The sequence below is a fragment of the Halichoerus grypus genome, chromosome 9 (genome assembly GCF_964656455.1).
Source record: "Halichoerus grypus chromosome 9, mHalGry1.hap1.1, whole genome shotgun sequence".
NCBI lineage: Eukaryota > Metazoa > Chordata > Mammalia > Carnivora > Phocidae > Halichoerus > Halichoerus grypus.
Genome location: NC_135720.1, coordinates 33,009,882 through 33,154,060, shown reverse-complemented (window position 1 = coordinate 33,154,060; position 144,179 = coordinate 33,009,882). Strand labels below are relative to the sequence as shown.

The 144,179-nt window shown below is 41.5% G+C and overlaps 1 protein-coding gene across 5 annotated transcripts; it reads left to right on the top strand.

Annotated features, from left to right (window-relative positions):
- Positions 1–24,971: 24,971 nt before the first annotated feature.
- Positions 24,972–95,685, top strand: TMEM200A (transmembrane protein 200A). Of its 5 annotated transcripts, XR_013441116.1 has the most exons (3): positions 24,972–25,515; positions 92,666–94,503; positions 95,209–95,685. XR_013441116.1 is itself a non-coding variant. In XM_036120833.2 (2 exons), exon 2 carries the CDS (start codon positions 92,682–92,684, stop codon positions 94,155–94,157), a length of 1,476 nt encoding a protein of 491 aa, XP_035976726.1. In that variant the 5' UTR covers positions 24,972–25,515; positions 92,666–92,681; the 3' UTR covers positions 94,158–95,685. The 5 variants fall into 5 exon arrangements, 3 of the variants coding, with proteins under 3 accessions (XP_035976726.1, XP_035976725.1, XP_077910869.1); XM_036120833.2 differs by having other exon boundaries at positions 92,666–95,685; XR_004926173.2 differs by lacking the exons at positions 24,972–25,515; positions 92,666–94,503; positions 95,209–95,685 and adding exons at positions 74,640–75,314; positions 76,039–76,552.
- Positions 95,686–144,179: the final 48,494 nt, after the last annotated feature.

Genomic DNA, 144,179 nt, shown 5'->3' with positions numbered 1-144,179 from the left:
GAAGGCTGGGAACCAGGCATTGGTTCGTGGACTCTCAGAACAGTAAAAGCACAAAGAACATATAACATGGTACAAGAAGATTCCATGAAACTGTGAGGACAGATGGGTCAGCTGAACTGGAAAGTGTTCAGAGTACATTATGGGATGAATGATTGTGTGAACAAGCTGGAAACTTAACAACTACTCATAATATCATTTCTATCTTAAAATGAGTTGTGTATTCCAAGCCATCAATGTCAAAACAGAAATTTTAAAGAATTCTGGCCCGGAGATACTTGAATTACGATTTCGGCCAGTCGCGGAGGCGGTGGCCAAGACCCACTAGGTGGCAGTGTGGTAGTGATTTGCCGGTAAACACAGCCCAGAACTGAGCGGAATCTCAAGCTATTAGTTTTTTCTGACATTTAGAAGTTCACAGTAGAAAATGTGCGTGGAATAATGGATGGAAAGTCAAACAATGACTACCATGTGAGCAGCCATTGACCTATAAAATAAAACTGTTTTACAAGTAGTTAACAATGGAGCATTTTATAAAAAGTCAAAACAGCAGTGTCGTCTGCTATGTTCTTAAATGATTCTTCTGATAGGTGGATGTTAGACGTACCTAAAATATAGATAGGTGATAGAAGAAGACAATGGATACCTCTCTCCCGGCGCTTACAAAAGCCGGGCTCCCTAGCTGGACCTAGCGAGCTTCAAGGGTTTTCTGTCTCAGGCTTCACTTCCTCCTTACCAATCCACGGTCCCTGTTGCCTTTGGAGATGCCATTGGGGACCAATCCCTGACAAGTCACCTCATATGACCATCTTACTTTGTACTTTTCATTCGTATTTCCCCAAAATTATGTACAAAGCACACTAATGTTTTGCATTGTAAAATTTCCCTGTTCTTTCTTGTTTCTTGGATCATCACTTAATAGCTGTGTGATGTATGACATATTATATAACCCTTCTGTGCTTCATTTTTTTTTTTTTAATCTGTAAAGGGGAATGATGATAGTATTAACCTCTTAAAGTTATTGCAGGACTGACATGAGTTAATATAAGAAGTGCTTAGACTGATGGGTTACACGGTAAACACCATGTAATAATTTGCTCCCAACCGGAAAGTAAGGTAAAAAGGAAGAAACTGCATTCTGGTTCCCTTTTTATTAGTGCCTTTTAAGTGCTGAATATATAGCATAAATGCTCAATAAATATTTAAATCGATGAATGAACAAATGAATGGTTAAAATATGATGGCGCACTGAGATACACAGGGACGACTTAATAAATACAATCCAGCCCTTAACATTTGGAACATCTTTTTTTCTTAAAGATTTTATTTTTAAGTAATCTCTACATCCAACCCGGGGCTCGAACTCACAACCCTGAGATCGAGAGTCGTCGCATGCTCCACCGACTGAGCCAGCCAGACACCCCTGGCACATTTAAAGAACATATTCTTGCATGATTAAAGATAGAACACTTCATAAAGAAGCCTTTAAAATATTTCTCTACATTTTAGATTGACCAAATGTTATTAAATATCAGGATAATAGTTAAGAAAGATTAGCTGAATCCCAAAATATTGATTTTTTAAAAAGATTTTATGTATTTGAGAGAGAGAGAGAGAGCACAAGCAGGGGGAGCGGCAGAGGGAGAGAGAAGCAGACTCCCTACTGAGCAGGGAGCCTGATGCGGGACTCGATCCCAGGACCCTGGGATCATGACCTGAGCCGAAGGCAGCCGCTCAACCGACTGAGCCACCCAGACCCCCCCCAACCAAAGTATTGATTTAAAATAGTAGACATTTTCAGTTAGAAGTTACCTTTGAGAAAAATAGGCTAACCCTCTTATTTTTGGACTAGAAACCAGGCCTTTAAATTCAGTGTGCTTTTTTTTTTTTTTTATATTTTCTTCCCCAGTTTGGCAAAAGCCATTAGTATGAGTATATTAAGTGTGGTTAGATTTTGCTGTTAAAAACGTAGGTGAGGAATACTCTTGACATTCTATATTTTTATATGGTTGTATCCATTTATATAATATTGAAGCATAATTTTTGGAACTGGCTTCTTTACATCAAAATATAAAAATGTATTCTTAAATCTGTACTTAGCCTTTTTCAAATGATGAAGCACTTTTAGCTGTTTGCACCAATTTACTGTGTGCTTTCTTCCCCTTTGACACTGCTTCTCTTTCCTTGAAGGAACTAGGTTAAAACTCTACTTATCAGAAAAATTAGGCTCAGAGTAGACAAGTGATCTTTTAAATGTATTGAGTAAAATTTTAAACTCAAAAGATCTGAGCATTATTCTTGAAAACAGCTGCAACTAGAATAACATATATTATATTTTGGAGAAAATTCTTTGGAACAGGAAAATGTTAATTCATGCACAAAACTTGCCCAGACACAATCACCTAGTGTGGTTTAGGAGCAGTCTGCTCACAAAAACGAATCCTTTCCTTTTGCCACACTGGGACCTTCCCATGCAAGTTTGCCAAGGAATCAGGGGGTCTTGTTGGTTTGTTCTTGTTTTAAAGGATAATCTTGCCGATTTTAAATTAAAAATACTCTTATTGCCATAAATACCAGTGTAACCTTAAGTGAAATCGCAGGTACCATTGGGCCACGGAGAACTGTATGCATTCACAAACAAGAGTTGTGCAAGGCTTTTAGTTTGGCAGAAATCTCATTGCTGTTCAAGTTAGGATCTATGTATTTCTTTGCACTTTTGGCGCAGTCCTGCACTGAGATTATTCTTTAAATATCACGGTTTGAGTGGGTTTGACAACATGAGGGACATTTGTGATGTTGGCATGAGTAAATTGAGTGGAGGTTTGGAGCCAAGTGTGCTGCAAAGAAACTGGGGGATAAGAAAATGTAGGCTGGGAGGGTGGACAGGTTTTTATAAAGAAGTTTTGCTAGGAAGGGGGAGGAGCATTAGCCGAGGGGGACCTGAGGTCGTGGAGGGCTGTCCGTGGTTGTTGTAAGTGGAGAGAGGTACTACAGCAAGGCTGTAAACTGATACAAGGGAAACATCTTGGTGTGCTTGAGGGGACTGGCTTCAGACCCAGAGGGACTGCTACAATTTTCCCACTGTAGCAAAAGAGAGGGAAGAAAGTCAAGGTCAGATAAAAGCAGCTGGTGGATTTAGTGATTGGAATATAATCATCGTGTTTATTTCCTCAATAAAGTCCAAGACAGCCGCAGTTGATGTACTAGGTTTATAACGTGGATCTTGCTACAGGTTTTCAGCATTTAAACATATTTTAATGCATCTTTGATACATGCAAAAGCGTGTTTGTCACGCACGTGTAAGTTATGAAGTATACATAATAAAAGGAAGTCCTGGGCTCCTCCCACCCACTTAAGAGCTACACTTTAGAACTTGACCACAACCACTCACATGCCTGGGTACTCCTTCCTGATCCTGTTGCTCTGTCTCCTCCCCAAAAGCAACCAAGATTTTGAAATGTGTGTTGTAACATAAGTATAAGCTAGTGATCTAGTGCATCCTAATGCCTTCCTGCATGATTGTCTCATGAGTGACAACTAGCAGTTATATTGTTAAATAGACTTGGATCAATTAGCAATTCCAATGGATGCTGCATGATTTAATACAGAATTTTGAGTAGCTCATATTTAATTCCTTTAAAATTACACCATGAAAAAGGGATCTTATGAGAGATGACAAACAAAAGGAAGATGAGTTTGAATAAAGCTTCCATACGCACTTGACTCTTGTTTGAGTTACATCCAGTGCTGTAGAGCAGGTGTGATTCAGTCTATAAACTCTGCTGGCAGGAAATATCACATTTATTTATTATTTTAAATCCATATAAAATCTGCTCTAAGCTCCTATGCTGTCAGACAGGTGAGAAATTCAGTCTTAGTCATTAAGGCTGCAGAAGAATCGAGAAAGTGTATGTGGTGCTGACAAATTGGGGGAAGACTGTTTCACCTCTAGTTCATCATGGTCATCTTATCCCCATGCTTTATGCCCATGCCCTCTGCAGCCATACCACATGGAGGCTGGGCAGCCTATGCTTGAGACCCAGCCTCGGTGGGGCTAGACGACAGCCAGACCCCTCTGCAGAACTGCTATTTCTCTGGGGCTCTGCTCTGGAGCCATGCTCAGAATCCTGCACATAGAACTCCATTCTTTTCCTTCTCTGTTGGAATCTTTCCACCTCCCTCTGTTGATCTCAAAGTCACTACCTCCTCTCACCTCTACCCCTGCTGCACTTATCCGAATAGTATCAAAGAGGTTAGGCTTTCACAAAAACCAGGAAAATTCTGTTATTTCAAGTGGCTTCTGCTTTTCATTCTGCCATGATTATCCTCTGAGTTGAAGGAGCACAGCTCTGAGCCCTGCTTGAAATTAGCAGTGGGAAGAGAGGGGAGGAGGGAAACACGGTTAAACAATTACTATCTCAGTGAATAATCCTGGAACATTTCTATATAATGCATGGGCTTGTTATTAAAGAATTTTTTTTTTTAAGAAAGAAAAAAAGGAAAAACTGTGGTCTGCATGGTATTGGATTTTGACCTTGTGTGACTATTGAGAAAATGGGGATGCCCTCCACCTAGGTCATCTCTCTCTTTTTATGGCTAAGGTGACTGAGTTCCAGAGACAACACGGCATAGTAGAGACAGCAAAGGTTTTGCAGTTAGCAGAATGAAGTTAGCTCCCCGGTTCTGTGCCTTATGAGTTCAGTGATCTTGGGCAAGTTATATAGTCTCTCTGAGATTCAATGTCTTCATCTGTGAAGGGGGATCATGACACCTACCTTGCAGGGTTGTCAGGAGATTTAAAGCACTGACATGCATACATGGAACTGGTCCAGAGAAGGCATCCAACAATGCTAGTCTCGTCGCCCTGGCTCACAGCCATACATGCAGGATGTGGCAGGTCCAGAATGAAATCCCTGGTTCTCCTACTTCCCGTGCACTTCCTTTCATAGTGCACCATCACTGTGGTCCTCTGAGAAAGGCAGTGAAACGTGGAGGAGCAGGCCCTATTGACAGGAGACAAACTTGTTACCAGCAGACAGGTGGTATGCACGCTCAGTGGGAAAAGGACATGGCATTTATCAATCAACACTTTTCATTTAAAAGATTCATAGTATTTGCAAAAACACTTGGCAGCACCAATCGCCTTTGTTTCTGAGCTGCAGGGGATGGGCCTAGGCCTGACAGTGGCAAAGGGTGAGGCTCCCAGCTGCTATTTTTCTCAAGCTGGCTTTCCCATTCCTAAAGATGAGCCAAGTGGTCAGCAGGCAGTCGATTAGCAGCATTTGTCATGCTTCAGGGTGAATGGAAATGAGGCCAAGTTGTGAATTCTCTTCCCTTAAGGGTGGGTGCACTCCAGAAAGGGAAAACAATGTGTCAAGACTGATGAGTCCAGCCCTGATCCTGACCAAGCAACTCTCCGACATGGATAACCTGTCACCAGGGCAAGGACATCAGAGGAGGTGACGGTTCAGCTCAAGCCAGTCACCATGGAGGAGATAATCCCATAAGTGAATCTTCCTGACAGAGGACCACCTGTATCCTGCTAAGTGAAGAACAATGTACTTACGCTTACTATGTGTTTTAGACTTAAGCAAATTGGATTCATAATTATTAATTCATTTATTCACTCAACCAACATTATCAAACCGGAGGTTTTCTTTTTTCTTTTCTAAGATTTTATTTATTTATTTTAGAGAAAGAGAGAGAGTGCGAGTGGGGGGAAGGGTAGAGGGAGAGAATCTCAAACAGACTCCACGCTGACCACAGAGTCTGATGCAGGACTTGATCCCATGACCCTGAGATCGAAACCAAGAGTTGGACTCCTAAACGACTGAGCCGCTCAGGTGCCCCAGACCTGAGGTTTTCTAAATCAACATTATCAAACACATATTCTGTGTCAGTGGATTTCCATGCATTAGCTATTAAAATGAAAGCCAACATTTATCAAAACAATGCACTAAGCACTTTACATGAGTTACCTCTTTAATTATCAAAAAACACCTATGAGATATTTTCTGGTATCCTGCTTTACAGACGAGGAAAATGAGGTTCAGATTGCTAGGCACGTACAATGGTAGGCCTGGGATTTGAATCCTGATTTGCCTGTGTTCAATCAATGTATGATACTGCATTCTAGGGTCCAACCTAGTGCATGCCACCATCTCTGGGAAATCTCCATTCTAGAAAAGGAAGAAGGAATACTAATGACAATTATAGAGGATAGACCTGGTAAGTGGAAGTAACATTTCTGATAACTGATCCTGTTTGTGTATTTACCACAGGTAAAATAGGCATCTCAGAGTGATTTCTATTCAGAAACATTCAGAGGAAAAATTCACCATATTTTCACACTTAAGTAGTAGTCTTAAGTGAGCACTTACTGTAATATAGTCATTTCCTGCGTGAAAATGAAGAAATCAATCGTGCTATAGTAGTAGTGTTCTGTAAGTGCTCTAAAATGCGAGTGGATGGACTCCTAAGCTGGGAAACTCATTATCTAAAATGCTGGTCATTGCCCCTAAAAATTCAGCTATTCACATTAATATCGGGGGAGCACCTGATCACTCTTCTTCACATCTATATATGGTGCCCAAACACCTGACAAAGTCTTTGATGAGTCTTTGGTTCTCTGTGCCAAAAGGAAAAGTTAATTGCTATAAACTGTGACGCTTTGAGGGGGAGATAGCACTTCCTTGTACTTGTCAGAATCTGGACATGTAATATACCCTTTTCCGAATCTCAACCCCTCCAAGCAAGATGCGGTATTTGCACCTTGCTACACAATCCTATGATGAACTGTGTACAGGACTGGTTTCCAGCCACTTCGTAAGTGCACCTCAGGCAGTGTTTGTACTCACGAGGGTTTATGTGAAGCGTTATGACTCAGTTATAAAGTACTGAATGTAAGTTACAACCAAACCTTCACTAGACCATCAGATGCTTACCACCACCAGCAGACGGTAAGAGCAGCCAGGAGCAAACCGCAAGTTGGGGAGTGTTCGTTTTCAGTGCTACCAGCATTCACCATCTGCCGCTTGCACTCAGTACACTTGGGCTCTTAAATCCACAACCATACTTTCTCCCTTCCAAACTCTTCTTTCAGAAAATAGGACTTCTAAGAATTAATTTCCACTGTTACCTTCTGTAACAAGTGCTTGGATGTAGAAGAAAGACCATCAGTAGTCCAGACATGACTTCTGAGTCAACATAAGATGCTGGTCTTTCCAATTCAAATATCCTATATAAATTTCTAAGTCGATTTCTCTGTTTATATGATCAAGTTTATCCTCCTAATGTAGGCCCTCAAAAGCCAGAGGATTCTTAAGATTGTGAAAATTTTCCCATAGGATTCACTATGATATGCAGAGGAGATATTTTGTACATATAATCTTACCCTCTGCTAAACTTATTAGGGACCGTGACTTCTACTTCAATATGTACCCAATCTATAATGCAGAGGTGGTTACATGATATGTGTTCAGTAATACTGTATTTGTCTTCTATTGCTGTTATATTGGTGGTTTGAACAATACAAAGTTATTCTTAGAATTCTGGAGGTTAGGGGGCACTTGGGTGGCTCAGTCAGTTGAGTGTCTGACTCTTGATTTCAGCTCAGGTCTTGATCTCGGGGTTGTGAGTTTGAGCCCTGCATTGGGCTCCGTGCTGAGCTGAGTGTGAAGCCCACTTAAAAAAAAAAAAAAAAAAAGGAGGTCAGAAGTCCACAGTGAGTCTCCCTAGGCTGAAGTCAAGGTGTTGTCAGGGCTGCTTTCTTCTGGAGGCTCGAGAGGAAAATCACTTTCCTTTCCTTTTCCAATATATCTTGGCTTTGTCACCCCTTTCCTCCATCTTTTTTTTTTTATTATGTTATGTTAATCACCATACACTGCATCATTAGCTTTTGATGTCGTGTTCCATGATTCATTGTTTGCGTAGAACACCCAGTGCTCCATGCAGCATAGCATCTTCAAATTCCTCCCTGACTCGACTCTCCTGCCTTTATCTTGCACTTATAAGGACTCTGGTAATCATATTATGCCCACCTGGATAATCCAGGATAATCTCCCCATGTCAAGGTCAGCTGATTAGCAAGCAACCTTAATTCCATCTACAACTTAATTTCTCATTGTTAAGTAACATAATATATTCACCTTCTCTGGATGTTTGGGGCATGGACATCTTTGGGGAGCTGTTACTCTGCCTTCCACAAACACTGATCAGGTAAGTAAACACAAAAAGGGTTAAAGTAAAATCAGAACGGATTCTCAAAAATCTTGTCTTTTAATTCCACAAGAATTTTCTGGAAATTCTAAAGGAAGAAAACACTAGATCTGATCCAATTTAATATTTGGATCATATTTATATTTATGTCATTTTGAGACTTTTTTTCTTTTTTTACAAACACCTTAGTGTAAGGTTTTCTGCTATCGTAGTCAGCCGTCTGGCATTCTTTATGATAAAGTTCAAAGTTACACTGCTTCAAATTGTGTCTCTTCCTGAAACTTTTTTTTTTCCTGATGATGTTTAATTTCCCTGATAGAGTCAGACTGCCAGACAAGGTGTGTCATCTTTTTTTTTTTTTAAAGATTTTATTTATTTATTTGAGAGAGAGAGAATGAGAGAGAGCACATGAGAGGGGTTAGGGTCAGAGGGAGAAGCAGACTCCCCGCTGAGCAGGGAGCCCGATGCGGGACTCGATCCAGGGACTCCAGGATCATGACCTGAGCCGAAGGCAGTCGCTTAACCAACTGAGCCACCCAGGTGCCCAGGTGTGTCATCTTTGAGTGAAATCTGTCTAGAAGCAAAATATGATGTCAGAAGCATTAAAATGTTTCCAATACATTTGGGCCATATAAGGTTTTTAGGTGCCTCTAATAATTGAGCCTTATTGACATTAGATTCCACAAACTCTCAGCACTAATGTTTGTTTATTGTTTGACAATTTGCTGTCAAACAGGCAAGCAGGGAAGCTACATGATAATAACCAATATGGTCTATCACTTTATCTTGCTTTAACACAACACATGACATCAGAATTCTTCAGCTAATTGACAAGTGAGACTATTCTATGGACAATGCAAAATGGTCAAACATTAATGAATTTTAAGTAAGTAAAGATAAGTAGGAAGACCTAGTTTTACTTTTTTTTTTAAGAGAGAGTGGGGGGAGGAACAGAGGGAGAGGGAAAGAATCTCAAGCAGACTCCCCACTGAGCACGGAGCCTGACACAGGCCTCGATCACCAACCCTGAGATCATCACCTGAGCCAAAACCAAGAGTTGGACGCTCAACTGACTGAGCCACCCAGGCAACCCTGCTTTTTGTTTTTAATTCAGGTTTCAGTGGTTGGTGTGTTCGTTGTTTTCTCTCACTTGAGAACCTACAGAGATTTGTTGAATGAGAAATGGAATAGAATCAGGCTTAACTTGCCTCCAAACTAAATGAAGCCCATTCTAGTTGGTTGAACCAACTCTGACTAAACATTCCAATAACATTTCAGTTATATACAGGTGGATGAAGATATTTCAGGGCAGCACATTCCATGGCACACGTGACAGAGGTGTATTATAGTGACAACCCGGTGTCCATGCAGACTGACTTTCATCTGTTGGTGAGCAAGGCCCTGGAGGGCGTCTTGGGATTGGCACACTTCAAGTGGTGTCCACGGCAGCCCTTGTGAGTGAGACATTTGTCATGGTAGCAGGTTGTTAGATGCATCGAAACATGCTCTTTGAAAGCCTTCCAGAAACTAAGTGACCAAAGGATGACATTTCTTTCTCTACTTTCTCTAACCCTAATAACTGGATGAAATACTAAAATGTGTAATTATGATGTGCTTTCCACACCCAAACACACTTGCAAATTCAGTTCAATAAATTTCAGATATTCATGAACTATTCCTGTTATCCTATCAATAGACTAAACTGGGCAGAAAAATAGAGAGTTCCTACAAACCCAAACCACAGACATGTCTCTTGACTTAATATGAAATATTGACCTGGTCTTGGGACAGAAATTCTTAACCTCAGGCTTATGAATAATTGGATGGTCCAAAAGGATATTGGGCCAACAGTGAATTCTCTACAAGCACAGGGAAATATTATGGATATGAGGGCATTAGGCTTTTCCTGGGATGAGGAGCCATAACTTTCACCAGCTTCTCAAATGACCTTGTATCTAAAATATAATAACAAAGAAAATAAAATGGCTCAGGACCAGAAATTTAGAATCTTTTTTTTCCCCCACCAAGATGTTGCTTATAAACCTCAGAAAAGAAATGTTTCAGGTTTATGATGAGATGTTTTTTGGCTACCATGAATAAACTGAGCAGCAGCTTTGGAAAATTAATGTGAAAACATAAAAAATGTAATTGCTAAGCAACCTGTGCATTAAGCACCATTTTCAATTAATTTTGGCTAAGAATTGGGCTATTAATTTTAATATCTTATAATCACATTTATAATTAAAGTTAATCACTTTAAAACTCACTTTAGAGGCTCTCCAAACCATAGCATGTTTTTGTTTATTCAAGGATTTCTCTCCTTTTAAAATTATGAAACATCATATTGTCTTGACAGACTTCCAGAATACCAGAAATGTACACATTCTTTTCTTTAATGAGAGCTCAAAAAGTGAGACTCTATTGTTAAAAGAAAGAAAAAAAGGAAAATTATTTAACCCAATATTCAATATATAGTAAGTTTCATATGAAACGCAGTATTTTAATTCATTTTAACTATTTTGGATCTATGGTAAGAAGCTAAATCACTTCCTTGAAAGGTAGCTGTAACAAATATTCTTAAAATTTTACAAAATTATCAAAGGCTTTATCTGTAGTGTATAAAAGAAAATGTTGACCATGTTTTGGTAAGTAAGCACATGGCTGGTGAACCTAGAAAATTCAGACCATCCTGGGGGGCCTTGATTCAAAACTATTAGGAACAAAACTTGACTTTTCTAGAATGGAGTTAAGTCAGTAATTTTAGGAAACTTCTGGAAAAAAAACTTAACTTTTTGGAGATGATGATGGAATTTGATTACTTCTGTGATTATTATTATTGATTTTTTAAATGTACTTTTGGGTTTTTTGGGTAATTTTATTTTATTTTATTCATTTTTTTAAGATTTTATTTATTTGTCAGAGAGAGAGAGAGTGAGAGAGTGGCAAGCAGAGGGAGAGGGAGAAGCAGGCCCCCCACTGAGCAGTGAGCCTGATGCCAGACTCGATCCCAGGACACTGGTATCATGACCTGAGCTGAAGGCAGTCACTTAACCGACTGAGCCACCCAGGCATCCCTTTGGGTAATTTTATATTGAATCAGGTATAGAATGCAATTTCAGGGATGCATTATCAATAGCTCTCAGAATCTTTTTCAAATAGCCTTTTTAACTTAGAAAAGATTTCATTTCACTGAAAGCTCAGGCCTTCTCCCTGAGGTCCCTTAGGTCAGCCCGAAATCTCCACAACTCAAGATCTGAAGTGAGCTACTGATATTGTAAGTCATCACCCAGAGAATGGAAAGGGTGTTTTGTAGTCACACAGGACTTTGTCTGAAACTTCTGGTCAGCACAAAAATAACTTGCCGATGCATGGGGGAAGAAATGACTAAGTAATAAAAGGCATGTCTCTGGGGTAGTGTGGCAAAGCTAAAGGTATCCTAAAGCCCCAGTTCTTACATTGCTCACATTTTCCTCTCCTGGGGTCAGACAACAAGTACTTAGTCCCAAGGGCAAAGGAGAGGGGGTGCAGTGTGAGCTGGGCAGATTAGAGACTAGGTGTCCTGAGAAGTGGCTATGAACTGGAAATGACAGGAGAGAAAGTGCTGGTGGAGGATAAATCACCAACACAGAAATAGGGGCACTTCTTCTACCCAAATGGATGCCCTGAGAGAGGGGCCCACTGGACCCTCGAAGGCAGCAGATAACCCTCAGTGAGGAAAATGTTTCTGGGTTTGTTTTCTTCCTCTTATGGATAATTTATTTTTCTTATTGTAGAGTACCCAACATTCATTGTAGAAAATTTGGTAGTACTTAAAAAAGAAAATTCACCCCTAACCACCCCAATCAGTAAGGACAACTGCTGACATTTGGTTATTTTCTTCCTAGTATTTTTCCTACATGTACATTTCTAGCCACCTGTTTGTTTGCACACCGTCAAAATCCTGGAATCTAATTTGTAATCCAACCTTATTCTCTTAATGTTTTATACACTAACGTTTTTTTCCAGAGACACCGGCTTCTCACGTTCCTGGGCCTTGATGGGCAATCCCTCCCTACTGATGCCAACCCCTCCCCATTATACATATTCTCCAAAGACAGAAAGAGGGAAGGAAGAAGGAGGAAAAGAAAGACTTACTTTGGCTTAGGACCTTTTCCTCTGCTATTTCAGGATACTGATCCCCACTACACCTAACTAACCCCCTCCATCTCCCCTATCAAAATTTCTGCACTATTTGTTTATACCCAGAACACAGAATAGTATACAAATGGAGGAAGAAAAGATGCTTCATTGATCTAAACCTGGGCTACGAATAATTTTCCATCAAATTAATCACTCAGTTTGCTCTAAAATTCCTTAAGGGGGGCGATGATCAAGTGGCCCAATAGTTAATAAGGACTTAATAAATAAGTGCCTAATTGAGTTGAATTTTATGGGTTTTTTTTGTTGTTGTTGGGCGGAAGAGGAAAGAAGCCTGAAGAGAACAGGAAGGCATCGGATGCCTGCATGGAGGTGGAGGTAGTGGGCCAGGGATCCACGCTCAAGGGAGAGAAGTGTTAGGACAAAGGGCTTAGGCATGAAGAAGGCAAATCTCAAAAACTCGCAATCTCTTTTTTCTTCAAGCAGACACTTCCATCCAGTGAGACATTTCCTGTGAAACAGTTGTGGAAGCAACTCCTCAGCTTCTCCTGCCCGGGAAGGTGTTCCTCATGCTGAAAGGAATGGGTTGGATTAAACAGATAAAGCTGGGTTAGTCTAGATAGAACTGTATTTGTGTATTTGTGTGGACGAATAAGAATTCCCTGGGCTATGATATGAGGAATTCTTAATCTCAGGAAACAAACTGAGGGTTGCTGGAGTGGTGGGGGGTGGGAGGGATGGGGTGGCTGGGTGATAGACATTGGGGAGGGTTTGTGCTATGGTGAGCACTGTGAACTGTGTAAGACTGATGAATCACAGACCTGTACCTCTGAAACAAATCATACATTATATGTTTAAAAAAAAAAAAAAAGGAAGAAGATAGTAGGAAAGGAAAATGAAGGGGAGGGAATTGGAGGGGGAGACAAATCATGAGAGACTATGGACTCTGAGAAACAAACTGAGGGTTCTAGAGGGGAGGGGGGTGGGGGAATGGGTTAGCCTGGTGATGGGTATTAAAGAGGGCACGTATTGAATGGAGCACTGGGTGTTATATGCAAACAATGAATCATGGAACACTACATCAAAAACTAATGATGTAATGTATGGTGATTAACATAACATAATAAAATAAAATTAAAAAAAAATTCCCTAGGCTAGGACAGCCGTAGACAAAACTATGAATGAAATTGGTTTGGGGGAACTGGGGATAGGGAGAGCATCCACGTGTCCTGAAACCCCCTCAGAGACAGGGGCATTCGGGATGCCGTGAGTCCTCCATGCCTGGCCCATGGCAGGCACGGGACACTGTTCACTGAGTGAGTAAACAGAAACTGACCTTCTAAGCCCCTCTTCACAGTAAGGAAGTAAGAATTTGCCAGTTGTCCTCAGGTGGTACAAAAGAAGGCAGGCTGCCTCATTTCACATAAGCACACAGGGAGCACAAGGAGGAAAGACAGAGAACAGATTCAACTAAGGGGAACTTGAAAATTCTCAGTATCTTGTCATGAGTCATGGATTTTGTCCTATTCCCAAGTTGAATGTTAGGACATTCAGATAAAGCAGTTCTATTAGTGCCATGAGAGGGGTTACAGATAAGTCTAGAGGGGTCAAAAACAAATTAGGTTGTTAGGACAAGCTGAATATTTTGCATTTATCTTGTTGTGATAAGCAGCCATTGAAGTTTCTAGGCAAGAAAATGACTTCATTAAAAATTCATATGGTGGTTTTATGAAAGAAAGGGGGGTCAATTCCTGTCTAGGAGCTATTTTTTTAGGGAGCTATATTAATGAATAAAGATATTAAGGCTTTATGAGGAAAAGTCCATTAAAATTATTTTGGCAGATGGTTTTACTTATATCTTAAAACTCAAGTGCGACTCACAGCTTAAGGGGTTTTGAATTGAAACCTCTTCACTTTATGACTTTTCTTACTATATATAAAACTTCACCTCTGCCACTAGTAACAACCAAGTCTCATATTTAGGATTGCAAATTATCTCCAATCAAAAGGACCCTAAATACCCATTCTATCAACACCAATGCTAATACCTAAATACCCATTCTATCAACACCAATGCTAATACCTAAATACCCATTCTATCAACACCAATGCCAATGCCGAGTGAATAGGACAATCTAGCTACACCTGAGTGAAGGTCCTTGAAGACTATGAAATTTTATCTTTCTCAAAACTTATCATTCCAGTGGGGTCTTCATGCTCACTGAGCTAGAAATTAAACATTTTGAGGAGTCAATCCTTATTTTGAATGGAATTCCCGGTTTCTGTAAGCAGCAAAGAAAGCATATGCTACCTGAGGGAGATTTACCTGTAACAAACAAGTCTTCATTCTGAGAGTTTTAGAGCTTTTTTATTGAGGAGCCTCAGCAAAAAGGATTAGTATGATATAGCTTACCTGTTTTTGGTTTATAATTCTTTAAAAACTATAAAGTGGGAAGAAGTTGAAACATTTTTCATTTTCTTGTGTTTCTTTTTTGTTTGCTTTTATCAAAGTGTAACTGACATAGAACATTGTATCAGTTTCAGATGGACAACATAATGATTTGATATTTGTATATATCACAGAATGATCACAGTAAGTCTGGTCAACACCCACCACCACACATAGTTACAATTTTTTTTCTTTTGATGAGAACTTTTAAGATCTACTCTTTTAGTAGCTTTCAAATATGTGATACAGTATTACAAACTTCTATCACCATGCTGTACATTACATCCCAGGCCTTATTTACTCTATAACTGGAAGTTTGTACCTTTTGACCCCCTGTACCCATTTCTTCCAACCGCCATCCCCCACCTCTGCTACCACCAGTCTGTTCTCTGTATCCATGCACTTGTTTCTTTGTTTTTCCTAGCTTCTACATATAAGTGAGATCATGTGTATTCCCATTTCCTACTGTTTCTGTGGGCAAAGAGCAAACAGGAGAGTGTTGGAGTACATACTTCTTGCTTCTCTCCTGACTCCCTTTGGGATCTCTGTGTTAAAGGTTCCTCTGGTCCACATCCCTTTACCTTTGAAATTTTCGACTCCTCAGTTAAAAAGGCCAATGCTGTGCTCTAGCTTAACAGCCTGATACAGAGGGCCCAGTGATGACGAGAGCAGGAGTAGAATGATTTGGACAGTAGCAGTGTTTCCAATTCAGCTTAAATTTGACAGCTCTTCATTTTGGAGTTTGCTTAATGTATCTGCATAGCCTTTGTAAAGCTGCTACTCTGCTCCCTTCCTGGCTACCAGGTTTTTCTGTGTAGGTACAATTGCTCAAACCCAGAGTGGAGGACAAGAGCCTTCTAGAACCTAAGCACCTACACATATGTTTTTGTTTTATTTATTCAGGTTGTGAATTTTGACATTTTAATAGTTTGAAATGGGCATCCAGAAATAAAATCTCAATTTCTTTTTTTTTTAATTTTTCTTTTCTTTTTTTTTACTTATTTTTTTTAGTAGGCTCCACACCCAGTGTGAGGCTTGAACTCACGACCCTGAGATCAAGAATCACTTGCTCCACCGACTGATCCAGCTAAGTGTCCCTAAAAATTTCAAATTCTATCACTCCACTTGTTATAGGAAATAAGGGTACAACTTCAAATGATGTGATTTGCAACCGAAGCTTGAGTCCTACAAGGCCCTGGATGCTCGGCCCCAGACTCTTCCTCTTTCTCATCTCTCACCACTCACCCTCTTCCTGATCTGCCTGGCCATCCTGGCCTTCGGGTTGGTCCCCAAACATGCCCAGGACATTCCACCTCAGAGTTTTTTTGTTTGTTTGTTTGTTTGTTTTGCATTTGCTGTTCCCTCAACCTGGTCTGTCCCTGCTGCAGATATTTTTGAAGCTGTATCTTATCCCATTTAGATATTCCCCTCAGACATCCGCCTCCAGAGAAGACTTCGCTGATGCCTCTACGTAAAACTACACTCCTGCTCCGATCACTCTCTAGACTCTTCCCCTGCTTTATGTCTTCAGAGCACTTATCACTTCCTTTTGCTATACTTTGTATGTAATGATTTTCTGCCCCTCTAAGATCCAAGTCATTAATGGTAGAGACAGTCGGGCCAGAACAGGACCTGGTACAAAGTAGTAGGTGCTCATGAGAACTATGTTGAATAAAAGAACAATTGTTATCACAAGATTATACTTTCTGACCTTCCCATAGATGGTAAGAGGCCCTAACAGCCTTCTTGGTTTTCTTTTCTTTTCTTTTTTTCTTTTCCTGAGGGTGAAGTTCATCAAAATGTGCTCTGCTGTCAATCCTTCACCTAGTAGGTTCACTTACCTGTGGAACTGTAGGGAAAAAATAAGAGGACAATCAAATACTTACAGGTTTGCAGTAATTAATTCATATTTCATAAGCTCTCAAACCTGAGTGACTCGTCTCAATGCTGCTTAGCTTCTAATTTTGCAAGGGATTGACAGACAATTTCATCCAAATGTTCTTTTTGCTGAGGAAAGTGGATTTTTACCTTTATATCTGCTGTGCCATGAACTAGGAGCATATGTCAAATCATTAGATGGGAATTCAGAACGTCTTTGCTATATTGTGTTTTGTCTTTAAAGTCCCTGTAATTTATAAAATTTTCTCATAGGTCATCTTTACATTTCAACAAAAATTCTTTCCTCCATCATCCAGCAAAATCGTGGATCCAGTAAGCTGGCCCTCATTAATCTCTTGATTTGCAAAGGCCTCTGGAAAATCACCTGTATTCTCACTATAACCATTTACCAGAAGACAGTATTTTTGCATAGGAGGGTATTGAGCAACAAGACAGGAGACCTGTATCCTTGTCCTAGCCCTAATATTTGTTAGTTGTCAGATTCTGAGCAAGTTAAACTCTTTGAGCTCCAGCATTCTAATGTGTACATTTTCTTTCAAGGTTAAAAAAGTAACTTCAAATCCTCTATTGGGTAATTGATCAATCTGGGAAGGAAAATCTACTGGTACACTATACACTTCATAAGACATTGTAAGAGAGAATTGTTCTTGAGTATATTTGGGTAAACATTGTAAAAGCATTATTCTCAGATTTTTTGGTTGGCACACATTAACTTTTGTTTGAATAATTAATGAGGAAGCTGACAGGAAAATAAAAGAGCTGAGTTAACATGCATTTGAGGAATGAGGATTTATTTTGTCACTAGGAAAAGGAAGGCTATGTGAGGCATCAGGCTAGTTAATAGGGTTAGTTTCTCTCATAGCAATAACATGTCACTTTCTGTTTTTTAAATCATTTAAAAGTTGCTAATCAAATACAGTATGGCAAAGAGTTGCGTTCTCATAAAGGCAGAAGAGTATAATTAGATAATGTTCTTGCTAGTAAGATGTCAAAAAATCAAGCAACCATTACCTTGCCTTTTGAAGTAAATTATTCTTTCATACATTGAAAAGATGGAAATAAAATGAAGCTGCAGATTGATTGCATTTGCCAGAAGATCCCCTAGAACTTTCTTTCAGGAAGTTTTTTATTCAGATTGCACATCTCCAGTAAGGATTCCAAAAATTTTGGATTTTATTTGATGAATTAAGGTGAAATCTGGTATTTAAATTTGTTGTTGTGTGTGTATATGCTAGGTTTGAAGAAAAGTCTGAAAATATGAACACAAACTTCCTACATCTGTCATTTATCAGTAAGATCCTTCTGTTGCTAGGTCCACAGTTACAGAGAAGAGAAAAGTCTTAATGATTGTTACTGTTACTTTAAAAATATTATTATAAAATTAATACAAAGTCATTATAAAAAATTAAAGGAACAAAATGGTATAAAATAAAAATTAGAATGAATTTAGTTTGATTCCCCATTGATAGTCTCTGTTAATATTCTGGTGCGTATCCTTCCACGCCTTACACTTTTATACACACACACACACACACACACACACACTTTAACAAAGATGGGATCCCACTATCCAAGGTGTTCTATGACTTCTTTTCTTAGTTCACAGTATCTCTTTGACATCTACCCATGTCAGTGGATATGGATCTTTTCTGTTTAGGGCTACATGGTATTCCATTGTGTCAACATATCATAACCTGACTAGTCTCCGACTGATGAGCACAGAGGTGCTTTCCCGTTTTCACTGAAAGACAGCTAACAGTCCTTGAGAACCCCAACTCTGGCATCAGCCTGCATGGCTCATAAGCCCAGTTCCTCTACTTACTAACTTGTGTAAGTCACTTAACCTCTGTAGTTCTCAGTTATTTCAGCTGTAAAATGGGGGGAAAATTAGTATTTACTCTAGAAGATTTTCATGAAGAGCTAATGGATATAAAATGCTTAGAATTGTGCCTACCTCATAGTAAGTACTATATGAAGGTTTGCTATGATATTTTGGTTACTATGGACAATACTGCAATCCATTGCTTTTATATATATCTGAATTTTAACTCTTGAATAAATCAGATGTTTTTGAAGACATGGAATTTAGACCATGGTGAAAACAGCCAATGAACTCTTAGTCTTCGTTTCTTATTTAGCAGAAGAGTGAAGAGAAAAGGCAGTGCATGGCATGAATACCAGTGCTAGACACTGTAAATAAAAATATCTGTTTTTTTTAATTTCTCCAACTCATCATTATTCCCAATATCCTGGTTCAGTCCATAACCTTCCCTTACCTGGGCTATTATAAAAATCTCTAACATTTTTGCCTGCCTGCTTCTGAGTTTCTCACCCCTTCCACAAAACCTCTACCACTTCTGTCAAAAGGACATTCTAATGTTCCCTAATGTCTCCAGGTTAAAATCTAAACTCTTTAACCTGGAGTGCAAAGCCCTCTGTGACCTGGTCCTTGTTTAACTCCCCAGATTCCTTTTTATAGCTCTGGCTTCCTTCCACACTTCCGCCATCCTGGCTTTACCTACACCCTTCTGAAAGGACCACACTGTTTTCTTCTCTGGAAATTGCACACACAGTTCTGTCTCTTTGAATTCTGCACCGCCCCCCACCCCCGCCCCGGCCATCCTCTGAAGCCTCTTCGTCTTTTAAGACCAATATCTTGTATCCCCATGTCTTTGAAATCTCCTTTGAACTATAGCTCCCCAAAGGATTTCTGAGAACACCTACTTTATATCATCATTTTGTACTCCTATTAGGGCACTGTTCATATTGCGATTGTATGCTTATAAAAGGGCCCAAACACACCAAACCACAATAAATATGAGGAAACGGATTCCTGCTCACTCATTTTTATATGGCCCTAACTGAATATAACGTCCAATACATTATGGGAATGCTTTCTGAATTAATGAGTGAACAATCTAAAACTGAATTTCTACTCATGTTTTATTATAAGCCTGTTCCCTTAGGTGGGGAGGTGTGGTAAGGCTGGGGAAATGCATCTACTTCTGGGGATAGGCTAAAATCTCTCAAATAATCACCTGGGGATTTTAAAGCAGCCTAACATGGATCATGTGAGTGAATGTTGAATAAGCCCTGAACGAGGACTAAAAAGACCCAGGTTGTAGTCATGCCCTTACCATTCTCTAGTTATATGATCCTGAGATAGGCACTTAACTTGTCTTCATAAACTAAAAAATGGGGGGTCCGAAAGAAATGATATTTAAAATATTTCAAAGGTTATTTTTCTAATAATTAAAAAAAATGAATATAGTGCCTAAAAGAAGATGTGGCCTGCTCAAGTTCATTCTAACTCATTCCTTTATGGAAACAGGTGTTTCCAGATCAGCAGTGGCACAGTGAGCAATGATCCCAAGTGTCAAAACTCATTAAATGACTATTGTAATAGAACAGATGATCAGGTTTGACATTTCTGTTGAAAAATGAATGTGTCAACATTTCCTCATGTTTCCAAATAAGTGTGTGAAGAGTATTCCCAGGGCTCCTAAATGGCGCAATTTAAACTGCACTCTATTTTACCAACATTGTGGCTTCATTAGAGACTATACATAAGTGTAAATGGTACTATTTACAAAGTCAGCTGTACATGTGTATAGTATTTTGTTGGTAGTAGAATTAAGGCATCTAGATATTTATAAACATTTTAGAATTCAAAATACCAAGTCATCTTGCTCTAATTTAATAACAACAGATCTCATATAATTGTCAAGAAAGAACTTATCCTTCTTTACTCTGGATCATAATTACAGGTGGAGAAACAGAATACTGAAAGAAGGTTTGGTGGGCATTAAAATCTTATTTTATTAACTAATGTAATGTGCATGTACCGTGATTTGATTAAGCAGAAATTATTATTATTTATTTATTTATTAGAAAGAGAGAGAGGGAAGGGGCAGAGGGAGAGAGAGAGAGAATCTTAAGCAGACTCCATGCCCAGTGTGGAGCTCGATGCGGGGCTTGATCTCATGACACTGAGATCATGACCTGAGCTGAAATCAAGAGTTAGATGTTTAACCAACTGAGCTACCCAGGCACCCCAATTGAGCAAAAATTAAAGACTAAATTGTTTTACAATAAATTTTCACCATGCCCAAGAGTGTGATGCCGAGAGGGTACCCCTCTTTGGTAAAGGATGTAGCACTCACAAGGTGATTGAGACACTTGTTGAACATCTGCTATATGCCAGACTAAGTGCTTTACAAATACTACTTTATTATCATTGAATCCTTAAAATGGCATTATAAGGACATACTATAATTACTGACACTTTATGGATGAGGACAACGGAGCTCAGAGTGGTCAGTACAAGTTGAGATTTTAACCCAGTTGTTTGATTCAAAAGCTATGCTCTCTGTATAACACCACACTTCCGTCACCAAATAAAACATAGCTAAAAATGCAGCATTTGGAAGGGATTGAAATGAGGGGTGATAAAAGCAAAGCCCTAGGATAATCACAAGGTAATGTAAACTGCGTCCTAGTGCAGCACTGCTGAAATTTTAACAAGCTGATGAATCATTTGAGGATGTTGTTAACTGTGGAGTATAATCCAGTAGGTTTGGGCTGAAGCCTGAGATCCTGCTATTCTAACAATTTTCAGTGATGCCAGTGTTTCTGATCCTCAGACCACACTTTGAGTAGCTAGGCATTGATGTACGACCAGTTCAGTACCACGGACAGTGGAACAGGTGGGTTGCCATTCCCATCTTCACTATTTCAGCCAAATCTAGTATCTTCTGTGGGTAGATTCTTGTAACGAAATACACAGTCAGAAACTTTCTGAGAAAGTACTTCCTGGATTGCCAGCAGCCATGAAGTGACCCTTCCTCACATATAGGTACAAATCTGTTCACAGGAAAGAATTGGGGCTTTCGGAGAATGACAGTGTGCCCCCCACTTTGTATTTTTAAAGGCATACTGCTAGTGCTCCTCAGGTAAAAATAACCTAATCAGGTTTATCATCAAATAGGGGGGTTAATACAAAATTTATAAAATATTTAAGTAATAGTATCAGCTACAATGTTATAAAACCTCTATTTGAGAGGGGTTAGTACTCTTACTTGTGTGTTTAATGAAGAGAAATTAGCAACATCTTTCTGCTGCTAAATATACTGAACTATTAATCAATTATACAAAATGAGAAAAGAAAAATTAAAAATGTGGCAGAGTGCTATTCAAATTCACAGTGAAATAAAATGACCTCTAAAATTTCTTTGTAAATATATTTCTATTACCTTTTTCTTTCCCCTGTATTTCTTCTACCTCATTCCAAATTTTAAAGATAAAATCAGATGGATCATTTTCTTTAATTGACTTTGTCCTTTTTTACCCTTTATTTTGAAACAGCAACTATGGCTTCCAGCAGAGATACCTTGGGGGCCTTAAGACTATCAATCTATTTCACAGTTGGAGTAAAAAAATTCAGATAAGAATCTAGCAAACAATTGCATTTGTTTTCCATTGAAAATATTTTTTATTTTTTGGTTGAGGACCTCTTCTCAGGTCTGGAGATGCTATGGGCTACATTTATGGCAAAAGAAAATGGGTATAATCACACAAACTTTCTGACAGGCCTTCCCTTAGCCTTGTTACATGATCTCTTTATGATATTCTTTTTATTCCTATGTGTATTTTCAAAATGAATTTACTAAAAATGTGTTGCCATCCATTGGGCTTACATTTATAGTATACCAGGAGTGAAAATTTAAATCTTCATATTTCAAAATTTTTCTCAAGTTAATTCTTGATTTCAAAGAAGAGTCTTCTTTTTAACATTAAAACAAGTTTGGGGTACATGTGTGTATGTGCATGTGTTTCAATATGTATTGACAATCTATGTCACAGGTGAGAAGAGTCTTATATATGTTGTGTCATTCAATTTGCACAGAAACAGTTTGAAATAGGTACTTTGTTCCTACTTAAGGAATGGGAGAAATGAGGTTCAAAGTCCCTCTGTCAGTAGTGTTTGTAGGTAGCTGAGCTTGAATTACAAAGATGAGTGCTCTCTTTCCACTGTGCACTCTTATAAGATGGGCTTGTTCTAGTGGAAATTTACAAATCTCATAAGGACAGGGCAAAAATATGTGTGAAGTGCAGTGCAGCCTGATGGTGAGAGGTCCCATCCATTATTTCAAGAGCAGATATGGAGCTAAATTCAAAATCCATTACCAGTGGTGTTATCCTCACTGGGCTTTTTTCAGATGGACAGACACTGGCCATTAGCAAAGATTAAATAATTTACCTGGGCTTGCCTTGAGCACTCAAAATGCCAGGAAAGAATTTGTAACTTATATCTTGGGAGTTGCTTGGTCTACTGAATTGTAGATAATCACCTATTTATAAAACACCTTACTTCAGTCTTTTCTGAGACAAATAGTAATTATTTTTAAAAGAAATGTAAATAATTCCCTTTTGGTGGTCTCACGTAGTCCATCTCTGCTGCTTCTTCTTTTTGGGTTGAATCACTGAAATCTAACTTCAGAAATGACGGGTCATCAACATCTGTGGCCATAAGAATGGGATTTTTTTTTTCTTTCGTAGTCCTTATCACTTCCTCTTTGAGGAAGGCTCAGTTATTCAATGTGTAGGATGGTTAGATGGGCATTTTAAATGTTTCACCACTTGTATTAGATGCAATGTCATGTTTGATGATCTCTATGGATGCTATGAACCTGTTATTCATTCCCTGGGAACCTAGTGAACATGACCAGGCGATGTTTACTCTCAGGAGCTTTATATAAAAATGTGGCTTTATAAACATATAGGAAAGGCCCAGTGGAATCACACTCCTTTAGTGTGGGTGCCTTGACAAATGTGTAAGAAAACCAAGAGAATTAAGCAAGTGGCTGTGGGCTAAAGAGTACTAGATGCAGGTGGGGTAAAAATAAACCTACAGATGGTTTATTGGTGTGAATTATTTCTTCACCTCCCTCCCTACTCTTTTAGTTTTTTTTTAAACATTTTGATTGTAAAATTTTTACTAAAAATGCCAAATCTCCAAATTCTTGCAGTCAAGACAGGAAGACTGGACCACAAGGAACCCATTTCCACATTCTCTCCTCATTGCCATGTCTGAATTCCAAAATGTGGGGTTCTGCATGGAATCCCTCCCCTCCGCCCCCCGAAACCCTTCTTCCCTGTCTTAAATACACAAATACACTTCACCAGAATGCCATACTTGCTTTCTAGTCCATCACCTAAAATATATTCAGGAGACACACAGGGGCACCCCACTCTAAGTGCTGGCACTGATGTGCTCCGCACAAGCCAGTGTCATGGCTGGAATAGTAATCCAGAATTTTACACGAAACCTTATTTACTGAATTGACCTGCATATAATAAAATCACCACTCTCTCTCTGCCAAATTGGAGGTAATTATCATATCGTTTTACTCTATGAATAGGGCAGTCTCCACTCACTGGATGTTTGGGAGCAAGGAGGAGTAACCTGTACCCCTCATTGACTTTGATGTTTCGAGTTCAACGTCAGCACCGTTTATCGAAGCTCTCAACGGTCCGGTTCGCCCTTATCCCTCCCGCCCATAACCCTCACCCCCAAGCCGTTTCTCCCAGCTCTCTCCCGGCCGACCCGCGACTAATCGGCTGGGCGTTCTATGGCGCTGTAGACAGAGGGGGCGTTCGCAGTGTCGGCTCGGAGCCGAATTTGGCTCCGCTCGCGCAGCGCTCGCGCAGCCCGCCAGGGGGACCCCGACCCGCCCAGGCGGCGTCTGATAAAGAGTCTGAGGGGCGTGGGGCCCAGGCGCCTGCTCCAGGAAAACCGGGAAGCCGCAAGGGCTCCCCTATTGCTCCAGAGGACTGGCGGGGCCCGGACCTCGGCTCTGGGACCTGGGGTTCCACCGCAGAGAGAGGCGCGCCCCACGGGTGGGTGTGTCCGTTTCCACCCGCTGGCCTTCCAGCCCGGAGAAGAGCTCCTGAAAGCGGGTATTTTGTCCCCAAAGATAGGTTTTGTCTGCGGTAATCCCGGATCTAGAAGTGCAACTTTGCGGCCGGGTCACGCGTTAGGGGGCCTTTGGGGGGCCTGGGAAGGGCAGGAGCGGACCTGGTCGGCATCCTCGAGGAGGAGGCGGGCTGCGAGAGCTGGGGCAGCAGGGCCGGGGGAGTTCCCACGGGTGGTGGGCGGCGGCGAGATTGGCTCGGACCCGGGTCCCGACCGTGCGGTGACGCTCTTGGAATCCCGCCCCGCCCCCCGTCCCCTGCCCCCCGCCCGCCTCTTCCGTGCTTAGGGCGTGAGGTTTGGTTGGGATCCGTCTGGAGCAGAGCAGAAAACTTTTCCCCTCCCGGCCCCCGGGTCCCTTTTGTCTTTCTGGGAGGCGGCGACCGCTCCTGAGCGGAGAGTCCCTGTCTCCAGGCCGGCGCGCCGCGCCCGCTGACCGCCGAGGGCAGGAGCGCTCGGGCTCCGTGCGCTCGATGGCGGCGGCCGGCGGCCCCGCGACCCGCGGCGGGCACAGGCGGCAGCACGTCCCCCGCCCCGAGGCCGCCGCCGCACCCCCGGCGCGGGGATAGGGGCGCCCCCCACTCTCCTCCGCCGGTCCTCCGCCCTCGCCGCCCGCCCCCTCGCTTGACTCATCCGCCCGCGGTGGCCGCGCCGCGTCCGCCGCCCGAGCCCCGCCGGGATGGGGAGTGAGCCCGCGGCTGCCCGCGGCTGCCGAGATTCCCGCTGACGCCCCCGAGCCCGCCGCCTTCTTCGTTCGTCTGCGGAGGCGCCTGACGTCCCAACTGCGCCTGCAGTGAGAGTCCGGAGAGGCCACTGGACCCCTGAGGCCCCGCACTCAGGACAGGTGAGGGGGGAGGGAAGGGTGCTGCCGGGGTCGGGGAGGGCGCTTCTTCACCCCCACTCCTCCCTGCTTTAGGCACCAGAGTTAGGGTAAACACTGTCTCCTGAAGTTTGGGAAATAAACCAAGTCCGCCATCAGTTTCGGACTCCCCAGTCCTCGGAGCGCAAGAGAAGCTTTGCGGGGCAGCCTCTGGGAGCCCGGAGCCTTGGAGCGCCTGGCTAGGCTTCTTTGAGCTACACCCTCCTTTGTCTCGGTTCCAAAGAGTCAGCATTTTCTGTGAAGACGTGCACAGCGTCAATTTATAGTAGTGCTTGGCAGGAGCAAAGTGTAGTCAGGGTTTCCTAAAGGCAGTATCTGGTAGTATCTACATGGGCAAAATGGACAGGCGAAGCAATTATTTGCCAAATTCAGCACTACTTTTCTTCCTATATAGTCATATAGTCTGTCCTTCAGAAAAAAAGCTGAAGCTTTGCAAGATTTGCTTCATTAATCATTCTTTTGCTATAATTAATTGTCCACGCAAGCATTTCACACTGTGTAGGTGTAAGGTCTCTGTGTCTATTTACTGCCCTTAGGTTTAGAGGGAGAAGTGTATGTGTGTGATAGATGTAATAAATATAATTCATTATTCAGTACCAGGCATTGGTAATGGCAGAAAGTCAGATGCTTCACATATATGTAATTTACTAATTGGAGTCAATCCCAGTACACCTGAGTCTGGTGTATTTCAGAACTGCATTATGTTGCATTAAAGTGTCTCTTAACCTTGTTTTTTTTCTTCTGAAGACCTTCAGAAGTAGCTGTGGGCAACTGTATGCATAGAAAACATTTAAGGAATCGTCAACTGTTCTTATTTGTCAGTAAGGATGTTGAACTCTTTTGGTTTTGCAGTCAAACCAAGTTCTGAGCTACACTTTCTGAAGTGCTTTGTGCATAAATATTACCAGCTCCTGTAAAAGCTATTTACTTTGATGGTTTGTCCCGTGTTGCATTATAGAAATACTTATTATCAAATGACCTTCAGTTTGTTATTTGGCTGCTGATACGGGAATATATTACCATTTTGTGAAAAGTTGGCTAAATTTTGAAACTTTTTAAACCCTTGCTTTTCCGCTACTGTTTATCCGGAGAGAAGCATCTGCTTATAGTTTCATGCTTTTCAAACAGCTTAAGTGAAGAATAGGAGTCCCTCTAAACAGAAAATAATGTTTTCATTAAGTGGAAATTATAGTTAAATGTAAATATAGTTAAATATAAATTTAATGTTATGAGACTTTTCTTTACTCTTAAAAATATATACAGAGGTGTTAGGAATGATTTTTGCTAACCAAGTCCTGCTAGAGAGCTCATAATTAATTATGGGATGATTTAGCTGTAATTTGTAACCCTGGTTATAATTAGCTTTGTATCCTAGGCTGGGAAAGCCTTCAGTGAAAGAGGGAGTTCTTGTGTGGGAAGGCTCTGTGTGTGATTTCCAGGTGGTCGGCACAGAAAGGCTTTACCTGTTGCTTCTGAGTCGGGTCCAGGTAAATGCCATGTGGTATCCCAAACGCACCCATAATCAGAAGGGATCCTTCAGGAAGGATCATCGTAAGGAAGGATGGCTGCACTTGTTATTTTAACTTGGAAGAATTTTTAGTGAAGTTTTGGAATGCTCCAACAGCTAGATTACTATAGTCGGACTTGTGTGGTTTCAGAATTTTGACAACAGCTCACTGGGCAGAGGAAGATAACCGCTGACACATGGGGGAGCGAATCTGAACTGATTGCTTAACTTCGTTCATCCCCTGAAGATTCTCAGCATAAAGGAAAAGAAATTCATATTTAGCTCAGGAAAATAGATAAGAATAAGGATAAAAGCAGATGTCACCTTTTACATTTCTTAAGCAAAATTAGTTGAAGATAAATAAGTCCTCATAATAATGCCCTTATTAAACAGAATATAGTGTCTAAAGGGAAGGCAGTTTTAAAATAAATTTCATTTACTATTACTCTCCCTAAATAGGAGACATCATGGGAAGTCTTCCTCAAGCAAAATGCATCTGGAAAAACAAAAAAAAGCTTGTGTAGAGACCAAAAAACAAATCGCAGTGAGATGGACCCTTCATTTTATTAAGGGATAGATGATTTGCAGTTTTGGTAAATGTATCTGTTTCAGGACTTAAGATAGGTTTTGTCTGTTCATGTCTGATATGTGCCCAAGCACTCAGAGAACACGGATGAACACATGTTGGGGTGCCCTGCTAGCCGATGGACTGCAAGGTAGCCTCTCCTATGGGAACTTAGAGTTTGGTGGGGAGAAGTCTGGAAAGTGGGCCACAGATCACTGAGCACATGGGATGGTCCTTGAGCATCAGGAGACTGGTGCACACGGGGGAGCTGAGGACTCTGGATGGGGGCTTGGAAAACCTAAGTTGTTGTCCTGACCAAGCCACTGAATGAGTGGCCCTGGATATGTTCCTTGGCCTTAATGGGCTTCTGCGCCCTTCTCCCATCATCCCCTCATTGACAGATCGAGGGCTTTGGACCCATGATCTTTCTGTCCTCTTTTTAAAGTGCTGTATGATGAGTTCTGGTGGAATTGAGAGGGAGAAGTCAGAGTGTAGTGTGGGAAGGGTGCAGTTAATAGAGTTTGGGTCAAGGGAAGATAGGCAGGAGGCCATGCTGGACACAGAGAAAGGGTAATAATGATGCTAATACGAGGTAAAGGAGATCTGACCCATCATTGATTATCTGAGCTTGAAATACACAATAAAATAATAAATACCAACTTTTGCTTAGTACTGGATGGTTTTTGATGAATTTTCACAAATAATGGCAATTGATTTTTCACAACATTCCTAAAAGGTAATGAGAGCAGAAAGGTGACAAAACTGGAACTAATACTATAAAGCACGCATGCACCAGTACGCCCCGTTGCCTTTCTGCAGATTTGTAGAGATAGGAGAAGCTAGAACGTGCTTTGGGAACCCTGTGTTCATGGGACAGAGAGATAAGGTGGGTATCTGATTTTAGTGTAGGTTTAAATTTCTGAGTAAAAATTTAGGTTACATTCTGGAAGATAAGTCTCCAATTATGAGATCAAGACCTCCTGAAATGTCTCGGTTCCTGTTGTTGATGTTTAGTGTGATTATTTCTGTGTGCTTCCTCCCCACCTCACCTCCCTCCCCTTCCGCAGCAGGAATTCTGGGGATTTAACTATTTACAGAGTCATTGATAAGACTCTTCTAAGAGCTTTGAGTGCAGCTGGGAAAAGGAAACTCATATAAAGATGGGGATTTGGGGACCATTTTACTACTAATGGGATATGTTCTAAGAGCAAGTTGCGATTTGGAAACTTTTGTCCCTGGGGGTGAAATTACACAGGAGTCATAGGAACTGAACAAGGTGTGAAGATGTGGATCTCTACATTCCCTCCTGCGGCGCCCTCATCTGCCCAAGCATTAAGTGCATCAAGGGTGGACAGGTGACACCCCCCCCACCCTGTGTCCCTGGCCAAGGGAATTGGTCAGGATTCACCTGGTTATATGTGTAAGGAACCTCTATTTAACTATGTTATGAAAAAAAGGACTTACTGGCTCATATGACCGGAAAATCCAAAGATGTACCTTGCTTCAGTCATGGCAAGAACCCAGAGACTCACGTGAGCTTTGTCAGGGCGCTTTCTCTCTCTCTCTCTCCCTGTTTCTTAGTTCCTTTCTCTCTGGGTCAGCTTCATTCTGAGGCCCCTTTCTATGTGCTGAGAAAGCTGACTATCAAGTAGTTCCCGGCCTGCATTCTGGGGCTTTTGAGCCATAGAAAAGAGAAGTCTTGTCTCTTCCAAGTTCCATTCGTAGAGATTTCCTTCAAGGGCTCTGACTGGCCCTATATCAGTCCACATCCATCAGAGAGTGCAGTATGATGAGTGCGGTCTTGAACTAGATCGTGTGCCCCACGCTGTGTACAAGGTGCTGGTGGTGGGGTGAGGAGGTAGAGGCTGGTAGGGACACCATGATGGACAGTTGTGTCAAGATCACAGAGAGGTGTGTGTCTCTGAAGCTACGTTTGCTGCCATGCCAATCAAAAACAACATGTCTGTTATCAAGGAGACTTGTCCCCTCCTTTTCTGGGACAGACCCCCTAAACAGTGATGTGGAGTTTGCCCATGGAGGCAGCTCAGGTGCCCAAGACCACTGCAAATTCCAAAAGTGGGACCCTCCTCCCAGCCAAGGCAAAGCCGAGTGATGAAGTAACGCCCTTCGTGTCTAGACTTTGCTGAAAGAGGTGTGGTTGCCAGCATATTTCTGACTGAGGAGCCCACCATTTATCTATATCCACATAAATATACCTGTGCTTTATTTCCAGCCTAGCGATTTCATTATCAGAAGCCCTGGTCATCTAGGAATGCCTGGGTGGCTCACTGGGCTCAGATCATGATCCCAGGATCCTGGGATTGAGTCCCACGTCGGGCTCCCTGCTCAGCGGGGAGCCTGCTTCTCCCTCTGTCCCACCGCCCCCCCCACTCGTGTTCTCTCTCCCTCTCAAATAAATAAATAAAATCTTAAAAAAAAAAAAAAAAGAAGCCCTGGTCATCTAAAGATCATTAAATTGGAGACCCCCTACCTTAGGCACTACCGATCTAGTGAACGTTTGAACAGGAAAGTGAAGTGATGAACACAGCACTATTGTTCATGGAGGTCCCGAGTTTGTGGGGGATGGGCAAAGGGGAGGCAGCAGACATAGATTAGAGTTACCACTTAGGACATAAGTCCTAAGATTATAGGTACCAAAGTAGAATATTGGCACGTGTAAGTGACATCATGAGTCTGGTAAGGGTGTATGTCAGGATAAAGGAGCATCTGCGTTGCCATGGGAGAGAGGAAATGGATCAGGAGGGACCACATAGGAAGATCAGCAGGGCCAGTAGGTGACACGGCTGTGTGCTGTGGGTAAGTACATAGCAGCTGACTGTGTAGAAAGGAGGCCAGTGGTCACTGTGAGTCCAAGGGTACAACCTTTATGCGTGTAGCACTGACATTTATTGGGGACCTACCTCGTGTGCCAGGTCCTGTGTTACATGCTTTAAATTCACCATATTATTTAAATCTCATAAAAGCTCTCTGTGGTGAGAACACTGGAAGTTAGGGAGGTAATAACTTGCTCAAGGTTATATGGTCATGAAACGGCAGCACTGGGATTCAAACCCTGGCCATCCAAAACAAATACCCCTTCTTTAATACACCGTGCAATACTACCTCTCAAGGCCACGGTCAGAATCCCGTAGATGAGGTGAAACTGAAGGTCGGGCCTTCTAATAGGCAACCAAAGTGACGGAAGTTCCAGAGGGGGCGGAATAGAGGTTATCGGGGCAAAGGTGCAGAGCACCTATGCTCTGGGGCCAAACGGACAGGATTGCCAAAGCCAGAGGGGGACAGACCTAGATTCTTGGTTTGGGGTTTGGGGTGTAGCAAGGGAAGTGGACGGGAGTGGTATCAGGAAGTTGAACAGGTAGGCAGATCATTACAACAACTGGGGCTTGATTGTTGATCTGAGAACAGGAGCCCTGCCATCTGCTCTGCTTTAAATACCCTTTCTGGTGTAAGGCAGGAAGAACATATACTGGGCAGCTCCTCAGCGGGAAACGGGATTGTATTAGTTGTCAGGCACCGCTAGGAAAAAAAGAGCTAACATTTGTAGAGCATCTGCCGTGTGCCTTAGATACATAATCTCCACCAAATCTTTATTACAGTCCTGGGAGGGTAAATATTATGGCTGGCTTTCTTTTTCTTTTACTTTCTTTCTTTTTTTTTTTTCTTTTGAGCCAGGAGCTAGAGGCTTAGAAAGGTTAATAAATGATCTGCCTGAGCTCCTGGAGCCAGATTGGAGATGAAGGTGCTGTCATGGAAACCCAGTTCTGTGTGAATCTAGACGTGATTCTGGATCTTCAGGGAGTCATCCCGGCCCTGGCAGGCAAGGTCAATGTCAAGTCTGGGGAATAGAAATGGGGAAGTCAGCAGGGCATATGGTTGTGCAGGGAGACTGGGAGCTAACTTATAGTCCTAAGCATGTGAGAGAGGAGCAGGTCATCTGGAGGGGATTGTCCAGCAGGATTATATCCGGCTTTGGCAGAGAACCTAATAATCCAGTAGGTTTTTCCCCTCTGTGCAGGATCTCTGTCATTATGCAGGACAGATACGTTAGCAAGTCAGATGTTTGGAAGGTTTAATTCTAGTCACTGATTTCTGTTGAAGAGAAGGGACCTCTGCCAGCTGCTGTGGCCTGAATGTCCCTTTATATGGACAGGTACTTTGCCCTGAAATATGATAAATAGATACATAGAGGGAGAGGGAGAGGGAGGGCGTCAGGAAGGGAGAGCACTAGCAGATACTGATGTAGTCGGTATGGGGAACACACTCCAGTGATAAAGGTCTATACTTGGAGATACTCTGGATGAAACTGCTTACTAATTGAATAGGAGTGACATCATGTCATTCCCTAACAAATGCAAGATCAAACTTTTATCTGGTCAGGCGTGTGACTGTGGATTTCATTATGTGCCCTGGGCTGTGTGTATGTGTGTGTGTGTGTACACGATAAATGGAAATGGAATGTGAAGGTATATAAAAATATACATTTTAGGCATATTTGTGAGAACTCAGAGCCTATTTGGGGAGGTAAATATTAACTATGCATGAAACTTTAAAGCAACACAATAAAACAATATGATTTTAGAGTTAGAAGGATTTTTCAGAGTGCAATCAAGATCACAGTGCCTGCTAGCTAGTATTATGAAATACAAACTTAATAGTAGCAGTTGAACTAAATGTTATGGAGACTAAAAAGAATGGAACCATCTAAAACCTAGAAGGCCAATCCAGGGAGGCTTCCAGGAGGAAGTGAGTTCTGATGACTATGTATGAGCAGAGAGATGAGAGGAAGAGCATTGCAGGTAGGATTAAGAACTTATTAATGCTCTCTGGCCAGAGAGCACAGGGAATTACCCATGGTGGAACAGGTTGGGGTTGCTGCTTGTTTCAGCACGGGTGAATGTACACCATAGGGAAACATGGAGTGTCTCAGTAAGAGGGTGTTAGAAACTAGTTATTATAAGATTTTAAGATTTGAGCTTGTGTTATACGATTTGGGGAAGGTTTAAAGAAGCAGGGCTTTGCTCTGGATTGAAGCAGGAATAATCCTGTGATTTTCTATCTTAATAAGTCTTTTTTTTTTTTTTTAATCTTAATAAGTCTTATCTGAAGGAGACAAGACTAGAGAGGCTAACACTGTAATTGACAAAGAAGCAGCAGTTCCGTATGAACCTGATTGGGGGGATATTGCTCATTGTAGGGCTTGGACAATGTCTGCGTTTCTGTTTGTGTTCAGGTGTGATTATAGAGTGGTCTTATTTCTGTCCTGAGCCATCATGGCCACAGAGTGGCCTTGTCTGGTGTTGACGTTCGTGAAGTCGTTTCCATCTGACAGGAGGCACTCAAGGCCTGGTTGTGAGTGCCAGGCCCGCTCCTGGATATCAGGGATGGCTCTGCTCCTTCCTAACCTGGAAGTGATATCTCAACGTGTTTCTGATTCCAGACACCAACTAAGATTTCCATCGCATGAGGGTCCTATTCGTGAATGTTTCTCTTGGGGGTTATTGAGGTGACTTTCTTCCTAGATCAGAAAAATTTATTTAACAATATTTATTAAATGCCACTGTTTACTAGGTACTCAGCTAGATTCTGCGGATGTCGGGATGACAAGGATCTCAAGAATTTCATAAGCTAAAGGGAGAGCGAGAGGTAAACCAATGATTGCAGTACACTGACATCAGGCTGGTAGAGATATTAGAATAGGTAAAGCATATTAGAGGCTCCTTGGATAAAAGGAATAAGGACAAGGAGCCAGCTTTTTGGCAAATAGGGAGCCAATCACAGAGGTGCTGATAGGTTGACAGCTGCTGAGGAATATTTTCCTTACTGAGAATCAGCATCTTGGGGCTGACGTGCAGGGCGAATCCAGGGAATCTCAGTATTCTTTCTGTGTTGATTTAGGCGTAGGAGAGGCACAAATTTGGGCTCACTTGGCAAACCACGTATCAGATCAGCTCCGTGAACATCCCTGTGTGAATATCTGTAATACAGGAGAGTTACTTAGCATTTCTGAAGAGATGTTCTTCTCATCGTAAAAGCAATACATGCTCCCAATTAAAACTTTGGAAAATAACATTAAGTATAACAAATCAGGGAGAGAATTTGCCTATAATCCCCTGACCCCAAAGCACCCATCAGATTTTGACATTTTCTTCCTTGTTTTTAATGATTTTTTTCCCCATAGTTAATAACATGTTACAACCTTCTCTGTTTGCTTAACCTTATGTCCTAAATATTTTCCGACTCCTAGGCAAGCTTTATTAATGTCTGTATAATATTTGATTGTGTGGATGCACCACAATTTATTAACTGGTGGTTTCCAGATATCTGTCATTATAAGTGGCATTTTGATGAAATCTTTTTTCAAATTTCAGATTATTTCTCTAAGCAAGATCCGTGGAAGAGGCTAATTCCTGGGTCAAAGGGTATGGATGTCTTAAGACTCTTGATACTTAATGCAAAACTGATTTTCAGAATAGGTGAATTTGTGATTGACAGTGCATGGAAATACCCCTTCATCATGCCTATACTAGGGTTTTATGTATTTATTTTTAAATAAGAAAAGCTACCATTTCAAGATGAGTAACAGTTTTTGTTAACCACGTACTTTGTTTCCTTGTTATAAAAAAACTCTCTTTTAGAATATAGACTGTTGAAACATTGTGATAAACCATTCAAGTTTTAAATATGTATTTACACACATTCCTGATTATGCATCTAGATAGAGGCACAAGACAGAGAGCAGATTAGCTTGTGAGTAATTTTTTTAAATCATAAAATGCGTATCTTGTCAGGGTGCTCTTCAGACCAGGTTGTGGAGAACCTTCTGAGCCAGAGCTCCACTTTGCAGAACAAACCCTGGCCTCCTCTGCATCCGTAGCTCGGTGGGGTATTGTAACTCTTGTGCTCATGGTCCTTACACTGTTCAGAGGGGCTGTAAGCCAAGTGACGGCAAGCCTATGCTTGTTTTGTCTCTGGCTGTGTTCTCAGCAGGGGACCCTGGACCAGGTTGAGCCAGGAGGCAGAATATGAGGTCCCAGATAGAATGCAAAAATGCTTGAGGTTTTCCCCCTCTCTGCTCTCTTAAACCACCGGTTCCCCTCAAGTAAGCCGAAGACCCTGAATTTTGAGCCTTCTGATTTTGCTCTCTTTTCCAGAAAAAAAGCAGTCACATCATAGTATCTAGCTTTCATAGTGAGGAACTTTGACTCATTCCATAAGAAGGCGGAAATTGCATTTTAGTTAAACCTCCGTGGGTTTTTTTCTTGTCCAAAAACATTGCCTGCAACTACAAAGGAACTATTAAACTTCCCATAGCAGTCCATTTGACATGAGTTTTGAGTGCCATTTTCAATCTTTTCACAACTGCTATTTTTCTACAAAAATAATACACAACTAAAATAAAAATACTTTTGGTTTTCTTCTAAAAGTTGAGGGAGAATTATAACTCCATTTTCTTTTATGGATCTCCATCAGTAACTTTGAACAGAATTATTTTCATTCATTTATTCACCAAATCATGATTTAGTGAGCTTCATTCAGAAATTGCTGCTAAATTATACTTATGACCTATCTGGTCAAATGTGAGGCGCATCCCATACAGTGATGATGTAGAAGACCATGTTGGAAAGCAGGACCCATATATTTATGATTCGCTTACTGATAACATGCATAGGAGAGTCAACTCAAGCTCTGTAGGAAGTTCATTAATTAATAATTGATTCAATACATATGTGTTGGCAGCTGGGGATAGGGTAGGGCTCAAAACCAAGGTTGTGACGGCACATTCTAGATGGGGGGAGACAAACAAGGTGGGTTCAGACATGGAAAGGGCTTGAGGAAGTAAAGGAATCTGATGTAACAGAGTGCCTGGGCTTTTGGAGATCAGATGGTCAGGACAGACTTCTCTGTGTTTGAGGCATCTGGGCTTAGACCAGCAAGGTAATAAGAGCAGAAGACTTCATTTTCAGTGTGCTTGGAAGCTATGAGAAGGTTTTTCTTTTGGAGCATGATGTTTGAGGCCATTTATTAAAAGTAGGGGGATGGGAGCAAAAGCGCCATTCACGTTAGAAACTCAAGATGTGCCATACATCATTACGTGGCTGAAGACATTCCATATATAGTATATCCACCTTCAAAGAGTTTCATATAAATAAAAAATTAAATACTAATATAAATATAGTCTTCTCAGTAGAGTATAAACAGCTCAGTCAGTCCATTGCACATTTTTCTTGTTATGTGAAGCTTATATTTCCAGCTATGCCCAGTATAGTGACTTTTATATTGTATCCATTCAGTAAATGTTTGCTGAATTAATTATATTTGATCTTCTATGATGTCAGGGGAAGAAAGTCTCCGTAAGATATAAAACACAGACTTTTTAGGGACTGGAGGCGATTATGCTAAGTGAAATAAGTCAAGCAAAGAAAGTCAATTATATGGTTTCACTTATTTGTAGAACATAAGGAATAGCATGGAGGACATTAGGAGAAGGAAGGGAAAAATGGGGGGGGAATTGGAGGGAGAGATGAACCATGAGAGACTATGGACTCCGAGAAACAAACAGGGTTTTAGAGGGGAGGGGGAAGGGGGGATTGGTTAGCCCAGTGATGGGTATTAAGGAGGGCACGTACTGCGTGGAGCACTGGGTGTTATATGAAAACAATGGATCATGGATCACCACATCAAAAACCAATGATGTATTGTATGGTGACTAACATAACATAATAAAATTAAAAAAAAAAAAAACACAGACTTTTTAGTAAGGGACTAAATCATTTCTCTGAAAATATTTAAAGTGTTAACATTATTCTGAATGTTAATAATATATATTTTTAAGGATTTATTTATTTGGGGGGAGGGACAGAGGGAGAAGGAGAGAGAATCTCAAGCCAACTCAGGGCTCGATCCCGTGACCCTGAGATCATGACCTGAGCCAAAATCAAGAGTCAGATGCTTAACTGACTGAGCCAGGATATTAATAATATTTAAAAATGATATTCAAAGTGTTAAAAAATGAAATATTGAAAATAAAAGTATAATTCACAGATATAATTACCTTCTTTACATACTCCCCCCCCTACCACCTGTGCCATATGGGCAGAAATCTCTGGGAAGTCCACATGGTGGTCTTATCACACCTTACTGGACACATGTGGAAATCCCTTATTTATTTTGTGAGTCTTCCAATCCTTGAACTAATCTCTATCCAAAACTAACTCTATCCAACACCTGCATAATTGAACAGAAGACAATAATAGCATGTAATTAGTGATGTTTGTTAGTGAATATTTAGCTCTGTGTCTTTGGGGAGATCTCGTTCAAAATATACTTATTGAGTCATCTGGTGTTTATCAAGAGCATGCTCAGTGCCGGCCACTGTGGTCAGTGCTGGGAGCACAGCGGCTTCTCCTGGAGGAACTCGCAGTCTAGAGGACTGTAGTAAGGCTCAGTACTTTAAGCGAGGATAACAGCTTTGAAAGATGATACAGGGGTCTCCCTGAGTCTAAGCTTGGGGAAAGGGGGTGGTAGTGAGTGAAACTGTGGACTAATTCACAGAAGCCTTAAATTCAGAATTTGGTTAAGTGATTTTTAAAAGACAAGTTATAAAAAGAAGACAAAGATGAAAAGATGGCACACTCCATCCATCTCCAGGTAACAAGGCCACCTGCATCCTGATTCTCATTCCTACTGATATTCCCTGGGGAGTTTCTGTTCTCCCGCCCCAACTGTCAGAAGCTCATTGCTCATTTGGCAGGACACCTGCTGACTGGCAGGCCCCTGTGACTCAGCCCCACCTGCCAGCCCATGAACCGAGCCCTCTCTGCTTCAGCTGCCTTCGTGGTGGCAGTGGGGGGCAGGGTAGGGAGGGTGGGTGTGCAAATGGGGGGGGAGTGTCTCTTGGCTCTCCTGTCTTGGGGTCCAGCAACCTGAGCTCTTCCTTCTAACCCTCGTCAGCACCACTCCTCCCTGACCTTCTCAGACTCCTGTAGCTTTAGATTGGAAGATCCTCAGCCCTGCTCCCTTCTTGATTTCTAGTGGAGCGTCACTCATTCATTCTTTGTTCATTCATTTGATACATATTTTCTGAGCGCCTACAATGTACTGTTTTAGTCCCTGGATATCTAACAGGAAACAGAGCTCCCCTCCTAATGATTCCTACGTTCCAGTTGGAGGAGACAGATGATAACCTATAGTCTATTGTGACAGGTAATAAGAACAATAAAGCAGGACCCACGGACAGAGAGCAGTTGGGAGGGGGAGTAATGTAGCATAGTTACGAGAAAGGCCTCTGGCATTTGAGCAGGGGCCTGAATGAAGGGAGGGAAGGAATCGTTAGACTACCTGCGGGCGGAGAGTGCCTGGCCAGGGTACAGGAGGCTCAAGGGTGATGGAGAGGCAGCCTCTGAGAAGTGGGAGTTGGCTTGGAGTATTTGCACAGCAGAGAGGCCAGTGTGAGTGGAACAAAGCAGGAGGCTCCTGCAGGGTCTTGGGGCCACGAAGGAACTTTGGACTTTCATCTGAGTAACATGGGAAGCATCTGCCCATCCAAACCTGCGTGGCGGCTTTGCTGGGCCCAGTCCTCACCATCGTTACTAGTCTCCGAAGGAAATAGGCAGTAAGCAGAGGCCTAGGTGTCTGCATTCACCATCTGTAGGCTCTGCCTGATGGATCTGAACTGTGATTCAAGGTTCTCATAAATCATGGGATCAAAAGAAAGTGACATTGATAAAGACCTTGAAGCAAGAATAACCCAGAGAATTCTAAAGCCAATAGGAGATGTTTTATTTTGGGCTTGTACAGAATTTTGTTGTGGATTGAAAACAAATTCACAGATTCAGAGTATGAGAGCCTCAAGGAGTCTTTTTCATACAACAGCGAGAAATGTGAGGTCTGGAAAAGCAGTTCACTTTTTTTAAAGCCTGCTTCCTAAGTACAGGTGCAGACATAGGATTAAAATCTTGGCCCCTGGGTGATACACACATGTTAAAGAAAAGAAAAGCTATGAAATTTGGACTGAAGTTAGCCACCTAATATGAACTAGGGCTATCATGGTCAAAGACTTGGGGCCTACCCCAAAAAACCTTCTCTTAAATATTAGCATTGTTTGGTCAACAGATACTCATGGAGCACTACTCTGTTCTAGGCACAGACCGTGCCTCATGCTGGAGAAAATCTGAGTGGGTTGGACAAGGAGCTTATCATCTGGTAGTGGGGCACAAAAAATTACATCATCAGTAATGATGTGATGATAAGTGTGATTAATGCCACAAAGACATAGATGTTGCTAGGAGAGAGGGTCATGAGTCAAAGGATTGGTGGAATGTTTCCCAGGAGCTGTCTTGTAAGATGGGGCCAGAGACAAGAGGAACTTGTCTGGAGAGGCTATGCCAGAGAGAAACACCATGCAGGCAGGTTGAGGAAAGAAAGGGTTCGGTGTTTTTGAGAACAGAGAGAAAGCCATGTCACTGGATCATAGCAGGGGAGAGAAGGTGGAAGGAAAGGTTATATGCTGGGTGAAGGCCATCGTGAAATGCCCTGAGGGAGATGATAAGGGTTGGATACTTGTTCCAAAGAGCAAGTTTTGAAAGAGGAAATACATGAACCCCGATTTACCCCCACTGGGCAGTTTCGTGGTAAAGGGGTCAGAGGAGGCAAGAATACACGAAGGAAGAAACAGCAGAGCTTAGACGGGATGGCGGAAGTGATGTTGGAGATTTGTGGACAGAGCGAAGACAGGTTTCGAAGGCAGCATCAGCCAACATTGGTAACAGATAGCACGTAGGAGATTAGGATCCAGGATATGCCTAGATTTTAGCATGACCGAATAGAATGGATGGTGGTATCATTTGAAAGGATGAGGAAGACTTAGTTCCTAAGTTTGGTTTCTGAGTTCAGTTTTGGACTCATTACAGTTGAGATGCCTATGGGGCATCCCAGGAGAAAGCGCAGGGGGACATTTGGACAGATGGGTTTGGAGCTCAGATGTGAAATTTGGAATGGAGACATAAATTTGAGAGTTATGAGCATATAATTGGTAGTAAGTCATGGAGAGAAGAGAGACTGGGCAAAGAAGGTGACTTAGGACCATGCTTTGGGGATTTCCATGTTTAGGGGTGGTTAGAGAACATACCAGGAAGTAGCAGCCCTGAAGGTAGAAGAAAAGCTAGGGGTGTGATGTCAGCGATGAAAGGTACGTGATATTAGCAGTAAAGAGTTGTTGGCACCTGTCACTTACTGAACACTTTCTGAAGATATGGGTTCAGTTTCTTTCTCCAATTTAATCTCTCAGGACAACACGTCTGTAGTATTGCCTTCAAACTTTTGAGCGAAATGGGCTTAGAAATTACTGAAGTCTTTTCTTGAATTTCATGTCGTAGTTGTTGGTACCAAATTAGAACAGAATAGATGCACGAGTTATTTCTTCACAATAAAATATTGATAGAGTTGCACATCTGAAGGTCAGTTTCATTATCATGCTGATTACCAGGCTATTCTCTTATCAACTCCACTGCTGCCTTCTATTTGACTTGGTCTTTATACTTTTAAAGCATTTGCATATACTTATTAAAGTATTACTAGGTCATGTATTACCTTTGCAATAGAAGTTTTTAAAACCTCAAATAGAGGCTTAAGCTATTTTATGTTCCAGGACATTATAAGAAAAGCATATAATTTAAGAGAGTTGCTTGAACATCTTGCAGAAAACTCAGAGGATTCCACTGGCTCTTATTACTAATGCATTTTTAGCTCATTAAAATGGAAGAGAAAAGACACCTGTTATTAGAGGTTACTTCTAGCCTCTCGGTTTGGGAGCTTAGCTTACCCCATTCAGTATGCGGTGGTGGACCCTGAGGGAGCATCACATCCTGTTCCTATTTTCCTGCAGGGAAAAACACAGTGGAGAGTCACTGGTAGTACATGAAATGAATGCGCAAAAATCGAAAATCATCTTTGTCAAACTAGAAGTGATGAACGACATCTACTTTACTGTTTCTCAAGTCTTCTAATACAGTCTTTCCATTTTTTAAATATTTTTCTTTTTTTTAAAAGATTTTATTTTTATTTATTTTTGTGAGAGAGAGCACAAGGTGGGGGGTGGGTGCAGAGGGAGAAGCAGACTCCCCACTGAGCAGGGAGCCCAGTGTGGGACTTGATCCCAGGACCCTGGGATCATGACCTGAGCCGAAGGCAGATACTTAACTGACTGAGCCACCCAGGCGCTCCCCCATTTTTTTTTATATTTTTCATCATATTCAAATATTATTTAAGATTCAGGAGTAAACCTTATTTATAAAATGAAGTTATCAGAGCACTCAGTAATGCTTATTGTGTCCATAGTACTCTCTCAAGTTATGATTGAAAAGTCTACAACAAAACCTCTCCTGGCCTTGGAGTTCTTTGGAAGTTAGCCCCATGCTGCTCCACGACTCCCGGGACAGCGAGAGCTTCCAGTTCCTGCGTTAGTACCTTTCTTTTCTTATTTGAATGCTTAGAAGGCGAATTTGGCTATGGTTTTATCTGTCCTGGCCCACGTGTCCATCAGTTATGTAAGACCTTCATTAACAGTGTGTCCTAAGGGGCAGCTCCGGATACTGCTTGCTGGATTCGATGATCTCCTTTTCTTGCTTGCCCCCAACCAAAAAAAAAAAAAAAAAAAAAGAATTGAAAAAAATTGTTGTGCCTTTTGGTGAACCATCTCTGAAGCTAAGCCTTGAGGAAAGGAGCTGGGCTGTCTTCCATTTTCAGAGTGGACTTTTTTATAAGTATCTGTGGAGGTCGGCCTGACCTTGGATCGGTATGGCTGGTTCCTGAGGTTGGCCTGCAGAACAGCTAGGTGCCCTGGGTTACCCACCGCGAGGGGGACTCCATGACCTTTTCTCCAAGTACAGTGCTCTCAGGATGTCAGCTGTCTTCCCATGGCAGGTGCAGCTCAGTGAGTGGCCGTCACCCAGCCGCCAGATGGGCATCATCGTGTGATGTTCTACCTAGATAATGGGAGGCGGGCTTTTCTTTCTGTTGAGGTGCACATGTAAAAGGCAGCTCGTGGAAAGAGTCAGGGTGTCATTTTAAAATGTAAGTGTCAGGGGCCACGAAAGTTTATTTGGATTTTATCCTTTAGTTCTCTAGAGTTGATCTAACAGGATTTGGGGAATTGCTAACCAAAGGTTAATGTTTGAAAGGCTGGCTGAGCGACCTGCCTGGAGCTCCTCTGAATGGGATCCCACCTCTGATCTGTGCTCTCTCTTACTTTCATTCTGGAGACCACTGCCATCTGGCTGCCTGGCCCCAGTGAATCTCCTTCAGAGGTACTTTTAAAGTATAGAGTCAACTTTTGATTCTCTGAGCTCTTTATCGTTTAAGTGAGGTTTTGTTTGGAAAAAGAGTCCCATTGCCAGGGATTACTTGGAAATCGCTGGAGAGTTTCAGCTTCACCCCTGTAGAGCTAGGTGACCTTGGTCAAATTATGTAACCTTGCTGGACCCCAGGTTGCTGATCTGTAGCATGGGACATGACCTCCTTGGAAGGGTTACTCGGGTTGTAAAAGGTGTAAATACACGATCCAGCAGAGTGTGACACCAAGTGACACTGCCTAGTGTGGTCCTTTCTCTCCTTTCACTGCCACCTGGACGACCTTGCTTTGCACACATGCTCCGATGAGGCAGCTGTTAGCTCTGCCTGATGTGAAATCCTTGCGGGGGGTGGGGGGGAGGTGGGCAAGGACTCTTCTGTGGACCCTTCCCCTGCCTCTCTTGGGAGAGTTGGATGCATCTTCCAGCACTTTCAGGGTGCCTTGCTCATGCCAGCAGTCCAGCCTGATGCACGGAGAATGGCTAGTCCCCCTTCTGTCTCCCAAACCCAGGGGTGTCAGTAGTAAAAATGGACCTAATGTCTCTCTCAGGACAACAGAAAGAATCGAGTGGAGAATGGAAAGGGAATGTGCTTTTCTGTTAGTGGTGATACCACTAGCAGTGCCACCAAAATATAGCGCCCACTTCAACTCTCTTGATGGGGAGCTGCGCACTCGCCTTTTGGAGACTAGTGGATGGAAGGAAGGCTGCAGCCCCACGGGAAGTACCCCCTCCACTTGCTTGGGGCGGACGCCAGGAAGATGCACTAAGAAGCAGGAATGTTTCTGCTCCTCAGTCCGCTGAGTTCGTGCTATTCCGTTTCTTCTGTGAAGTTGGCCACGCTCCTCAAGGCACCTGCTCTGGCCCCCTCGTGACCTCAGACAGGAGGCAAACCCTCTCACCCGATGAACTGTGTGAGCCCCTTAAGGCCGGGTGTGATGCCCTGTGGTGTTTAGGGTTCTTCCCAGAGGTCATGGAACTGTCCCCTTATAAGTTGAATGAGGACAGCACCTCTGAGGGGCTCATTAGCTGCCCGGAGCATCATGAGGGAGAGTTTCACCTTGATGGAGGGGCGGGTCTTATCAAGCCAGAGGTATTAGCTGATTCAGAGGAGGAGCCACTCTCTACTTAGACATTTTCTTCGTCATGATGGCTAAGAATCCGCAGTGCCATGCCGAAGAGAGTGAGACACTAGGCAGCAAGTTCGGGCAGGCTGGCATGCTAACACACAGCCAGATGGGAGTATTGCCTGACAATAGATAATCCAGCCTTTTCTTGGCCTTATTCATCTTGATGTTTGGAAACATCCATGAAGCCATCTTAATAAAATTGGAATTGAACACTTGACCGCCTGACGGTGGCAAAGCGTCTGGCCCTGAAGCCGTGAGGACGCGGCCATCAGAACTCATCGCAACTGGACGGTGCTTTCTGGTTTCTCTGAGGACCCTAATCAATAAATCATGAGCTGTCGTGCTCGAAACCCAGTAAGTGTCCTCAGTTCTTTCGGTGATTTAGTAAAGCGCATTTGATTGGCATAGAGAGGTCAAAATGAACATCAAAAAGTGGTGAATACTGTCTTTATTACGAGTACAAATGATTCTTTTTCCCTTTTTAAAATTTTCTGAATAATTCTGATAAATAGTAAAACTTTGAGGGCCAATGGACCCAAAGTACTATAGAGGAATAATTTATTCACATAATCTGACAAAAGAAGAAATCACTTCTTAAGTACTTTCTGAACATTATTAGTTGTTTTTATCCATGTTTTATTAAAATAAACTTACCCTTTCAGAATGTATTTCTTTTTTTTATTTTTTTAAAGATTTTATTTATTTATTCATGAGAGACAGAGAGAGAGGGAGGCAGAGGGAGAAGCAGGCTCCCTGCTGAGCAGGGAGCCCGATGCGGGACTGGATTCCAGGACCCTGGGATCATGACCTGAGCCGAAGGCAGACGCTTAACCATCTGAGCCACCCAGGCGCCCCAGAATGTATTTCTTTTAGTTTATTAATATTGGTCATGTTACCGAAGTTTTGGTAAACATAGCTGCACGATGTTCTGTTACCTATGTTTTTATATATATATATATATATATATATATATATATATTTTTTTTTTTTTTATTTTTTATTATTTTTTTTTTTTAAGGTTTTATTTTTTTAAGTAATCTCGACACCTAATGTGGCGCTTGAACTCATAATCAAGAGTCGCCTGTTCCACTGACTGAGCTAGCCAGGCACCCCTGTTACCTACGTTTTTAAATTATAGTTTGTAATTAATAAAAAAAGGGAATATTAATTCTTGTGACATTTAGAGCTTTCCTTTGCAATTTCCTTGATTCAGGTAAGAAAACAGGTTTCCCAGATATATCATTGAATATTTTGGCATTTTTATCAAGCTTTACACTTGCAGTGATGACCAAATCACACTGAAGAACTTGTCAGGGAGCAGATGACTCCCCCTTGAAGTTTTCTGATGGAATCCTTTTCTGTTCCTCTTGTTAGAAACTTTAGAGTGTCAGACAGTTTAGGATTATTTTTGCTTTTTCTCTCATATCACAAATGTTTATATTTGGAGTATCTTTACTTACTGTCTTTTTGCAAAAAGATTTCTTTCTATCACAACATCTTGTCCAGTGTTAGAAACATGAGAAGACCAGTCATTTTTAATATAATCTTTTGAATATAAATAAAGAAGAAAGCAGTGGGAAGAAAAGCAGTCCTTATCTAGAAAGGGGATTTGCATTGTGAACATGGTGCTCCATGCATGTGCTTTTGGGGCATTATAAGTTACAGAGATCACAATAATAAATCTTTAATGTCTCGGTGCCTAGAGCCACCACAAGGAAGGAGGAGGGCCAGGGCTCCCTGCCAGGTGCCTTGTCCTGGAGATGAGTGGGGAAACAGCCCCAGGGCCCTGGGAGGGCGCATCAGCTTTTTATGGCCATTTTTTTTTTTTTCTCAGTTCAAGTTTAATAGAAACAACAAAAGACAAAAAGTGAGGCCCTGCTACTGTACATAACAGTTGGCCTGCCCCATAACAGCTCAGGCCCTTCTCTCCAGAGGAAGAAAGGCTGGCCTCCCCAACCCCTGCAGGAAAGGCCTGTCCTGTCCCCATACCACATCTGCACAGAGTCTAAAGTTTTATGTTCTAAGCATGACAATAATACAAAAGAGATTTTGTTTTCATGGCCACCCACTGCAGCCCAGCTCTAAAATGACCCGGTGCTCACTTCTGCTTAGAGAAATATTCTTTGCTCTTCTGGACATCAGGCTTGATGGTATCACTGCCAGGCTTCCAGCCAGCTGGGCACACTTCCCCATGCTTGTCAGTAAACTGGAAGTTTATGGCCATTTTTATCATCTGTTTGTTCTTCCAGTGATCTGACAGAGTTTGTTTACATTCTAAACAGAGTTTATTGTTGGGGATTTGTCAGACCATTTCTCCTGTTAACCTTATTGCATCAAACAGTTATTTTATTTTGCCAAACCCAAGCTCCTCCAATAAATAATTCTAATGGAAAGTAAAGATAGGTCGCTGCCCTGCTTAAACACTCACTGTAAAAGTAAGTTTATAGATCATTTTGTAGAGGAAGCTGTTTGACAGGATCGCTTCCGATTCCGTCCAGTTCTTTCATCCCCACCAAAATCCCCCGAAGAAGACGCCAATTCGAAGCTCATTGTCTAAAGAGAAAATTAATTTCTTTGCACTTCTCTAGCTTTAAAGTTACATGATGTTCCAGTGGAATAAAAGAAGTTTTATAACCTTGCAACCTGTGAGCTCGCATGCCATTTGCCTTTTTGAAAACACTTTTCTAGGAGTCTAAGCATCAGCCAACTCATAAGCAATCTCCCATGACTATAAACTACAAGAAGAATTTTCAGGTAAGTTCCTTGGGGGCTACCTTTGGCCCTCTGGCCATGCTTTGAAATGCAAGATGCACAGTTGAGAAAATGATCCTTCAATTGAGGAAGAAACTCTCCCCCCCTTTTTTTCCCTGAAATCTTACTGATCTTCTGGGGGAAAATTGTTATTTGTGAGGGGAGAGCTCTTAAACTTGAATTAGCTAGAGTTTTCCTGCATTCTTTATTTCCACTTAGGTGTCTCTGGCTTTATGCAACTTATGTGCAGTTGTCAGGAAAAATATCTGAAGTACTGGAAGAACTTTCTGGTTTCCATTCTCTTGGCTGCTCCCAGGCCCCATCCTGGAAAGGGAAATGGTCTCTAAGTAAAACAGGAGCCCCAGCAGGGACCAGTCCTGTGTGCTGAAGCTCCGGGGAAGGCTAAGAAGGACAGGGGAGAGACCTCCATGTAGCAGCACTGGGGGGCTGTGAAGTCTCTGTGGGAAAGTGTAGTAGCTCCGTTTGCTCAAGACAGAGCTGAATGCTGAGCTCCTTTTTGTCAGAGCGACTGTAATTGCCATAATGGTGCTCCTTCTACGGTTTCCTTTTAGCGTTACTAAAGGCAACCGTGTTATTGTCAGCCATAAAGACTGGCACAAGGGAATCGATTGGCTTTTCAGAGCGGTAGAGAGGATCAGGGGGAGTGATTAGGAAGGCTTCTGAACTCTTCACCTGTGTGGCTGCCCCGCCATATCTCCCATGGCTGCTGCACCGCCTGGTCTCTGCCCCTTCCCTGCACCAGCCTTCCGGTGCAGAAAGCAAACCTTGGGTCTTTAAAAAGCTCCTCTAGGTGATTAGCACTGAAATATTTTTTCACCAAAAAAAAAAGGAAAGAAAAAGAAAAGAAACTAGTAAAAATGTAATCTCAACAGATAATGACTTTAGAATATCCTCTGATAAAACAGATTTGCTTTGCATGACAGTGCTGTTATTTTAAAACTGTGTCAGAAGGCAGTATTCCTATTTCTCCCCCCCCCCCCCCCCAGCCTTGGAAAGCCAGGTCCTTTGGTCAACAACCCTGCAGTATTCCCAGGCACTCCCCCTCGGAGAACCAATTTCTAAACCTGATCCCTTTCAGTATGGTGAGGCAGTCTCAGTGCAGCTCATGCGTCAGTAATCCCTTAATGCTATTAAAGCGAGTGGGTGGAAGAGGGCCCTTCTTTAATTATCAATTCTAAGAGGATTTGGCCCCAAAGATTCTCCGGAGCGCTATCATTTGGTGACAGTATGCCTTTCTCACTCAAAGGTGGTAGGTGCAAGACGCTGAGATGCTTGGAAAGAAAGAATGAGGGATCACCTGTCTGTGATGGTCCCCCAGGCCTCTTGTGTTTATAATAAAAGTAATATAGCAATATTAAAGGCCTTTGGGGAAGCTCCCATAATTCCTCCGTAGCAGAAAGAATGTTTTTGTTTGGATAGAGTTTTTGGAAGGGTGGGAACTCTTTGCCTTTTAAGTTTGAGTGCAGTCATGTGAACTTTGGCCACCTGGCTTCTCAGGTTTGTTTGCAATTGGTTGAGTCAAGGGGACTCAAATCTGTAGAGGGAATTCTAGACCGGAATCACGACACAGTTTCCTTACCCGTCAGTATCTTTCCCTGGAATTGTCATACATGAGACAACTGGACTTTAGGTTTAAACTGACTAGGCTGGCTTAGAGCCCTGTCCCATTTCTGGTTTTTTTTTTTTTTTAATTCTCTTTGGGAAGTCCCTTTTTAAGTCTTTTTGTGAAGATAGGAAAGAACACAAAAGTGGGAGATAATCCAATGTCTTAGAGCATTGAAAGTTTACAGTTAGTTTCTGCTTCACAGGCGGAAGTTTTCATACTGAATAGTATGGGAGTGGAAGGGAGAATGGCAAGGACCACTCAGGAAAGAGGAAAGTAAAATTTTAAAATTCAGTAACTTTATTACACTATCCACTAGTGGAGATCCTTTGGAGATTATGTCCACTTCAGCGATCTACATGTCAAGAAGGCAGTGAAGGAGTTGAAGTTTTAGATGAGCAATAAGGCTTGATTAAGAAGTTGGAAAGTGGGGGCGCCTGGGTGGCTCAGATGGTTAAGCGTCTGCCTTCGGCTCGGGTCATGATTCCAGGGTCCTGGGATCGAGCCCCACATCGGGCTCCTGGCTCAGCGGGGAGCCTGCTTCTCCTTGGGGCGCCTGGGTGGCTCAGTTGTTAAGCATCTGCCTTCGGCTCAGGTCATGATCTCAGGGTCCTGGGATCGAGCCCCGCATCGGGCTCCCTGCTCGGCAGGAAACCTGCTTCTCCCTCTCCCACTCCCCCTGCTTGTGTTGCCTCTCTCGCTGTGTATCTATCTGTCAAATAAATAAATAAAATCTTTAAAAAAAAAAAAAAAAAAAAAAAAAAAAAGAAGTTGGAAAGTGGGAAAGGATTCTGGAGACCAGAGGGCTTATATTAATGGTTTTCGAATGTGTAAGAATCAGATAGCTTCCTCTTTAGAAAGAAAACAATTAAAAAGGAAATGTGCTGAAACTACAACGTTAGGAAATTAAGTATAGATGCTTCCAAACTAAGTTGTTAACCCCCAGAATGAATTCTCAAGAGAGGTGATATGTCTGTCTTTGGAGAGAATGGGACCTGTCCTCGGGGTAGAATAACCCATTGCTTAGGTAAGTTCTGTTTCTGTTGATGTGATTGAAATGTATATTCTTGCTTATGTACGTTTTCATTCGTCTATGGGATTGTATAGTCAAAATTTATGTATCATTATTGCTTCTGTTTCTTAGAAGATGATTGATTCTTTTAGTGAGTGTCATAATTCGGTAATCATGCTTTCTCAATCTTGTCACCAGAAACAATGACTATTAATTTTTGTGTCTGTAAGTAGATACCTGATTTTTAAAATAATTCTAATACTTAAAAAATACATGCATCCCTCAATTATAAACACTAAAATTACCAAGACTGAAAAAAGAAAGCACTTGAATGTCCTTGAAAACATATGTACTGCAGTTTATGTGAACTACATCAACCACTGTACGTAGAGGCGCTTATAAAACCATTTAACTCACGGCATTCAGCGTATCACTACATGGCAATATTTTTTTTTAAAGATCTTATTTTAAGTAATCTCCACACCCAGCGTGGGGCTCAGACCCAGAACTCTGAGATCAAGAGTCGCATGCTCCACCAAATGAGCCAGGCAGGCTCCCCTAAATGGCAGTAATTTCAACGCTAATCATTATGTTAAGGAGAAGACAAGCAAACCTATTTTTTTGAAAAAAAAAAATCCATGATTCATCTGATAAAGATATACTAATATAAATATAAAATAAAACATGTTTTATATAAAAATAAAATAGATATAATATGAAAATACTACTATATTCCAGCTAGATAATTAGGTAAATCAATGACATTTTCATTGCCCTTAGAATAAATTGTAGGTTAGATTATAGATTGTTGGATTTGGATAGTCCTCTGATTTTACAAATGAGGAAACAAAGATTTACAATTGCCACTCAATTATGCAGCAAGGCTTGGAGAAGCAGGAACCAGACTGGGGTGGGGGCCATCTCCTGGTTCTCAGCCCAGGGCATGTTCCACTGTCCAGAATGCCAAGTGTAGATTTGGAGAAGGGAAGTGAAGGCACATGCTGGGAATAATGATGAGGAGGATAGATATTTCAGCGTTTGTACCTTTAGGGGGAGAGAGGCATGAGCCTGCAGAAAAACATTTAGGAGAGCTAGGACCAGGAACTGTACGTCACCAAGCCAACTCCCCTGTCCGGGGCTCCTGTGAAAGGTAGCCATTGCCAATGTAAAGGACTGTGTGACATAAATATTACTTTGGAACTTGAATTTCATCTTTCTGTGAAGGAAATGTCTAACATTTGTTAGTGTGTACTCTGTGTATTTTGCTAGGTACTTTGTTCATGCCTTCTCATTTGATTCTCACTGTACACTGTGAGGTAACAATTCTCCATCTAAGAATATTCTAGAAAAAATGAAGGAACTTACCCTTGATTGCTTACCAGGTAAGGGGGTTGTCACTAGAGCTTTTGCTCTTTGACACTTAACGTCGCTTCCCTCAACCCACAACTCTATCATCATATAAGAAAAAAAAAATGAGAGAAAAAAGGTGTTATAAACTTGAAAGTGATACAGTGTTCATATGGATCCCAGGGCCCTCCAACCAAAGATGTTTAACATGATAGGGGGAAGCAATGATATAGCTCTTCAGAGTTTTAAGGAACCATTAATTTTAGACACAGAAGCTCACAAGCCAGATTTTAATACCATCAGTTGATTCTGATGATTTGCTGATTTTCAGATCTCAAAAATTTCTGAGTAAAATTTCCAGGTCAGTTGTACTTAGTAAGGGCCCTAAGTTCAATATTCCATGGGCTGATTTCATTACATGGGCTCCCATTGTTATAATGAAGCTACAGGGTCTCCCCCCAGTTCTTCGTTAATACCCATTATTTGTGTAAAAATTGCCATATAAAAATGGCTCATCCTGACACTTCAGGGTTACTAATAAACGTTATTCTGCTTCCAAGGGCATAAGAATGGCCAGAAATAAGTGTTTCGGTTTTTTGGATGTTCTCGTCAACTCAGAGTTGCTCTAAATGCTTTATCACTTTAAAAAAGTATGACAAATGAAATGTGCAACAAGCCCCCGAACTATTTTTGACTATAATCTTTCTTTGATTAAAGAAATCTCATGTCTTGATTGACATGATTATAAATCATACAGTTTTATTTATTTTATCTCCGTTGTTTGGATCCTGGACAAATGATCTATTATTAAACCTCCCAGTCATCTAATTTTAACCAAGAAGCATTCTGAAGTTCTTAACTGTAGCTGTTGAGCAAATTTGTATGTGTCACATTTTGGTGAAATGACCAGCCCCGATGACCATATCATGTAAAAGTGGCACGCATTATGTAGGGTACTATCACGCAGAGGGCAGGGGGAGCGTGAGTGAGGCATTCAGAGCAGTTCTGCCACTTTCTCTGTGGGCTGAAGTATGACTTTAATCTCAATAAGCCGTGTCTGAATTTACAAAGCAAGACTAGTACTAACTACTTCATAGGATCACTGAGAGGTTTAAATAGTGAAGTATATGAGAAAGCTTGACAAGAATTAGTATTCTTCATACACTTAAAGGGACAAACTCTATCCATCTCATGAATATCTCTCCCGCATAGCAGGGGGAATGCATTGCATACAGTAGGTGCTTAATGAACGCTGATAATGGATTGGGACTGTGAAAAAAAAATACTGCCCAGTAAAGGAGCCGATGTCCACTAACATCAGATGTTGCCTCACTGGCGGCAAATTCCTTCTTCTGGAGTCAGCTCCAATGTTGGTGGGGTTGCTCTGATCCTCCAAGGCAGCCTTGAGTGTTTGGTCTCCTCTGCCCTGGTCTTTCTGGGCTCTCCTTCATTACAGCAGGATTTCTCAACCTCCACACTAGTGACAATGAGGACCAGATAATTCTTTGTTGTCGGAGATCATCCTGTGTGTGTGTATGGTTTTTTGTTTTTTTTTTTTAAGATTTTATTTATTTGAGAGAGAGAGAAAGAGAGAGACAGAGCATGAGTGGAGGGGGAGGGCAGAGGGAGAGGGAGAAGCAGACTCCTCGCTGAGCAGGGAACCCAACTTGGGGCTCGATCCCCAGAACCACGGGATCATGACCTGAGCTAAAGACAGATGCTTAACCAACTGAGCCACCCAGCTGCCCCATCTTGTGCATTTTAAGATGTTTAGCCTCTACTTATTAGGTGCTGGTAACATCCCCTTCCAATTTTTGTTGGAACAATAAAAATATCTCCAGACATTACCTCTTGTCCTCTGGGCACAGAGCTGCCCCTGGTTGAACACCACTGTCTACAGCAGACATACGGCATTCCGTGCTTTGCCGTGTAATCATTGGTTGTCTGTGCCCCTCCCCGCTAGACGGCCGGCCCCCTACAGGCAGCTCTGTGTCTTTCTCTGAGCCACCATCCCCACCCTGGTAGAAGAGCAGCCAATAGAGAAGGAGGAAAAGGAAAAAATACCTAAAGAAGGAGAAACAGTTATAATAATTGTATTGGTCCATTATGTGTAATGGATTTTTGTTTTTGGGGGGGACCAAAAGGGCAAGGACTCATCATCACCTGAAGTCTCTTTTCCTGAAACCATTAATGTCACCATCTTTTTTTCAAATCCTCCTCTCCCCTATGCCCTGATCATTGATAGAATTATGCAGTGTGTATACTCAAGTAGATGTTAACCTGGGATTGAATGCTTGAGACTTTAGGCTTCAAAGTCCAGGCAGAGATTAAAGGCACCTCTCTCTCTCTCCCCTAAACCCTGGAACACCTTCCACAGCTGGGCTCCAACCGCCTATTCCCTGAAGCTCCCCAAATAAGTGTCTCTAGCTTAGAACCTCTCTATTAATCCCAGAATCACGTTTTCTAGCCCTTGGAGAGCTCCTCTTATATATTTCACAAGCTCCAAAACCAGAAACCTGGTGTGAATAGGTGTGAAAAAACTCATCATGTTCCTTCCTTGCTCCTTTTCAGCTTCCTTCAGGATTCTTTATCCCAGGGCACAAAGCCATCCCAGCCCTAGTGCAGGAATCTGGAGTCCGAATCTTCCTTTGCCCCTTGATGACTCAGTGACCTTCTGCAGATGATTTCTCATCCTGTTGCCTCATTTTCTTCATCTGTCAGATGGATATTGATCTCCCAGGGCTGTTGTGAAGATTACATTAGATAATGTATGCAAATTGCTTAAATGAAGTAACGCATGTAAATCAGCGAGGGGAAAAAAAATGCCTGTTCTGCTTAATAAATGGTAGATGCTTTTGAAAAACATGCTTGAACCGGCCTTTCTGCCTCCAGTTTCACCTTCAGTCTGTCTGTCTGTTGCCTGGTCCCTGGACACACAGATTCCTTAGTGTCTACCATTGCCTTCATAACGAAGGTTAGCCTCCAGCGTGATGTAGATGGCCCTTTGTGACCTGCCTCCTGCTTACCTTTCCATCTCACCATGGATAGCATCCTGACATGCTTGAGCAACCCAGATCCCAGCATGCCAGCCCCTCAGACTTCTGTGCCTCTGTGCTGGCTGTTCCCCCTTCCTTGCTTTCTTTTCTCTTCTTCATTGAACGAACATCTCTTTAAGACAAAGCACCATCATCTCTTCATCTTAGAAGCAATCCTTGGTCACCCTCCATTGAGATCACTGTTGCACCGTGTGCCTGTTACCACGCTCACACTCTGTGCTCGTGTAGCTTCTGGCACTTACCATGCGTAACTTAGGTTTCTTGATTGTGTCCCCCACTAAGTTGTGAATTTTTAACATCACATTCATTTTGGTTTCCTATTCGTTTTGGTTTTCTGTGATGAGTAGCCCATTTCTTGACACGTAGTGGATGTTTAATAATTATTCATAGTCAAATAAAGCTAGGATTCTGCAAGATTGAATCGGGCAGTATAGACTTAGAAAAATGTAGAACAGTTGAGTCAGAATGAGTTGATGAAATCAACCGGCAAAAATTAGGGACGAAGAAACCATGCAGGTATCTTTATTGGATGGAAACAGGAGATCCATAGATACAGAATCTAAAACAGAATCTTAAAGCTGGGACCAAGTGAGAAGTCCTAGCTGAGTCAGGTATTCTGTAATAGGTAGCAGAAGGAGAAATACCAAGGGGTCTGGGTGTTCAGGCGTGATGCCTCCTTTTATTGCGCCCGACTTCAAGGAACTAGATCTCATGAGGGAGAAACAACAAAAGAAAATAAATAAATAAATGAATCAATTCTTGTAAGAGAGTGCTATTTAAAAAGGTATGTTAGTGTTAGGGCAATAGAGATGAAGTAATTTTTCAACAGATGGAGTCATGTCATTGCCTGGAGACCAGAAATGACCAGCTAAAACATCAGAGGCAGACGTGTGGTGGGTAGATATTTTACATCAGTTTCAAGCCTCCAGTGTCAATAACAGCTTCATGGAAAGAGCCTGATCAAAGGTCATGTTCAACAGGCCAGGCTGCCTCAGGATCACGTGGCCTCAACCTGCAAAAGGTGCCAGTATTTTGTCATTTTCTACCCGAGCATTTTTAAACTAGTTTGCTACCAAAAGCAACAGTCTTAAGAGCCTCCCCCCCCCCTTTTTTTTTAATCAGGAAGATTATTTTCCATGCCCATAATGTAAAGCAGGGAAACATGGCGCCCAGTTTTCTCAGCACTAAGGAGATAACCAAAACATCACTTAGTAATGTTACTAACCATTTAACTGACGATTTCTTTGAAGGAACCGTATTGTTCTGATTGGACAAGGAACACGTTGGTACATTGCCCAAATATCTACTTTTATAAATTACATTTGAAAAATCTCTGACCATGTTTTATCTTTTGAAATCTCATCTCACCTTCTGAAAAAGGATTTTGCTTTCTTTTCTGATCTTACCGATCGAGCGCCACACATAGCTTTCCAATTAAGATAATGAACGAATTTCTGTTCCCATGATTTGTACAGTGTTTTGTTGTTGAGGGGAAATAGCAATGAATCACAGCCCTGGTTGTATTTAATGATTCAATAAACTGTACTTGTGAGTCAGTTGTTAGGGTTTGAAGTCAATATTTGTCCATTTCTCAAAACCTTACACCAAACCCGGAAGATTTGGCTCTTGACTATTCTGTGTTGAAGGAGCCAGCATCCTACTAAACCCAGCCTTGAGTCTGTAAGATCCGAGACCACCTAAAGGGAAACACTGAACCGATAGGCAGGAAGGAACCTTTATCAAGGCTTGAGATGATTTTTACTTTTCACAGCTATCATATTGAAATTCCTTTCCGTTCCTGCAGAAGGGCATATAGTTAATTCTGCCAGCAGGCTCCTGCCAGGAACTGGAATGAATCTCTGTAAATACTCAGAGTAGCAGGGGTGGAAGAGCTTTCTTCTTCCCCCCCTCCCCACGCTGCTTCTGCTTCTGGCAAAGGTTGGGGTGTTGGCAGGGGCGCCCCACCTCTGCGCAGTCTGCTCCAGGAGGCGGGGGATTCCTCTTACTTCCAATTACCAGTTTCTTTACATGTGGGAGGACATTTTTTGGCACATTATCCTCATTTCTTCATGTCTGGCTGACAGTGCCCTTGCTAATTTATTTTTTGGCATCCTGTATGCATTTGTTAAGATGTCAAAAGGTATGTACAAAGTATTGGAGTGAAGGCTGAATTTACATTCTGGATCTTCCAGTGGGTATAAGATGTTAGAAATTGTCTCTTTGGAATAGAGATTACAGTACGAGGTAAATAGAGGACAGCGAGCGTGGTTTACTTGCCTACTTGCAAAGGGCGGAGGACCCTTTAGTGAACGTTGAATCGCAAAATCCTAAACTTGTAAGCAGGTAAGGATCTAGAAGTTAATGTGATCTATTCCTAGCTGAAGAAATTGAGGCAAGGCATACTTAAGTGATTTGCCCAAGGTCACCCAGCTGGCTCATGCTAGATACTATACTAGAATTCTGGTCTCCTCTCTTTGTTCTGTAGTATTTTCACTATATCATAATGTTTTGCAAGTAGTAGGCCCTCAGTGATGTATTAGATACATCAAGTTATCTGTTTTCATAGTTCATTCTGCATATAGGAGGGAACAAAATAAGATCTTCTCCCCGTTTCCCCTCCAAAACAATTCTGACTATGGATTGGCTATAATTCTTGCAGCTAGATAGAGTTGCCTGGAAAAGGGGTCACTTCAGTAGATTTCCCCTCTCCCAAGTGATTGGAACCTTAGTGGAAATGCCAGCCAGCTGAAACATGTCAAAATCAATCTGTAATTTGGGAGGCTTGGAAAAGCAGTTCCAATCGCTGGCCCTGGACAGTCTGTTCTATTCTACTATCTGAAATATTAGTAGCAGATTTGTGAAGGCACACTCAGGAACAGATCTCCCAAATCTTTTCTTCAGACGGAATGATTATATAAACAACTAATTTGAGTAACAGTAGCTCAGAGAATATTTCAGGTTCTGGTTGAGCATCTTAAATGCCCAATTAAGTAATTTTTAAAAAGCTCTTGTTAAACCTGGTATCAGGAAGTGATTTTTTTTTTTTAAATAAAAGGTTAATGAAACTACATTTCAGTTCGTAACAATTGCTTCTAAATTCATTGGTTGGATGGAGAAGATTTTGCTGGTAATGATGGTAGAATAGGCTCTCCACACACCTTGACTGAGTTGTGTTATGTATTCAAGAAGGTAACTCACGCTGGATCCAACTTTGGATTTAAAGCAAATGCTACACGTAATGGCAGTTAAAATACGGAGGGCATAATAGTGTGGTTATCTAAGGTAATAATTCCTTTTTGATGGCATTTCTGAAAGGGGCAGGGATACCAAGCTTATAATGTTCCATCTTCCTCCTTGGAGTAAATATGAAAATAGTGAGAAGGGACATTTGATGTCAGAATAATTTTCAAAGAAAAGTATCAGACAGACTTTAGTTATGAACCTGTGTGCACTCTTGATTTCAGCTCAGGTCATGATCTCAGGATCCTGGGATCCAGCCCTGCGTTGGGCTCTGTGCTCAGTGGGGAGTCCGCCTGGGATTTCCCCCCCACCGGCCCCACACACTCTCTCTCTCAAATCAATCAATCTTTTTTTTTAAGTTATATAAAAAAAAGGAAAATGCTTTGGATACCACTGGAAACCCCCTTCTGCCACATCCCATACTCTATTCTCCCTCCTTGGAAGTAACTGGTACATCATAAAGCCTTCACCTCCCTGTTTTTGTACATTTGCTGTATATGCTTGTATCTGATTATTTAGAGCCTTGGATTCTGTATTTTGAAATTTACATCAGTGTTTTCCTGTCCCACATACCAAACTTTGTGGAATAAATGCCTAGAAAGGAAATCATTGGGTCTAAGGGTGTACACATTTTTAAAATTGGATAGTATTATGACATTGTTATCCTCCCAGTTATCTTCCCAGGTCCATTCTTAACTACATACTTCTCCATCACTACGTCTTTTCAATTGTTTTAACTGTGTAAATTTGATAGGTATAAAATGATATGTCATTGCTTTACTTGGCATTTCTTTATTAATAAGGTTGGGCATTTTTCTTTGTGTGTTAATAACCTTTTACAATTTTTTGTAAATTGTCTGTTCATGTCCTATTTTTCCAATGGGGTGTTGTTGGGGTTTTTTTAACCATTGATTTCTTTCTTTTTTTTTTTTTTTCTTGTCTTCCTTCCTTCCTTCTTTTCAAGTAGGCTCCATGCCCAACCTAGGGCTTGAACTCATGACCCTGAGATTGGGAGTCACATGTTCTACTGACTGAGCCACCCAGGCACCCCTAACCATTGATTTCTAAGAACTCTTTATATAGCAGGGACAGTATTCCATTGCCTGTTGTATATGTTGCAACTTTTCTTTGTTTGCAACATCTCTTCTAAACCTGACTACAGTGGCTTTGCCGTATAAGAATTTTAGATTTTATATATTCATAGCTTCTCTTTAAAAAAAAAAACTTAATGGCTTTTGGCTTTCTTACTATGACTAAAATACTTAAAAGAAGGAATTTGTGAAGTGCTTTTATCAGAAAAAAATTCTAACTTGCCATGAGTAATTCATATAATAAGCAAATGGAACATTATGTAAAAATAACATTTCCCAGAATAAATAGGGGGAAAAGTTATACACTTAAAGCAATAAAAATAATGCAACTTTAAAGTGAAACACAACAAGCAATTCTCAAGGAATGAAAATCTCGACATTGTGCATCCAGTGGGGAGACTACAACACTGTTCATGGAAAATAACAGTTGAGTAAAAAATGGAAAAAAATATTGAGACTAAGTAAATCTAAATGAAAGAAATATAAAACTCACAGCCAATTGTTCTTACATATTACTTGAGATTTATGATTAATTGGATAAGATCTACAAAGGACTTTTTATTACACTTAATGAGAGTCACTGGGCATATGTTCAACTCTAATAAAACTAATTTTTGTGTTCGTTATTCAGTCAACATGTATTGATTACCTGCTGCGTTCTAGAAAATAATTTGTGGGTGATAATTTTGGCTTATGAGATCGATCCCTATGAAATTGCATATGCCCAACCTGTTTTTTCCCCTGCAGTATCAGCACTGGCCTCTGGTTCAACCTAATACGAGCTTGGCTCATCCTTCTCTCCTCCTGCCTTCTTTCTACTCCATCTCCAGCTGCTGGGTGGAGCCAGGGCTCACTTAACCACCTCAAGATTCCATAGTTCCTTCTTCTCTTCCAGAATGTGACTACATTAATTATGCCTCTATTTCTCTATTTTCAATATTTCCCCTTTCCCTTTGGTTCTTTTCCTTTAGCATATCACATAACCAAGATTTTTCAAAATGTATCGATTTTATTGTGAAATATGCTGCAGGAGCAAAAGAGAAATCTATGCTATGTGCAGTTTAAACAACTCATCGCAACCTCGAGGAATTTCTATAAATCCTAAGTTTACAATTTGCTTAATTTTATAAGGATTTGCTACACAAGATATATTAAGAATACATGTGTTAGGGAGCACCTGGGTGGCTCACTCCATTAAGCGTCTGCCTTCGGCTCAGGTCAATGATCCCAGGGTCCTGGGATCAAGCCCCGCATTGGGCTCCCTGCTCAGTGGGGAGTCTGCTTCTCCCTCTCCTACTCCCCCTGCTTGTGCTCTCTCTCTCTCTGTCAAAAAGATAAATAAAATATTTAAAAAAAAGAATACATATGTTAGATGAAGCGAAGTACCCTCTCTTCTACTAGAAATTGTATTTTTATAATCACTTAAGTTATTTTGAAAATGTTGCCTATTCAGCCTACCTAGTTGTATACAAGAGTGCTTCTTCATGTCATTTCTCTATCCTCTCATCGCACGTCTTCCTTAAGTTTTGCATCTTAGTCCTATTTACCATCCCCCATCCTTCAAATGTGCAGTGGCTTCGTTTCATATTATTTTAGTCATGGCCAACACTACTTCTCCTTCTATATCTCGGTGCAACGACACCAAGTAAAAACACTTGGGAAAAGCACATTAGTGGAATGTTCTGTCTTGGGTTCCTCACGTTAATGGTTGTGTCTGTTCTGAGGGATATCTGAAATATGATTGCATTAGTGATCACTCCTTATTAATTCAAACCCTGTTGATAAATGTGACAAAAATTCACAAGAATGTTATATAATTACTTTTGAATGAGAGCAGCGTGCAGATTTCCTTTCCAGTTGTTCAGACAGAATGAATGACTAATGCAGATACCACTTTCATACCAAGGAAATTCTAGATACTGTAATGATTAATTCCTCCTGATTGTTGTGATTATTTCATAACTTGTGTCCAGAAATAGTCCTCTTTTTAACACCAAGGAAATTTTTCCTACTAATTTACATTGGTGATCACTTACATGGTCAGCACGTTATTGGAAGAAGCAAATTATATGTTTAAAATTGCAGAATTTTTAAAAAAGATTTTGTTTATTAGGGAGAATGCATGCAAGCAAGGGGGAGAAGCAGAGAGACGGGGACAAGCAGACTCCATGCCGAGTGTGGAGCCCGATGTGGGGTTCAACCTCACGACCCTGAGATCACAACCTGAGTGGAAATCAAGAGTCGGGTGCTTAACCGACAGAGCCACCCAGGCGCCCCTAAAATTACAGAATTTTGAATGAGAAATATATCATCTTTGCTAACTTGTATTTTTAGGTGAGAAGACATGGATCATTCATCCTATGGTTTTTGCATGAAATCCTTATTTCAGAAACTTTTCAGAGTTGCTTTTACTGCTGAAATGAACTACTGCTGCAGGTTTTTGATTTCTTCTTTCAGTTCATTTTCCATTAGTTGACTTTGTGTCATGGTAGGAGAGTCATTCTATCTAAGAGTGCAAAGTTACGTGCACTCACGTCTGTGTGCCCAGCCCCTCACCTCTGACAACCGGATTGCTCCCTGACAGTGGGGAAGATGCCACGGCTTTAGCGGGCTGGTGCCATTGACACGTTATGGTTTCCTTCCCGGGTGCACTTCCTGGGCTATGCAGCTGCCCTCCTGGGCAGCGCTTGTCGCCTCCCTGTGCCTGCTCCCACCGCCCACCGCAGGTCTCCTCACCCACTGCTTCCTAGCCCAGCTGACAGACCTGCGATGGGGAAGCCCTCAGTGGATGTCGCTTCTCCACTGCTTAGATGGACCCGGGTGAAATTGCCAGTGTTTGACAGGTTTTGACTCACAAAGTCAGCAGTTGCTTCTACTTCAAGCTAAGACATGCTTGTCTTCATCCTTTTATGATTCTCTGGCTTCTGGGAAGAGATGACCCTCCTCTCCAAGGGGAATTCATCCATCTCAGGAACCCATAAATTCTTTCTCTCCTGGGATCTGCCTCCATCAGTTATGCTTGTCTTTTCATGGTTTTTATTTCTTACTTTTCACCTTGGCTCCTTTTTATTAACCATATAACATAGCCCACCCAGTCTTTTCTGTCTTTATATTTGATTTTTAAAACTATATACAACATGCCACACATATAAAGGAGAAATATAAAATATATGTGCAGTTTAAAGAATAGTAGTGTAACAAACATCATCTTAAAACTAGTCCCTTTTCAATATATTTGAAGCCCTTGTGTGCTCTTCTTCCTTCTTCCCCCAAGCAATATCCTGAGTTTTGTATTATTTTATTCTTTTCTTTATAGTTTAATCACATGTGTATATATCTCTTAAGAATCTTTTGTTTAGGGACACCTGGGTGGCTCAGTCGATTAAGTGTCCGGCTCTTGGTTTCAGCTCAAGTCATGATCTCAGGGTCATGAGATCGAGCCCTGCATGGGGCTCCATGCTCTGCATGGGGTCTGCTTCTACCTCTCCCTCTGCTCCGCCCCCCACTCCTACTCTCTCTTGCTCTCAAATACACAAATAAAATCTTTTTTTATTTAAATTCAATTAGCCAACTTATAGTACCATAAATAAAACCTTTAAAAAATAAAAAAATCTTTTGTTTCACATGTTTTTAAACAAATAGAATAAAAATGTATATAGTCTTCTGAAGCCAGCTTTCTTGCCCACCGTTATGTTTGTGAGGTGAATCTATGTTAACATGCAGTTTTCTCTCACCTGGTTTCCCAGTTTCCATGGTGCACTGTTGTAGACTCTGCACCTGATGCATAAATGTCCTGAATTCCAAATAAAATAACTTTACTTTCCAGTTTTTATTCCCTGGAAATAGCCTATTTTGTTTCACTTTGTCAGCCTTATTGCCAGAAAGAAAACTCTTCTGTCTTAAACAGAAAACCAGTGCCCTCTCCTTAATTATGTGTCCATTTCCAACTACTTCTCTGCCTTTCTCCTTTCCTTCAAGACTGAAAATCTTGGAGTGAGTAGTTCATACTGTATGTCTTAGCCTCCCATCCAGGCTGCATTTGACCTCTTGATGGTTGACCTTCCAAGTTTTTCAAACTTTCTCCTTTGATTTCCTTGATAAAGCTCATGAGACTGTATATCAGGCATGATCTCTGAATTCTCTATCCTCTGTCCTTCTAATTTTTACGTAACAACTCTATTGATGCATTATTAACGTGCTGTCTGTATTCTAACATCTGTGATAAATGCCGTTCATTCGTCCTACTTGTATTGGGTATGTAATATGCTCCGCTACCAAGCGTGGACATACAGAGATTCGTCAGATGTGGTCGGGGAGTTCAGAGCCGTGAGGAGGCAGATATGGACACTGTATTCCCAGTACCGTACAACAGGTGCCCCATTGTGCACGATACTGTGGTGGCCCCAAAGGAGGGACGTATGAACTCTGATTAGTTGGAGCAGATAGACAGGTTTCAGGACCCAGTGGAGCTCTTTGAAGGATGAATAAAAAGTTACCAGAGGGACACAAGAGGAGCGTGTTCCAGGTTTCTACCCGGGGCGGGGCGCCTTTCAAGGGTTTTTCTTCAACTGCACCTGGAGCTGGAGAAGGTCTATGACAAACCTCTTCCCTGTGATTAGTTCTGTCACTGCTTCTGTCTCCACTCTGCATCCCCTGAGTTTTCTATTTCTTACCTGCTGTCCATGATTCCTGTCTCCTGGCTCTGGTTGGCCCCAGAACCCAGATTGGATTTGGCAGGTGCCGCAGCTTAGACGGGGCTGGGCAATCAGACAGAAGGAAAGAAAGGAGCGTGAGAAAAGTCAGGGATGCAAAAATGGCATGAGGCAGGTGGGGGGCATGAGCACATATGCGTGGCTGGAGCACAGGTAGGGTGCTTATGGAGAAGAGGTGGGAAACAGAATTGACCAGAAAAGCAGTGTCCAGATCATGAAAGAACATCCGTGCTTTGCTGAGGGGTTTGGACGTTATGTGGGCATGAGGAAAACTTGAAAGGCTTTCAAGGAGCAGAGTACATGAAAAGATGTGTGTTGGGTATTCTGTGCGTAACATTCAGCTGGTTTTCTTGTTTCTCTGTGGAAGCTGTGGATGAGGCACACCACCCCGCTCTCCCTTCGAAGAGGAACTGCGGTGGGCGTCGGCCTGCAGGTGTCACAGCTTTCCCACGGGGCCTCCCTCCCTGGGCTGCCCCCCAGTGACGACTGAGCATGGCGGGATGTTCTGCCCAACGCAGGACTCCTCTAGTGGGTGACCTTTGCTTGAGGTTGTGCTGGCAGAGACTTTCTCAGAGCCATGTTTGATGCTGCTTCTTTCCCCCTTTCCTTTCGTGGCGGCCAAGGGTTTAGGGTGGTCTGGGCCCTCCCCACTTTCTCTGTCCCCGGGGTTTCCCTGAGTAAGCTCTTAGATTTCTAATTATGTTACGGAACCTGGACTGGCTCGTGCGACAGAAGAACCAAGTGGCACCCGGAGATCTTGGAGGATAGGAGGTTTATTTAATGCCAACAGGCTCAGAGGAGAGTGGTCTCCAAAGGTCTGAGCCCCGCACACAAAGGAGGCAATTTATACGCTTCTGCTTCCGCATATTGGGCACTCTGGGCGCGTGCGTGAAGCGGGGCAGGGAGAAGAACCCGGAAGAGCCCCGGGGCAGGGGCTGGGACTCCCTTGCTGGCTCCTCGGCCATCTTAGGACACAGATTTTTCCTTATCAATTACATCTTGATACTGCTTCCCATAGGACATGAACTGACACATGATGCTTCGAAGTCTTTTTTTTAAATTTCAGTATATGTCTGTAGGTGGTTTACTTATGTTTTTCCCTCTGAGCTAGCATGCTTTCCTTTATATGAAATAAACTGTGGTATGAAGTGAGAAGTAATCTCTACGTTATCTGAGGAGAGACTGGACTCCTGGGAGAGCCAGGCTTCCCTGCACCGGTTTATCATTCCAGCTACCTGGGCTCTGGCGGGCTTCCGGAGGACCCGTGCAAAGCCGCCAGCCTTGCTCGGTTCTACTTGGTCAGGGTTTCCCACACCCCATCATGAGTCAGGATTGGCTCAGGTTCAAAGAGTTGACGGACAGGAAATGCTTCAGACAGATAGCATTTTTTTCTGCCTGTCATTCTTACCATAGAAAGTATTTGGATATCTTATGACTAGCAGGTGGTTAGATCAAAGAGGAAGATAATTCAGCATCTTAAAAAGCCTGTGACCTAGCATTTTGGGGGGACAGGAGTAATTAGAGCAAACGACCAGGTGAATTTTGGGGCAGTGTTTTCTCTGTGGCATGTTGTGCCTTACATATGAAAGGCACTTCCTCGCTCTCTCTTTTTAATACATGTTTAAATGTTTCAGTGAATCATGTTCTTGAAGTCAGCTATCAGAAAAGTATGGAAGTTCATTTTTAGTTTTTAGAATGTCTATCGTTTTTATTGCAGTTTATGTAATATGGCTCACAGCAAAATTCTATACTCCATTTATTTAAAATAAAGTGCTAGGTTGACTAAGATGTTTTTTGAAACCAAAATGGATGTGTTTGAGTTAAGTTGTGGAGTTGAGCCGTATCTAATCCCTTGGGCCGGCTCTCAGGTGTTCTTGTGATCATAACTCTTTTGTGAGTTCTCTGTGAATGGGAGTTCTCTGTGTGGTCCAGGATTTAGGGAGGGACTGAGGACCAACTTTATGGTTTTGGCTGCCCTGCTTTGTTCTCATCTTACACGTTAGAGTCTCTTCAGTAGGAGACAGCTAAAAGGCCAACAAAAATTCAAATGGATTCAAAATCTGTGGAGTGAGAAGATGTTAAATGCCTTTAACATGAACTTTTCCATTTAAAAACACATTTTTTAAGTACAAATGATCTAATTATAATTGTGGGCTTTTTCTCATAAATTTTCATTTAAAGAGAATACATAGTATATTGCTGAAATGTGAAAAGAACCATGTAAAGAAAAACCTCATATTTCTGTGATATTGTTTAATAGTGCTAGGAAGTCTATTTGGTGAGAGGATTTCGTGTGATATCATAATTTTGCGGTACTTAGAACCCGTGCACAAACGAGACATTGTTCCTGTTCAGGGTGGCCGATGATTATCAGTGAACATGACAAAAATGACTACTTCAAAAGCCCAAGTGAAATGTTAATGAACTTGTGTCTTCATTCTGATGAGATTGAATTTAGGGGGGTGCATGACCTTTTTATTTAATAAGTACTACGTTATCAGTGTTGTCGGAGTTGTAGGGAAAGCGCAGTGGCATGTAGAGTGGCTGCTACAGGGAGGCCATCTGTGGCAAGGGGAAGTTTGGGAGAATCAATATGGCATCTCACATTGGCATTTGAGATTTGTTTCAAACCAGTAACTGATTGTGTTTGATGGGAATGAGTGGATGGGGTGCTAAGGCAAATCAATGCTATTTTTTAAGGTGTTTATTTTTCTTAAACCTCATGCTTATGAAAATTTTGCAAATATAGTATAAAGAGCTTTTTCCCCTAAACCACTTGAAAATAACTTGTTGGCATGAGTTAGTGTGCAGGTACTTACAAAGTAAGTGTGCATTTCTTACAAAGACACTCCCTACAATAACTACAATATAACCATCAAATCCAAAACTTTAATACTGATACTTTACTACCATCTAATCCTCAGACCCCATTCAAGTTTTGCCAGGCATCCCTGATGTCTTTTATAACAAAAGGATCCAGTCCAGAATCACGTGTCAGATTCAGTGGTCATATCTCTTTTTCTCCTTCAATCTGGAATGTTTCTTTAGTCTGTCCTAGAGTTTCATGATCTTGAAAGGCCATTTTTGTAGGATGTTTTTCAATTCAGGTTTGTCTGAAGACCCTTCCTTGTTCTTAGAATCAGGTTGGGCAGGAGTATCATAGAAGTGGTTGTTGAGGAGGAAGATAACTTTTCCTCTAACCTCTTCGGTTCAGTGTATGGAGGCCTGCAAATTAAACTGACCAAGACAGGTTAGTAAGAGGAAAGAAAAACAGATTTAATTAACTACATATGCACGGGAGTTCACAAATGTAACTCAAAGTAGTAGTAAATATTTGAGACTTATATACCATCTTAATAAGGAATGGGGAGGGCCAGACAGGTACTTCTGGGAGAACAAGTGACTTTTTAGAAGGGAAGTGCAGAGAAAGGACACTTAATGGAAAAACAAATGACTCTTTGGAACGATAAATGGGCCCTTCGGAAAATAGATGGGAGAGATGATGGTTTTGCAACAATATCAGTCCAGGTGTGGTGCCAGCTTCTCTTTCTGAAAGAGAAGATTGGAGTTGTTCCCAGAGATGGGATTTATGACAATTGAATTTTTTTAAAACTCTTTCGGGAGTCTCTGCTTTTAGGCAGATAAGGGATTTCAGGAACTCAAAATGCCTTTATCGTAAAATAATTTTTATCCCACAGTGGCTTATTCTGGATCCTTTCATGGTGCTTTTTTCTTATTGTGTCAATTAGTGCACAATTTCAGTTCCTCTCATGATAATGATGTTCACTTTGATCTGGTGTCTGCCACTCCTTAATCAATCAAAGTTTCACAGTGTTTTCTATTTATAATGAATAAGTATTTTGTGAGGGGATACTTTGAATTTATGCAAATATCTTGTTCCTCCCTAAACTTTCAGTTGTTGCATTTACTAGTTTATATTATTATGGTCTCATGGTTTAATGGGTTATAATCTGTGACTGTCATTATTTATTTTGATGCTCAGTTGTTCCATATTTGGCCAGTGGGAGCTCATTCAAGCTGACTTGTATGTCTTTTTGACATATCGCCATCATTGTTTGAGCATTTCCTTGCTTTTGGGGGCACATGTTATTCTGAGATCATCTTACACTTTCCCTACCCTAGTTCTGAAATTAGCCATTTCTCCCAGAAGCTCTTGTTCCTTTTCGTGGAGAATGGTATTTAGAAACCAGAATCTGGGTGATAGGTGTGTTCATTGTGATCAGGGTGTTGCTGTGGCTCACAGATGCTCTCAGTAGATAGTCATCACTGCTGTCCCCACCCACCCGAGGGGGACTCCCTGCTCATTGTTCATGCTCTGGTTCCCTGTGCTGGGCTACCATGCAATAGTGCTACTCCTCTGTGTTATTCTGGTCTCGACACCCACATCAGGCCCCCTTGCCCACTCCTGCAGGGAGTCCTGTCTCACCTTGCTCAGGTGTGACAATCTGGGTGGGCCACAGCCCCAGTGGGAATGCTTCTTGCTCTGCTTGGCCTCTGAAAATCTGTGGGGCTCCCCTGTGGGGCTATCTTCTTTACTCTGCTCAGAATGTGACACCCAGGTTTGGTGAACGTCTTCCTCATTCTAGCCGGTCTCTGATCCATGGCTTCCCTACTCCCGTGTGGATTTCTGCCTTACTCATCCCCACCAAATGGCTTTAGGAATGAATTGTTCATGAAGGGGAACAGGGCTTAAGGCCATTTGTAAACGTTGATGTGGAACTAACCTAATAATTTGCTGAACTCAGAAGATCTGTGGTCATATTTTTTAACCAGGGTTCTGGAACATACCATTAAAGAGAAGTGATTTCTTAAGTATCCTCAGGTCCATTTATTTCTTTAAGATTTATTTTTTAATGTGAAGGTACATATTTTAATATAACGGAGCTTTGATGTTTAATTTATTCTGCATTCAATGAGAAATGAACACACATTTATAGCATATCTTCTCCAAAATAGACATGTGCATTAATTACTTAGGAGTAAATTGTCTTCAGGGGATTTTGTGTCCAAAGTAATCCATGATGAAAACGTCAGAATCAAGTACCAGTTCCTCATTGACATTTCATCAGATCTGTGTTCTTTGGATTCAGACAAAAGGTCTAAGGTACTGCCCACTCTGCACATGGGATGTATACTGGTGACCCCAAATTTATATTTCCAGCCCAGATCTTGGCCTTGTAGCTGCCTTCAGATCTCTCTACTTTAGACTGTCCTTTTGTCTCAATTGTGCTAAAATTTTGTCATTGACATGCCTGTGAGATACCAAAATGGAGATATCAGGTAGGCATTCTTTGGGTTTTGTGCTCCTTTGCTACTTCACAGGCATCTCAAACTCAGCATGTCCACACTTGAACTCTTGATTACTAGCACCACCCTCCCCAGTGCAGATCTTCTTCCCAGTCTTCCCTATCTCAACAAATGGCACAACCATGCCCCCAGCGAGAGATTTGGAAATGTTCTTGATTCTTCTTTATTCCTATGTAGAATAGGTCAATGCATTCTGTGGTCTGTGGTCTGTTCTGTTCTTTTCAGTACCTCCTGTCTCAACTCTAGTTGGGATGGGAATGGGATAAAGCTGGGAATGGAATGCCTAATTTCATTTAACCTTGACCTTGAAGTGAGGACAGTTCCCTCCCAAAATCTTTGACCCTGCCTACACACAAACACATCCTGCCTGGCACCATCAAATGCCCCAGGCCTCCCCTTGTCAACATAGTTCCCAAAGGCACATTACAAGGGGCCTTGTGGCCCAACTTATGACAGAGTCACAAGATTTCTGCAGACTCCTCAGTTTAAAGCATAGGATATTGCTCTGAAACACTGGCTCTGAATGGCTCCCAGGGAGGCCCTACTTTGGAAAAAAGAGCAAAAAGATAGATAGAAATGGATACACGGAGGGCCAAAGTTCTTCATTACAAATGAAAATGGGATAGAGCTGAGAATGAAGAGCCTAGCACAATCTCCTGGCAAGCTGGCTGTCTTGGGAGTGAGAAACACCTGTGGGCTGGAGAAAAGGAAACACCCCTTGGCTCTATATGGGAGCCCAATGGGCAAGAAGCTAAATTATTCCTTCAAAAAGAAAGGGAAGGAAAAAAACAACAACACAGTATCTCTCACCTCATCTACTTCTCATCCTCATTCATTATCCTCATAGCTGCCAAAGTGATGTCTGCATATCAGATCATGTCCCTAGCCTGCTTAAACACATTTAACAAACCCCATGATTCTTATGTACAGCTGCATGACCAGTCCCTGTTCCTCTCTCCACTCTTATCTTGTGCTGTTCACCCCCCTACTCTCTAAGCCCTGAACACCTGGTCTTTTTTCTTACTTGGAACATATCAAACTTTTTGCTACCTTAGAGCTTTTGAACATCCTCTGCCTAGAAGATCATTAACTTCCCTATTCCAAGTAGAACCTTTGAATCTTTACACCACAGCCAAATGCTTACTGATAAGTGTGATTTGGGGACTAGTTTCTGTTCTCCTTCAGTATTATTTATTTTGTACTTGAAGGAGAATCTCAGTGTCAGTTAGTATGAAATAATAATTAAACTTAATTTACTATTAAGAAAACAACAAGAAAAAGTCTGCTTCCAACTGCTTCCAAAATAAAAATCTTAATAAAAATCAATGTAATTATGACATTGAAAATATAAAAAAGAAAATAAACTACAATGCCTATAAAATATTCAGCATATGAAACACTTTGAAATTCTGGGAAAAAAAAGGGAATTCAAAGTATATTGTTACCAAATTATGTCTAGTGCAGTTTTCACACAACTCGCTTCAGTAAAAATGATGAATTTTTATTAATGGTGTTTGTAAATACTATAATAATTTCTTTTTTTTTTTTCTTTTTTTTTAAAGATTTTATTTATTTATTTGAGAGAGAGAATGAGAGACAGAGAGCATGAGAGGGAGGAGGGTCAGAGGGAGAAGCAGACTCCCTGCCAAGCAGGGAGCCCGATGCGGGACTTGATCCCGGGACTCCAGGATCATGACCTGAGCCGAAGGCAGTCGCTTAACCAACTGAGCCACCCAGGCGCCCTATAATAATTTCTTATATGTACATGGCACAGCCCAAAGTACAAGAATGTGTGCATGCATTGTCTCTCTTGAATTTCCAGCCTCATGAGATCAGAGAAGTGACTTGCGTAGCATCACCCAGCCAAGTCCAGTGCCCTGGACTCCCACCTTCATTCAGGAAATATTGTGCATCAAGCACTATGCTAGGAACTGATGAACAAAATGTGCTTATGATCTAGTAGAGAAGAAACATAATAAACAAGTAAACCAGCAAATACATTTATGTACTTGGAGGGATATTTTTTCATTGCTCATATACACTGAATATCTGGAGCCAGGAACATATTGAACTTCCAAACCAACCTTTAGATATGAAATACAGAGGAAAGGAAGAGTCAGAGACTCTTTTTTTTCATATTAACTCGTAGGAGATAAATGATTTGAGGCAGTATAAAATTATATTGCTTTGTAGATAATGTATCCATGAGAACTGAAAGCTCATCCCCACCACCCCTTCCAGAATAGTATTCAGTGGAATGCAAGGATTTGCAGATCTAGCCTCTGAGGAAGCAGGAAGAAAAGGAAGAAAACCAGGGAGTTAGAGGCCAGAGAGGACAGAGGGAACAGAGGTTTGGCCCAAAGGGAAGCATTTTCTTCTACTAAGTGATAAGGTGCCAAGTGACAGAGATGAGCAAAAGGGTAAGGAAACCTCTTTCACCCCCAAATCCCCACACACCCTGTAGAGACTAACAGATAAAAATGGAACGTGGAGAGGTGAACGATTTAGTGTATTCTCCTCAGTTCTGTGTGCTTGGTTTGCCAACAGCAAGCTTCATTATAAATGAATTACATCCTTCCTTGGTGAAGAAATCGGCTCTTTATAATTTCAAGAGAACTACATGTCAGAAAAAAGAGAACCAAAGACTCTGTAAGATGATAGATTTATTTAAGTTTTGAAAGGAATTGGACTCCCCTGACCCCCACTTTCATAGTTTACTAAATTGATGGTAGGGACGCCTGGGTGGCTCAGTTGGTTGGGCATCTGCCTTCGGCTTGGGTCATGATCCCAGGGTCCTGGAATCGAGTCCCACATCGGGCTCCCTGCTCAGTGGGGAGTCTGCTTCTCCCTCTGCCGGTCCTCCCTGCTTGTGCTCTCTCTCTCCCTCTGACAAATAAATAAATAAAATCTTAAAAAAAAAAAAAATAGACGGTAAATCTGCCCAGCCCTCCTCTGCTCTAGAGATCCCTTTCCTCTACTTTAGTGCCTTCGGAGCTTCCTACTGGATCATTCTTGGAGGGTGTTTGAGGTTGTACCTTTACCTAAAAGAAAACTGTAATCTGATATGCAAATGAATTATTGTGCTATGTATGTGTAAGGAATTATTACAGTATTTATAAGCATCATTAGTGAAGATTCATCGTCTTCACTGAAACAAGTCATTTGGAAATTAAACTAGAGATAATTGGGTAACAATAATACTTTGAAATCCCATCTCTTCCAAGGTTTCAAAGTGTTTCGCATACTGAATATTTTATAGACATTCCTGGTTTTTTTCCTTTTTACAGTTTAAATGTCCTAATTACATTAATTTTTATTAAGACTTTTATTTTGGGAGCAGGCTTTTTAGTTGTTGGTTTTTTGTTTTTTGTTTTTTTAATGGTAAATTAAGTTTGACAGTTATTCCATACTAATCACTGCTGGGATTCTTCTCCAGGTTAGAAAGTAAATAATACTGTAGGAGAAAGGAAATTAGTTCCAAAATTACATTCATTATTTAGTATTTGACTCTAGTGTGAAGATTCAGAGGATCTGTTTCACTAAGAAAAACAATATTATGATTCATGGTCATTAAGCCTCATGCCTGTTTTATCAGTGGATTAAATTTTCAACTTTTGCTTATAGGATTGCTGTGTGTGTGTGTGTACATATAGTCAGTGAACAGTAAGTCTGTAGGAATATGAGAACCAGTAACATTCAAAACTAAACTTTCCCTCAAACAGCTTCTTTTCATTCGTTCCTTGTTTCCCTAAAAGGTGTCATCTTGACAACTTCCTCTCCCTTACCTCCTACATCTGCTCTAACACCAAGATCTCTTTATCCTGCCTTCTCAGTTCTGTCCACTCTGTTCACCCCAGAGCCACCACCCTGGTTCAAACTCCTGTCGTCTTTTGCCTGGATTGCTGTAGGACTTCTTAATTGGTCTTCCTAGATCCATTTTTGCCTCCTTTCCCTCTGGTACCAGGACTCTTATAATCATACAGATCTGATCCTGTTCTTTCTCTGCTTGAAGTCCCACTCATTGTGTCTCCCAAGATAAAGTTTAAGGCCCTTAATATGATCTGTGAAATCTCATGTGATCTTGCCCCTACTACCTTTTCCCTCACTCCCTTGCCTGAGTCACATTGCTTTTTGCTCATTTCTTTGAGACATGGTACTCTACCATTTCAGGTTTGACACATGCTGTTCTTCCTTCCCTCCTCTACTTGAGCTTAAAGTCACTTCCTCAAACTTCTTAAGACTAAGGTGGGTTACCGTGATACTCACTTCCATGCCATCCTACACTTGCCCTTTTAACCACATGTAACACTCGCAATTATTTGTTCAAGGTCTGTCTTCCCCACTCAACAGTTAGATCCAAGGAGGGGAGGATCAGGTCTGAGTTGCTCATCATTTTATCCCCAGCTCCCAGCAGAGTGCTTGGCACATAATGAATGCTCAGTAAATATTTGTTGGATGAATGAAAATGAATAAATGAAATGAGTGAGTGAATGAATGATAGACCGATGTAAATGTCACTCAAATACTTACTTTGGTGTTGAATTATTATGACATTTCAAATTAGAAAAAAAAACACAAATAATGAAAATTTGAGCACAAATGGGTAGTACTTTTAAAAAGTTTGTTTGAAAGCATTATCAACAGTCTTGTATACTCAGGTTTAAATTGATTTGGCAATGTGTGGGAACAGAGAGAAAGGATCTTTCAGGTGAAGAAGTTTAAGTATATTGGTAAGCCCTGAACAAGTGGAAAGTTTTCTTTATGAGAATGTATATAGAATGTAACATCTAGAAAATATTTGTCTCCTCGTACTCATGCTACAACATATCTAAATAACTCTCTAACATGTAAAGGCTGATCTAACATAAGAACTTCACATTCACTGGAAATTTGCAGACTTCTTAAGAACACAGCAAAACCAGGAAGTAGGCACACATCCAATAGTCAAAAGACAAGTAAAATAGATGTCATAAAGCCCAACGCATATGTATACCCAAAGTCTTCACTCCAACTTTGCTTGCTTTTACTTTGCACATAGCATCAGTAAACTTATTTACTTGGCTCTCTCATTTCTAAGGACAAAGCCCCACCCAAGAACTGGATAGGGACGAGCAGTTGTAGGAACCATACTCCCAGTGGCAGTGTCATCCAGCAGCACGGTCACCTCGCCATCCTCCAGACTTCTGGGGAACTGTACTTGCGTGACAGCACTGACCACATTCACCTAGTGACACAGTTATGCTTGTAAAATGTTATTTCCCATTCTTGATCATAAACATCTTAGGGAAAGACCTGGGCTTTTCACAAAGCTTTCAGAGTATCACACAAGAGCATGCCATAGCTGATAATCATATTCAAAACAAAGCAAAACAACTCTGAGACATCAAGAGAAAATGAAATTATGTTTAATATTGTTTGAGGAACCTGGAATGAAGTATTATATTTTTTTTTGAAGTGTTATATTTTAGAAATATTTTTATCCCTAATAATGAAAGTTAAAAAAAGGTGAATACAAAGTTACTATGTCTGTTTTTTAGGGCTACTCATAAACTGGGGAGTGTCCCAAGCATGAAGTTTCAGTATTTCCCAGTTCTGGTTTTATTGATGTATAGTTTGCAAATCCTTTAAACTCAACCTAGCTCGTAGCAACCTATTAAGAATGCGAGGGTAAGTATTATAATTTTAAAAATAAAAACTTGAAGTGGTAACTTAAATTATTATCTTAAGATTACAGTTTATTGGGGCACCTGGGTGGCTCCGTTGGTAAGCGTCTGTCTTCAGCTCAGGTCATGATCTCAGGGTCCTGGGATCGAGCCCTACATCTGGCTCCCTGCTCAGCGGGGGGTCTGCTTTTCTCTCTCCTTCTACCCCTTCCCCCCGACCCGGCTTGTGCTCTCTCCCTCTCTCTCTCTCAAATAAATAAATAAAATCTTTAAAAAAATAAAAAGATTACAGTTTATTAAGGACCAGAACTTTTAGTCTTTTCAGGATACATTTAGCCATAAAAGCAGTGTACCAATGTGACAAAATCAAAGGCTTTAGTGTCAGAAAGATCTAGGTTTGGATCCTTCCTTTGGTCACATACTGACTGAGTCACAGTGGGCAATATGCTTAATCTCTGTAGATGAGGGCAATCTCTGAGCAATTATTAGTGATGTGATATTATCATATATATCAGTTTGGTGAAAAATGAACTGGAACTACAAGAGGGAATCATTGAGAAATCAGCTAATGAATTTCCTTGCTCCTGAAGCTAGAGAGTCAGGTATTAAACAAAAAAACATTTACCTGGTGACAATACCCCTCTCCATTTAAGTCATTTTTTTAGTCTCTCTGGCTCTCAGTTTCTTTATAAAACATTGGAATAATAGCAGAACCTAGCTGTATCAGTCAGGTAAGTTAAGTGCAGTAACAAAACCCCCCACATCTCAGTGATTTAAAATAACAAAGATGTATTTCTTATTCACGTCCACTGTGGGTTGACCAGCAGCTCTTCCACATCATCCTTACACGAGAACCTGAGATGATTGACTTTTTACCATCTGGAGGGTTGTCAACCATCATGGCTAGGGGAAGAGATCATAGCAAATTACACACTGGCTTTTAAAGGGTTTTGCCGGGAAGGGACACACGTCTCTTTCCTCATGTGTCAGTGACCAAGGCAAGCCACTTCTTTTGCCTAGATTCACGGGGTTGAGAAAACGCAATCCAATAATGGGTCTGTGGGCCTAGAAGGAGAATTGGAATGTTGGTGAATAACCCTAATGACCACCCCATGGCCCTATTAGCATTGTCACGGGATTAAGTTAGTGAACGTAAAACTAGGCACAATGCTTGGTACCTTACAAGAACCAAATAAATGTTAGGGCTTGTTATGACTTAACATTGGTTACAAACTTCATTCATAATGATGACTTGAGGTTTATGTCCGCTTGTTGCCCATAGTGTCCCTTAATAAAAGGAAACTTCAGAAATAAGGCCTGTGTCGAGACAAAATATAGGGCTGCATAACTGCATAAGCTCGCACGATGGAAATGCCTCAGTGTCCTACATGGACACAGTGCAATGACTCAGATGACTTATATTCACAGTGCTTAGTTATTCTTTTCTGTCCATATGGGAAATTTGTGGCTTATATAAACTGCTAAAGAACAAAGAGGATCGGAATGACACATTTAATTTTATGGAGCCAAGTACATTATTTTCCAGCGCACGGCCCCGTGTCTACACCTTTCCTTGCACTCTGTTAAGCGGCAACCACGCGGCCACCCTGGTTCCAGGTTGAGCGTAAGCAGGTCAGGTTGTAGTCAGAGCGGTGTAGACAAAAATAAGTCCTCTCGGTTTTCAGAGTCCTCTTTCTTCTCCTTTAGTCTTGGGTCCTCAACGCCCCAGCAGCATCTGGAACTTAGCCGTCCCCAAGTGAATGAAGAACAGAATGAATATGCAACAGTTGTCCCCATGGGAAGGAATTTCAGAGGCAGGGAGAGCACGAGGGGGCATTTTCTCAGTGCCTGGGATCCTGAAATCCTGTGCTGATTGCCTTTCCCTTTCCACTCATTTCTTCCCTCCTTTGTAGCCAGGCCATGGTCACTGGGGAAGCAAGGAGGAGTACCTTGACCCCTGCAGCACCGCTGGACACAGCTGCCTTGAGCCCTATTTCTCTAGTAAATAGCATTCCCTTCCCCATCTCCTTCTCACCCCTGAGAAAGAATCCTGTTTTTAAGAAGAAACAGTCAGTCCCCTCCCCGATGTTTGATCCGAGTAGAGGCTGGGTCTCTTGAGGAAATTCTTCCATCTCCGTGGCTCAGACTTCAACAGGCATGGCAATCACCTGGAGAGCTTGTTCAGACAGACTGTTGGGCCCATCCCCAGGATTTCTGATTCGGGAGGTGGCAGTGGGCCCATGAACTTGCATTTCCCACCAGTTCGCAAGTCATACCAATGTGGCGGTAGTTTGAACAGCACTGCTCTGAGCTCCGTCCCTGCTCCTTCCTCCCGGTGCCTCCAGAGTTCCCGGAGCTCGTTTCTTTTCAGGTACTGGGTTTGCTTAATTTTTTCATGTTGCTTTTGAACTGTTGGGATGATCCTAATTATTCCTCTTCTGATATTATAAGACTCGTGTTCTCTTTTATGTGTCTGCCCAAATGTTGTTTTGATTGTTACGGATGATGAATTCCTAAGCATTGGAACCGTCTGGTCCCAGAAGACCTTCTGGAGGGAGGGAAAGCCGAGGGGGTTGCCCGCCCAGCACTTCTGAAGGCTGTATTTGGTCAGAATAGTAAAGGGACGGCTTCCTTGTAGCAAAGACATTTGGACCTTTAATCAGCTATTTCAGAAATTTATGAGTGTTTTTCTTATACTCCTGGTATCTAGCTAGATAGCCAGTTGGTCTTTTTGAAATCATTAGAGGAAGTAAAGAAATTCCTTCAGCTATAGGGGTGGAATATAAAATTAATGCATCTGCAATTTTGCACAAGGACTTTTCTCCTTTAGTTGACTGAGTCAAGTGGTACATTCATAGCTGTAGCTCTTAAATTGCTCTTGATGTAACAACAAAGTAATTTGACTTTTGAGAATAAAGACACACATGAGCCTGAAGAAATGAAAGTCTAGATTTTAAGTGATCTTCTATTTGGGATGTGTATGATTAGATGAACGAACTAGGAATTGTATTGAGTTAGACGGCAGACTGAGCTCTTTTCCAGATGGCTTATCTGGGTATTTTCTCCATGTGTATGTTTTTCCACTGTGCCTCTAGTTACACAGAAGAATTTGTGTGGCTCCGACCAGCGGTGGATTATAGACAGCGGTGTGCACCTTGGTGCCTGCTCTCCAGCTGTGTACGTGTGTATGTATTCGAAATCTCTTTCTCGGGGCGCCTGGCTGGCTCAGTCGTTAAGCGTCTGCCTTCGGCTCAGCTCATGATCCCAGGGTCCTGGGATCGAGCCCCGCATCGGGCTCCCTGCTCGGCAGGAAGCCTGCTTCTCCCTCTCCCACTCCCCCTGCTTGTGTTCCCTCTCTCGCTGTCTCTGTCTCTGTTAAAAAATAAATAAAATCTTAAAAATCTTAAAAAAAAAAAAAAGAAAGAAATTTATTTCTCAAATAAATGAGATTGCTTATCACATTGAGTTTTTGATATTCAGTTAATATATTTACAGACCATTTCTTCCTGTCATTAAATGTTTTTCTACATTTTTGAAATGACTACTGGTATGCGTTTGTTTGAGTGTACCATGATTGGTTGGTCAAATATTGGTTGTGTTAATATGATCGAGAGGGGGTACAAAAGTACATGTTGCCAAATTCTCCTCTAAAGAGAGAGAAAACACTTTTACATAAACACTGCTAACTAATAAAAAAAAAAAAACCTTTTGCTGATATTTCCTTAGTTTGTCCATATGACACTTTAGGGGAAAAATAAAATCTTTAAACCTATTGGGTTTAACATATTCTCACATCAGTTCAGGGTGCAAGAGTCATTTTTAAGTATCTTTCCCTTAGTTCTGGTCAAATCTATAGCAGCATACCAATGAGTATTTGATCTTTATTTTATGTATGCGTTGAGTGATGTAGTTTTGGGCGGTTTTTGTGCGTGTGTGTTTTGTGGGGTTTTTTGAGGAATTTGTTTATTTCTCACCTACAGCTTTGATAATTTTTATAGAAGTGGGTTCTTACAAAGGTTGGAAATGGAACTCATTCTGTCATCACCAACAGTTGCAAGTTGTTGAGGACATGGCGCTCTGCTGTGCAAGTCAGGGATGCATATGATTTCTTTCTTTAAATAACATTTTTTCTTTAAATGACATACTTTGTTGTTTCTTTGAATAACATATTTTTCCTCACTGCATTCTAAATTCATAAGCATAAATTCTTCCTTCTTCCCCTCATCTCCTTGTTTTCTCTCAACATTTGCAGTCATGCCTGGTTCTTCCCCTTATCCTAGTTCTGTTAATGTGCAGTATGATTGAAGGAGAAATCACATGTTCTTAGAGCTAAACAGATCTGGATTTGAAACCATGCTCTTCTATTTCCTGGCTGTGTGACATGAAACAAATTACTTACCCTCTCTGAGCCTCAGTGAAATGGTACAGTTTTTCCTCCCTCACAGAATTTTTCTGAAGATTAAATACAATAGTGTATATTAAGTTCCTAACAGAATATCACGGCTCAATAAACACTTGTTCCTTTCCCATTTCTAATTTTTCATTCTTCCTTCGCAATTTTCATACTTTTCTCCCAAAGTCTCCAGATGAATAATTTGAACTTCTTGGCTGTTCTCTTGGAAAAGATTCAGAGTAAAACTTTTTTCTTTCTTTCTGGAATTCATCATTTTTAAAAAGTCCCTGTTTAACTAATATTTACTTTGATCTCAGTAAGGTTGCAGAGCTCAGGTTAGTTAACTTTATTCCTTTTAAATCCGAACGAATCCTAAAATGACCTTTTAAGCAGTACACAGTCCTCAACTATTTTATGAGAGCAGGTGGGGATGGGTTGGGGAGCTATGATGACGATGACTGGTGTCTCCATCAAGTAGGACTCGGAGATTTTACCACTGAATTCTGTCTTCTGCTTGGGGATTGCTGATAGGAAGTTGTGCAAGTCCATTCGTGCTATACTCATGGCTCTCGTGCCTCTGTTTTCTCTCTTGGGAATTTCTCCCTGCCTCTCTGCTTCTCTTCCTCCCTTCTTTGAAGACACCTTCTTTATGAAACCTCTGCTGCTTATTCCCTCCCCTAACCCCCACCCTCCAAGGTCACTGGCTCCTTTTGGCCTTCTCTGCATGCCATAAATACTTCCGTCCCTGTGCCTAGAGTGCGTCTTAGTACTTGCTTGGCGGTCTGCTTCTAGGCTGTCAGCCCGATAAAGGCACAGAGGGGGTCAGATTCACTGCGGAGCTCTGCTGCAGGGTTGGTGTTCCACAAATCCCTGTTGAGTTCAGCAGAAGTAAATGTTCGACATCACAAGCATGGGTCCTCAGATAAAGCAGCATTCAAGGTTGAAATTATTCTAAGTGGTGATCTGAATTAAAAGCAGCCCAAGCAGTGCTAACTAGAGATGAGTGAGATTCTCTGCTTTCCAATGCGAACGAGAAATTTGAATAAATTATCAGCATCGTTTTGGAAGAATTAGGAATGTAATTTGATTTATTTAATTACTTGACTTCATTATCTTATATGGATTTAGGAAGAAAGAAGTCCTCTTCATCATGTCAAAAGTAATAAAAAAGAACCCAGATGCCCTATAAATAAATGGTTTAAAGCAAAGCATACTGAAGCCTGAACAAGGTCAGCAATTATTTCAATCCTCTCCATAATTTTCCTTTGGAAGATCAGCTACAGGAGCGGTATGGTCAGAACTTGCTCTGACAGACCTGGGAAACAGTTACTTCTACGTAAGTTACGATGTATCTTCTTGGACTCTTAGCTCATCTGCTATAAGGGGGTTGTCAGGCACCTTATGTTATGGGCATGAAGCTACAGCCTACATTTCAGAGTTGTGAGGATTTAATGAGCCAATATATGAATAAGCCAACAAATGTTTGATTAATCTCCAAAAGGCTACAGATAAAATCTGTGGTTCAGCATGTAACTATAGCAAATCTAAAAAATACTTTGATTATTAAAGCAAGTTATGTTTGTCCATGGGTTGCATATCACTGAGGATCAAAAATGTAAACTAATGCTAAGTATTTGTTTAAAAAGCATACAGGTCAAAAACTCATCATTATAACCCTATTAGTCTGATTTTGATGAAAATCATGAAGATTGAAGGCATTTTTAAAACTCAGATTGAAGCCATGTGAATTTATAGGATGGCTCAACCTTGGCATAAACTCATCTTAGATAAGCCCCCCGGGATGTCGACGCTTGAAGAAAAGTTCCACGTAAATATACTTTCTCTGTGTTCAGATTAAGCAGGGACAGGGCAGGCACAGGGTAACCCTTGAGTACAAGGGACCATCTCCTTACCACCACCCCACCTGACTCCGGCCACAAGCTCCTGCCAAAACAGATCCTCACCCTCTAGGACGACTCTTGGGTCTCTGTAGACAACAGAGCCGTGCTGCATGCAAAAGATGAAACAGGGTCAACGGATGGGGCAGAACAGGGATGTAATTTCAGGGCATGAAAATTAAATAAAATTCAGCCTTGCTTCTTCATCTCTTTGAGGAGATGAATGCAAATCAGGTTAAGTGGAAGAACCCTTTCTGGAGCCCCGGAGCCGGTTTCCCTCATAATGAAGGCTGAAGATCTCTGTCTAGCCTCTGTGGCTGCATGCTTGATGAGAATAATAATTCTGAAGTTGCAGGCTAATCTCCAACAGAAGCCCATTTTCATAAGTGAATCAAAGTTGTAAGGTTAGATTAACTGAAGATCGTCAGTGAGGACTAAACTTTGGGGAAAGAAAAAAAGCCCCTTGCCCCTCTGCGGGCCAGAAGGGAGCCGTGTGAATAAGTCAGGATGACCCGGACACAGGTGAGCCAGTCAGCCCTGAGAAAGGATTTGCTTTACAATGCACAGCATTATCCATGAGCATATCCCAGATTACAGATTTCTTGAAGACAGATGCCAGTTCATAATTCATCCTTTATGTTAACTTGCCCCCGGTAAATGCAGGTGTTGATCTTTGTTTCCTGTCCTTCACCGTTACGATGTATCGTAAGTAAATCTTTCATTCCTAAATTTCTGATTTAGTCTGGTTAGTGATTTTAGCCATTTTCTATTTTCTCTACTTTTGTGTTTTTTGCCTCAAAGGCAAAATTTTAAATCAGGAAGCCCACCAAATTATCCAAATGTATACCAGGTTGCTCTGCCTTTTACTCTTATTTCGTAAGCTTAAGCATCCTTTTTTTGTTGTTGTTCTGTACTTAATTAGAGTTCCAAAATGGAAATGAAATAAAAGCAGTGTGTGCTCCTTGCAAAAAGATGAATACTTTGGTTATACCTAAAGCGAGCGTCCCGCTCTTGACGCATAAGCCCTGTTAGCAGTGGCCCTCCACGTCCCTTCAGTGCATATCCAAACACATGTTCTGTATGGTTGACATAAACAGAATCTTCTTTATTTCTGTTCTAAAATCTCAAAAATATGATGTAAATAGGGGCCCCTGGGTGGCTCGGTCGGTTGAGCGTCAGACTCTCGGTTCTGGCTCAGGGCGTGATCTCAGGGTCGTGAGATCGAGCCCTGCGTCGGGCTCCACACTCAGCAGGGAGTCCACGAGATTCTCTCTCTCTCTCTCTCCCTCGGCCCCTCCCCCACCTCTAAAATAAATAATCTTTAAAAAATATGATGTAAATATTTTTCCTCATTGGTACATACTCATTGTTTTAAATATCTGTATAATATTCTGTTGTATAGATGCAGCATAATTGACTTAGCCAATCTTCTCCTGATGAACACGTACGTGATTTCCAAGCTGTTACCATTCCCGTAGCACTGAACACACGCTTTGTGGGCACTTCCGGAACTCTTTCTAAAGGATGTAGTCATGGAAGTGAAATGGTGGAGGGGGGAGGCGGGGACAAATGGAGTGGGCACTTAACCTTTTGAAAGTCATTCCCAAACTAACCTCAGAAAAGTACCCGTGTGTCTTCTCATTGACAGCTTTTTAGGGTTTATTTTCTTTACATCCCACCAGTAATGGACATAATCAATCCCTCTTTTTCTTTTTTGTCAATTAGTGAGTGAAGGTCTGTCTTTACTGTTGACATTGCTTTAGCCGGCATTTCTTTCCTTCCTGTTGAGTTGCTCTTCTCCTTTGCTACCTGGACATTTGTACTTTTCTTTCTGTGACTGGACTATGAATGTCTTTTGTCCATTTTTCTTTTGGATTGCCATCTCTCACAGGAAATTTCCAGTGAAGCAACCATTATAAGCTATAACAGATATTTGAAGCTAAAAATATCTCAGACGTGACCCCCACATACTCTGCCCTTGTAGAAAGGGCATGTATGGTGTTTTTAGGAACATGGTTCCATCCTTTGCTGCTGTTAGGTTAAACCTCCCTTGAAATCATTCTCTGCCATGCACTCTTTCCAGTTTGTTTTTTTTTTCCTATTCCTGACATCGTATGCAGTTTATCATTCTGCTTGATTTTCCCCTCTTAGCTAATATAATCAGTCAGGATTTCTAGATGATCTGGTAATCCCAGCATCCCCAGCAGAACAATTCCTGACCTTATATAATTTTTTTTTTTAAGAAGATAAGGAAAGAAGTAAGGATTTTTAAGAAAATTATAGAACTGATTTATGGTTTCAGATAGTTAACATTGCATTAATAATCCGTAATTCCCCCCACACACCGAACATGGTTCTCCTTCTCTTCCTCCATTGTATCCACCTTTCCTTCTTCCTTCTTTTCTATCCTTTGCCCTTCCCCTCCTCTTTCCTTCTACTTCCTCCATATCCCTATCCAGCAGCAGCTCTGACATAATTTTGTCCCCTGGAATCTAGGTAAAAACTCTGCATAACACAGTCATTGACTGGTACTTCTTCAGTGGTGAAACAATAGGCGCTCCCATTAAATCCAGGAGCCAGGCAAGAATGGCCACACCTCCCTATTGTTTACTTGTTTACCTTTGCTCTAGGTCCTAGGTGGTACAGTTAGAAAATACCAATTATAGGGGCACCTGGGTGGCTCAGTCAGTTAAGCATCTGCCTTGGGCTCAGGTCATGATCTCCAGGTCCTGGGATCGAGTCCCGCATCAGGCTTCTTGCTCAGCCGGGAGTCTGCTTCTCTCTCTCTCTCCCCTGCCCCTCCCCACTGCTCGTTATCTCTCTCTCTCTCTCAAATAAATAAAATCTTTAAAAAAAAATACGAATTGTAGGTTTAAAATTGGGAAAGAAGAGGCAAAAATATATCTGGATGATGTAATTGTCCTTCTAGGACACTTAAGAGAATGAACTAAAAACTTTTTTTTTTTTAAACAGTCAACAAGTTCAGTAAGACATCTTAGTAAATTAAATGCACAAAAATCAGTAGCCTTCCTACATCTAAATGACAACCACTTGAAGACAGAAATGATAGTGACAGAAAAACGTACTGCTATATAGTAGAAACCCAGTGACAAAATACCCAAGAAACAAAAAGCAACAAGAAATGGGAAAGATCTATGTTTAAAAAAAAAAAAAACAACTCTGACATAAAAGAAAACTTTTAGATAAAATGCTGCTGTGGTATAACAGTGTCCGTTCTCCCTGTATTTATGTAGAGATCTAGCGGGATCTCAGTAAAAATGCCAGATTTGTAAAAGTCAAATTCTGAAGTTCACTGGCAGCATAAAATGTGTAAGAATAGACAAGAAACTTTTGACACAGGAGAATGAGAATAATCTTATCAGGTATCCAAATATGTATTATAAGTAGTAATCAAATCAGTTTGGTTCAGGCAAATTAATAGATTAATGGAATAGAAGGGTCAACCTTAATATCGACCAAAATGCATATGAGATTTGGTACATAGTACAACTATAAGAAATTAATATGCAATGGAAGTTGCATTTTGAAGCAAGGGAGGAGAGATTTATTTCCTGTAAACAAGTTAGATCCCTACCTGTATTCTTACACACACACAGAAATCCAGATACATGAGAAAATTAAAATGTAACAGAATTAGAACATAAAATTACTGGAAGAAAACATGGGAGAATTTTTTTTAAAGATTTATTTATTTATCTGAGAGAGAGAGCACTCATGCACACACACGCACACAAGTGTACAGGGGGGAGGGGCAGAGGGAGTGAGACTCCTAAGCAGACTCTGCATTGAGCATAAAGCCCACTGCAGGGCCCAGTCCCACGACTCCAAGACCACGACCTGAGCTAAAATCAGGAGTTGGATGACACAACCAACTGTGCCACCCAGGCGCCCCAACATGGGAGAATTTTTAACATAATCTTCTATTGAAGAAGATCTTTCTAATGGTTCTCTGAAGCCATCAATCAACATACTGATAAGGCTGACCACTTATAATTAAAATTTTCTGTTTGATAAAGGATACAATAAAAAAAGAACCAAAAATATAAATTAAATGTGTTTGCCAGACTTATCACTACCAGAGAGCTGGTTTCTTCAATATGTAAAGAGTTCGCATAAATCAATTCTAAGAAACAAAATGAGAAAACATTCTTCCCACTTCTTAAAGAGCTACAAGAAATCCGACACTCTGCTGACCTCTAGGATGGGGAAATGAGGGAAACCAGGGGTGTAGGTACTTACTCTTTGTATTGCTGGATACCTTGAGCACAAGTAGCTTCCACATAAAGGGGAGGGAAGGGGAGAGGAGGGGAGGGGAGGGGAAAGAAAGGGAGAAGGACAAACTGACTAACAAATACTGTTTTTAAAGTGGAACTCTAAAAATCTGTTTTCTTCGATTCACCTTGCTGCTGCTAACCTGTACAAGTAGGAGAAAAGATGAAGAAAACGAAAATAGAAATAGTCACGTGCACCCCCGCTGTCTCCTTTACTGGAGTTTCTCTAAAGAATATGTTCCTTAATGCTAAAAGACTTTTGTATTACCGAGCTGAAGAGATTCATTCTTTTTGTGACCGGCAAGGAGTTTGGTCTTGCCCTCTCTCATGAGGCCGCCTCTCATACCTTTTTCTCCCTTGCCTGAAGGGCGATCCTACTCAGGTTGCACTTAGGGGGAAAAAGAAATTCTATAGTGGAAATGATGAGGTTCGAATTATTTCGTAATGTGTTCCTAGGGTTTTACAAATGTTTCATGGCCACCTTGAGCTACCATGGTTTGGAAAATTTTATAAGAAACTTAATGTACAGTATGTTACTATGGATTAAAAGATGACACAGCTGATGGCTAATTTCGATGGTGTTTTCCTCTGATGAGAAATGGTTCCTCATTTGCAGTAGAGAAGAAAGGAAGATGTTTGGCATCCTTAACAGTATTAGCCCACCTGCATTACATACAGAGCTGGTGGACTTAGAGAAGACATTTTACAGAAAGTAGAGCAAGTAGAATTGAAACTTACTACCAAGCTTCAGCCCTTTCCCCCCTTTGTCCTATAGAAATGTCAACAGTGTGTTTGGGACTTTCTAGACATTTAAAGTCCCTAGAAAGGTTATTAATATATTGGAGTCTCCCTTACCAGCGTTGTCTCCAAACCACTGTCACCATACCTCTAAGCGAAGTTACCGTAGACGTTCTGCAGAAGAGAAATCCGTATACAAAGTCCATCCTGGGGTTTTAAGTGTTTCAGCTCTTTATCCAGGAATATCTCCGCTAATTTTCTGCATTTTAGTAAATCTGTGACTTATTTAACAATAGCTTCTGTGCGTCCACTTCAAGCCGACTTCCTGCCCGGACGCGCCGTGAACAGGGAGTGTCAGTAAGTGCTTGTGAGGGCTTGTCCGGGTTTGAAGAATTGGGGTACAAGGCAGGGAGCATATTTCCACTTTGGGGGAAATAAGCTTCTAAATTTCTTCTGTTCCCGTGGAAAATGTCTCCCTCTGGGGCTCAGCAGGACTTTGTCTAACAGCTCATTATGGATCTGTTACTTGGCCTCCTGAAGACTTTTGTGTTCCTGAGCTTCGTGGCTTTTAGTCCTGGGAGAGCAGTTCCATGTCATTGTTACACAGTCTGTAATTGGTTTGGGCCCATATTTTATACTTTGTCAGGCTGGCTTTGGTAACAAAGAACATGTATAGATTTCCAAGCACTTTCTGGGTTCTAGCATTTTCCGCATGTGTAGGATGTACTCGACCATAAAGTGGTATTTTATATTTAAGGACTTGAGTCTCATTCTGCTAATTATAAAAAATTCTGTATCTCCCTTTGGTTCCAGCACTCATGCAGCTATGGAATTATACTGAATAGTAAGATACCCTTCTCTCCAAGGCAGACCAGCAAAGGTCTTCATGGTGTACACAAAATCATAGCGTAAACCTCTTGTCACAAAATTAACATTTTGCAATTTTCCCTTTATATCACCCTTATGGCAAATTCTCTAGTCCCCATATCCCCAAGCCCCATATCACTTTCAGTCTGTTTTATGCCCAAGGGTCCCAATGGAAGCAGAACGGTGCTTGCAGGATTGATCAGATACTCATGTGTTTGGTTCAGCTGCATCATTAAGATAAGTAAAAACATCAGATGAACTGGTTTGGGTTTTCCTACTTCATTTTTATTATTGCTTTTATTTTTTTTGTCTCAAAACAGGTCTCCAAATCTGAAGAAATACAATTAAAAAGAAAGGCATGCTTTATATAATCCCCCACCTGCCTGTCTCTTATATAAACGCAGCTCTTCTCTTCGTAACTACCAAATTATTAATGCTTCTGCCACTAAAATACACAGTCTCCATTTGGATTGTTTTGACTCTAAGTCCCAGTACAGACTTGCAACCATAATTTCCTCTCCATGTACAGTGAGCCGTCATTAATTATTTCACTTAGTATATTGAAATATATTTTGGTTTGCCTAGCAGATCAATGAAAAAGTTAATGGTACTGAGCAATGAAGAATTAATAAAAATAGCTATTGTTTATTGAGAATTTATTACAATTAACACTATAGTAAACACTTCATAGATATTGCTTCATTTTATCCTTAACATGACCTTACAATAGGCACAGCTGACGTCACTAATGTAGACCTTAGTTCCCAGATACTGAGTTGTGCTTCACGTTCATTATTTCCTTTGCTCTACAAGAACCTTACAGGTATTGTTACTATCCCCATTTTACAGATGAGGACACTGAGGATCCCGGAAGTTGAGTCAATTTCTCAATTGTGGCTATTAAGCGGTGTGGAGGAATTCAAGCCTTTCCTGCCTGGTCTTCTGCCTCCAGTACACCATATACTATGTATTAAAGAAGGTTTTTGCCATTTTACAGATAGAGGAACTGAGATAATAATTTAAAACAACTTGTCTAAGGGGTGCCTGGGTTTCTCTGTCGATTAAGCATCTGACTCTTCATTTCAGCTCAGGACATGATCTCAGGGTCATGAGATGGAGCCCTGCGTCGGGCTCTGGGCTCAGTGCGTAGTCTGCTAGAGATTCTCTCCCTCTCCCTCTGCCCTTCCCCCTGCTTGCGTACTCACACACACTCTCTCTCTCTTTCTCTAAGATAAATAAATCTCTTTTTTTAAAGATTTTATTTATTTATTTTTGAGAGAGAAAGAGCACATGAGCTGGGGGGAGGGGCAGAGGGAGAAGCAGACTTCCTGCTGAGCAGGGAGCCCAATGTGGGGCTTGATCCCAGGACCCTGGGATCATGACCTGAGCCAAAGGCAGACACTTAACCAACTGAGCCACCCAGGTGCCCAATGAATAAATCTTAAAAACAAACAAACAAAAAAAAAAAAACTGTCCAACGTTGCCTGGCTATCAGGTTTCTGTGATTCCAGTGTCCATGTGCAAAACCATTTTGCTACACATTAAAAAATGAATTCTACTCTATTCTTATTTTTTAAACTTTAATATGATTGAAATATTAGTCACCCATAGAAATTTTCTCTTCCAACCCTGGTAAGGATATAGAATAAAAATCCCAGTCTGAAAGTTTAAAATGTCTCTACTGGGAAGAAAGTCCTAAAACTATTCTAGCTTGAACAGAAAATATTTCCATCTGTTACATTTGTGGATACCACATGGGGTTTTTACATAATGTTTTTGTTTGGTCCTGAAGGCATAGATTAATTTTCACTTCCTTTTGGCAGATAGCCTCATATTCTGGTGAATTTTTAAACGTTGAGATAAGAATAAAAATTCAAACATAGAAGTAAGACAATATCAAATATATTTAGGACAATAAGCATCCTTCAGCTGAGAAGATGAAGAAAAACCCTGGTGTGAGGACCGTTGTGAAACAGTGAAGAACACAAATGAGTTCGAATCTGTTTGCATGGCGAACTCCTACTGATAAACCAAGTCTCCACTCCTGCCACTTCTTGGAAGCCTCCCCCTGCTTCCTCCAGATAGTGTAGAAGAGCATTCTCCAGGATAAGTCCATCATCATAGCCATTAGTTCATTTCATTTTAAATATGTACTTTACTGCTCTTTGACTGGACTCCATACTCCTTGAAATCAAGGACCAGATGTTATTAACTCAGTGTCCCTGGTCTCTAGCACATTTCAGTCATAGACTGGCATTCCTCAAGTCGATTTATAGTCAACAGAGAAACTTGCTGAGCATTTATCACATTCCCGGCATTCTGTGAGGCATTGGGATAGCATGTAAAACAATAAGAAGAGGAATATTTAACCTAAAGAATGAACATTGGCCCGGGGGTCTGAAAACTTGAATTCCAGTCCTATTCTTTGTGCTACTTCCTTGTTGGATCTTAGACAGCATTCCTGTCTCTTAGCTGGTTAAAAGGAATGTCTGATTCAAAGACTTCTAACGTCTCTCAACTCTGCAAGTATACTTACTTATTATCTCAGATGGAAGTGTGCGGATGCACCTGGAACCACATCTGATGTGTGGGAGGCTCACACTGTGGTCAGAACAGTAGGTCAGTGTGGTCAGAAGAGGATATAAGAGTACAGGAATAAGCTTCCGTGAGGATGTGAATCCTAAGTGTGGAAGAACGCCCTGAAGAGCCAGTTCCACAATGTGCTTAAGCTTGTGACGTGGGTGAAGGACAACAACACGGCTTTTAAAATGATTAGCAGAGCAAGAGTAGGAGAGGTTAAGCGTGACAGAGAGACGTGATGGTGTGGGTTTAACATTTGATATGCAAAGCAGAGATCTGCTCAGCCAAGGAGAAAGAGCTTTTGGCTGAGGGGGTAGAATAAGCATGGTCCAGAGGGAAGATGAGCCCCAGGTAGGCGAGTAGATAAGAACGGGGTGCACAAGTGAGTGCAAGAGTCTACATCTGCAGGGAGAAAGGTAGCCACTGAGATTGAATCCCTACTGATGATTTCTGAGATCCACAATGAATGGGTAAGATGGTGAAGGCCCAGAGACAGCCCCGCAGGAAGCTGGTTTGCCCAGTGAGGAAGAAGGTGCATGTGTAAATGATAAGCTGGTCATCTTGTTAGCTGTGGCAGGCAACGTTGTGGTGACTCACAAGCCCTGGGAATGGAAAATAGGCTGATGAATGTGTAGCTAAAAGTTAACCCAAACTAATTTTTTTTTTTTTGGTTGTCAACAGATGATTATATTCATACCTGTTTTTTAGTTTGACTTCTGACAAAATCATGATACCTTTTGGAGAACATGGAAAGTGAGTGTGGCTGACCCTCTAGTTAGGTTTGTTTATAACTAGTCAAATGGCCTCCTCAAAAAGGTAGCTGCTGATCATTATATTCTTGAGGCCAGAAAACCTATTTTGAGTCTTCTGCTATAACTGCAATACCAGATGTTGGTGTTTACTAATTATATGAGAGAATAGCTACACAAACTAACAGCACCCTCTTAGGAGAAGGTCTCTATTGGAATACCACAGGGCTTCCTTCAAGTTCCAAAAATTTAGGTAAAGCTTTGGATCCAGAGAGATTGGAAAACACAAACTCTGTGCCCAAGTTAACAGAATGTAATTCAGTTAGTAAAATTCTTCACTTGGATCTTTAAGGAAATAAGTCCCAGCCCTGCCCTGGGATGGTAGAGAGCACACACACAGTCATAAAAGTGTAGGATGGAGGGGATGTAGCTTTGCAGCATAAATTAAAAAAAAAAAAAAAAAAAAAAAGATTTAAGCCGCTTTCGCATAGACTGAACACTGTAAACCAAGTTGACATTGTGGTTTGGGGGTGCAGAGGCCTGTGCATGTACTCTCTCCACGTTTACAGTTCCATGGGCTTCTTATCGCAAAACTGCCATTAGCATCTTTATGTTGTTCCCAGGGTCAGTCCCTTGTTACTGCTTCAGTCTACAAGTTGAGATTAATTTTCCTAAGATTATAATAACACCAGTATTTGTGTCTTACTCCAACCCCGGTGCATGTGAATGGAATATTCAGGTACTTGGGAGTGACCCTTGCTACCTTCCAAGACCTGGCCTTCCCTTTCCTCTCGAGCCTTACCTGGTTTCCTCCCTCAGTGCTGAGCCGGGTGCTAGAGGCAGACCAGGGCTCTGTGCTCCAGCCTTGCTTTCTCTTGACCTTACCTGAAATACTATTCATTTGACTTTTCACTGTGATGCAAGTTAGAAAGCTTTCACCTGCGGGAAGCTGCTGTAAAGCTCCGCCATAATAGAAACTTTCATTCTAGGGATATTAATTCTGTTTTAGGGAGATAAACCAGCTCCTGCACTGGGGTTCAAGTTCTTTGAAGCAGTGACTGCGTTTAAGCACCTTTGCTTTCCCCTCCGGGTCACTTTGGGCCCAGTCATAACAACAGCTCACTAAAGAAGGGTATGGCACCTACCTTGAGCTTGCTGATCCTTGAGAGTCAGGTGCCCCTGTCTCGGCCTGGCCAGGGCAGCCTGGTTGAAGAAGCCATGGCATCCTTTCATCCCCCCTACCCTGTTCTTGATTTCTAAACTCTGCCCAGACTCTTTTCTCCTTCCTTTTGCTGTGAGTTTTTGCACTTAGACTACCCTTGCTTTTCCTTCCTGTCTAGTCTAACCAGCTTGCTTACGCACAAAGCCCACTCACTGTTGTTCTTTTCTGCCTTCTTATCCTCATCCATCTTTCTCAAACACAATTCTCTCTTCCAGCCCCCTCTCCTCTGTCAGCCTCAGGAATGGAGAATGGTGATGCTAGCAGAAATGGTTTAATAAATGGAGGTGGACGTGGACTCTGTATGGAAGGGTAATTCACAGTGGTGTCTTTCAAAGCAGATGAAAGCCTTTGCCTTGTTTTCATTCTGTTCAGAAGGATCGCAAACTGAATCCTCATCCTGCTACAGGGAAGTAACTGAGTTAGATGGCTTCTATCTAATCGAATTATTTTATTCAAACATTTGAAACTGTTTTGGGGTCAAGAAAACATAGGTTGACACTAAGCTCCGTGGTAGCCAAGGTTGGGGAGAAATTCTGAACTGCAGTATGTCTGCTTTGATAAATTTCATAGACTTATGCTATGGGTTACAGTATAGCTTGTTCTTTCAGTATTAAACTATTTTAATCCTAGTTACAATTCCAAAGAAGGCTGGATTTACTCACCAGCTTGTTCAGCTAGCTTGAAGTGTAGATACCATCCACAATCCTGGTTATTTAAACACAATTCAGAAATCATAAATAGGAATTCAAAAGGAGAGCTCAATTTCACAAGATGAGATTTGATGCCATGAAGAAACCCTCTCAAAAATTTGCCAGAGACCTGTGAGTCCTAAAATATCCTCTGTTTCCTACCAGCCAGATCTGGCAGTTTGAGAGCTATTCTTACAAATAATGACAAATATTTTACCAACTCACAACATGTTGCCTTTTGTTTTGGTATTAATTTTGTTTGTTCATATTTTTAACTAGGAAAGTTAGTATAGTAATGTGATGGTCATCCAACAAATAATCAGGAAAAGAATTATTCTCTTATTGAACGTTTTAGCGTATGTTTCTTGAACACTGGCTATGTGCAAGTTATTATATTGAATGTTTTTGGTAATGAAAATATGAATTGAACTTGATGTTGGACCACAAGAATTGAAAGAACTGAGACATTATAATGCAGCAAGTGCCATAGAATACTTGCTAAAATGCACTGAGAAATGAGGGCTCGGGTGGGATTTGCTGAGTGAGACAAAGAAGGCTTTCTGAAGGAGATGGGGGATATGAGCTTTGATGACTAGCTAGATGTTAATATGTGCAATGTGGTGTGGAGGGTAAGGGGAATTTAGATGAATGAAACATTATTAACAAAGCCTCAGAAATAGTACAGTTACGAAATACAGGGAACATTGTTAGGTTTTAGTTTTATGTAAATGAAAGGGAGCAGTTACTGATAAAGCTAAATTCCCTGGGTCTGAAATCCCAGATTTAACTCTGCTAGGTAATAGGGAATGTTTATCCATTATTCCACTCTTTAAACAATTTCAGAGCTGTGTTTGAGGATAATTAATCAGATAATTAATCTGTCCTCAGCGTAAAAGCTTGACTGGAGGAAGAGAAATTGGAGTTTGGAAGGCCAGCTGGGAGGTTATTATAACGGTCTAGTAAGAGGTACTACGAGCTGTCCTGGGCTGGGAGGGGTAGGATTGGAATGGAGGGTCGAATTGAGAGACATCAGGTAGTGAACATTTCTAGGATTTAGAACCTGATGAGAAGATGAGAGGAAGAAGAAAGGGAGGAGTTAAAGATAATTATGAAGAGTCAAACCTAAGAAGTGACACCATTAAAGAAGTCAGACAAGTCAAGCAGGACTGGGGGAAGGTGGGTTCAGCTTTGCTAGTGGTGCATGAATGTACATGTGCTCCCCAGTGGTGAGGCGGAGATGTGAAATGGGAACTCGGGCTACAGTCTGAAAGACAGGCTTGGGATTCATTAGCACAGAGGTAATGGTGGCTGGTGTAAGAGTGGATGTGAACTCCAGGGGAGGATATAAAGAGAAGACGGCCAAAGATAGGCCTCTCGGGAAGGTGGTCTACATGTAGGTGAGGGAAGATAAGCCAAAACTGAAGTAGTCAGTGAGGTCAGGGAAGAGCCAGACTTAGGATCATAAAAGACTGGAGAAGAGAGATTTTCAAGGAAGGAGGGGTCAGCAGTGTTCATGGACACAGAGAAATAGGGAGGTTGAGAATGGAGCGGGAGAAATGAAATGTGGGAGTTAAGAGTTCACTGGTGACTTTCACAAGAATGGGTTTTAAACTGTGAGTTGCTGGAATGTATTTTCTTCGTAAGTCTAGGGTTTGATGGTTTGGGCCTATTATCCCATTTCTTTAAAACAACACAGATAATTTAAGATGGTGTGCTTGTGTGCACCTATGCGCACGCGTGCACGTGTGTGTGTGTGTGTGTGTGTGTGTGTGTGTGAGAAAGAGAGAGAGCCCTGTGACCAGGGACTTTTTTTTTTTTTTTAAGATTTTATTTATTTATTTGACAGAGAGACAGAGAGAGAGCACAAGTAGGCAGAGTGACAGGCAGATGGAGAGGGAGAAACAGGCTCTCTGCTGAGCAGGGAGCCAGATGTGGGGCTCGATCCCAAGACCCCAGGATCATGACCTGAGCCGAAAGCAGCCGCTTAACGGACTGAGCCACCCAGGCGCCCCCAGGGACTGTTTTATATAAGTGAAAAATTATTTAAGTAAAATATACCTTGAGCTCACGTTTCATTAATACTAGAGATACCAGTTCAGCCAATAAAGGAAATCTCCAGGATTTTACATTATTCAATAAATAAAACTTCTACTTAAGCTATGTCAGTTAAAAAGATATTCCTCTGCCCCTTTTCATTATATGAAACAACAACAGCAAAAACATATAAATAGTTGTTGAACTGGTGAGCATGTCCCGGAACATATTAGATTATCATCTCTTTTCCTTCTTTTCAGAGCAAAAGGCTGAGCTATGATAGCAACCGGTGGAGTGATAACTGGCCTGGCCGCCTTGAAAAGGCAAGACTCTGCCAGGTCGCAGCATCATGTCAGCCTCAGCCCATCGCCTACTGCCCAAGTGAAGAAACCCATCAGGCGGCGGCCTCAGGCCGATGTCGTGGTGGTTCGAGGCAAAATCCGGCTTTACTCCCCATCTGGTTTTTTCCTCATTTTAGGAGTGCTTATCTCCATTGTAGGAATTGCAATGGCAGTCCTGGGATATTGGCCCCAAAAAGAACATTTTACTGATGCTGAGACAACACTGTCAACCAATGAGACTCAGGTCGTTCGGAACCAAGGTGGCGTGGTGGTCCGTTTCTTTGAGCAACATCTGCATTCTGATAAAATGAAGATGCTTGGCCCTTTCACCATGGGGATTGGCATTTTCATTTTCATTTGCGCTAATGCCATTCTTCATGAGAACCGTGACAAAGAAACCAAGATCATACACATGAGGGATATCTATTCCACAGTCATCGACATCCACACGCTGAGGATCAAGGAGCAGAAGCATATGAATGGCATCTACACTGGTTTGATGGGAGACACAGAAGTAAAGCAGAATGGGAGCTCCTGTGCCTCAAGACTGGCAGCAAATACCATTGCCTCTTTCTCGGGTTTTAGGAGCAGTTTTTGGATGGACAGCTCTGTCGAGGAGGATGAACTTGCGCTAAACGAAAATAAGAGTTTGGGGCATCTCGTGCCACCTTTGCTTTCGGACAGCTCCGTCTCTGTCTTTGGCCTCTATCCACCTCCCTCCAAGACAACAGATGATAACACCAGTGGCCCTAAGAAATGTGAAACCAAATCAATTGTGTCATCGTCCATCAGTGCTTTTACGTTGCCTGTGATCAAACTTAATAACTGTGTTATTGATGAGCCCAGTATAGATAACATCACTGAAGATGCTGAGAACCTCAAAAGTAGGTCAAGGAATTTGTCAATGGATTCCCTCATGGTCCCTTTGCCCAATGCCGGTGAGTCCTTCCAGCCAGTCAGCATGGTGTTCCCAAGGAATAATTCCATTGGGGAGTCATTGTCGAGCCAGTACAAGTCTTCCGTGGCCCTCGGACCCGGGGCTGGACAGCTCTTGTCTCCTGGGGCTGCCAGAAGACAGTTTGGGTCCAACACATCTTTACATTTGCTCTCGTCACATTCAAAATCCTTAGACTTGGACAGGGGTCGCTCCACCCTAACTGTTCAGGCAGAACAACGGAAACACCCAAGTTGGCCTCGGTTGGATCGAAGCAACAGCAAAGGATACATGAAACTAGAGAATAAAGAGGACCCCATGGAGAGGCTGCTTGTGCCCCAAGCTGCGATCAAAAAAGACTTTACCAATAAGGAGAAGCTTCTCATGATTTCAAGATCTCATAACAATTTGAGTTTTGAACATGATGAGTTTTTGAGTAACAACCTAAAGCGGGGAACTTCTGAAACGAGGTTTTAATGTTCAAAAATGTATCATTTTACAAGGCTATATATTTTAAAACTATTTTCACCAGTGTTTCCATGTTAAAGTATGGGTTATAAGCCTTTTTAATCAAATAGTCTGTAGTGGGTTAGACCTGGTTGCTTAATTCTGTGGTGGAGACGGCTGTATGTTTGGGTTACTTATGATTGCAAGACTTTCTATGATCACACATGATTTTATATTCTCCCTTCCTTTGAAAGCAGTATCTCTTCTATCAATATGAACACAGAACACTTTCATCTCTACTAAAATTCCCTTTCTTTACTTTCAAGTTCTTTCATTGATGGTCATCTGCAAGAATCAAGTGTCCAGTTAGGAAAAGGTAGGGTACCAAAGTGTGGACTCGAAGTACCAAATTTAGGCCCAAGATTCAATATAAACTTATAAATGAGCATGAGTACAAATCTAAGGTGTGATTTTCTAAACAACTGCTTTTTTTTTTTTTTTTTTACAAAATTGGTTAAATTATTTAAAAGGAGAAAGATCTAGTTTCTGGGTGTGCTAAATAATGTGAATTGGTGAAATTGGTTTAGTTCTATGTGAACTAATTGATAGGAATTATTTAGGTTGGTTGTGACTAGTACCCTGAGCTCTGGGTAGGTATATCTTTTTTTATTATTAGTTCTCTTTTAGTGATATTTTATCAAGAAACCATGTATTCAAGAGCCATGGCTGAGAATGCTAGTTATTCTTAGGGGTAAATATCAAAATGCTATTAGCTATAACTTTAGATATTCAGAATCAAAATTTCTTTGCAACTAACTTGAAAAAGGAATGAACCAATTTAGTTTGTAGGAATGCTATCTTGAAATAATTATATACATGAAGAAGATGTTGATTAGTTACAAAAATACACTATGGGTTAGTTAATGCTAACTAATCTCAGTATCTTTCCTAGCCATCTCTTTTATCATCCAGCATCCATTCATTCCCACATCCTTCTTTCCCCTCAAGATTTTTTAGATCCTGTTCTTTGGAAAATAATTAGCTAACCTTGACATTTCTTTTTATCTTTGTTTATCACTAGCTTGGTGACTCAAGAAAATTTAGTCCTTGACAAATTGCCTTGAAATTTACCTTGTGCTGGAAAGCCTTATGAAGACCCCAAAGACTTTCTTATGGTGTAATACATTTTTGGGATTGTGGCTCTCAATTATTGAAGATAACAAATGTGAAAATGAATGTTTCCATCAGAAAATGTTCATGTTTTCCATTAAGGTAACATTTAATTGTAAGAGATGTTTAATGGAATACTCAGGAAATTTTACAGGTTCTTTCCAATGCCTAAATGTTTCTGAGCATCTGTATTATTGCAGCTATTGTGGAAAAGGAGAAGGAAGATATATTTCTGTTCGTAGCTCCCCACAGTTCCCCGTGTTGGCATCACGAGCTTCCCTGAATTGAGTCAATGTTACTTGTTAGAACACCAAGCTTGTGTATTTTAATAGAGTGGACTCAATATTTTACTATAAAACATTTAATAAACTTCTGTTCTTAATAGAAATTTGTGTTCTGCCTACATTTGCTATTATTTTTTAAATAAAATATGCAATTCTGTTTAAAGTATTGTTTTTCAAACTTCCAAGATATATTCTACTGAAGGCGCCTGATACTCTAGTGTATGTATTGGGTTCTGTGGCTTTCTTATTTTGCTTCTATTAAAGAGCTAGGTCTAGCCACCTATTTAATTAGGCTATTTTCATATTTGTTCTCCTTGTGTGACGATTAATTTTATGTGTCAACTTGACTGGACTAAGGGATGCCCAGATTTCTAGGTGTGTTTGTAAGGGTATTTACAGAAGAGATTCACATTTTAATCTATCAACTGATCACCAGTGCAGATGGACATCATCTAATCTGTTGAGGGATTGAATAGAACAAAAAGACAGAACAAGGGCCAATCTGTTCTTTGTGCTTGAGTTGAGACATCTGTCTTCCTGCCCCCAGACATTGGTACTCCTGCTTCTTGGGCCTTTGGATTTGGACTGAGGTTTATTCCATTGGCTTCCCTTGTTCTTAGGCCTTCAGGTTGGGAGTGGAGCTACACTGCTACCTCTCCTGGGCCTCTCTAGTTTGCAGATGGCAGATCATGGGATTTCTTGGCCTCCACAATTATGTGAGTTAATGCTTCATAATAAATCTCTCTATATCTATCTATCTATCTATCTATCATCTATCTATCTATCTATCTATCTATCTATCTATCTATCTATCATCTATCTATCATCTATCTATCTCTATCCTATTGGTTCAGTTTTTCTGGAGAACCCTAATACACTTGAGATCATTTTCACTTAAAATTTCATCGGCTTTCAGGAATACAACCAGGTATACAGCACCTAGCAAATGTCAGTGATACTCCCAAGTTTGAAAACAGTGACTCTAAACACCCCTGGTGTGACAAATGACTAAAGCCATATAATTTGCTCAGTTCACCCCTGAAAAAGCTGTAACAATTTGAAGAGTAATTAAACAGCATGGGTCTTAGAGGATTCAAATAAAGGAATTGGGGCTCAAAGCAGTGATTGCTGCATCCTTCTCTTCATCAAAAAGTCTGAGCTTTTTATTTCCCAAACAAGTCAGCTTTGTGAAATGATTAACTTTACTTTAAATTAATCAGACACATGTTGCTAATTAAAGCTTCAGATGAATATGAGACAGTGGATGTTACCATGTTGATTCGATGCAATTCTGCGCAAAAACAATGAAACTTGGAATTTTAGTTAGAGTGCATTTTGTACATTTCCCTTAAGCTTTTTATAAATTTTGAAAATTATTTAGGAACTCCCATTTCTTCCTTTGGGAAACTTCAGCTATCTGAACCGTGGGCTAGTTGCCTCTAGTCCAAAGAGTTTGTAAGGCCTGTGGTCTACCTGGGATGTATTAGTTTGCTGGGGTTGCCATAACAGAATACCACAAGCTGGATGACTTAAACAAGAGAAATTTATTTTCTCATAGATCTAAAGGATAGAAGTCCAAGATCAAGGTGTTTGGTTTCTCCTGAGGCCTGTCTTCTTGGCTTACAGAAGGCCATCTTTTCCCTATGTTCTCAAGTGACCTTTCTTCGGCTGGCACATCTCTGGGTCTCTCTTCTTTTATGAGCACAGCAGTCCTATTGGATTAGGGCCTCATTTCACCTTTATCACCTTTTTCAAGGTCCTACCTATCTACAAATATGATAACATTCTGAAGTACAGGAGGTTAGGACTTCAACGTATGAATTTGGAGGGGAACACAAGCCTGCCTATACCACGAGGTATGCCTTTGAGAAGTGGGAGAGCTAAGTGAATGTTCTTAGCCTAGAGCAGGTAAGAAAAACACAGGATGCCCCCAATGGCTTCACTACCGCAGCTCTGTAGCTTTCAGTAAATCAAAATCTCAATTTCACTTCAATTTAAATTAATTTCTTAATTTCAAGCCTTAGATTCCTCAACTGTGAAGTGAAATGAGTATGAATATCAACAATAAAGCCCAAACTCTAAAGGCTCGGGATTCTTGATGCCCTGGGATGAAGACCCACTGCCTGTCGCTATCTCTGCAGCAGTTTACTTCTCAAATAATGAGGAGAAAGTACCACAGTAGAGCAGAGGGTTTAGACTTGTGGATGTTGGAGCCAGAGTACCAGGATTTGCACTTGGCTCTGCCACTTTCTGGCTTCTGCCACTGTTGAGGCAAGACCACCAGTGAATACCATCTGAGTACCAGCTCCACTCCCTGGCTAGTACAGATTAAATCAGTTGATGCTCATAGAGGATCCACAATGGTTCCTAGCTGGGCACACAGTGAGCATTCAGCATTTCTATTACTATCTGAAAGTGTCATCTGAGAGCTTTCCCACCTTCTTCACCCTAACCACATCCCACCCACAGATATACCGCAGTGGCACTATGAATAAAGGCCTCCTAAAAATGTTCATGTGCCATTCCCCATAACCTGTGAATGTTACCTTATATGGCAAAAAATCACTTGTAACTCTAACTAAATGAAAGATGTTGAGATGGGGGAGATTATCCTGTATTATTCAGATGGGTCCATCGTGATCACAAGAGTACTCACGAGAAGGAGGCTAAGAAAGAGTTGACTACAGAGGAGATGATGTGATCAAACCAGAGAGAAAATAGAAGATGCTAAGATCCTGGCTTTGAAGATGGAGGGAGGAGCCAGAAGCCAAGAAATGGAAGGGACAAAGCTCTAGAACTGGAAAAAGCAGGGAAATGGATTCTCTCAGAGCCTCTGCAGGAACCAGTCCTGCTGACACCTTGACCTTAGCCTAGTGAAACTGACTTTGGACTTCCCACCTCCAGAACTGTAAGTGAATAAGTATATGTTATGTTAACCCACTAAATCCGTATTTTTTGTTACAGCAGCCATAGGGAACTAATACATTCCCCCAAACCAAAGGAGCTTTTTCAGAGAAGTGAGCCAGTTGTCAGCAGACTAATAAGCAGGGTGAAAGGCATCTATCCCAGGTGATGGCAGGTGGCCCAAAGTTGATGTATGGTCAACATTAAATTTACTTTAACATTGATAATGCAAGTATAATAATTTAGACAAAAGAGGTACAGCATCTTCGAAGCAGGAACTATTGACTTTGATAGATAATAAAAAATAAATGGCCAACAGACATATGAAAAAATGCTCAACATGACTAGTTATCAGGGAATTGTGAAGCAAAACCACAATGAGATAGCAGGATGATGGCATAAGGGGGGAAAACCAACTTCATTGAAGTGCCTTTTACTCATTGATGCCATCTTGAGATAGAATTTAAAAATCAGGCTTGCCCAAGAACAGGGTTCATTAAAGTGACAGAATTAGGTCCCTCAACCTTTATTTTTTTTAGTTTTTTTAAATTTAATTTTATTATGTTATGTTAATCACCATACATTACATCATTTGTTTTTGATGTGGTGATCCATATTCATTGTTTGTGTATAACATCCAGTGCTCCATTCAATACGTGCCCTCTTTAATACCCATCACCAGGCTAATCCATCCCCACGCCCCCTCCCCTCTAGAACCCTCCGTTTGTTTCTCAGAGTCCATAGTCTCTCATGGTTCCTCTCCCCCTCCGATACCCCCCCTTCATTTTTCCCTTCCTACTATCTTCTTTTTTTTTTAACATACAATGTATTATTTGTTTCAGAGGTACAGGTCTGTGATTCAACAGTCCTACACAATTCACAGCGCACACCATAGCACATACCCCCATGTCTATCACCCAGCCACCCCATCCCTCCCACCCCCCACCACTCCAGCAACACTCAATTTGTTTCCTAAGGTCCCTCAACCTTTAAATGTTGGCAGGTCAGTCCCTATTCTGGAAACACATCTCTGGTAAACTGATTTTCATGTATATTTCTTCTTTTGTTGACTGTAAGAAAAGAGAAAGTAAGTAATAAAGAGTATACAGGAATCTCTACACATAGGATCTTGTCATTGTCACACATCAAGTTGGTCTTCACTATAATCTTAAACTTTGAGTATTCTGTTCTTATTGCTTCCCTTTACTACTGGTTGGTTCAGTAGTTATTTTATTACAGAAATTACTGAGAAATTTATTTTCATTCCTCCTTATTAATTCACCATCTAATACTTTGAGATTTCTAATGATTTCCTAGTTCCTTCTCATCACCAAAGAGTATGGATTGTGTCTCCAGGAGCATGTGTACTCTGTAAATTAAATTTAGAGATTTTGTTTGCAGTGCAATTATTTATAATCTAGATCATAATGCCATGATATTTGTGGTACAGAGGTTGAATACTTGCTATGGAAACATAAAAGCCTGGAATTTAGAAGCAATAAGACATTAGAACTGACACCCAGTGGGACCACAAGTTAGTGGCAAAACTAGGACTTGAATCCAAGACTGTTGATTCCCACGATCTACATCAATTAAAATCAAGCCAAGTTGGTTTTTTTTTTTTAAGGTTTTTTAAAAAACATATGTTCAAATTCTGATGAATAGATTTTGAGTTGATTAGGACTGGCAAAGAGAAAAGTATCTAAAATTTCAGGCAGGAGATATAGTGTTGAGACTTTCATCACATCTTAGAAGTATGTGCGGAGTGCACAGGGGGTGATATACTTGGGACAGACATTAGATAAGGCACAGAGTTTGGAATGGGAATTTTTAGTATTTATCTTATACATTGATTTTCTGCATTTTAATATATTAACTATGAAGCTCTGCCATGAAAATTATGCCATTATGCCTGCCTGAGCCATTATATTATCTTTGAACAAGATTTATGGAACTAAAATGACTCATTTGCATCCATATTCAATAAACCACATGTACAAGAAGGAAGGCAGGAAGACAAGGAGGAGGGAAGGAAGAAGTGTGGGATTTGAGGGAGAGGAGACAATACCATATGTTTTTAATGCTTATTGAAAACCCATGCATAACAAATGGCATTCCATTTACACTTTATTTTGGAATAAAACCAGGCTTATAAGTTTTTAAACATGGAAGCAGTGAGAAAATATTCTTAGTTGATTTAAAAATACATTTTAATAGATATTATCAGTGTTTATTTCCCAGCTTATTTCCGTCAGTCACCCTAAGGGTTAGTGAATTAATCACTAATTTGAGGTGGTCAACTAATGAGTCATCAATAGCTCAAAGCTCTTCAGAGATTATTATTTTAAAAAATGAAATCACTTTTTTTCTACACTCAGATATTTTCTGTGTTCATTAGGTATATATTTTTTTTCTCTAAAGCACTTCCAATTCCAAATGTGTTACCATTTACAATGTTAATAACCTGAGAAGTCAAATGAACTTTCCAGCCAGTTAATTGAAGAGTTAAGGAAATATCTTTCAAAGGCTCTTGCATTTTATGTTAGTTATTATAGTCTATTACTGTTTCAGGACCTTAAGAGGGTCAAATAAAATACAGATGAGCAAAAATATGAAGACATTTAGAACCTGGTTCATATTTAATATAGGTTATAGTTAATTATCTCTTACAGTGCAGTATGCTCATTACCAACTCACAGGGGAAAAAACTCTCTTACAAAGTAATCTAAGTGAAATACACTCTGGTGTGTGAACGCTGCATTGTGTTTTATATTGATTTGCAAGATATTTAGCAATTTACAAAGTAAATTTAATAGAAGCCATTTTCTTATGCTAGAGTTCTGGCAATGATATACATTAAAAAATTCTGATGCAAATTATTGTATGTTTATAAACTTATACCAAAAAAGTCTAGTCCTAAAAGTATAGCCTGCTATCCAATATTTAAATGTGTAGTATTTCGTCTGTGTCTCCTTCAAGCTCTTCTAATTCTTTTTATTTATATATTTCATTATTTACTTTATTGACGCAATTTTATGGCTCTGTTCTCCGGCTAAAGAAGAGAAATTGAGTATTGTCCATCCGCAGCATAATGGTAACAGACTGCCATGGGCTCATAATGGAAGGAAAGGGAGAATATCTGAGAAGGTGTGATGTTGGGTATTTCTAGGTATACTTATATGTGTTATTTCTGATGTCTTGCTTCTGTTGCCACAGTCAACCAAGAGTTGACTTTTGGTCAGAATGGAGATTATTGCCAATTTGGTATGTCATTGAATAAATTGTATACTGGAAAGTCCAGGAAATTTAGGAATTGATTTTAATATATTCATCGTAGGGGCGCCTGGGTGGCTCAGTCGTGAAGCGTCTGCCTTTGGCTCCGGTCACGATCCCAGGGTCCTGGGATTGAGCCCCGCATTGGGCTCGCTGCTCCGCGGGAAGCCTGCTTCTCCCTCTCCCACTCCCCCTGCTTGTGTTCCCTCTTTCGCTGTGTCTCTCTCAAATAAATAAATAAAATTAAAAAAAATATATATATATATATTCATCGTAGACTCTCTTCTCAATATTTCTATTCTTCTAGACTTCAGACTCTACTCATCAAGATGCCTCAGAGTCTTGCACAATGTTGGTATATATTGGGCTCCTAATGGATATTGGTAGAATTTACTTTTCAGTTCATGGTGAAAAATAGAGACTGTATTTCATTGTCCTATATTTATGGGTCAATTTACAAAAATCTCTATGATAAGAAAGGGAACCTATGTGGCTGGTTATAAAAGTGGAATGCATGGACTGGTCTATAAACCAACTGCAGGAAGGTAAAGGAAGAATTAATCCAGTGGTACTCTTGGTCATCTGGTCCTAGAAAGAATAAGAAAGTATTTCAAAAGCTGTGTGTATCTTTTTAAAAGCATAGAAACTGAACTGCAAAAGGAATTCAGTGCTTGGAGAGTTGGTCAGTGGCCTTTTTGAAACATTAACTTTGTATTATCTTTTTGTCCCATATATTTGCTTTTACTCTTTAAGGCCCAAGCCCTATTTGAAATTCATCTCATCAATGAAACAATTATCCAGGTGTACATAATATTTCAATTGCATGAATTTGTAAGTCAAAATGATCATTTTCAGTTAGCGTTTCTTTAGAGTTGCAGGGTACAGTTCATTACCAAGGTCTTGTGATTGGTATAGCACATCTTCCCCATGCTCATGTCTCCCAGGAATCCCAACAGTACCTGAGCATGCAAATTACTTTCATTTCCTAGATGTAAACCTGAAATAGAAACTTGCTCTTAATGAAATTTTATACCTATGTGCTAACAGCAGATACCAGGAGAGTGGGAAAATAGAAATTTAAGATGCAAACATTCACTCTTCCAAGTTAAGTAAGAAAAAAATCCTGCCATTATTTAAGGTAAAAAAATAGATTCTTTAAAAGACTCTTAAGTGTCTCATGCACACCCATGTGACTTCTGTTTGTGGCATTGGGAAACCTCAAGGAGACCTGCATCATCCTTGACACACTGAAGAATATCAAAAAGTAAGTAATGCTCTCTGAAGTGAAACAACTTGAACTAGATTTTGAAGGATTTGTATGAATCAAGGAAATATTTCAAGGACAGTCTTTTGGAGAGAAATTGCAGCTCAGGTTAAAACCTGGAATCAGGGAGAAGTAAAGCCTGCAGGACACATGGCCTGCCTAGAGTATTGAGTCTGACCTAGAGAGGAACAGAAGATAAATTGGAAATTAGCAGGAACTTAAAAAGTCAGGCCAAGGAGCTAGGTCCTAGGGTAGTGGTGAGACTCCCTAAGCATAAGAGAACTACCCGGAGAGATGTTGATGGTTCACCCTTTTCTCATAGTCGTTCCCTCCCTCAGTTCCCCAAAGCATAGCTTGAACCTACACCTGAATCTTGCCTCTTTTGGGCAATGGATGCTGGCTCATACCAAACTATGTCTTTCACAACTTCCTCTCTTGCTCTTCCTGCCATTCGCTGTCCCCAGTCTCTTTAGTCTCTCAACCATGTCTAGGTTTTTCCTTTTGCTTTGACACCCCAAGCTATTATTTCTCTTTTGCTTTCAGGACTTTCTTCAACTATTATTCATATGTTTAGAATTATTTACATGATATTACCAGTTATGGAAATAATGTGGGGTCACTATTAAAAAAAATCCACATCCCAACAAAATGGAACTGCATCATTTAGAAAATGAAATGTTCCCCAAGTTCCCACACTTAGATGGCCAATGTGACAATCACTTTTTGAAAGCCCATTGTGTACCAGGCATTGTGTGAAGTGCCGTGAAAACAAAACCAAATTAGACATTGTTTGTCCTTCAAGGAGCTTGCAAAGTTCAAACAGCGAAGTCCTCCTTCATAGCGTGGACATAGACACTGTGCTATTGCTGTTGGCTCGCACCTTGCTCTTGGCACTAACCATCTACGCTGGCCCAGGTCACCCTCCTGCCTCTCTGGCTGGCCCTAGCCGCACTGAACCCCTGCTGACAGTAGGAGGGAAGAGGAGGTGGAGCCCGTGGACTGAGAATGAAGAGGCTGAATCAGAAAGACTAAGGACAAACAGTTTTGAAAAGACTTTCTCAGATGATCTAGACACTCAAAAATTACTAAGTCATTTCACCTATCACTGAATGGATTTGTGCATATTCTAAGCTTCTTGCTTTCTCAGTGACAGATCTTCTGAGAACTAAAATTATTATTTAAAAAAGAAGAAAAAAATTCCCCTAGGCTCAGACAGTCTTCTCAAACCCTGAGAAACAGATTGGCCTAAATTCTTAGCTACACTTGAAAAAGCACCCAGGTGAAGAGGTGTACTGGACCCAGGCCAGAGGAGACCCTAGGAAATTTTCAATATACATCTATTGACAATTCAGTCTTCACTACTGTCTCTACCTATTCCTATCTCTGTGCATGGCTCTTTGGGAGCAACTTCCTCCATCCCCTGAGCTCCCAAGAGGTAAAGATGTAAAATGATCGTTCACACTTGTCAGTTGATTGATTGATTACACTTTGATGTTTAGCCTTTTTTCTCTGTGGAGCAAACATCTTTGTTCTCCAATAAATCATCCTAGTCTTGGCAAGCAGGTAGGGCAGGGAGAAATTCTACCTCTGCAGGCTTTTGGAAAACCAGAGCTGGCTAGCTGCCAGGGAACTATTACAGGAACTGCTGGGAATGGAGGAGCCTAAGACCCATATCACATGCTTTTTCTAGGACTTAGAACCTCTCCACCTAGAACTTCTACATTCCCTCCCTATGGGCTGCTCCCCCAACTCCTTCTACTCTCTTCTCTACCTGAATTTGGCTTCCATTCCATCTGCTCATCCCTTAGCCTTATTCTTTCTCCAACTTCCCAACCATCTACTCTAAGTCTCCTGAGCATATGCTTTGTGGCTTTCATTGCTGGTCAAATTGACCTAAGACGATGAGGGCACAAATCACCATTAAGTTCTTTTTGGTTGATTATACTACTCGCCAATAGTTACAGACAGGTGTAGCTGATCTCTTACCTTGCTACTGGGTTATAATGAAGACAAGACTCTTACCATGTACTGTGACAACATAGACATTTATTAGCAAGTAGGAGTAAAGCAGTTTGTTCTGCAAGCTTGATAAAGTCTTAATTCTCCAAAAATGTATATGCTTCTACTACACTGAAGAGGAGGAAAAAGTTTTCCTTGACTCTCTTACAGTCCTGGTTGGGTCTGAAAATGAAACTGACAAAGGAAGATTAACAGGAGAAAAGAATACAAATTTTATTAAAATTTTACATGTACATGGGAGCCTTCATAAGAGAATAAAGACCTGACGAAGTGGCCAGAGCAAGAAACTTTTATACCTTTTTGACAAAGAAACAATAAATTTGCTAAAAACTGATGAGACAAAGGGGTTTGAACTATGGGTAGTAAATGGTGAAAAAATAACAAGATTTGTTTATACAGCTTTTTAGGCCTAACTCTCCTCTGGTGATAAGAATGTCTTCCTCCTTTCTTTCAGGGAAGAAAAGCAAATGTGGAGGGGAGATCAGAGTGACCTTCCTGCTTCTGGTGTTTTCTCAGACTCCTTCAGTTTAAAATATTCAATATGCCAAGGTGCCATATTTTGGGTTCGTGTGTCCTGAACCCCATCAACTCCTTGCATGACAGTTTTACTCAAGACAGACTTGATAACAATCTAAAGTAGGGGTTCCCAAACTTTGGGGCTCAGGAAACCTTTATGCTCTTAAAATTTATTGAAGACTCCAAAGAGATTTTGTTTTTGTGTTTTATATATATATAGGTATTTATTGTATTGTATTGGAAAATAAGACCGAGAACTTTAAAAAATGAAAACACACATCACATTAGCTTTCAGGGCAATGATGTTTTCACATATCATGTAGTCTCTGGGAAACTCCACTGTACATTCCTAAGAGAATCAGCGTGAGAAAAGCAAATGTAACCTTATTATTAGGAAAATAATTTGACCTTGCAGGCCTGTTTCAAGTCTTGAGGGCCCCTGGAGGTCCCAGCAACATACTTTCAGAATCACTGATCTAGAGTCAGGATTCAGTTATTCAAGAATGAACAGATGCAACTAGAACCCTCTGAGCCAATATCTGGATATAGAGCAATTTAGGAATAAAACCTCAGGCACCATCCTTGAGGATGAAAGACTTTTGAAGAAGGAAATAAAAGGGATAAATAAAAGGGATCCTAGGACTTTTCAATTAAATCTGTTTATACGCATGCAGGGATAACCCCAAAATACTGGAGCAAATCTTCTTGTCTTAAACACTGCAGACATCACTAGTGGAAGCCCATCTCTCACATCCATTTTGCTTTTAGAAAGCCACGAAGTTTAACAATGGAAGCTCCTTTCTAATATCGTTACACTAAAGAACAAAATCTCTTGTTGTTGCTGAGAGATTAAAAAAAAACACAAAAAGGTAAATGTCTCACCTCTACCATCACTTCCCACTGAATTATTTTGGAGCAGATCCCAGACATACCATTTCATCTGTAAATGTTTCAGCATTTATCCCTAAAGGAGTCTTCTTTCATCTTAATTTAATTACAATATCATTATCACAGCAAAAAAAATGACATTAATTCCTTAATATTATCAAATATTCACTTGGTATTAAAACTTCCCTAATCATTCCATATTTTCTTCTGTTGGTTTCTTCATATTAGGATCCAAATAAGGTCCACACATTACAATTGGTTAAAATCTCTTAAGTCTCTCTTAATCTTTAGATTCCTCTTCCTCCCTGCCCCTAATCGTTGTGATTTCTTTATTGAAGAAACCAGACCATTTGTCATCTATCATTCTCCATATTCTGGATTTAGTTGATTGCATGCCTCTGGTGTTATTTGACAGTTTCTCTGCCCCATATGTCCTGTGTATGGATCGTTGGATTAGTGAGGTTTTTTGGCAAGAGCATTTTATAGATGGTATTGTGTATTTCTCATTGGATCCTCTTAGGAGGTACATGAGATCCGTGACCCCTTTTTGTGATAAATGGGTTGTTAAATTTACATTGTGTTGGGATTGAGAAATAATCTTTATTGAATTAAACCTCTGAGATTTCTGGGATTTTCTGCCACAGAAGCCATGTTACTCATCATTACTAAGACATCGATAGTAACATCACTTCGTCCATGAGGAAGTATTATAAACTAATTACAGGCATCAAGATCATCATTTTTGACCTGATCAATTTTCAATAATATTTTTATAATGTAACCTCTTTACCTGAAAAAAACAACAACTATTTCTACTCTTATTTCTGCCTCTGATGCTAAAATTTCTGAGAGAAATATGTGACTGGAACAGCTTCTTTGTTGATAACGATTGTATTGTCTTTGGAAACTAGAACAGCCTAATCAGCAACCAACCATGCCAGGTAACAAAAGTTTTTTGTTGTCTCTACATTCCATTACAAACCCTTTTGTTGGGGGAGAGGAAAGATGGTGGAGGAGTAGGGGACCCTATTTCAGCTGGTCCCCGGAATTGAGCTGGATACCTACCAGACCACTCTGAGCACCCACGAAACCAGCCTGAGATGTAAGAAGATCTGGATTTCTTGATCTCGGTTGGTTTCCAGGTATGAAGCGGGGAGCCCTGATTCCGAGGGCAGATATCGGAGGATAAACGGCAGCGAGAGGGTGCCTGGCCGTGGGGATCCTGCACCGCCGGTGAGTGACAGCCTCGCGCGCTGCGGACGGGCACAGACTCGCAGACTGGTAGCGGCGGGGAAAGGACTCTAGGGCAGGACCGGGGTGGAAACCCGGAGCGGCGGGGTCGCGCGGGCGAACTGCAGCCCCCGGGATAGAAACCCAGAGCGGTGGAGTCGCGAGCATGAACTGGGAGCGGCTGGAGGTTTTAGAAGCACAAAGGGCAGAGACGTGCCCCGACCTGGAGGCAGGACTGGGGGCACTGCGGAGGGGCGCACAACCTAGGCCGCTGCAGTTTATACCAGCACGGACAGAAATGGAGACCGTGTGGCCTGGAGAGCTCACTGAAGAACAGACTGCGGTCTCTCTGCTCTGAGGCAGAGGGTTGGAAACGGTCTCTTCTGCTCTGACTCGCGGAAGAGACGCGGAAAGCTGCCAGGGAAGGCCGCCAGAGAACAAAAACCCCAAAGACTGATTCTCGCTGAGCCCATCCCCCGCCACAGGGGGGCAGGGCAACTCTGACCAAACAGGGTTGCCTGAGTAACAGCGCAGCAGGCCCCTCCCGCAGAAGACAGGCTGGGAAAACAAGAGGCCAGCAACCCTAAGGTCCCAAGAAAACAGGTGCATCTTGCTTGGGTTCTGGTCAATAATTTCAACTCTATACATTCCCTCAAACACCCATCAACAGAATGACTAGGAGGAGGAGCCCCCAAAACAGAAAAGACTCAGAGATTATGACTTATGCTGCAGATTTACAAATGGATGCAGATATAACCAAGATGTCGGAGATGGAATTCAGGCTAGCAATTGTGAAGACAATGGTTAGAATGGAGAAATCAATTAATGGCAACATAGAGTCTCTAAGGGCAGAAATGAAAGCTGAATTGGCAGAACTTAAAAATGTTATCAATGAGATCCAATCCAATCTAGATAATCTAACAGCTAGGGTAACTGAGGCAGAAGAACAAATAAGTGACCTGGAAGACAATATAATAGATAAAAAGGGAAAAGAGGAGGCCAGGGAAAAACAACTCAGAATCCATGAAAATAGAATCAGAGAAAGAAGTGACATCATGAAGCATTCTAATGTCAGAATAACTGGAATCCCGGAGGGAGTGGAGAGAGAGAGAGGACTAGAAGATGTATTTGAGCAAATCGTGGCTGAAAACTTCCCTAATCTGGGGAATGAAACAAACATTCGCATCCTAGAGGCAGAGAGGACCCCTCCCAAGATCAAGGAAAACAGGCCAACATCCCGGCATGTAATAGTAAAACTTGCAAATCTTAGAACCAAGGAAACCATCTTAAGGGCAGTTAGGGGGAAGAGATTTCTTACGTACAGAGGGAGGAACATCAGAATAACGTCAGACCTATCCACAGAGACCTGGCAAGCCAGAAGGGCCTGGCAAGACATATTCAGGGTACTAAATGAGAAGAACATGCAACCAAGAATACTTTATCTGGCAAGGCTTTCATTTAGAATGGATGGAGAGATGCAGAGCTTCCACGACCTGCAGAAACTGAAAGAATATGTGACCACTAAGCCGGCCCTGCAAGAAATATTAAGGGGGGGTTCTATAAAAGGAGAAAGACCCCAAGAGTGATCTACAACAGAAATTTACAGGGACAATCTATAAAAACAACATCTTCACAGACAACATGATGACAATTAATTCATATCTTTCAATAATCACTCTCAACGTGAATGGCCTAAATGCTCCCATAAAACAGCACAGGATTGCAGATTGGATAAAAAGACAGGACCCATCCATATGCTGCCTACAAGAGACTCATTTTGAACCTAAAGATACATCCAGACTGAAAGTGAAGGGTTGGAGATCCATCTTCCATGCCAGCGGACCTCGAAAGAAAGCTGGGGTAGCAATTCTTGTATCAGACAAATTAGATTTTAAACTAAAGTCTGTAATAAGAGACACAGAAGGACACTATATCATTCTTAAAGGGTCTACCCAACAAGAAGATCTAACAATTGTAAATGTCTATGCCCCCAACATGGGAGCAGCCATCTACATAAGCCAACTGTTAACCAAAATAAAGAGTCATATTGATAACAATACGTTAATTGTAGGAGACCTCAATACTCCACTTTCAGCAATGGACAGATCATCTAAGCAGAAAATCAACAAGGAAACAAGAGCTTTGAATGATACATTGGACCAGATGGACCTCATAGATATTTACAGAACATTCCACCCTAAAACAACAGAATACTCATTCTTCTTGAGTGCACATGGAACTTTCTCCAGAATAGACCATATACTGGGTCACAAATCAGGTCTCAACCGATACCAAAAGATTGAGATTATTCCCTGAATATTCTCAGACCACAATGCTCTAAAACTGGAACTCAATCACAAGAAAAAATTTGGCAGAAATTCAAACACTTGGAAACTAAAGACCACTCTGCTCAAGAATGTTTGGGTCAACCAGGAAATCAAAGAAGAACTTAAACAATTCATGGAAATCAATGAGAACGAAAACACATCGGTCCAAAACCTATGGGATACTGCAAAGGCGGTCCTAAGGGGGAAATACATAGCCATCCAAGCCTCACTCAAAAAAATAGAAAAATCCCGAATTCACCAACTAACTCTACACCTTAAAGAACTAGAGAAAAAGCAACAAATGATGCCTAAGCCACGCATTAGAAGAGAAATAATTAAAATTAAAGCAGAGATCAATGAATTAGAAACCAGAAACACAGTAGATCAGATTAACGAAACTAGAAGTTGGTTCTTTGAAAGAATTAATAAGATCGATAAACCACTGGCCAGACTTATCCAAAAGAGAAAGGACCCAAATTAATCAAATTATGAATGAAAAGGGAGAGATCATGACTAACATCAAGGAAATAGAAACAATTATTAGAAATTATTATCAACAACTATATGCCAATAAATGGAGCAATCTGCATGAAATGGAGGCCTTCCTGGAAACCTATAAGCTGCCAAGACTGAAACAGGAAGAAATTGACAACCTGAATAGGCCAATAACCAGTAATGAGATTGAAGCAGTGATCAAAAACCTCCCAAAAAACAAGAGTCCAGGGCTTGATGGATTCCCTGGGGAATTCTACCAAACATTCAAAGAAGAAATAATACCTATTCTACTGAAGTTGTTTCAAAAAATAGAAACAGAAGGAAAACTTCCAAACTCATTCTATGAGGCCAGCATTACCTTAATCCCCAAACCAGGCAAAGACCCCAACAAAAAGGAGAATTTCAGACTGATATCCCTGATGAATATGGATTCCAAAATCCTCAACAAAATCCTAGCTAATAGGATCCAACAATACATTAAAAGGATCATCCACCACGACCAAGTGGGATTTATCCCCGGGATGCAAGGGTGGTTCAACATTCGCAAATCAATCAATGTGATAGAACACATTAATAAGAGGAGGGAGAAGAACCATATGGTCCTCTCAATTAATGCAGAAAAAGCATTTGAAAAATACAACATCCTTTCCTGATTAAAACTCTTCAGAGTATAGCGATAGAGGGAACATTCCTCAAGTTCATAAAATCCATCTATGAAAAACCCACAGCGAATATCATCCTCAATGGGGATAAGCTGAGAGCCTTTCCCTTAAGATCAGGAACACGTCAAGGATGCCCACTCTCGCCACTATTGTTCAACATAGTACTAGAAGTCCTAGCAACAGCAATCAGACAGCAAAAAGAAGTATTCAAAGTGGCAAAGAAGAAGTCAAACTCTCTCTTTTCGCAGACGACATGATACTTTATGTGGAAAACCCAAAAGACTCCACCCCCAAATTACTAGAACTCATACAGCAATTCAGTAATGTGGCAGGATACAAAATCAATGCACAGAAATCAGTTGCTTTCTTATACACTAACAACGCAACTGTAGAAAGAGAAATTAGAGAAATGATTCCATTTACAATAGCACCAAAAACCATAAGATACCTTGGAATAAACCTAACCAAAGAGATAAAGGATCTATACTCTAGGAACTACAGAACACTCATGAAAGAAATTGAAGAAGACACAAAAAGATGGAAAAATATTCCATGCTCATGGATCGGAAGAATAAACATTTTTAAAATGTCTATGCTACCCAGAGCAATCTATACCTTCAATGCTGTCCCGATCAAAATTCCAATGACATTTTTCAAAGTGCTGGAACGAACAATCCTAAAATTTGTATGGAATCAAAAGACCCCAAATCGCCAAGGAAATGTTGAAAAAGAAAAACAAAGCTGGGGGCATCACGTTGCCCGATTTCAAGCTATATTACAAAGCTGTGATCACCAAGACAGCATGGTACTGGCACAAAAACAGACATACAGACCAATGGAACAGAATAGAGAACCCAGATATGGACCCTCAACTCTATGGTCAAATAATCTTTGACAAAGCAGGAAAAAACATGCATTGGAAAAAAGATAGTCTCTTCAATAAATGGTGCTAGGAAAATTGGACAGCCACATGCAGAAGAATGAAACTCGACCATTCTCTAACACCATTCACAAAGATAAACTCAAAGTGGATGAAAGACCTCAATGTGAGACGGGAATCCATCAAAATCCTAGAGGAGAACATAGGCAGTAACCTCTTTGACATCGCCCACAGCAACTTCTTTCAAGATACGTCTCCAAAAGCTAGTGAAACAAAAGCAAAAATGAACTTTTGGGACTTCATCAAGATAAAAAGATTCTGCACAGCAAAGGAAACAGTCAACAAAACAAAGAGGCAACCCACAGAATGGGAGAAGACATTTGCAAATGACACTACAGATAAAGGGCTGGTATCCAAGATCTATAAAGAACTTCTCAAACTCAACACCCAAAAAACAAATAATCAAGTCAAAAAGTGGGCAGAAGAGATGAACAGACACTTCTCTGAAGAAGACATACAAATGGCTAACAGACACATGAAAAAATGTTCATCATCATTAGCCATCAGGGAAATCCAAATCAAAACCACATTGAGATACCACCTTACACCAGTTAGAATGGCAAAAATGGACAGGGAAAGAAACAACAGATGTTGGAGAGGTTGTGGAGAAAGGGGAACCCTCTTACACTGTTGGTGGGAATGCTAGTTGGTACAGCCACTTTGGAAAACAGTGTGGAGATTCCTCAAAAAGTTAAAAATAGAGCTACCCTATGACCTAGCAATTGCACTCCTGGGTATTTACCCCAAAGACACAGATGTAGTGAAAAGAAGGGCCATATGCACCCCAATGTTCATAGCAGCAATGTCCGCAATAGCCAAACTGTGGAAAGAGCCGAGATGCCATTCAACAGATGAATGGATAAAGAAGATGTGGTCCATATATACAATGGAATATTACTCAGCCATCAGAAAGGATGAATACCCAACTTTTACATCAACATGGATAGGACTGGAGGAGATTATGCTAAGTGAAATAAGTCAAGCAGAGAAAGTCAATTATCATATGGTTTCACTTAGTTGTGGAACATAAGGAATAGCATGGAGGACATTAGGAGAAAGAAGACAAAAATGGGGGGGGGGCAATTGGAGGGAGAGATGAACCATGAGAGACTATGGACTCTGAGAAACAAACAGGGTTTTAGAGGGGAGGGGGAAGGGGGGATTGGTTAGCCCAGTGATGGGTATTAAGGAGGGCATGTACTGCATGGAGCACTGGGTGTTATACGAAAACAATGGATCATGGATCACCACATCAAAAACTAATGATGTATTGTATGGTGACTAACATAACATAATAAAATTAAAAACAAACAAACAAACAAAAAAACAAACCCTTTTGTTTAAACAATAACAATTTTGTTCTGTTCAATAATAGGCTTTTTGATAACACCTCATGTATTGATGGTTTGGGAAAGCTCTCCTAAGCAAAGCAATTTTTGTAAAAACCACAATCAAAACTTCAGTGATTATAATAATCTAGAGTCACCAGATTCTCAAAAGATGAGGATTCACAGCAAAGGGGGGAAATAAATAGAAAAAAGGGTGGAGAGCTTTCCTTTACAAGGTGGACTTTCATCATGAAACCTTCCTTCCCTCACGGTAAGAGGCATTCAACACCCCCTATAGCTGAGCTAGTAAAAAGTTGCTCAGTAAGTGAAAATGTCACAATTTACTAGGAAACTTCCTGACACACAGAGAACAAAGCTTGATAGTAATTCTTTTTTTTTTTTTTTAAGATTGATTTATGTTAGAGAGAGAGATTGGGAGTGTGAGTGGGGGGTGGTGGAGGGAGAGAATCTCAAGAAGACTCCCCACTCAGCTTGGAGCCTGACACGGGGCTCGATATCATGACTCTGAGATCACAACCTGAGCTGAAATCAAGAGTTGGACGCTCAATCGACTGAGCCACCCAGGTGCCCCCAAAACTTAATAATAAATCTTAAATGGTCTAGAAAAAAAGGGTTTTGGCTCATATGCCTTTATAAAAGTTTTTGCTGCTCTTTGTTTGATCATGATTAATTTGGCCAGAAATGATGAGACTGCAACCTCTACTGTTAGCCCTCCTGGTATTAATCATCTCCAAGGTGATTCAGTTTCCATGGCAACTGTAATATTTATTTTTGCACTACAGCACTGGCTGGTCTCTAATGGTTGGAGGGCAGAGTAATCCTGAAATGTTAAGTCTCAGTCATAAATTTCTCAGTGCTGATGTTAGAGAACCGGTTCATCACTTCCAGGTATTAATACTAATCTGTATTCAGGCAATTGAATTACAAGGGTGTTCTGAACCCATCTTGTCCTTTTGTTCCAGGTTACCAGACTTTAAGGTCCAAAGGGTTTTTGCTGACTAAAGAAGCTCCTGGTATTTGCATCCAAATTTTCATAATAATTTTAAACACACATCATGTATTATTACTATATTTATATGGAAATAGACTGAGGAGGTCTCACTATAAATCCTTCAAGGAAAAAGAAAATAAATATTGAGTATGACTTTATGTATTCTCCAAAACAGAGATATCAATCAAGACCAACTGACAATGAATTAAAGTTCCTGCATTTCATTAAAATTAACCATATTCAAGGGTGAATTGCAAATGAGGAGAAGTCTCAAATCTTTCCCGTCTTCATCAGAAGTAATAAATATTGCACCAGGTATAAGATTTTCCTAGAAAATCTCCCGAACAATGGAAGTGAGCAGGCTTACACCTTAGTAGATTCAAATGTGGAAGAAAGCCTTTTCTGAAATATGGCCTGAGGCAAAATTACAGATTCTTGGTCCTTTGAATTAATAGTGTTTGTATCCCTGTCATGTTTCTTTAAGTTCTTTCCATCCTGCATGTCTTCTAAAATATCCAATTAACCTATTAGATTAATAAATTTTAAAATGCTAGCTCTCCTAGACTTTAAAAAAAAATCATGCCATGTAGGCACCTTCCATCCTGCCTGTGTGCAAAATTGGCCCCATCTTTTTCCATCACCAAGGGTTAGAATGGTACCACAGAATAGCACACTGCCCCCTTAAAAACTGCTCTTAACATCTCTAGGGTGAGAGCAGGGAAAGCTGTGAGCAGGGGTGGAGGGGGGCGGAGTGTGAGGACAGAGAGTGAAGTCACTCTGTCTACTTAGAAGGGCCACACAGCTGGGTGCCTGAGTAGCTCAGGTGGTTAAGCAGCCGACTCTGGATTTCAGGTGAGGTCATGATCTCAGCGTCCTGGGATCAAGCCCTGGTTGGGCTCTGTGCCCAGCGGGGAGTCTGCTTGAGGATTCTGTTTTTCCCTCCCCCCCACAACTGAGTTCTCTCTCTCTCTCTCTCAAATAAATAAATAAATCTTTAAAGAAGAAGAAGAAGGGCCACACAACTGTGGGCACTGAGATTCCTACCCTGTTGTCCAATGAGAGCTGCCTGGGGAAGTTTGGACGTGTTCACACCTGGTGCCTGCTGGTTGCACAGACAAAGTTTAGGGAAGCCAGGCTTCCCAGAAGGGGGATTTCACCCACCATGTGCTCAGAAGACACACTGCAAGAAGAGGGAAGGAGAAACCTTATTTCTAGTCAAAGAGACAGTTTGAAAAAAGAATAGTCTCAGGAGGCACCTATCCAAACTTTTTCTACTGTATTCCTTAATTCAGAGACAGTGAATATCTCTAGATAGGATAATATGACCACCTAGAATCAATGCCATCCTGAGTCTGCTACTTCCTCCAAAATTTGAAAGTCAGCCATTAAGTGGTTCTATCTATTTCTTTCAATGCTTCCAATTTGGGGGGAGGGGGCCTGCCCCCATAACACTACTGGAGCTGGGACACAGTAATTAGGTCTGTTTCTTTGTCATGTGTTTGTGCTTGTAATGAGGAAAATCCCCACTGAATCTCAGACCGATTTCCAAGTCCACTGTCATCATGATAAAAGGAATCATTTTAATTAGACATCAATGTAATTAGGCCAGTTCTCTTAAAGGGAGCATGTTATCATTGAGGTAGGGCTATTCCAAGAGTGGACACTCCCCCGGGTGAAGACTGAAAAATAAATAAGCTGATGTGATTCTTTAGAACCAAATTATTTTATGAAAGCAAGCTACAGAGTCTGGGTTCCTGGTGGTGGCTGCTCTCTACTGGGTGAATATGGAAATCTGGGTTTCCTCACAGCACTGTCAGTTCTGTCTGTTTGTCTGTCTCTCTCTTTTTGGTGGAAAGCGAGTCACCGCCTGCGCTTTCTTTATTTCCAAGTTCTGCTTCATTGTCTTCAACTTCGAGGATTTTTCTCATTGTGTAACAGGCATCTAGTTCTCTGTTCCAAACACAGGGCCACGAAGACTCGTCTCGGTGGTTGGTGGTTGGTGCTTACAAAGTACAGGACATAACAGTCTTAGAAGGAAAGTCTTACCCTTTCCACTGACTTGTCCCGTGCACAGGAAAAAGAGGTGTAAGTGGCTCGGTGAGAGCCGGGTTCTCCCCCAGAATGATTGTAAGTGAACCAACTTGAAGCAGCAAGATGCTGAAGTAAGTACGGAAGAGCCCTCGATCACAGCATCTTCTATTTGCAGGTGGCTTACAAGATGACCTTGAGCAGAAGGAAAGAGAAGGTGGCTCTGTTCTCCACTGGCTCTGTACTGGCTCTCTTGGAGGCATGCCCTACTGTAGGGGCGTGATGTGCTTTGAGGACAAATTTTACATTCCGATTGATGTTCTCTGCATGACTTAGGGACCTTGAACTTCGGGGGGCGGGGTACCAATAGGAGACCAGGTGATACAGCATGCTGGCAGCTGTAAAAATCACATTGTCATTGCCTGAGGTCCTGCCTCCAGAGGCACCATGTTTTTCAGACCAGGTGAGAAGGGAGAGCAAAAAACAAAGGAAGTAAAAGACTTGGTCAAAGATGGCAGAATCATGGAGGCTCGGAGTAGACCAATACAAGTAAATGCTGTGAATACACTTGATTGGACATTAAAATTCTATGGGCTGGTCAGAATACCATGTGTTTTCTCTCTGTCTCCTGCTTTGAATAAAGCAAGCTTTCTGCGGCTTCTCTTAGGACACCCAGCCGCCTTCCTTTCGGCCCTGACCTTCTCTCTCCTCCACGGTGCCCAGCGGCCTCCTCTGGGGGCTCTGCAGAGCTCTAGAGCCTTGTCTTCCCTGCGAGGCTGCAGAGCTGGAAAAATCTCTTGGATTCATCCTCCTTGCCTCCCTTTTATTCTTAAGTGAATGAATTCAGATGGAAGAGAATGTCTTAGGAAAAGAGGGGAGTACGCAGCAGAAGGGCAGAGTGCAGGAAAAGAAATCGAAGGACTCGGGCATGCTTAAAGCACCCCAATCTACATTTGCCCCGGCTGGGAGAACCGCCTCCTGTCCTGCAGTCCCTGGGGTGCCGGGCCCTGCTGACCTTCCCTGGGGGTGGCCCCGTTGACTGCCTTGCATTCCTCCCAGGCCATCCTTTAGCCTTGGGACAGCCCTGCTCCTTCCCCCCACAGCCCATAAGCAGGCAGATCTGACCCTGCTACTAGAGAAGCCCGCATCGTGAACCAACTCAAAGCTCTTTTCTTTTTTTTAAGATTTATTTATTTATTTTAGAGAGAGAGAGGAGAGCAAGAGAGAGAGTATATGAGCAGGTAGAGGGGAAGAGGGAGACGAAGACTCCTTGAGCAGACCCCCTGCTGAGCACGGAGTGCGATGGGGCTCAATCGGATCCCAGGACCCTGAAATCACGACCTGAGCTGAAATCAAGAGTTGGTCGCTTAACTGACTGAGCCCCCCAGGCACCCCAAAGCCATTTTCATAGAGTAGGTTAACTGCTAGATCACAGAAGCCTGCGAACCTTTGTCCCTAGAGGGTGTCTCCCAAGTCGAATGCTCAGGAGCCTCCGAGGGCCATCATATGGTGGTGGGAGCATGGGTTAGAGAAGAGAGGCCTGCACTCAGGCCATGGGTCTACCTCTAAACTTGAGTGTTCTCATCTGCAAAAAAGAAGAGGAGGAGTGCCTTCCTCCTAGGGCTGTTGACAAGATTAAATGAGATCATGCCCATTAGACATGTAGTGAGTGTATCTCACATGTTAGCTGTTGTTATTGGCTGAGTCAGCCTTAAGCAAAATTTTAAAGCAGACTGTTCATTTTTAGTCTTTTTATTCTTTCAATTCTTCCACATCTTATTGGGCAGCTTCACTCTTCTGTGCTGCAGAATGTCTGCATACCATGTTCCCTGTAACTACCACACCCAGGACTCTGATGACATAAGCCCCTTCCCCAAATTAACCAGGCACAGAGCACCCAGCCCCCACCCCCCAAACCAAAGAATGTTAGACTGAGATTGCTTCCACAAGCAGCATTTTAAGAAGTTGTCCAGTTAAAAACAAACAAAAAAACAATTTACTTTATATTCAACACTCAGAAAACATCTTATCCCTCCTGTAAATGTAAATGCCTGTTTCCCATTCCTCCATGCAGGATGAAAGGGCTAACCTTAAAACTAAGTGCTACCAAGTTTTAAAGAGTTTCCTCTATCAGGTAAATATGTTTGCATAGAAGCAGGGGCTTCCTCTGCCCAGCTCACATGGGCGTCCAGTGGTGGGGCTCGCGGGCTGTGCTGACCAAGTAGAGCAGAAGGGACATCAGTTAGTGCCGCAAGGAATATCAATGCTGTAAGGAATGTCGATGCCAGGAAGATGGCTATACTTTATTCGGGAAAATTTATGTTAATGAACTATGCAAGGGTTGACTATGATATCAACAAGTCCTACCCTTCAGAACATGGACATGCTTGCTTTTTTTTTTTTTTTTTAAGATTTTATTTATTTGAGAGAGAGAGAGAGATAGAGTGAGAGAGAGCATGACTGGGGGAAGAAGCAGAGGGAGAAGCAGGTTCCCAGGGAGCCCGGCCCGGGACTCGATCTCAGGACTCCCGGGATCATGACCTGAGCTGGAGGCAGACACTTAACCGACTGAGCCACCCAGTCACCCCATGGACATGCTCTCTTAAACAGTCTTACACTTAAAGGAAATTCATTAAAAGACTTTTACTGACAGACCACATATTATTGGATTATTTTTTAAAATCCTTATTTCAAGCGTTAGTGAAGAACGTGATTGCAAACTTCATGTATATAAGGATTTCTTAGGACGCTCACCACACATTCAAACGTTACCATCCCAGTAATTCTGGAGTGGCCTCTAGGACTCTATAGTTTAATGAGCACACCAGGTGTTTCTGCTACAGGCTTAGAATCATGTTCTGAGAGAAACTGCTGCAGACACATTCTCTGTGGCGGGAGTTCTCAGCTGGAGGTGAATTTGCCCCCAGGGACAAGGTCTGGAAGTGGTTTTGATTGTCACAATCTGGGGGGGGGGCGCTCCTGGCAGCTAATGGGCAGAGGTCAAAGATGCTGCTAGACACGTTACAATGCACAGGACTCCCCTCCTGCCCCACCCCCGAGGCAAAGAATCTCCTGATTCAAAATGACAGTGGTGCTGAGGGCCAGAAAACCTGCCCTCTAGCCCTGCTGGCCTCTTCAGAGGTGGGTCCCAAACTCAGGACAGTCTGCCTTGAGTTGGCAGTTCGCCCACACGTCAGGCCTGTGTGTGGCGCCGGCTCACCACTTACCCCAGCCCATAGCCACTCCCTCTCAGGAATTTACTACATGGGTACAGAGATGTAGGATGGAAGATGCTGGCTCATCTCTGACCTTTTGGAGGCAATTTGCCGGCCGGCTCGAAGGCCGAATGGCGGCCACGTGGCCACCCCTGAGTCACCACTGCGTTTGGCAGACACACTGGGGCTGGAGCGATTTCTCAGTGGATTTCAGTCCCACTTGCAGTTCGGAAACAGTGCAGTTGGAATCAAAGTAGATGATAGAAAAGCATGGCTAAACGAGAAAGCTGTGGCGGCTCTGCTGACCAATTATGTATGTCTCGTCTCAACTCAACAATTCAACAAACAGTTCTGTGCCAGGCAAAGTGTAAGACACAGGGAAGGATTCAAAATTGGATGAGACAGTCTCTTCCTCGAGCCACAGCCTCAGCTGCCTCCACCTTCTCTCTGCTGTGGGCTTCCTCCTCACCCACCCGAGAAGCTCGTCCTTATGAGCTACTTCTATTTATTGGCTGCTTAGGACCTTCAAAGCTAAAAGGCCCCAAAGAGACCAATCTAGAAGTCCCGGAAAAGGCAACAGGACACTATCTTTCTGTATGGGAAGATTCTGCTAATTAATCATTTACAAAGGAACAGCCTTCAATGGGGCTGTTAGAGGCTGCATTTCTACACATAAGAACCAGCTCAGTGAATGCCTGTGACTTGTAGAAAGCATCTATTCCCAGATGAGGTTACTCTGCTAGTTCAGATAGAATCACCATAGGACTCAAGTTTGCCTGGGGGGGAAAAAAGGAAAAGGCCTTGAAGTAACATACTGGAGTCAGAGGACCCAGGCGCCCTGTGCAGAGCCAAGAAGCCAGGTTATGGTCAGAACACACAGAAACTCAGGGCGGTCTTTCCCTGGGAGAGCATTGACCCCACGAACCCATCTACCCTCCGTTTACTCACACCAACTATTCTCCTTTGCAACCTTAAAAGCAACTTCCTGTTTCTGTGCTCTAAGTTCATGGTAGAAGTTACCTTCCCAGGGCAAGAGAAGCAGTGTGGGTCTGGCACTCAGGCAGCTTCAACACTGGGCAATATTCTTTGTCTTAAGCTGGGAGGTAGGTATATGATGCATTATAAGGATCAATCTTTAAAGAAATATTACCTGCATTCCTTGGTATATATAAAATATTTCATTGTAATGAAACATAAAAGTTTCCCAAGTAATTTTTTTTAAGATTTATTTATTTACTTGGGGTGGGGGGCAGGAGGGGCAGAGGCAGAGGGAGAGAGAAACTCAAGCAGACTCCACCCTGAGCACAGAGCCCCACTCGGGGCTGCATCTCATGACCCTGAGATCAGACCTGAGCCCAAACCAACGGTTGGACACTTAACCAACTGCACCACCCAGGTGTCCCCAAAAGTTCCCAAAGTAATTCTTATGATCAACCACATGTACATTTAGTGTTGTTTCCCCAGCTCTCATTGTTCTTCCTGCTTCTTCCAAACTCCCATTCCTCCGATTGCCTCCTATTCCCTTCTCCCGAACTCCTCTCTCCCACTTTCTCGATCCTGTATCTCCACCTGCCACTTCCTCCCACTGCCTCCCCTTCCCTTCTGGCTCTGTGTCCCATTTCTGCAGAACCTCCTACTCTTCCCTCCCACAGCCCGGGCATCTGTGAGGAGGGAGGGGCTGGTGTGAGCAGGCAGTCAGGTTAATTCTAGACCAGAGCTTCACTTTCAGATTGTCCACGTGGTCCCTAAATCCTCAGTGTTTGCATAGCCATACTTCTTCAAAGCGTTCATTCCCTCACTTTCTGCACCCAGGCTCTGAGACTATTTACAAAGATGCATAGAATATAGAAAGATTGAATAAAATAGTGCAAGAGAATCAGAACAAAGATCTCACAACTTTGTTGGGCTGCGTTTGTATGAAATTGTTCTATTATCAATGGACTTAATGCTGCGGCTATGCTTCCTAGAATCCCATCCTTGAGTGGTTCCAGGTTGGAGCTGGCCGGAAGAGAAGCTCGGGCAAGATTTGGAAGGCAGAAGGAAGCAGCCGCCTCCCTTTCTGCAGGTCCTGTGGTCAGAGGTGGCAGCAGGTGTCTCAACTTACTGTCTTACTGTCATTCCTCCTGACTTCCAACCCTGATGACCCCGCAGTCCCAAGCCTAAAGCCAGACACATGGCTGTGGACCCATAGATTTGTCCCATGGACTTCTCCGCCGACTCCCCCTTTGTGACCACTTCTGTGCCTACATGAATTTGCCTTCTCAAATGGCCCGGTCAAGCACCCCAGGGATCCTCCACCACCCCCTTGAGACCATCCGTTCCTCAGGGCATTCCTCCCCACTCTCCACCCCCAAACTGGGAAGGGTCTAATTCCTGTAATAAATCTATCGTCCCATCGTTTTTAAAGGTTCCTGAACTGATACAGTGAGAACAGTGTTCAGAACTAAAGACAATGCAAATCAGACATTCCCTTCGAAGAGCTGACTGTGAGCACCACCGAGGTAATCTAGTCCACCAGCCTCATTCACAGATGAGGAAACCGAAACCCAGAAAAAATAAATCAAGATCATCTTCGAAGTCAGGAATAGATCCCAGTTTATATACTTATATAGTTTCTATTTTTTTATTTAATAGCGACTAGAGCCCTATTTTAAATTACTGACATTAAATCAGTTTGCTTATTTAAAAAAGGGCGGGGGGTGGTGGAGGGCACCTGGGTGGTTCAGTCAATTGAGCTTCCAACTCTTGATTTCGGCTCAGGTCACGATCTCAGGGTTGTGAGTTTGAACCCTGTGTAGGGCTCTGTGCTCAGTGGAGAGTCTGCTTGTCCCTCCCCTGCCCCCTGCTTGCGTGCTCACTCTCTCTCTCAAATAAATAAACAAAATCTTTAAAAAATAATAATTTAAGTAAATAAATAAAATCTTAAAAAAAAAAAAAGGATGTGTCAAAGCAGTAATTAGTACTTTGCCACTACTTGGAGCATTATTTTACAAAATAGAGAGCTGTTAGGATTATTTTGTTTAATATCTGACTGGAAACTAGACGGTATATCATAGAAGTGCTGAATTTCACTTTCCTTAAAAAAAATCAATAGAAAAAGTTATTAGAATGGAAAAATTATGAGTATATGACAACCTCAAAGTTGATCCTGATTCTAAAGTTACTAATGACAGTATTACTTAGCAAAATTATATGTATTAATTTTGTGGTTCACTGGAGATATTAACATCTTTAGTATTTAAAAATAAACATTCATCTCAAGATGTTCCTATTTATATTTTTAGCAAGGAGATATGTAGTCCGTGGAGTGTATTTTAGCTGTCATTAAGCCAAACACACAAATACTGGAATTTCCTCACTTCTAGCTTAGAAATATTCCCCCTTAACATCAAATTTGCATTTATAAAAGTATAAATAGAATACGTGTTGATCAAAACAGCAATAGCGGCATGGAATTATTTTCTGGGGATGAAAGGAAAGCCCGAGATCGTGCAACTTCCTGGGCAGGGCCCCCGGGTAAGACGGGAGTTCTACCTGCATCTTATAATGCTGCTTCGTGGGGGCCGATCATCCCACAGTTGGCTGTAGGAGAAGGTGCTCTGGACACAACTCCTTCGTGAGACTGCCCAGCTGGGTAACCCTGAGGAGTTCATGTCTCCGCTGTTCTAGTTTGTTACTTCGTCTGTGAACTAAGAGAGTAAATCTGGATAAGACCTGAAGCGTTTTTCAGTTAGTTAAATCCCATTTTTTATAGTGCAAGAGATACAATAATGGTATAAAAAAAATGTAATGAGGGACATTGTACTGGTATAGATATACTCTACTTTTCCCTGATTCACGGAATTGTAATTCTGGCAGATTTCTAGATACTGTGGTGATCATTATTTTAAAAATAACTTTTGGGGGGCATCTATGACACAGGCAGGATTCACCACAGAGTAGTAGACTTTGGCATAAGACAAACTTAGCTCCACATCGGATAATAAAGATTTTTTTCAGCTCAAGAACCCAAGTTCCTTCTAAGGCACTTCTGGAGCATGCCGATGCAGATGCTCTGGTTTATACCCACACCTCTTCACCCTCCTTCCTTCTTTTCCTCCACCACGAGAATCCAGAAAGCTACAACACTCACCTCCCCAGGCTTTCTTATATCTGGACTGACAACATGACCCAGTCTGGCCAGTGAAATTGAGGCAGAAGTGACTGAGAAGAGCATTGGGAACACCGTATAGAAAAGGCAGGCAGGCCGATTCCTCATCTGTCGTTTGGCTCACTTCCCTTCTCCCGGGACAGGGGCTCAACCCTGAGAGGTGCGGGAGTCCTCCTGCTACTATGAGGCCAAGGCCACATGCTAAGGAAGGGGGAGTAGCCCGTAGGGATCTGGGCCCCGATGGCATCTCTGAGCTTAACAAGCCCCAGACTTCTTGTTGGGGAGGACACAGTCCTGATTGGTTTAAGCTTTGGATGTCCTATTGCTTATAGCCAAACAGTCCAATGAATACATATGAACTCCGTGGACAGTGTTAAAGGGCATGGCTTAAAGTGGGAAAAGGGAACAAATAAGTTTAGACCACTATGCTTCAATGCCATTATTCAGGCCACAGATTTTTATATACCCAGAGTGAGAGCAAGAACAGTCACAAACAGAAGAACTGTGGAAAGCGTACCACCGCTCTGTAGCAGGGATCAGGTAAAGCCACAAAGCCACAGAGAGCAGGGGGGTGAGACAAGGACGTGGCTCCTCCCGGGAGAGGTGGGCAAATAAGTCCTTCCTCTTCCTTCCCTTCCATGCACACAGCATGTAAAAAGAGCAGAACAATTGAAGGAACATGTGCTTTTAAAATTGTTGCTTAAGGGGTGCCTGGGTGTCTCAATAGGTTAAGCATCTGCCTTCAGCTCAGGTCATGACCCCGGAGTCCTGGGATCGAGCCCCGCATCGGGCTCCCAGCTCAGAAGGGAGCCTGCTTCTCCCTACCCCCCTGCCCCTCACCCTGCTTATGCTCTCTTTCACAATCTCTCTCTGTCTCTCTCAAATAAATAAATACAATTATAAAAAATAAAATTGTTGGTTAAAAGCAAGGACAAGTTTTGAAATTTTTGATAATATCAGCTCCTCTCAAAAAAAAAAAGATAATATCAGCTTCTCTCTATCCATCACTACTCATTAGTTGTGTGGGACAATTCTTACCTCTGCACATGCTCAACAGTACGGATGACTTCCAGTCTTTGTGACTTTTCTCAATCAGACAGGAGATTGGATTTATAGCACTTGGGATTTTTACTGACTATCGTATACTGAACAATGATGCCCCAAAGATGTTTACACCTTAATCCTCGGAGCCTATGAATGTGTTACCCTACTTGGTAAAGGAAACCTTGCAGATGTGATTAGGGATCTTGGATGAAGGATCTTGGGATGGATTACTTCCTAGATAGGTTATCTGCATGAGCCCAATGTAATCCCTAGGGTCTTTATAAGAAGGAGACAAGAGGGTCAAAGTCAGAAAAAGGCCACATGATGACAGAGGTAAGAAAAAAGATTGGAAGATGCTATACTGCAGCTTTGAAGAGGAAGAATGGGACCATGAGCCAAGGACTGCAGGTAACCTTAAGAAGCCAGAAAAGTCAAGCAAACGTATTCTGTCCCCTGGAACCTCCAGAAGAAATAGGAACCTGACGGTACCTTGATTGTAGGACCTCTGACCTTCAAAACTGTAAGATGATAAATCTGTGTTGTTTTAAGCCATGGAATTTGGGGGAACTTCTTACAGTAAGAGTAGGAAACAAATAGACCTTTTTCCCTTCTGATGCCAAGCCCGCAAACCAAGCTATGCCCAGGGCCAACCTCAGATAGTTTTATTTTTAATTTTTTTATAGATTGGGAAATATTTATTTATTTATTTTTAAGATTTTATTTATTTATTTGTCAGAGAGAGAGAGCACAAGCAGGGGGAGTGGTAGGCAGAGGGAGAAGCAAGCTCTTCGCTGAGCAAGGAGCCCGATGCAGGACTTTATCCCAGGACCCCAGGATCACGACCCGAGCTGAAAGCAGATGCTTAACCGACTGAACCACCCAGGCATCCCAGATTGGGAAATATTTAATGTAAATCTTTTTAGAGTTTTGTTCTCTTTTCCAGCTTTACTGAGATATTATTCACATATAACATAGGTAAGTTTAGATGTGATGATTAGATACAAGTATATAGCACAAGTGATGATTAGATACAAGTATTTAGCACAATATAATTAGTACAATAAGGTTAGTTTATACCTCTATCCCCTCACATAATTACGATGTGTGTGTGTGTGTGTGTGTGTGTGTGTTTGGTGATAACCTTTATGACCTATTCTCTTAACCTTCAAGTATATAATGCCGCATTGAATATAATCACCATACTGTGCACTAGAAACCCAGATTTCATTTATCTTTTAGCTGGGAGTATGCACCCTTTGACCCCCTTTGACATCTCTGCATTTCCCCACGCCCCACCCCTGGCCCCTGGCAACCACCATTCTATTCTCTATTTCTATGACTTCAGCTTTTTTTAAGATCTCATCTAAGTGAGAACATACAGTATTTGTCTTTTTCTGCCTGACTTGTTTCACTTAGCATAACACCCTCAATGTTGTTGCAAAAGGATTTCCTTCTTTTTTTATGGCTGAGTAATACTCATTTTCTGTATCCATTCGTCCATCAATGGACATTTGGGTTGTTTCCATGTCTTGCCTACTGTGAATAATCAGACCGTTTTAAAATAAGAACAGGTGGGCTTGTTTCAAAAGGACTTTTCTTTTCCCTGTACCCAACTTTCTCTCCACAGGCGCCCCAGGCCACCCTGTTCTATCTCTCTCACTCTCCTTGTCCTGGGCCTCTCCTTCTCTCCTCCTGACACATATTCTCTGTCCTAGTTCCTCAGGAACATGAGCTACTTCTTCTGCACCCTAGTTCATAAATGAGCTTGTCAATACAAAGTAAGGTTTAGGGGGCCCGGCCCTGCAGTTGGACTATAGGATTTGGCTACTTACCATTCATATGGTCTGAGGCAAACTCACCTGGGCAAAGTAATAACTTTCCCCATGTACGAAATAGGGATAAGAGCAAATGTCCTCAAGGGATAGGGTCAAGATTTAAAGATTTGTGGCTTGGTTAGCATGGCACATGGTAACACTCATAAACATTAATAATGAACGCTGATGACTTGGAGCTATTTCATTCAAGTCATTTGGAGGGTAAAGGGCGACTTCAATGTATCGCCTTACCACAAAGCATTTCATCTCTTGTTACAGAATTTCCCTTATATGACAAATTAGTTTATGTGATACCGGGGGTTAGGAAGACCTTCCTTGGCCCAGCATACCAGTCAGTCAATCTATAACTATTCATTTGGCATCTTCAGTGTGCTGGTAAGCCCTGGGGCAGGGTGTGCGTGTGTGTGTGTGTGTGTGTGTGTGTGGTGTGTATGTGTGGGGGTGTGTGTGGTTGTGTGTGGGGTGGTGGTGTGTGCGTGCGTGTGTGTGTGTGTGTGTGTGTGTGTAGTATGTGTGGTGAAGGGGCACAGATGATAAAGGAGGGTTTCATCCCCTTAGGAGTTTACTATGTCACAGACCATCTGGGCTTCTCTCTCTAGGGTATCCTAATACCAGCACAGATCTCCTAGTGCAGGGGTGGGGTTGGGCCCGTGCTGGAGTGGTGCGGTGGGTGTATTGATAGCTTGGACTACAGGGAGGCTATCAGGGAAGGAACCTGCTGCATCTGGGGAGTAGGGGGCAGGAACAGAACTGGCTTTATTTTGTGCAAGTCACTTTCATCATCTACTTGGTGTGGGGCCATAAAAGGACACCTCGGATGCCCCTGAGTAGCCACTTCCCAGAAAAAAAGATGGTTTTTCTGAAGTCCATGGCATAATTACGTATGTTCTTCGCCTGTGAGGGTCTCTTTCCACTATGAAGGTGATTTTCCAAAACTAAATGTTCTAGGTTTTAGTCCAACCAATTTAACTGGCCGTAGGGGGTAGATTGGAGGTGGAACTAAAGACTGTGAATCAAAAGTAAGGCCATTTCCACTGACATCAAACAAGAGTGACAAACAAGTAATTAAGGCTAGCATGTTTCTAATTAAAACTTTGATCGCGTCAAGCTTTCCTGACCCAAATAGCAAGCCACAAGTCCTACTGCTTAATGAAAGCAAAATTCTTACCAATCAATGCTCCAGACTAATGCTCATTCATTTATATAAAGGTCAATTGCCACAAATATCCACTGCTGATTGCCACCCACAGAAAAAGTGGTGGGAGGGAAAAAAATTCATGTCTTGTGGTCCCTCTTGCGTACTTTCCCAACTTTTAAAAATACCTGTGTCTGTGTGGTGACTACACCAGGAGGCCTTGATTACAGCGCATTCTTATATAACAGGTTAGAAGTGACTGTGCTTTTTGGCTGTCATAATGGAATATTGCATGTACCTATAGGATGGCCAAGTGCTTTTGTTTATCGTCATTATCACAGAGAGAGCACGTAAGTGCATCCGGCTCGATTTCTTAAAATGCCTCCATTGCTCCTTGGGAAAGCATTGGCAGACACGATTCATGTTCCCACCTGTCAAATTGCAATCCTGGTTTCAAACACTTATGGAGCAGGACAACATACCATAACCAGATCCTAAAAAGATGAGACCTTAAAAGAGCTGGCAGCCAGATCATGAAGCAAAATGCTCCCCTCCAGAGGCCTGCTTAATTTTCAGGCTAGAAACTTCACCTTCTCTGCTACTGAGCTGACCATGAATGGAAAAGCAACATCCCATAGTTCAGTAGAGGATGGGGAAATCCTATAGAGTGAAGTATAGGGAGCTACATTTTTTTTTTTTAATCAGAGAAAAACAAAGTTGTTGGTGAGTCTAATTTAGTAATAAGGTGGCCTACTTGTGTTTGAGGCAAATTCCAAACATCAAAAAATTTACTTGAGAGTGCTCTTCTGAAAGGCAGAAGGGAAGCCATGCTTCCCAGTGAGTCCATCTGTCCCAGCAAACAAAGATGAGGTCGCATTCTAGAATGCAGTAAGATAATGCAGAGGCTTCTCTAAGACACTTATAGTCCTGGATACATCAGTCACATGGGGGCATGCCATCCTCTAGGTACAGGTGACAGATTGCATATCACACTTTTCACCTTGCTCTTTGGGACTCTGATTTCCTATCCTACCAGAGTCCATTGTCAAGGCTACCTGGCTCTTACTTTGGATACCTGCACAATCTTATCTCATCTCCTACATGTTCATGGTTTCACAATATGGAATACCTTAGACCTTTCTTTCACCCAAAACTTACCTCTTCTGTTCAATTTTTTCCAACCTCTGCTCTTATTCTGCTAACCTCAATGAATCTATTTTGCCTGAAGGGTTAATGGCCCGCATTGGTTTCACTGTGTTGTTCTACTTCGTCCTCCTACCTCTGTGACTCCAGATACGCAACTTGCAGTTCAAGAAGAGCTTTCTCAAAATAGTATCTTAATGTCATTGTATCTTAAAATAGAAATGGGGCTATAAACTATGCTGCCAGGGGCACCTGGGTGGCACAGTTGGTTGAGCAAGAGACTCTTGGTTTCAGCTCAGGTCGTGATCTCAGGGTCCTGGGATGGAGTGTGGAGTTGGAGCTCCACGCTCAGCAGGGAGTCTGCTTGAAGATTCTCTCCCTCCGCCCCTTCTCCCACTCGTGCACGCTCTCTCTCTTTCTCTCTCTCTCTCAAATAAATAAATCTTAAAAAAAAAAAATTGTGCTGCCAGCAAGCCAGCAAGCCCTGTCCCCCAGAACCCCGTACCTCTCTCAGGTGGGGCTGCTGGAGTGACAGCAAAAATACCCCTGCAGCAAGCATCCCCAGCACGCTAGTCATGGCCAATCAGGGCTACCACATTTTAGCTGCAGGTGGACTGCGGTAGGGGAACATGAGGTAGGGGAATGCGGACTAAGCTGCAGGCTGAGCAAGATTTCAAATTCCTGCTGAGATGTGGCCACTGGTGGTGCCACTTTGTATAGGTACAAATGAGCCCACTTGTCTTTCATGTCCCTTTACGTATTGTAAAGAATTTCTAAACTGGTATTGTTCTTTGTTAAAGGCTAAAATGACGTTTCAAAAATGCAAATCTGATCGTGTCACTGTGTATCTTTAAACTTTTCAATGCCTTTATGCTCCTGTTTAATAGAAACCAAAATCTTTATTGTGGACTAGGAGCCCCTGCCTGATCTGCCTGTCTGCCTCCCCCAACTCATCTACCCTCTGCTTCTTCCACCTGCTAAAAATGATTAAAGAAGGCAATTTAGATGATATTAACACTTCATGTGGGTGGTCTCCATTCCCAGTGGTCCAAAGAACTGCAAAATGAGGTGGAAGGCAAGAAGCATTTATAGGATAAAGAGTAAGGAACAAGAAAGAAAAAGAGAAAAAGAGAAAATGAATAAGAAATAAGGAAATCAGTGTAGAGCCCAGAGTTGTCTTGGCATTTGGGCATCGGCCGACCTGTTATGCTCTGTTTCTTGTCAGATGGATAGATGCAAAAGGACAGGCAGGGACACAAAAGTTATTTAAGTTTGAGCTTGCTGACATGACACCCTCGGCGGGAGCGGCTCCATCTGGGGCCTGGAGATTTATTTCAACATGCCCTCATTCTTGTCTCCCCCGACACCTTGCTCTCTACTCCTGTTAAAGAAAACAATGATCTAAGACTTGTTAAAATGGTAAGGAAGTCTTTGTTCAGGACTCTTGCAATAGGAGAGAAAGATCTGGCTCAACTTCCAATACAACAAGGACAGTGGGAATTTATAGGCAATGAGTAGCATGAAGAGATCAGTGATGGAAAATTTCTAAGAGGAGATATCAGGGTGGGGTGGTTCTTGCTAAACTGACTTAACAGAATCTTGCTGAAGGCAACATATCAAAAGGGAGAGACTCTTTCTAAACTGACTTAACAGGATTTTTGCTAAACCTGGACTAGGCAGGCCAAAATTATGGGACAGTGGGTGGGAGGCAGGGGACAAGGTCAAGACTTACTCAAGAAGAAGGCTCAGAGGAGCTGGCTAAAGTTTGGTCAAGGACAAGGTCTTTGACACTCCCTGGCCTCCCAATCAGCTTCCTCTCCAGCTCTCCTGCTCCCTGTTCCTGCTCCTCAGATGGAACTTTCTTCACTGCCTCCCCATCCCCAGTCCCTACTCATCACTGAGATCTTAGCTCACAGGTCCCCACCCCCTGGAAGCCTTCTTGATCCCGCACTCCAGACTAGGTCTTCCTCTTTGAAGTTCACCCAGAGACCTTCCGAATGTCTCCTCTATCAGAGGAGAATAGGATGAAGGCTCTGGTTACAAACTCAGTAGGCTGTCACAAAGGCATCAGCCACGGCTGGAGGCTGTGCGGACAGAGCATAAACCCAGAGAACCCTGCAAACCTCCTGGCAGCGGACTTAGGTGTTTGCTGGAAGGTCTCCATTAAGTTGATGAAAATTATTTGTTGTACTCTTTTGTAATTTCAAGATAAGGGAGTAACAAATGGTGTAGAGGACTCAATTTTTTGATAAGATTCAAAACCAAGTTAATGTATTCCTTTGAACTCTTAATCCTTTATCCAGGTCCCTAACCCTGCCAGTGTCTGCAGTGATGTAAACATATGTGTGGATGGTTTGCCTAATTTCTTATAGAATGCAGTTTGCGTTTTTAATGACAAATAATAAAGCTAACTTTAAGGGACAATGAAATGTTTTCTGGAATGTTTGATGGTGTTTTCATCAACATTTAATGATGCACTGAGATGTGACCATGCTTTTCTGGGTTATATCCTTTTAAGTCATCTGACAAGAAAATGCTTGTAGTTTTTTTTTTTTTTTTAACAGAGGTGATTGAATTTAATCTTCAACTTTATGTTTTGATGTTGGCGCAATTTCTAAGCCTTTTTTTCTAATAATTATAACTGAAAACTTCAGAAAAGTCCTGTTTTGGGTGATTCTAAGCTCATAAATATTTAACCATAGGTGATTTTTTACTAAGTTAAAATGGGTGTTTGATATCATTAACTTGTCCTTTTGTTATATAACCCTCATTTAAGATCACCGAGTCCAGAAACACTGAGATGTTTTCTCTTGTGTGGATGCAACAAGTTATTTGAATCATATTACATATTTCCTATCCAAACCCCGAGATGACACATTGGTAATTATGATTGAACCATTTAAAGTTCTGGAATGGATATTTGCCTGACTTGCTGAACTATCAATCAGAGTATCTTGTATATTTCTTTCAGTATGAAAACAGTCTGATTCTGAACTCACAGCAATGTCAGAAATGCCCAGAGTCAACTTACCAGTACTTTGCTATCCACACTGCACTCACTTACATTGGACCCTTTTGCCACCATTTCATTTATTCTTTAAGCTCATTAGCCACGTCATAACAAAAGTGAAGTGCATTGTTACTACTGATTATCTTACTGAGAAGATATGATCTTAAATTTGCCATGAAGTAAAAATCATATCATTTAAGGGATCAGCCAGTTGTGAATATTGCAACCAACAGTTGACAATCCTCTTAAGAAGCTCATTATAGTCATAAAAATAGCTAACATTTATTGTGCACTTAGTAGGATACGGTACTGTGCTTAACTTTTATATACATTTTCAATATGATCCACTGATTGAGTTGCAATTATCAACTGATGAAGAGATTCTATTGGGGCCATTATAGTTTTAAAAAGCATAGTAAATACTATAATTATTTTGATTTCTTTATTAGTCACGATAATTCATTTCTTTTGAAATCCCAAAAATATTAAAATGAGGATATCAGATTTTTTTTTCCCAAAGGGAGCACAGATTAAAGAAATTGAGACATTATTTTGAAGGAACAAATAACCATAATATAAAGCAGTATAAGATGAATGCCATATAAGATGCTTGAACAGGTCTCATCTAGCTCAAGAAGGGGAAGTAAGTGGTTAGAAAAAAGTCTTAATGAAAGAGGTCATAGTTGAGAGACGCTTTGCATGACTGGTGACACTTTTTTGACAAAAATGGCATAAACATTGGCCGAGGTCAAGAAGGGAGGGTAGTTGATGTGGAAGAAACAGCACATTTATAGAAGCGACAAAGGGATGGGGGGGCTCAATGAAGAGAAAGAAGATAGAGTCTAGTTGATATTTACAGGAAAGGTGACGGAGAAGTGCGAGCAGACTGGAAGAAGAAGGTGGGACAATGCTCTAAAGGGCCCTCTAGGAGCCACTGAGGAGCTTGGGTTTCACCTGATCCGCAGAGGAGGGCACATTAAAGCTTCCTGGCAGGGCTGTGATGTCATCAACACAGCGCTTAAAGAAAGTGAATCTTGCAAGGATATTCTGAAAGCAGAGGTTCAGGAGGGTACTGATGTGGAGGAAGCCCGTAGAAGGTTATTACAAGAGCCCAGGTGAGAGATAATGAGGGCTGTAGGCAGTGGCAGTGATAATGAGGAGCTGGTAAAGAATGAGCCCACATACGGCTGAGGACCCTCATCCCTGCATGTCATCGGCCCTTCAATTACTGGGCAAATGACAGGAACTGTTCTCACAAGCTGTGAAAACACCTCATGATTTTATGTGTAGTTCAGTGGAACACTCCCCACTTTGGGTCAAAGGCAAAGCTCTGCCTTGTTGCTTACTTTTAATAGAAGTCATTGAAATTTTTCCAAGAGTCATACACACACACACACACACACACACACACACACACACACAAGGATTCAGATTAGAAAAAGTACAAAGAAATGATTAGTGCATTTCTCCAAGGATTAAGAGAATAAGCCATGTGTGAAGTCCAAGGTTAAGTGGATACTATGGACACAAAAGCCTTTGAAACGGTTCATGTGTGTGGCCATGTGTGCATTTATAACAAAAAGTTGTGCTATATTTAACTTTCTGAAAAAAATGTACTTAAGAGGCGACAGTTCTTATAAGATTGCTCCTTTGTTGAAATAGCACAATTGATTTTGAGTGATCGAAATGGGCAAAATCACATTTTGCCGAATGCAAATGCAGGAAAATTGAAGTTTCTGACCATGCCTGGAACAGCAAGAAAGTCCGGTACTTGCAACACAATTAATTCATATCACAATTATGTTTTTAATCAAGTTACTTTCACTTCCTATTCTCATTCTTAAAAATACATTAAGCATGTCGCACTTTATAGACTCAGTTATCAACATGGATAGCCACTGGTTTGGAAAAGGTTGAATTTGACCATTGCCATTAACTTTTTACTTGGGACGAATCTTCTGATGGTAATGGCAGCAAGGTTTTCCAGCCGCTTTTTAATTTTCTAGTTCTCCCACCAGGGACTCAAGCTGTGTCACTTGTCTCTAAATTTCCTTGCCAAGTGTCCATGTTTCTATAACACCCTTGAAGGCAGAAAAGAAAAAACTGAGGGTCCGGAAGCTGGGGCGATGTGGCGTATGGAGAGGGGAATGGCCTCATTTCTGTATTTACTGAGTAACCTCTTCTTTTCCCCTCTGATTTCCATGACCTATATATTTAAGTGGCGAGCAGCTAAACATTCTCCAAGAATGTCAGAAAGCTGAACACACCTGAACAGAGTTGGATATTATCATCAGATGAAATTTGCATCCTCAAGTCTCTGAAATCCACTGACTGTTTAAGCATTAACAGTCACAGAGGGTCAGCCAATAATCTGTATGGGATTTGTACAAACTAATTTGAGGGGAGATTGGCTTTTTGTTTCTGTGTTTATTTCCAAGTAGCTATAGCTTTAAGTGCTGCAATGAATCTGCTCCCCTGCTCTTTGCTGTTAGTCCATGGCCATGTTAAAAAAGAAAAAGTCAGGCGCCTGGGTGGCTCAGTTGGTTAAGCATCTGCCTTTGGCTCAGGTCATGTTCCCAGGGTCCTGGGATCGAGCCCCACATCGTGCTCCCTGTTCAGCGGGGAGCCTGCTTCTCCCTCTCCCTATGCCTGCTGCTCCCCCTGCTTGGCTTCTCTCTCTCTCTGTCCCTCAAATAAATAAATAAAATCTTTAAAAAAAAGTCTACACACAAGTGCGCGTGCATATTTGCATTTCTCCCATAAATCTCAAGTACAGTAGATCCAAAGTGGAAGCTCTCATTGCCTTCCTATCGCCTCCAAGATCTGCTTGCTCCCCAGTATTTCATGTTTCAGTACCACCACCATGCTCTTGGTTACCTTCCTCCAGCCAGAAGCTCAGAAATGATCTGAGAGCCATCCCTTTCCGTATTCCTTACCCTCAGCATCCAACTCCTAGCAATTTTACTTTCCAGATACTTCTGGAATGCATTGCTTTTTGTTAATTTCTACTATCACTGTCATAGGTCATGCCCATCTTCATCCTTGACCTTTAACAATTCTCTCCAGCCTTCTATTTTGCAGCCTGAAATCCAACTAAAACATAAACCTGAACTCCTTCAATTATTTGCAAATTAAGGGCTCTACGCCGCAGCATAGCATGTGAATCTGTCTATGACTCATCCTGTTCTTCCTCTCTAGTCTCCATGTTGTGCTTTAAGCTCAAGGATTCAGATCAAATGTGACTGAGCATTATGGTGGGGAATTACAAATAAATCCCCTCCAAGATTCCCGTCACCTCGTTATTCAGTCAAGCACAAATCTAGGTAATGCTGTGAAGGGGCTCTGCAGATATAATTAAGGTTACTAACCAGCTGACCTTAAGATAGGGAGAGTGTCCTGGATTATCCAGATGGGCCCAGTATAATCACATGAGCCCTTTAAAGTACAGAACTTTCTCTAGTTGGAGGCAGGGAAGATGAAGTAGAAGATTGAAACCATGAGAAGGACTCAATATATGGATGCTGGCTTTGAAGATGCGGGGGCCACGAGCCAGGGAAAGTAAGCTGAGAACAGTCCCCCCCCCCCCCCCCAGCCTACAGCCAGCAAAGAAACAGGGACCTCAGGCAAAACTGAATTCTGCCAACAACCTGAATGAGCCTGGAAGCAAGTTCTCTACCAGAGCCTCCAGATTAACAGCCCAAGCTGGCTATACCTTAATTTTAGCCTTGTGGGACCCGGAGCAGAGATATCAGCCAAACCCATCAGACTTCTGACCTACAGAACTATGAGATAGTAAACTTATATTGTTTTAAAATGTTACATATGTTCAGACAGACCATCTTTTCAATTCTATTCAATTTACTGTGAGTTCAACATACATGTTTTGAGTGCCTAGTGTTATGCTAGATGCTGGTGGTTTTATTTCTGTGTGTATGCCATGTCTGTGTTTATATATTTCTGCATGTATATAGTCATACACACACACACACACACACACACACACACACACACACACACACACATACCTGGTGATTATGTAGATATATTTGACTTTGCACAATTATCAGAACTGACTAATAGCCTAAGTAAAACTGCTTTTCTTGCATCTGTGCTGAATTTGAAGTCAGTAGGGCAGACAGTTGGGAAGGGAAAAAGAATATGAAGCGAGGGGGAGAGAGAAAGCAAACCGGAACCCAGAAGCACAAACTGGAGTTCATGATAACCTGGAACCTGTGTTGCGTGCTCACCACTTTCGAGTCTCCAAATCGATGAGGAAGTGTTCCTTTATGACAAAGCTAAACACCCACCTGGCGTAGGAGTCTGAGCAGATGCAGGAGGACGTAGTGAGGGCTGGAGCAGGTACACGGCCGCTGTTACCTCAGGCCGACCAGGTGAGCCGGGAGAGAAGCCTGTAAAAGCGACAACAGTGCCTGGTGCCTCTGCACCTACTTTCTGAAAATTGAAGGAATATGGCTGCCTCGTCCACCTTCTCATCTTGCACAGCATTTCTTTTATGTCTCCTGCAAGGAAAGGAATTCTGGGAGATGCAGCCTCAATTTAGCTAAGTTGACACAACGTAAATCCCCTACATTCTACCCATTGTTAACTTGCCATCTATATCTACCTCTTTTAACCATATTTCATGTGCAAATACAGACAAGATCATGCTTCTCCTTAGCAAAATGCAACAATCCCCTCATATAAACTGAAAAAAGAGGAAAAAAGGTATCAACTCTATTTATCCATCTTTAAGTGATGTTCATTCCTGTTCTAGGTGAGTCACACTCTCCCCTGGGTATCCTATAACATAAATACTGACATATAAAGTTAGCTCCTACTAGTGTTATGTTAGATTCTAGAAGAATGGGACAGGGGAAGACAGATATATATGTATTTGAATCAAAATGAATTAAAACTACCATTTTCCTCTACCCAATTTCCTTTGCCCTCAGTAAGCACTTCAGATAGCAGTGGTCCCTTCCCTAGTGGGATAACCCAAACCATTCCTGAAGCGTCTGAGTCTTTAGCAGTCCTGCCTAGATTGAGGTGATTAGTTTTCCACTGAATTAATCACAGAGCATGGGAGTACTAGAAGGTGCCCTATGGGAGCTCTTACATCCCATCCCCATGGTGTAGAAGCAGCCCAATTTCCCCTTAATAATCAGGATTAAGCATCTCAGCAAATACCATAACCCCATTCTTTGCCTGGTGATTTGCTGGCACAAGTTGCCTAAAGAGGTAGGTAGGTAGCAGTCTCAACTTTCACTTTTGTGGAACCACTGCTGGGTCATCTGGGGAAAGCATTCCTTACTTGGAAGCCAGGATGTCTAAGATTACCAGAGTCCTAAGTCATGAGTACTGGAAGCAAAAATTCTACTAGCTGATCTCTAGTGAGGAGAGCTATCCCATGTCTGACCCTTTGATCCCTAGACTTGTGAAACCTAGCTACGTGGGGTGGGGGTGGGTGGGGGTGGGTGGGTGGGGGATGCTTATGGAAAACATGAGGCTATTGCCCCAGCCCTGGTGCTGCCATCCATAACTGAGTCTTCAAAAAGCCATCCTCCTGTTCTATCAGGCCAACTACTTCAGGGTGATAAAGAATGCCATCATACCAGCAAATTCAATGAGCCCAAGCTCATTGCTGTGCTTCATTAGCTGTTATCACTGGGAACAGGGTCATTAGTGACTCTAAATCTAATCATATCAGAGAATCAATTCCAGATGGTGTACAACCTTAAGTGTAGGTAGAGAACCTACCCTTCAGGTTCTGTTCTGGGGAAACCCTTCCCCAGTACCAAAAATGTGTATGAGTCAAGATTCAATCGGAGAAACGAAACCATTAGGATTTATTTAAAATTTCTGATCTTACCTATTTGTGGAAACTCGTTAAACAGTCTAGGTCAGGTTGTTGTCCTTATATCTGGTGCTAGAGTTTGAGACCACTGGGAAGGGAAAATGAATGGAAAAGATAAGAAGTGAGAAGCAAACCTGGACCCCTTAAGATGGACTAGAAACTGTTGGTCTCTCACTGGCTCTAAGCTTCCTACTTTGCTGGGTGTCCGAGAGGAGCTAAACACGCACCTGGCCCAGAAGTCAGGGAAGGTGAAGGGGGATCTGGCAGGAGCTGGAAGAGCTGCTTGCGTAGGGCTGACGACCCCACACCAACAAGGGGGAGCCAGCAGGTAAGTGATAATATGCGAGAGAGTTTGGTTCACTATATCACTGAAGGTAAGAGGGGAATATGACATCTACTTCACCTCTGCCTACCAGATGTCATGCAAAACATCTCCTGTGGCCCACGCTAGCATGGGACTATTCAGAGACCGGGATTCTGGAAAATAGAGTTTCATCTTAGCTGAAGTCGGAGTAACTACAAATCTATTAGAATATGTAACCATTATAGCTAAAAAGAGACAGCAGTCTTTCTGATTAGTTTGAGATAGCAGTGGTATGCTGGTTTCAATCTTTTCTCTCACAAGTGTCTTAAACACGTTTCCTGTCCTACAGATCAGTGAAGTATACTGGGTGATTATTTTTAGAACCGCGGTTGCTAGTAGTCAAAACCCATATTAAATAAGCAATGTTTACTGCTCATGGTATATTTTGTTGAACGGACAGGGTATGCAAAGTTCTGAACAGAACATGGAGATACCATTGGACTGTGACCAGCTGGCTTTCCATCTAAACATAGGTCAATGCAGGTAGGGTCTGTTTCTTGTTAAAGGTTTTTACATCTAGCTCTCTAAACAGATTTTTTTTCTCTCATTTTATTCTCAAAGGGAAAATGATTGTAAACTTATCTTTTCAAATGAACTTTTCCTTTTTGAAGATTTAGCATCAGCAAAGGAATAAAAGGGATAAATATTCGAGGAGAGCATCGATCCCCTTGTTAAAGATACTGCTAGAAGTTGAGGGGCCTAGTGGGTCTGTGAGGAAACACCCCTCTTCCTTTCCAGATACCAGTCAAATAGAGAATAAGCTCACACACTGTCAGCTTCATTCATCACTGCTCACCCCCAGGCTTCTGTAAACTGTGGTAGTCCTGTTTAGACTAATGGGACCTTCTTCCCTCCGATTCTTAGGAACTGGTCATGAGGGCAGCTGAACCTATAGGGCAGACACTGAGTACCCTTGTTTATTTTAACCTGCTGCAAGCTTGGCTGGGTGGCCTCATGTAGCCAGTCACTGGCAGGACAGGGAGAGAGTAACCAAAATTGGCCCATGCATGTAGGGGGAACAGACGTGCTTATGGGAACAGAATAGCGGGAAGTTAAGAGGAAGGCTGGAATGAGTGAGCATGCACCTTGTCTCATCTCATGGAGATGCCAGAGAGCAAAAGGGCCTGCCATGCTTAAGCCATGTGCCCTACCCACCAAAAACCTGGGCCAGTCTGCTTCCTCTGGGGTGGAGGCGTAAGAGGACAGATGAGGTCTCCCCAGTACTCACCCTTTGTGGGTAGGGGAGCAGAAGTCCCTAGTTACGCAAATGTAAGGTGGAAGAGATAAGGACTGCCCTACAGCAGACGTAGATTGGCATGGCTCTACAGTCTTGCACTATTTTCATGTAAATATCCCAGTCAGTCCTTTCAATCATCTTTTGAAGAAAGTTGTTTTTCATAGAATCAAGTATATTTTATCCTCACTTACCAAAAAAAAAAAGGAAAGAAGACCCAATGTTTGAAGTTAAATGGCTAGCCCAAGGTCACATAGATACAGACCATAGTTAAAACCACAACATATGGTTTTTAGAGCTTTAAGGAATCTTCGAGGTCATCCTGCCTAACCTCCAGCAAGCAAACCCCAGGAAATGGTGTATCTTTTAAAGTTTTCTTAGGAAGTGCAATCCCAGGGAAGCATGAGTGAGGGAAAAGAGAAGCTCAGCAGAAGCAGAGCGAGAGCCAATGAATGTGTAACTGAATCAGCCCCCACTCGGTAGCAAGCGGACATTTATTGAGCACATCTTCTTCACCACGCATCGTCCCAGGGATTTTACGTGTAATAATTCCTTTAACCCTTATAACAGTACCGTGATACGTGTACCATTATGATCCTCATGCCATAGACTGATGTGTTCTTCCCACCACCACCAATGCCGCCAAATTCATACGTTAAAAACTCCTGCCCAGTGCGATGGTACTTGGAGGTGGGGCCTATATGGGAGATGATTAGGTCATGAGCGGGATCAGTGACCTTGTAAAAGGGAAGCCAAGAGAGCTCCCTCATTCCTTCCACCAAGTGAGGACACAGCAAGAATACAGCTGTCTATGAACCAGGAAGCAGGTCCTCACCAAACATGGAATCTGTTGGCACCTTGATCTTGGACTTTCCAGCCTCCAGAACTGTGAGAAATAAAAATGTTTGTTATTTAAGCCACTCAATCTATGGTATTCTGTTGGACAGCCTGGATGGACTAAGATACCTTGTTTTAGAGAAATAAGACAATGAAAGCATAGGGAGGTGAAGTAACTTGCTCATGATGACTCATAGTAAATGCCGTGCTGGGATTTACAGGCTGCAGCTGGCTGCATGCTCAACCCCTATGCTCTGCCACCTTTCTGGTCACGGAGCTCCCACCTGGCTGGGGATGCCGCATGCTCAACCCCTATGCTCTGCCACCTCTCTGGTCATGGAGCTCCCACCTGGCTGGGGATGCCGCATGCTCGACCCCTATGCTCTGCCACCTCTCTGGTCATGGAGCTCCCACCTGGCTGGGGATGCCGCATGCTCGACCCCTATGCTCTGCCACCTCTCTGGTCATGGAGCTCCCACCTGACTGGGGATGCTGCATGCTCAACCCCTATGCTCTGCCACCTCTCTGGTCATGGAGCTCCCACACCAGCAGTTCATAGAAAAGGCAGAATTTGGCCCATCCCTCCAAGACAAGACTGAGGCACCAATTAGTGTGTGTACAAATTTCAGTCTTGAATGAAAATTGCTTCAAAGCGGAAACTGATTCGAATCTACTATATGAAATCTACCTCATCACTAGTAGGAGCCAGAAATTTCTAGTATAGTAAAGTTTGGATTTTTGTTTTTTGTTTTTTGTTTTTTTTTTCATTTTATTTTGGCAGAGATTGGGGAGCAGAGAACAAAGCCTGCTTTCTTCCTTAGGATAAATTCCTTTACAAGTGGCATTTTGATCAGAATTCTTATATAATCATAAGAGTTTCAATTTTCAGCCATCAGCCCACTTATTTCTCCTGTTACTCTATGCAACACAAGCCTAGAATAAAAAGTAAATAAGACTGAATCAAGGTCAATCCCTCAATCTTAGTGACGAGAAGGATAACAGCGCCACATGAAATCCCCAGATCACCTGGTATGAATTTATGGAAGCGTTTTCACTGACATTAACCACTGTGAAGTTAGTGTCTCAGAAAGGTCTAAGCATAAAAGGTAGTTGAGAAGCCAGCCAGCAATCTCCCAGGGAACAGATAGCACTCAGAATGGATGGTATTTGTTGTATGAGCATAATAAACGCTCCTGCGATTTCTTGCAGGGCTTCTTCAGAGATTTAGTAAATCTTCGAAGAATTCACCTGTGCATTAAGAGGAGCTGCAGGAACACTTACAGATATTATGAGATAAAAATTATCTGACAACTACTGGCTTTTACAGGAAGCATTCTTAGTTTTCCAGCCATTCATTTACCTCATGTAGGTGACAGGGAAAGAGCAAGTGATCCCTGGATTTTTGAAGTATAGTTATCTGTGGAGAGTAGTTTTATAGAAAATCAATCTGTAAAAACACTTGTATTTGCATATCTAAAGCTGTAGCTAAGTCAACGTTTTCATTTCCTTGGTTCTGACAATATTTTTTTTTAACACTCCTTCCATCAAAAGCAGAGACTTTATTTTTATTTACTACTACATTCCTACATCCTAGAACAGTCTGGCCATTAGCGACACAATATATACTAAATGAATGAATGTAAATGATTCTCAAACAGAGAAGTGTTTTCGTGTGATGTATGTAATAATATGATGGTGGTAATACGTACTCAGCTCTGCCCACTGAAGAGGACGCTTTGAGCAAGGGACACCACCAATAGCAGCCCATTCACAAGTGAGGTGGGACAGCCTCCATCTCTCTTAATGGAGGCACCTTATACTAAAGATCATGACAGTCCTTTGTTTCTGATTTACACTGACAAAGCAATATTTTGAATATAATTTGGTTCCTAGATAACTCTTCAACGTAGTGAGAGAATGCACTAAATTTTTGATTTAAGCATTCTAGTCTTCCTTGTCAGATTTATTGCTCAATTTTTTACAACTTTTTGTTTGTATTTTACTTTTAGATTTTATTTATTTATTTTGAGAGAGAGAGAGAGCGCACAAGCGGCGGTGGGGGGGTAGGGGTAGAGAGAGAAGCAGACTCTCCGCTGAGCATGGAGCCCAATGTGGGGCTTGATGTGGGGCTTGACATGGGGCTCAATCCCAGGACCCTGAGATCATGACTTGAGCTGATGGCAGATGCTTAACTGACTGAGCCACCCAGGCGCCCCACAGATTACAAATTTTTAGATGAATCAGTCTCCTGTAAATTTGATTAGTGTGAATCTATCTGTGAAAATCTTATCAATTTTTGACATTCTGACAAAAGTGACCTCTAAGCCTTACAAAGTTGTAGAAAAACACAGTTTTTGGAGGGAGACAGATTGGAGTTGAATTCTTAACTCTAATGACTTAATGTGTGCACCTAAGCAGGTGATAATTTTGCTGAACTTCAGTTTCATGATTTCCTATTATGGAAATGTGGACAGGAAGTGGGGATAAGATGAGATATAGGCAAAGTGTCTATAGATGGCTCATAATACGTGCAGCAAGTGTTATTTTCCTTTTCTTTTTCTCTGCAAAGTGGAAAGACCAGCCAGACTAGTACTTGCTGACCCAAAAATGAGGCTGCCTACCAATATGCCTCCAGAAAAGGCTGCAGATATTCCAGATGACATTGGTACTCTATATTTCCCAAATTGAGATGCCCTAGATGTCAGAGCAGAGCTTGCATGACTTCGGGTGTCAGCCCCTGCTTGATCTCATTCAGGTGTGGAAGAGCCCTCCTTGACCTACAGGCAGCCCTGTCTAGCTTCTGTCTAGCAGTCCTATTCCTACTAGCAGGTAGATCTAGAAATAGTCTCTTTGCCCTAAGCCTGTTGTGGACCTTAGAGTACTGCATGCCTGCATTAGTCGGGGATCTTTTATATTGTATATAAAGCTGCTATTCATGTACAAGCCTCTGTAGGCATAGATTTTCTTTCTTTTGAGTAAGCACCTAGCAGTACAATTGCTGGGTAATATGGTAAGTATATGTGTAATTTCATAAGAAACTGGTAAACTTGTTTTTCAAAGTGTTTGTATCCTTTTACGATGCCATCAGAAATGTACAAGAATTCCACTTGCTCTACGTCCTTAATGACATTTAATTTCAAACATTCTGCTGAGTGTGTAAGAAAACACTATGGTTTTACTTTGTATTTCTCTGATGACCAGTGATGTTGAGCATATTTTTGTGTGTTTATGATAATTTTTAAAATTATTTTTTTTAATATTTTTTTTAAAAATGTCTGTTGGATGTTTTTGGCCCTGTCTTTTGTCAGAGATAGGTATTACAAATAGTTTCTTCCAGTCTGTGGATTGCCTTTTTATTTTCTTAATGTTGCTTTAGAAAAGCAAATATGTTGTATACATATGTGTATAGGTGGCTCTTTTTTACCCCCAGTTTGATCATTTCTGCCCTTTATTAGAGTGTTTAGACAAATTATATTTAAGATAGTGATTGATATGTTTGGGTTCAAATCCACCAATTTGCTATTTGTTTTCTATTTTCCCTATCTGTTCTCTGGTGTTTTTTCTTTTCCTATCTTCTTTTGACTTGAATAGTTTTATGATTCTCTATCTCTTATATTAGATATTAGCTACTATTCTTTGCTTAATATTTTTAGTGTTCAATTGAAGGTTTAAAATATACATCTTTAACAGATCACAGGCTGCTTTCAAATATTATATTATTTCACTATAGTGGTCCTGTTTCCTTTGTGCTCTTGTTGCCACACATTTTACTTCTAAATATGTTGTAAAATCCACAATGAATTGTCATTTTTATTTTCAATGTTTAATTATCTTTCAAAGTAATTTTTAAATTAAAAAAAAGCTGTCTAGTATATTTTTCCACATATGCAC

Excerpts from the sequence above, each read along its gene's own strand:
- TMEM200A (XM_036120833.2), top strand. The coding sequence starts at position 92,682 with ATGATAGCAACCGGTGGAGTGATAACTGGCCTGGCCGCCTTGAAAAGG.